This window comes from Thalassophryne amazonica, chromosome 2 (assembly GCF_902500255.1).
Source record: "Thalassophryne amazonica chromosome 2, fThaAma1.1, whole genome shotgun sequence".
Taxonomy (NCBI): Eukaryota; Metazoa; Chordata; class Actinopteri; order Batrachoidiformes; family Batrachoididae; genus Thalassophryne; species Thalassophryne amazonica.
In genome coordinates, this window is record NC_047104.1 from 97241381 (window position 1) to 97385559 (window position 144179).

General features: G+C 40.5%; 2 protein-coding genes and 1 long non-coding RNA gene across 4 annotated transcripts in view; 2 read left to right on the top strand and 1 right to left on the bottom strand.

Annotated features, from left to right (window-relative positions):
• The first annotated feature begins 6105 nt into the window (after nt 1-6105).
• usp10 (ubiquitin specific peptidase 10) lies at nt 6106-82220 on the top strand. Of its 2 annotated transcripts, XM_034190334.1 has the most exons (15): nt 6106-6384; nt 38815-38883; nt 40895-40940; nt 41299-41358; nt 53456-54691; nt 62349-62440; nt 64791-64900; nt 65324-65382; nt 68038-68141; nt 68512-68611; nt 70390-70570; nt 73382-73547; nt 74084-74228; nt 77561-77626; nt 79288-82220. In XM_034190334.1, exons 1-15 carry the CDS (start codon nt 6364-6366, stop codon nt 79473-79475), a joined length of 2643 nt encoding a protein of 880 aa, XP_034046225.1. In that variant the 5' UTR covers nt 6106-6363; the 3' UTR covers nt 79476-82220. The 2 variants fall into 2 exon arrangements, with proteins under 2 accessions (XP_034046225.1, XP_034046230.1); XM_034190339.1 differs by lacking the exon at nt 41299-41358 and having other exon boundaries at nt 79288-79475.
• Nucleotides 82221-100040: 17820 nt separating this feature from the next.
• LOC117527852 lies at nt 100041-119716 on the bottom strand. Its single transcript, XR_004565622.1, has 4 exons — nt 119706-119716; nt 113751-113754; nt 107186-107190; nt 100041-100157 (listed from the first exon to the last, which is right to left on the bottom strand). It is a non-coding gene; the product is annotated as an uncharacterized LOC117527852 (long non-coding RNA).
• The window catches only part of crispld2 (cysteine-rich secretory protein LCCL domain containing 2), a 55568-nt gene continuing 16944 nt past the window's right edge, over nt 105556-144179 (top strand). Inside the window, exons 1-13 of the mRNA XM_034190350.1 lie at nt 105556-105708; nt 108787-109129; nt 112228-112346; nt 116479-116611; nt 121937-122052; nt 138436-138536; nt 138640-138834; nt 138922-138982; nt 139079-139145; nt 139245-139375; nt 140663-140706; nt 140798-140870; nt 141039-141114. Of these exons, the coding sequence (XP_034046241.1) occupies nt 108848-109129; nt 112228-112346; nt 116479-116611; nt 121937-122052; nt 138436-138536; nt 138640-138834; nt 138922-138982; nt 139079-139145; nt 139245-139375; nt 140663-140706; nt 140798-140870; nt 141039-141114 (1398 nt within the window). The 5' untranslated portion in view covers nt 105556-105708; nt 108787-108847. The remainder of the gene's footprint in view (nt 105709-108786; nt 109130-112227; nt 112347-116478; nt 116612-121936; nt 122053-138435; nt 138537-138639; nt 138835-138921; nt 138983-139078; nt 139146-139244; nt 139376-140662; nt 140707-140797; nt 140871-141038; nt 141115-144179) is intronic.

Below are 144179 nucleotides of genomic sequence, written 5' to 3' on the forward strand. Positions count from 1 at the left end.
AGTGAGAAGCAAACTGCACAATTCTCATCAATGTTCAAATATACTGCGTAACAAAATGCCAAATTACTATTAACGATCATTCAGACAATAATCACCTCTGATGTGTGCTGACAGCATGTGTCCCTCACCCGTCCTCCTTCACAGGCACGATGTGTCAAACCCTGGCGCAGTCCTCAGCGTCTCACAAACGAACGTCACAAGGTCGAGTTCCTTGCAATTCTGCTTGAACCACTCATGGCTTAAATGCAGAACGCCATCTCATTATCTGCTTCAGCTGAAAGTCTTTAAGTTTACACGTGAGCATCATCCACAGGTGCTGCGAGTCAGTAGGCCTGCACGTGAACATCCTCCACAGGTGCAGCTAATAATGCTGATGAGGGTGAAGGACTCTTCTGCCAGCACCTTCTCCACAGACAAAAACCCAGTTTGCATACCACCTGGAGAGCAAAGAAAAGAAAACAACACAAAAGCATCCAGCCAAACCCCCCAACACACAACATACCCTTTCAAGAATTTTTGAGAGAAAAGGAAGGTTGGAGATTGGCCTATAATTAGCTAAGATAGCTGGGTCAAGTGATGGCTTTTTAAGTAATGGTTTAATTACTGCTACCTTAAAGGCCTGTGGTACATAGCCAACTAATAAAGATAGATTGATCATATTTAAGATTGAAGCATTAATTAATGGTAGGGCTTCCTTGAGCAGCCTGGTAGGAATGGGGTCTAATAGACATGTTGATGGTTTGGAGGAAGTAACTAATGAAAATAACTCTGTTGGGAAAGTGTAGGAACACGGACCCACAACAGGGGGCGCAAATGAACGGACAATGGAGTAAGTCAAATAACAACGTTTTACTGTTGTGAATGTGCACAACGAATACAACCAATCACAGAAATGGACAACAGTCAATTCACAAAAGTGTCGTGTGGGCAGGCTCGAAGATAGGAGACGCCTCTCCAAGGTAAGACCGGAACCACACGGCTTCCTCCGCCACAGGACCCCGGGAATACTGGAGCCGCCAAGTCCCGAACTCCCAGGTGGCCACTGCCTCCGCGTGTCGGACCTGGTACTGCTGGCGAGGAAACAAAGTACAGTCAGATGGGGGCGCGTTTGCACCCAGGACTCCGAACAGCAGGAAAGTTACCTCCACCTCTCGTTGGAACAGTAATCCAAACAACTAGCTCAATCCAAAAAAGATACACTCTGTTAGCGTCAATACGTTACCTCTCCGGTAAAAACGATATCTCGGCAATGAGGTGGAGATGCCGTCCTGCTGATATACCCCACTGATGATTGCCGTCAGCTGTCTCAGGTGATGGGTGACAGCTGTCACCGAGGCTGCTCCCGTGAGGCGGCGGCGCCCTCTGGTGCCTGGAGCCTGCACTCCAGGCAGGGCGCCCTCTGGTGGTGGTGGGCCAGCAGTACCTCCTCTTCAGCGGCCCACACAACAAACTCAGACAGAACAATCGGAGAGAAAGAGTCTAACCAAATACCAGCATTACTAAAAGCAGCCAAAGATAACGATATGTCTTTGGGATGGTTATGAGTAATTTTTTTTTTCTCTAATAGTTAAAATTTTATTAGCAAAGAAAGTCATGAAGTCATTACTAGTTAAAGTTAAAGGAATACTTGGCTCAATAGAGCTCTGACTCTTTGTCAGCCTGGCTACAGTGCTGAAAAGAAACCTGGCGTTGTTCTTATTTTCTTCAATTAGTGATGAGTAGTAAGATGTCCTAGCTTTACGGAGGGCTTTTTTTTATAGAGCAACAGACTCTTTTTCCAGGCTAAGTGAAGATCTTCTAAATTAGTGAGACACCATTTCCTCTCCAACTTATGGGTTATCTGCTTTAAGCTGCGAGTTTGTGAGTTATACCACGGAGTCAGGCACTTCTGATTTAAGGCTCTCTTTTTCAGAGGAGCTACAAAGATGTGCTCAATGAGGATGTAAAACTATTGACAAGATAATCTATCTCACTCACAGAGTTTAGGTAGCTACTCTGCACTGTGTTGGTATATGGCATTGGAGAACATAATAAAGAAGGAATCATATCCTTAATCCTAGTTACAGCACTTTCTGAAAGACTTCTACTGTAATGAAACGTATTCCCCACTGCTGGGTAGTCCACTAAAGTAAATGTAAATGTTATTAAGAAATGATAAGACAGAAGGGGGTTTTCAGGGAATACTGTTAAGTCTTCAATTTCCATACCATAAGTCAGAACAAAATCTAAAGTATGGTTAAAGTGGTGGGTGGACTCATTTACATTTTGAGCAAAGCCAATTGAGTCTAATAATAGATTAAATGCAGTGTTGAGGCTGTCATTCTCAGCATCTATGTGGATGTTAAAATCGCCCACTATAATTATCTTATCTGAGCTAAGCACTAAGTCAGACAAAAGGTCTGAAAATTCACAGAGAAACTCACAGTAACGACCAGGTGGACGAAAGATAACAACAAATAAAACTGGTTTTTTGGACTTCCAATTTGGATGGACAAGACTAAGAGTCAAGCTTTCAAATGAATTAAAGCTCTGTCTGGGTTTTTGATTAATTAATAAGCTGGAGTGGAAAATTGCTGCTAATCCTCCCCCTCGGCCCGTGCTACGAGCATTCTGACAGTTAGTGTGACTCGGGGGTGTTGACTCATTTAAACTAACATATTCATCCTGCTGTAACCAGGTTTCTGTAAGGCAGAATAAATCAATATGTTGATCAATTATTATATCATTTACTAACAGGGACTTAGAAGAGAGAGACCTAATGTTTAATAGACCACATTTAACTGTTTTAGTCTGTTGTGCAGTTGAAGGTGCTATATTATTTTTTCTTTTTGAATTTTTATGTTTAAATAGATTTTTACTGGTTGTTGGTGGTCTGGGAGCAGGCACCATCTCTACAGGGATGGGGTATTGGGGGGATGGCAGGGGGAGAGAAGCTGCAGAGAGGTGTGTAAGACTACAACTCTGCTTCCTGGTCCCAACCTGGGTAGTCACGATTTGGAGGGTTTAATAAAATTGGCCAGATTTCTAGAAATGAGAGCTGCTCCATCTAAAGTGGGATGGATGCCGTCTCTCCTAACAAGACCAGGTTTTCCCCAGAAGCTTTGCCAATTATCTATGAAGCCCACCTCATTTTTTGGACACCACTCAGACAGATGAAACCAAGGTTAACATGTAGATGATGAGAAGATTAAAAAAACAAAACAAACAAAAACAGGTTGGAGTAGGTTCTTAATCCTAAGTATACAACATTATCAGACAACCATGAACAGTTTACACTTATTATAAACCCAAAGAGCCTTGATTATTTTCATATTTATGGCTTCCTGAACCCTAACTGATTTTAAATCCCAGCCTGACTGGAAAATCACTAAAGGCCCTCGGGCAAGGTCCTTAATCCCCTGGTTGCTCCTGGTGTGTAGTGAGCGTCTTGTATGGCAGCACCCTGATATTGGGGTGAATGTGAGGCATTATTGTAAAGCACTTTGAGTGCCTGATGCAGATGGAAAAACGCAATATAAATGCAGTCCATTTACCATTTAATGGTAGAACCCCAACAGGCCGTGTTATTGGCCTTGGCATGTTTGGCGGCCAATTAAAATGGGTCCGTGGTGTTTCTTGATGCGATCGAAGTAGCATAATGAATTCTGAAGTGTCCACGGCTATAGTACCTGCTCAGATTCAGCCAAATTCTATCACTGATAGGATGGAGCTTCACAATGCAGATGGCTCATGACCCAAAAAGCAGCCCAAGACCTTCTCAAGGCAAAAAACAAACAAAAAACAACAATAAAAATACTTCAACCTAACACAGCTGTTTTTCACTTAATGAGGAAAAACCTGAAAATAGAAATTCAGATTTTCTTCATTTGTCATTTTTATGTACAGCTTAAAAAAATGTTTTGCTTACTCCATACAGAATATAACATTTAGTGTAACATATGAATGATAAATATGAATAGATATAATAGGTAATTATGGGCCATGAGGAAATACGGGTCATAGAAAGACCCACAAACAAGCAGCAAATGAAGGAGGCTGTAATAAAGGCTTGGCAAAGCATCTCAACAGCGAAAACTCAATATTTATTGATACCCATGGATTTCACCATTCGCGTCGTCATTGACCAACTATTATTATTAACAAGAATCCTTATATTCATAATTATTTTAGTTTATCCATTGATTTTAGCCTGTGAAAATGAAAGGAATATGTATAAAATGGTCAAAATTTCTTAATGGTTAATGCAGTATTTTTATTAAAGCCTCTGAAATAAAGCTGAAAGCCTACACTTCAAAATGAGAAAACTTTTTGTCACTGTCCAAATTATTAACACAGCTGACTTAATAATAATAACCAGGCATGCACATAACTGGTACTCATGGTGGTTGTGCATGCTAAAAATAAATGATGCGCAGCAGAAAACACATGGGAAGCACTTCATAAGAGGAAAGCAATGACAGATTGTAGGAAAAGTGTTTCCCTCTGCTGTGCATCAATGATGTTTAACACCATGAGTACCAGTTATGTGCAGCCCTGTTAATAAGAGCACCAATCAGTAATAGAATTTTAAGGTGTTTACTTTGAACATTGAATGTGTCAAGAAGCAGAGCAGAGAACCCACTCTTGGAATGTCACGTGCAGAAACAAGATGGACCATTTCACAGATTAGAGCTGTCAGAAGAAGAAAAGGACCTTAGAGTCTACATAGACTGACATGTGACCTTTGGTCATCCTATCAGTCAGTAAATCAACAAGGCAAACAAAGTGATGGCCGGGTCAGAAGAACCTTCTTATCGCTTCCAGAAACTACCTTTTAAGATGTCTACAAAGTGATGGTCCACATCTTTAATATGTGAACACAATACGGAGCCCTTTGTTAAAGGAGGACATAACAGCATGAGAAAATGTGCAGAGATGAGCAACAAAGCTGTTTCCTTAGAGTTAAGCTATTGAGAAAGACTGAGAAAGCTGGAGCTACGAACCCTTAAATAGAGGTTTGACAGGTGTTGCAACTGAGACATTCAAAATGATGAATAACATCTGCAAGCCAAACTAGAAAGAGAACAAGAGGGAACTTCCAACCAGAATATGTGGTATCAGCTCCCAACATCATTATTTTTTTATGCTGTCTTGACAGAATTGGGCTGATCTGCGGCTAAAATACAGTATTACCACAAAACAGCAGGGTATTGTTTTCATCAGCGTGTGTGTGTGTGTAGACAAGATACCTCAAATACGGCTAGATGGATTTCCTTCAAACATGGTGGGACTATTACTTGGATAGGTGTCTAGTGGTGATTAGATTTTGGAGTAGTTTGTTCAAAGGTCAAAGGTGGACAGAGGATGTTAGTGTAATGGTTTGCACATTGGACTGTGACACCAGTAATCTGGGTTTGTTTCCCAGTCGTGGTCAAGCTCCCAAATGGCACCTACGAACAAGCGTGTTGGGGAAGTGGAGAGAAGCGTGCAGTGGGCCCTTCTGAAAATAAGCTTATTGCTTTTGTCGGCTACCCATGTAAAATAGGGACCTCTTCTTCTTCTTCTAAAGGGCAAGATCAATGAAGACATGGTACAAAAAAACACTTTTTTGTGTATATCTCAATAATCAAGAAGCCTAGATGGATGATCTAAAGCATATATTGATTAGCAAAATATTTGTGATTGATTGATATGAATGACTTTCTAATTTAGTCAGAGTCATATGATGAAGTGGTATATAGTCAAAAACACCACTGCAGATATACGTATATTTACTTGTACACTTATATTGTGGTGTATAGAGTGTGCAGTATATACATACACGCTGAAATAGCAGATTAGTCCTGACTATATTAGACTAATGTAATGTGATACCTGTTTGTGTTTCTTAATGTACAGTATGTTTGATTTGATTTAATTCATTATTATGGCATTGTGTAAAATATTAAATGAATAAACACAAGCACTTATTTCCATTGTGGTCATTGAGGATTAAACATGAGTACAAAATAGAATAAACAGCGACAAACTCAAACCAATAAGATGAGTATTTTTTTTTAAAACCATCACATTTTAAGGACTTTTATTTTGAAACCCGAGCTGCCCTGTGACGCTGTCACTACAACCGATCGATCGCGCGCACAGGCCAACGAGACGCTCCACAGAAATGGCGGCGAGTAGAGCAGCGTGAAGTGCTGATGCATTGCATCGATCCCACACTTGCGACTGCTCGGATGACGCCAGGAAAAATGATAATGACGTCGGAATAGGACATCGTCTGTAACTGTCATTACAAATCTGCAACACCTTCCTTCCCGGGAGAAGTTTAATTTTTTACCAGCGGAGGAGAGAGAGAGAGAAAAAAGTCTCACCGGGAGCAGCAGCATGGCTTCTTACAGCAATCAGGTAGCTAAGCTAGCTGGCTAATGCTAGCATGCCACTGTGCGCTTTACACCCGCGTTGGTGAAACAGTGTGAGCGCATGTTGCACCAATTCCACGTTTCTAATTCGACTGAGTGTGTGTCGATACTCGCAACGTATGAGTTACGGTGTCGGTGACGCTAAAAACGCATGTGTAGGAAATGTATGCTAATGGTCGCGAACAGCGTGGTAACGTGAGCTAACAGGCCTCAGCTTCCTCCATTCAAAGAAGCCAGCGGGGCTGTTTGCTGCACGGTATCACGACAGGACAGCTACCTTTTGATAAATGACGGGGAAGCACGGTAAATCTAAGGTTAGTTACACTTTGGCTCGCAAGTGTCATACGTTCTATACTCCAGTAATATAATGTAAAGTGCTGCGTGTGTCTGCGGGGCCCACCTGCTCACACAGGCCTGCTTCAAACCCTCATTTTCACTCCATATGGAAATAAGTGCAAATGATTTACGCTCTGGGTGGTTAGGGACCAAGTTGTTAGCTTTGTCGACTTTTGAATGCAATCGTTCGCAGCTGAATTGGGATGATTTGGTGCTGTTCTGTTGGCGTTGAGCTAGCCAGCAGCATTACACAAGTGGTGTCAGTCAGTGTGCTAATTATTAGCTCAATACAAATGCAACAGTATGGGCCTTCGATGGACAGCAAACACGTATTTAGTGCCCCATTGTTTTACAAAACGAGTTAGATCTCGCAGCGTACTGGGTGAGTGGTGTGCGCGGTCTCGAACTTTACCAACGGCAACACAAAGTTAAGTAATCTGTGGAAGTTGGCTGTCATGTGGGAAGGCCCATTTTGAGATCCATACAGACTCACCAGGTCTGAACTTTCAGTAAAGTAACGACACCAGATCACTTTAAACCTGAGGCAAAATGATTTCAGAAATATCTCTTCATAACGTTATCAATGAGTATAAACCTTATGGTACTTTATCACATTTTTGACTTCTTCCTTGCGTTGATTTCATTGGTTTATCTTCACTAAAGTTGACTTTGTGCAATAAGAGAAAACTTGCCCTGCTTTTAACAGTTGTAATGTTTCAGCCATCTGTTGCCTAAGTATTCTTTCATTTTCTGTATGTGTTTATTCCAATTAAGGGTCTTGGGGTGGTAGGGTGGGGTTTGGAACCTATCACTGCAGTCATTGGGCGAGTGCACCAAGGACAGACCACCAGTTTATCACCAGACCACAAGACGAACACATTCGCACACTCACTCGCACGGGAACTTCTTGTTGTGGGGCAACAGTGCTAACCACTAATCCATCCTGCTGCCCAAGCTAAGACTTTTCTGATTATGCTTGTAACCATCATACTGTTATTAGATATTTACTGATTAGACATTTTAGTTGTTAAAAATATTTGTTGTTGTTGTGGTAGTAGTAGTAGTATTTGAGTTGAGAAAAAATGTCTTCAAACTGCACATTTAGTACAAGGGTGTTGGGGGGGGGGGGGGGGGGGGGCGTGTCCTTTCTGTCTGGAGTTGCCCCTGGATTCCAGTCTTTGAGCAGGAAGAATGGAGAATTTGTGTTTTTATGCAGAAAGTGTGACTGACTGAGAGGTAACTTGGTTTTATCAGCACTTTGTGTCATGTAGTCATCAGAAAAAGACTTTAAGCATATGTTTGAGGGGAATAAAAAGGAAACAGTTTTTTTTCTTTTTTACTCGTTGCGTGTGTGACTATTTTCAACCGTAGCCGTTCTAACTGGCCATGTCACAGTGAGATGATGGCGAGTTTGAAAGAAATGCAAAGCTTGTAATGTTTGTGAAATTCATCACAGACACAAATGTTAGTGTCTGTGCAGCTTTTGGATGTGTTAGAGGTAATAACAATGCATTACTTATGTTTAATGTTATTGACGCAGGCCGCGGTCCCAGCTGACTGACTGCCTTGTGAGTAGTGTATAGCTTCTAGGTAGCGCATGTGTGTAATTCTATATACCAGAATAATGGTGGACTCTTTGAAAGTACAGAAAAATGGCAGGTTTGTTTCTAAAAGAGAGGAAAAGAATCAAAAGAGTAATAGCTGCAAATATCAGTCAGGCTCAATAAATCAGTTGGGCTTGAACAAGCTTTGCTGAGACCCAGGATGGTGAGTTGTGTCCCCTCGGGGTGTTTACACAGTGCTGTCACGTTTGGTGTTGCTAGTTTGGACGGTTTCCCACCCAGTTGGGTGGTTTTGAATTTTATTCAGAGTGTTGCCAGGTTGGGCTTTGTTGCTAGATTGGATGGTTTTGAATGTTATTGTGGTTAAAAATAGCTTTGGGGTGGTTTGGTCTGTCTGTATGTGGCCCTATGATAGACTGAGTCCTGTCCAGGGTGTACCCTGCCTCACGCTCTGACTGCTGTGATAGGTGCCAGCCCCCTGTGGTCCTTAATTGGAGTAAGCAGGTATAGAAAATTGATGGATAGATGGTTTGGGATCTGTTTGGTGGGTTTTAAAAACTTTGTTTTACTACCAATTTGAAACAAAATCCAGGATTGCATAGTCAGTATTCTACATGACATCACCAAATGGTTTTGTAGTAGCTAGTTGTGAGCAGTAGACTTGATTGGTTGCTGTATTTTAGTGCTGTAATTTTTTTAATGTATGCCCCAGCTGCTCTCGTTTTATGATTAGGAATTTTGTGTGTGTGTGTGTATTAGGTGTAACGATATGTGTTTAAGTGGCGATACCGGTATGGCTTGATTGCGACTGACATCACATTTCACATGATCCTCTCTGATTCACTTGTCTCTATCTTTGATGTATACAATTCAGTGGCAACATAGGTCAGTGGTGGAGGTATGTAGTTTTTCTGAAGGTTTTCAAGAACTAAGCAGCGCTGACAAAGATAGATATTGTGAAAAGATGGAAGAATGTGGGGGGGGGGGGGGGTGTTGAACGACATTCAAACAGAAAGCAAAACGGAATATGGACGAATTGAGGTTGTCGTCAGATTCGTTCACATTTTTCAACAGTTTGAAAATTCTGACAAAGCGCCAGCTACAGAAACGAAGCTGGACGACGGTTAAACGATTTTTTTCAATTTATTTTCGTTTATATAGCGCCAAATCACAACAGAGTTGTCTCAAGTACACAAGTAAGGTCTAACCTTACTAACCCTCGGAGTAACAGTGGTAAGGAAAAACTCCCTCTGAGGAAGAAACCTCAAGCAGACCAGACTCAAAGGGGTGACCCTCTGCTTGGGCCATGCTACAGACATAAATTACAGAACAATTCACAAAACGAATATACAAGAAATGCTGTTGGTGCACAGGACAGGAGGGTCTCCAGCACAAATACCACACCCATCTCCGGATGGAGCTGCACCTTAAACAGAGAGAAAAAACAGAATCAGGCATCGGAGAGACAAGAAATGCAGTATAATTTGCCACCATTAAACAACAAGAAATACTAAGGTGATCGCTGATCACTAGCCCTAAGCTTCACTAAAAGACCCAGGATTTAGGTAAAGTTGAGGCTGCGGCCCGCTCCGTTTACTAATAAAAATTAAGAGTAAGAAGCATAGAACTATACTATATCGGTATGCTAGCCATACGAAAGGGAAAATAAGTGCGTCTTAAGTCTGGATTTGAAAATCTCCACAGAATCTGACTGTTTAATTGACACAGGGAGATCATTCCACAGAACAGGGGCACGATAAGAGAAAGCTCTGTGACCTGCAGACTTTTTATTCACCCTCGGGACACAAAGTAGTCCTGCACCCTGAGAACGCAAAGCCCGGGCCGGTATGTAAGGTTTAATTAGGTCAGCTAGGTAGGGAGGTGCCAGTCTATGAACAATTTTATAGACTAGTAGCAGAACCTTAAAATCTGATCTCACTGGGACAGGAAGCCAGTGAAGGGATGCCAAAATGGGTGTAATGTGTTCGAACTTTCTGCTTCGTGTCAAAAGTCTCCGAAAGTCAACGCAAGTCCAAATTTCTTGTTTCGTTTTGGTTTCGGTGTCCTTCGTTAGTGCCGTGTGACTGGGGCTTTAGAAATAGCTATTGCTGTGAAAGGAAGCAAAAAAGAGAGGAAGATAATATTGTAGCTTGTCGGGTTTATGTCAGACCTCTTAAGATTTGAGAGCCATTGGCGAGTTAATACTTCGATTTGGGGTCCTTCACGCTGTTTAACAGTAGGTAAACTATAAAACTTGACTCTTTTGCAAGCAGAAGTGTTAGAACACTTGATAACTGTGCAGGTACCACCCATTTTGCACCTTGTTCAATGTCTGCCACTGTTATACAATAAAGATGGCAGAGACAGGCGAATCAGAGAGGATCATGGGAAATATGCAATGACAGTGCAATCAATCTATTTGTGGCCAATATTTGCCTGCAGTAAAAAGTTTCAATTTAGCAACACACTCTTAACACAAAACTTTCTTTAAATGTTTTGCAGCATATGCTAATTCACAGAACTTTTCAACATGACCTTCACACAAAAGTGCAAGGAGCTATAAATCAGGGTTGTGAAAACTTGTCATGGGGGGGGGGGTTGTACTCTGTCATCGTCACTGAGTTTTTACAATGTCTAACGCAAAGTCTTTTTTTTTTTTTTTTTTTTTTTTTTTTTTTTTACAACATCCTGCAAGTTTTATAAGCCTGCTGAGGAAAAATAACTCACTCAAAGCGTGGCTGTTACGACAGTTGTCGTAATGCGGGAGTGGTTGGTTGCTGCGTTGATGCTAGCATCATGTGGACATTGCATATTTTAGAACCATCAAGCTTTTAAAAGAAGAAATTTCAGCATGTCTATGTCACGGAGCAACGTCGGACAGATGGAAGATGGTGAGAAAGACTGAAAATTTTATAAGGACAAGAATCCGTGGAATTGTCGCAGGCTTGAATTTAACACATCCAAAAGCTAAAAGAAATGGGAAAAGCAAACTGCATCTTGTGCCCTCAGGAAACATGGTAAGAAATTTTTTTTGATACTGGAAAATAAACATTGTGCTGTTCAAACAGGATTTCAGACAAGATTGTGACTTTGTTAATCTAGATTTTCTTTCATTGGAAAAAAGACATTGTGGCTTTGAATGGATTTACAGTAAGAATGTGATTTATTTATTTATTTTATTATTTTTTTTACTATATTTTATTTTACCATGACTTTCAAAATATTCCACAAGCTTTAGCTGTGGTTTTTGAAATGCTTTTCAGTCTTTTCAGTATTCATGAATTTCATGTAGTTTTTTTTGTTCTGAGTTAATGCATAATTTGCTTCACAATTAAAGGAAATCATTCCAGGCCCTACTTCCATATCATATTCTGTTATTTCAACGTTACCATTGATGGTTCCCCCTGTAAATTTTCCTTGGATTTCACAATTTTCATTTCACAGCCCTGATAAATAACATTATGAAGTTGAACAAATAAATAAATACAGCTGACACAACGGCAGTCTGCTCACTGCTTCCTTCTTCCATGCCAGTCTGTGGGACAGCAGCTGACATTTAACAAAATTGGAGGCTCTTGCACGCCTCCAACTTGTGCAGAATGCTGCTGCTTGTTTTTTAACGAACACTTCCAGAGGTGAGCATATTACACCTTTAGTTTACTCATTCTGCTGACTTCTAGTTTGTTTTAGAATTGATTTTAAGATTTTAATGTTTGTTTTTGAAGCTATTAATGGCCTTGCACCTTCCTACTTGTCTGAAATTTTCATCACTTACAGTAGGGCATTACGGGCATCTGGTCTGTTTTACTGAGGTGTTCCAAGGTTAAAATACAAACTCTGAGGTGATTGTGCGTTGACAATGTAAACGTATGTTTCAGTTGAAACTGAATTGAGAGAGACACAGGGAGAGGACTTCATTTTTACTGTAACACGAAGTGCCCAACATTTTTTGAACCGAGGGCTACTTTTAAAGTTGACGGTGTATCAAGATCTACCAAGCCATATCAAACGCCATAGCGTAGCCACAGTATATTGTGCACCAATATAATAAAACAATTTTCTGGTAGGTTTTAACAATAATTACTTTAGTGTTTATGATTTTGTGTTTTTGCTATTGTTGTTTTTGTCAGTGCAGGTACAAAGACACTTTTCACTGCACTTCATACATTCTATATTTGGGTGATTAACTACAGGCACTATTGGCCTTGTAAATGTAATTTCCACCACACCATTGCCTTACAATATAAAGCGCCTTGGGGCAACTGTTTGTTGTGATTTGGCGCTATATACATGTGCTCTGATGTCACTGTTTATCTCCATAGAAACTACCCAAACAATCTTTCATACAAACTGTTTAAAGGGACATTACAGTGTTGTGGTGGAAATTATGGCAATAGTGTGTGACAACTACATTTAAAAAAAAATCACAACAGTTGTATGACATTGAATACCCCAATTATGTTTTGATTATTTTACTGATATTTTATTCAGAGATATTTTAAAACATTAGAAAAAACGTTTCTTTACCATTCATTTTTATCATTGAAGATCAAAAGTCTGGGTGTGGGACAAGCACAAAATGGCAATATTAGCATATAATGATGCTGAAAAAAGGTGAAAAAGTCATCATAGACTACTAGAACAAATTTCTTAACACACTTTCATTGTAAAGATAACCATAAAAGTGTGAAATTTCCCCTTTTTTTCTGTTTTTCATACAGTATGATAAAAGGACATAATAAAAGTTGTTCCCTACCTTAGTGGGACTTCTGGCACCGAGAGGAGGAAGGTAGTCTCTCATAGTCCGGACAGTATTAGCTGAGAGCCAGCCATAAGCAGGCACTCGTGCATTCTCTTTCTGCATTAGATTACAGATTTGGACATTCAGGTCAGGTGTTGGTCTGGATTTGATCTCAGTGTCACTTTGTGCAGTCAAGTCTACTGCTAGCTAATTGTTCATTTTGTGATAAAAGCATGGAATTGGCACACACATTCTAAATTAACTGTTTATTTTCAGATATGGAGCCATCCTGGAGCTGATCTCTAGTGAGCTACAGGAGTCAATAAAGAGTTACACAGGGGTCAAAATTGGAGCAACTGTAACTTTTGACCCCTGTACAAACTGAAACTGGGCTTTGTCACCATTTTTGCTGTTTTTACCATATAACTCCATGGTATTCAGTCATAGATAGTCCAAACTATACCTTTTTGGAATTGTTATGATCAGACAAATGTGGTATAGTTTTCAAAGTGATTGGAGCATTTTAAAATTTTGGCCCCTGTACCTCATTAGAGGTCAGCTCCAGGATGGCTCCATATCTGAAAATAAACATTAATTTAGAATATGTGTGCCAAATTCCATGCTTGTATCAGAAAATGAACAATTTTTATGGAAATTTTAGATAAGCTGCACCACAATGCATATTCAGCATGGTTTGAACGTTTCTGAAATTCTTTCATTTCAAGCAGGAGACCATTCCAGAAATTTACCTCTGCTGAGCCACTTAACGTCTGTGTGCAGCAGATGTGTCTCCTCCAACTGCGAACAGAATAAATGTGTCCTCAGACTCCTGGCCTGAACAGAACACTGCAGTCTTGTTCACCACATTCATCACTCTTCATATTTATGGACTATGAATCATTGTGCTGCTCGCTGACTTTTCAATTCCTGGACTTTTCAGGCGAGCAGAGGGGATTTTGTCGGGTTAACATTAGAAGTTAGCATCGTATTTATTTCATCGTATTGCGAATCATCTGAAATGCTGCTCCAAATTCCCTTTCTTCAGTAAAGCCACATTTACATTGCAGATAAGATAGATGGATTTGTCATTTGAATAAATGAAAAAATAATCCAGGATGAAAATGATAATTTTTCCTTTCTTATCCACCATAGAAGAGCTCTCCTTCTCTGGCGTTTAACGTCAGCCGGCATCCTTGTTGGTGCATTGCTGCCACCTGCTGCATCAGTCTTACAGCAGACTAAATCCTCACGAGTCCAGTGACTGACTTTTTTTTTTTCATGCGATCGACTGGAACTCAGCTCGCAAACAACTGGTTGGGCGCGCCAGCTGTAACACTTGCTTTGACAATGTAAACATGTTTCCCATGTCAGTAAAGCTCCATTGAATTTGAAAATTGAGAAGGAGAGACAGACAGAGGGAGAGAGTGCTGTCTTTTCTTAATAAGTCTATAAAAATAAGGCAATAAGTCTATAAAAAATGAAAGTACTTAATTCTTTCACCAAAAGATCAAATCTAGGCTTTAATTTTAGATGCACCTTCTGGCAGTTTGTAGCTGAACTTTCAGGTCTCCTTTTTAAGAAATTCCTCATGTAAAATCAACAGTAATGATAATATTAAAGCAAACGGAGCGCTGGTATCGGATCAGAAGTGAAAAATTGTGGATCGGTGCATCCCTACTTTGGACACCATCTGGTAAAGGACTATATAAATAAAAGTTTGATTGACCAAATCAACTAGTGTTGTGGGTGGTACTTTGCTCCTATCCAGAAAGCAGCGATTATGCATAGGTGATAATGTTTAAAAGGTTAAAAACACAATATTTGAACATGGCATTTGCTCCCTTCTTCAAAAATGATACACTGTACAGTGGTCCCTCGTTTATCGCGGGAGTTCCATTCTAAAAATAACCCACAATAGGCGAAATCTGCGAAGTAGTCAGCGTTATTTTTTTACAATCATTCTAGATGTTTTAAGGCTGTAAAACCCCTCATTACACACTTTATACACTTTTCTCAAACAGGCATGAACATTTTCTCACTTTTCTCTCCTGTGTAAACACTCAAAGTTCAAACCTTAGTAGAAAAATAAGTCCAATATTATAGAATGAAACCAAAGATCAAAACCTGTTTTCAGGTCCAAACATTTGTTTGAGAAATAAAAACAGAACGTTTTCCTAAAAATAATTCTGATGACTTTTAGAACTAACAAATTTAATTTTAACAATCAACCTACGCGGTTGGGCACATAAGAAATTATTAATAGTGACTCACCAGTATTTCACAGTTCCTCTGATTGTGCCTCTTCGTCCTGGTGCCGCTCTGCTGTCGCGTCTTTTTCCACTGAGTGACAAGTCGGTGCAGGTGTCTTTTTCCGAGTGAAGAACACAGTTATGGTTAGTTGTTGCCGCTGTTTTTTCTTCTGGGTGAGAAAATTCTTATGAACAGGCACACTCAGAACACAATGCACATGTTCTTGATTCGCGGTGATGCCGACCGGTGCCGCAACCGGCCTGCTTGATGAGGACACAGAACACAATGCGCTGTAAAAAAAAAGAAAAAAAAAAGCATGCAAAATTGGACTAAAAAAATCTGTGTAACTGCGAGGCCGTGAAAGGTGAACCGCGTTATAGCGAGGGACCACTGTAGTTTTATTCCAGTGAGGCAGAGAGCTCAGGGCTGTACGCTTAGCTCTCGAGGTCACTTGCTGTGTCAGGCAAGTTTGGGGGTGTGTGTGTGGGGGTGGGGGGTGTATGTATATACAGACAGTGGTGAAAGTTTTCCAGAAATCCAGGTTTTTAACTTACGTGGTGAACATTTTGAGGTTATTTTTGATAGCATACATCAGAATCCATTAACATGCATTACCGCCACCAAATAGTTGGTGGATGTGCAGTTTTTATGGTTGACGGTAGAAATTATATGAATTTGGCCTACAGTAGAGATTTGGACTCCACCGACCAATCATGATAATGCTTCCAGTGCAACCTGCAGAGTTTTTTTCGATTCAGGAAACTCAGAAACGTCTGTGAAGCACTGCTCCTTTCCTGCAGCAGACAAGAGTGCGGGGAGGAGGGGTGTTCTGAACTGAGGCATGTCTCTCACTGACACAAGGAGTGTTTTGAGCAGTCTCTTTAAATGTTGTCAAAGTAGTACTCAGAGTAAGTAACGGCAAAATTAAGTTTCTACTGATAGAGACTTCTTGCATCTTCATTATGATTAGCATTGGCTGGTGGGATTCCCAGGTACTTGCAGCTGGTCTGTGTGTTCGCTATCTTACCTTCTGGTAACTCCACCTCTTTGCCACTATTCGGCCATACTTATCCAGTGGGTGGTCTTGATCTAGGAACCTTCTGCTCTGGAAATGAGCGCACTAACCCTACGGTCACATTTGCTACAAGCGACGGAGGCAAAGCAACAAGCTGCCATCAGAGTGGGCATACTGCAGTGACAAGAAACAACAGTCGGTGCGCTGCCAACTAGGCGGGGCCAAAATTGACTAGAAGTCTATTTTATGGAAATGCTAAATGGCACAACATGGCGACTGCCAATGTGATGATTTGGAAAGGCACACACGTATCTGCATATAAGGTTTCACAGTTGACAGTGCATATCAGAGCACAAACCAAGTAGGAAGTTGTCTATGGACCTCCGAGACGGGATTGTGTTGAGGGACAAATCTGGGGAAGGGTACTGAAATGTTTCTTTACATTCTCTTATAAATTTTCCACTCTTCATAACAATTCTTCTCCATTCCTTATCCTGAAACACACATCAATCAATCAATCAATCAATTTTATTTATATAGCGCCAAATCACAACAAACAGTTGCCCCAAGGCGCTTTATATTGTAAGGCAAGGCCATACAATAATTACGTAAAAACCCCAACGGTCAAAACGACCCCCTGTGAGCAAGCACTTGGCAACAGTGGGAAGGAAAAACTCCCTTTTAACAGGAAGAAACCTCCAGCAGAACCAGGCTCAGGGAGGGGCAGTCTTCTGCTGGGACTGGTGACACATCCAATGTCCTTTTCCCATAAGATGTTTACATTTTTACAGTCACTACCGAGTGCGGAGCTGACTCTTTTGTAGAATGTAGAGGCGCGATGATGACGTGGTGGTGAGGCCAGATAGTCCAGGATGCAGTTATCCTTATTTTGTGGAGGCAGTGACATGACACGATTCCTTATCTGGAGATATTTCCAGAAATGTCACTTCCCCCGAAGGTGCTATTTTTTTCAGTAAATCATAAGACATGAACACTTAATTTTCATACAAGTTATCAAGTGTACAGATTTTTTTTGATTGTACCAACTCTTCCAATAGACTAGTATCCTTCCAATACAAATGCAGGGTTTTGCCAAAGAGAGGAATATGACTGTTTATAATGTGATAGTTTAAGGAGTTTATGCATTTTCATTGAGACTTTTTTGGAGTGTAGCATAATAGGGTTGGAGATGTTGCCTGATTTCTGGGAGAGGTATTCTGTGGGTGAATGGGGAGGACAAGGACGGTTCAATTACAACCCAGTCTGATCACTTTTGGTCCAGTGAATGGCAATTTTTGCCATCTCAAAAGAGATATAATACAGCATAGCGTCGGGTAGACCAAGCCCTCCCTTGTCCTTTGAACATAATTTTTTTTTTTTTTCCTTCCCTGAGAAAATGTTTAACTAATGTCTCATATTGACCGAATATTGCTGGGGGCACTGTCACTGGTAGCATCATAAGAGTATAGTTAAATTGTGGTGAGACAACTATCTTTATTACATTCACTTTGCCCCATAATGTCAGCTTAATTTTTTTCCCACTTATGCAGATTAGTTTAAATTTTTTGCAAAATTGGCTCAAAGTTTAATGCTGGCATTTCTTCCACCTCCTGACTAAGTTTGATTCCCAAATATTTCATTCCCTTTGAAACTCATTTAAATCCAAATTGAGTCATTAATTTTCCACTACTTTGACCCAATATGGCATACAACCCCTGGCAAAAATTATGGAATCACCGGCCTTGGAGGATGTTCATTCAGTTGTTTAATTTTGTAGAAAAAAGCAGATCACAGACATGACACAAAACTAAAGTCATTTCAAATGGCAACTTTCTGGCTTTAAGAAACACTATAAGAAATCAGGAAAAAAAAATTGTAGCAGTCAGTAACGGTTACTTTTTTTAGACCAAGCAGAGGGGAAAAAAATATGGAATCACTCAATTCTGAGGAAAAAATTATGGAATCATGAAAAACAAAACGCTCCAACACATCACTAGTATTTTGTTGCACCACCTCTGGCTTTTATAACAGCTTGCAGTCTCTGAGGCATGGACTTAATGAGTGACAAACAGTACTCTTCATCAATCTGGCTCCAACTTTCTCTGATTGCTCATGGTCTCATGGACCATTTTCTTCAACTTCCACCAAAGATTTTCAATTGGATTAAGATCTGGACTATTTGCAGGCCATGACATTGACCCTATGTGTCTTTTTGCAAGGAATGTTTTCACAGTTTTTGCTCTATGGCAAGATGCATTATCATCTTGAAAAAATGATTTCATCATCCCCAAACATCCTTTCAATTGATGGGATAAGAAAAGTGTCCAAAATATCAATGTAAACTTGTGCATTTATTGATGATGTAATGACAGCCATCTATCTCCCCAGTGCCTTTACCTGACATGCAGCCCCATATCATCAATGATTGTGGAAATTTACATGTTCTCTTCAGGCAGTCATCTTTATAAATCTCATTGGAACGGCACCAAACAAAAGTTCCAGCATCATCACCTTGCCCAATGCAGATTCGAGATTCATCGCTGAATATGACTTTCATCCAGTCATCCACAGTCCACGATTGCTTTTCCTTAGCCCATTGTAACCTTGTTTTTTTTCTGATTAGGTGTTAATGATGGCTTTCGTTTAGCTTTTCTGTATGTAAATCCCATTTCCTTTAGGCGGTTTCTTACAGTTCGGTCACAGACGTTGACTCCAGTTTTCTCCCATTCGTTCCTCATTTGTTTTGTTGTGCATTTTTGATTTTTGAGACATATTGCTTTAAGTTTTCTGTCTTGACACTTTGATGTCTTCCTTGGTCTACCAGTATGTTTGCCTTTGGTTCAGAGTTTAGACACAGCTGACTGTGAACAACCAACATCTTTTGCAACATTGCACAATGATTTACCCTCTTTTAAGAGTTTAATAATCCTCTCCTTTGTTTCAGTTGACATCTCTCGTGTTGGAGCCATGATTCATGTCAGTCCACTTGGTGCAACAGCTCTCCAAGGTGTGATCACTCCTTTTTAGATGCAGACTAACGAGCAGATCTGATCTGATGCAGGTGTTAGTTTTGTGTTGAAAATTTACAGGGTGATTCCATAATTTAGTCCTCAGAATTGAGTGAGTCAATATTTTTTCCCTCTGCTTGGTCTAAAAAAGTAACCGTTACTGACTGCCACAGTTTTTTTTCCTGATTTCGTATAGTGTTTTTTAAAGCCAGAAAGTTGCCATTTGAAATGACTTTAGTTTTGTGTCATGTCTGTGATCTGCTTTTTTTTTTCTACAAAATTAATCAACTAAATGAACATCCTCCGTGGCCGGTGATTCCATAATTATTGCCAGGGGTTGTAAGTGACTCTTTATTAATGTAGACTTTCTTTCATTGAACAAAGACATTGTGGCTTTTAATGGACTTACGCTGTTTTCAGCGGATTCTTGTGTACGCAGATATTTCTTAAAACTTTGTCGTGCTTACGGAGCACTTTTTTTTTTAAACCACAAGGCAAAAGATTATATCTGTTTCCATGTGGACAAGGCCTCCATGTGTGATTTTTATATAAACAGTAAAGCTGAAGTTGCAGAAAATGGCTTCGATTGGTATTTGAAAAGGTAAAATGCTGGCACGTCTTCCTGACCTCTACTGCCATCAAGCTCTAAATTTCTGGGTAGAGCCCTGGATACAGGAACGTCACTGAAAGGCATTGGGTTGAAACAAATCAAGCAAACCTTGTCGGTTAAGCAGTCAAGCATGGATAAAAAGTGCTGTGACAGTGTCTGGTTTTCATGTCCATGTCCATTATGATCTGTCATTTGACATTGTGCACATTATTACCATACGAGGTCTGTCCATAAAGTATCGTACCTTTTATTTATTTTTTTAAACTATATGGATTTGATTCATATGTTTTCACGTCAGACAAGCTTGAACCCTTGTGCGCATGCGTGAGTTTTTCCACACCTGTCGGTGACGTCATTCGCCTGTGAGCACGCCTTGTGGAAGGAGTGGTCCCGCCCCGTCGTCGGATTATCATTGTCTGGAAATGGCGGAATGATTTGGGGTTTTTTCCATCAGAATTTTTCAGAAGCTGTTAGAGACTGGCACCTGGAAACTATTCGAAAAATGTATCTGACTTTCGGTGAAAGTTTTACGGGCTTCAGAGAGAATATGGTCTGGTAGTACAGCTTTAAGGATGCTCAACGCGCCTCGCTCCGAGCTGCAACGACACGGCACACGCCACCGGACCATTTCTGAGTTGATGGCTCTGTGGATACGAGACCGTCGTGTGCTCTTTCTCTGGTTATCACAAGAGCTGGACATCAGCCATTTTCCGGCAGATTTCACTTTTAACAAGAGATTTTGTCATGGAAAGCCGCGCGGAGGCTTCGCGCGTCACGACCGATTCGCTTTGGAAGCGAGACAAAGGAACACCTCCGTTTCGGCGTGTCAGAGGACAAGTTGGGACATGTCTATCTCGGCTTTCAATGCTTACCAGTCCAGTAAGTATCAGTGAAATTGTGGAGAGCTGGACATGTCCCAACTTGTCCTCTGACACGCCGAAACGGAGGTATTCCTTTGTCTCGCTTCCAAAGAGAATCGGTTGTGACGCGCGAAGCCTCCGCGCGGCTTTCCATGACAAAATCTCTTGTTAAAAGTGAAATCTGCCGGAAAATGGCTGATGTCCAGCTCTTGTGATAACCAGAGAAAGAGCACACGACGGTCTCGTATCCACAGAGCCATGAGCTCAGAAATGGTCTGGTGGCTTGTGCCGTGTCGTCGCAGTTTGGAGCGCGGCGCGCTGAGCGTCCTTAAAGCTGTACTACCAGACCTTATTCTCTGTGAAGCCCGTAAAATTTTCACCGAAAGCCAGATACATTTTTCGAATAGTTTCCAGGTGCCAGTCTCTAACAGCTTCTGAAAAAAGTCTGATGGAAAACCCCCAAATCATTCCGCCATTTCCAGACAATGAAAATCTGACGACGGGGCGGGACCACTCCTTCCACAAGATGTGCTCACAGGCGAATGATGTCACCGACAGGCGTGGAAAAACTCACGCATGCGCACAAGGGTTCAAGCTTGTCTGACATGAAAACATATGAATCAAATACATATAGTTTAAAAAAAAAATAAAATAAAAAGGTACGATACTTTATGGACAGACCTCGTATTTAAGTACAAAGTACCATATTTTCTAGAGTACAAATTGCAGTTTTTTTTTTGTAGTTCGTGAGACACTGCGATTTATAGCCTGGTGCAATTTTTATGTACTGAAAAAAATTTTTTACGATTCACGACCAGGAATTTTCATTACAGTGGAAATGAAGAACACAACATTAAACTGCCTTTTTTATTTTAAAAAAGCAAGAGATGGAAACTTCCTTTCAGAGCTCAATTACATTCAAAACTATTTTAAACTGAGTAGGGTCACACTTAAATGGTTCGTAATACGAGTGATCGTGATGGTATTACTATGTACTGTGAGCTTTTCCTCATGTCGAGCTCCAGAGATAAAATACAGTTTGTAGTTATATTCATTTCGAGCAAATAAATATGAATAAATATCTTTATCAACATCAAAGCATCCAGTGGACTGAAACAACTAATTAAATGAACATCTATTCCCATGAGTGAAACACAGTAAATGCCACAGTGAGCTGATATAATTGGAACTCAGCTTTTAGTTGATCCACTGTCAGTCACTTCCCACAAAATTAATCCACAAAGATAAGTCCATGTTGGGCTCAAAGTTCGACCCACGTGTGATAATCCATCGTTAATTATTAAATGATGAAGCAGAAAATTTCTGAACAGCTAACTTGACACTCTGGAGACTCAAATAAAATCCAGTCCATCATCCAATCACAAAACGTCCCAAATAATTACGTGAGAGCACCACACACAGGCCTGGCATATGTACTACAACGTTAAACGGAGCTTCGAGGCACAGAACTTGCCTCAAATATTTTTTGTAATCGCATTATTTGACTTACTCGACTAATCGTTTCATCCCTAAACCATTTGATTGGATGTAATAATGGATGGCAAATGTATATTTTGCTTTTTTGTAAATTGGCATTGAAGTTGAAGGTGGGCTTAAAGAGTGCATGGGCTTAATGGGTACACTTACCGTAATAAAGAACACCACAAAAAAGAAAGGAACAAAGTTCTTTGTTCTTAAGAAATAATCTTTTTAACTGGAATACCACAATTTTTTTTCCCTATTTGGAAGAAACATTATTTGCTTTTTTAAGAACATCAAGAAAATTGAGTGAGCTTATAAATTTTTATAAATGTATTACAAAAAATGTTTTCTGACGTTAATTTTACAACGTTTTATTGCGTTACATGTATATTTCACAAATGATCTGTTCAGTCAATTAAGCAGTTTATTTGCTGTTCATTTATTAGCTCTTAGCTCCTGATTTCTAAAGCAGTGTTTTGTGTTGTGAATACATAAATGATATACCGGGTTTTCAAACGTTTAATTGTTGCATGTACACTAGAGGCTGACATTTTTTGGTAATCCCACGGGTCACGGGATTCCCGTGGAATGGGAGTCAATTTTGCTATTTATCGCGTGATTGGGACGCTTATGGGATTAAAAGTTAGTGGGAACAGACGGGAGGGGGAACCAAAGTTTTAGGCACCGAGCCGTCCTGCTGTCATTTGGGTGGTCAATTTTCGAAAGACACTGAAAAAATAGCAGGTGGCTTTGCTTAAAGCCATCTAACATTAGGACTGGGTCCAATCCCTGCAGTCGTGTGCGTGCGTGCGTGTTATGAGCTCCTTCAGTTAGTGCAGAGTGAGAGTGTGCGCTGAGCACAGAATGAAGAAACACAAACAAAGCTGTGGTGCTGCATTTATTTCTTGCTGGACTGTTCTGACGGTGTGTCCTGTTCACACCGTGTGCGCCTGTCGGTGACAGTTACATTGAATTTATGAGATGAAATAATTGGTCAGAATTCCTTAAAAATGAGAATATATGAATGAACAGAATAAAAATCACACACCTGTTTAAAAAAAAAAAGTTGATGTGGAGAAACTGCAGTGATGTTCAGAAGCAGAAATCACATAAAGCAGCTGAGAACTGAACTTTATCAGGCTGTTATTTTCCAAAGATTTATTTTAGATGGCTTAATGCAGTTGTTTTATGTTCAAGCACAAAACGTGACTGAGGAGGAGAAAAAAAGATTAAATGAACTCTAGTTAGAATAAAAATACAAGCTGCTGTTTTTTATTAGGCTGCATCTCTGAGTCTCATTTATTTCAAAGTTACCTGTTTTCAAAAATCATGAGTCAAATCAGGCTGCATTGTTCAGTTTTTTCTTCACGTTTGCGTTTTTTTTTTTTCCCTTCATAAGAGTTTGGTGTTTTTGTAAGTTTGAAAAAACCAGTAAAATGTTAACACTTTTCTTTATAGCATTTCTTTATTTCAGAAATGGAACATAAACAACCACAAATCAAAAGTAGGGACTGTATGTAAAATGAAAATTAAAAATGCTGCACTATTCCCAGTTTCTCCACTCAAACCCACAGAAGCCAAAGGTTCTTCCAAAGTTGTCTTGATGGTGTCCCTCACTTGTCTTCTTCCAGCATGGACATATAGTTTTTGAGAACTGCCTCCCTGACACAGGTTTACCATAAAGTACCACACGGTTTGTATTTCTGAATGATTGATATAAATAAAGTCTAAGAAATATTCAGTGACTTGGAAAAGTTCATGTAGTCATCCTCTGACATTTCTCAAGAAAACTCACTGTAAAAATTAAGTCTTACATTTAGAATAAACTGCCCTGTCCCAACTGTTTTTTTTTTTGTTTTGTTTTTTTTTTTAAATGCTGCAGGCCTTAAATGTAGGAATGGATATATTTTAACAAAAAATAAATAAAAATCAAGCTGACCACACAAAACATAAAATACGAGGTCTGTCCATAAAGTATAGGTCCTTTTTATTTTTTTTCAAAAACTATGTGGATTTCATTCATATGTTTTTACATCAGACATGCTTGAACCCTCGTGCGCATGCGTGAGTTTTTCCACGCCTGTCGGTGACGTCATTTGCCTGTGAGCACTCCTTGTGGGAGGAGTCGTCCAGCCCCTCGTCGGAATTCCTTTGTCTGAGAAGTTGCTGAGAGACTGGCGCTTTGTTTGATCAAACTTTTTTCTAAACCTGTGAGACACATCGAAGTGGACATGGTTCGAAAAATTAAGCTGGTTTTCAGTGAAAATTTTAACGGCTGATGAGAGATTTTGAGGTGACACTGTCGCTTTAAGGACTTCCCACAGTGCGAGACGTCGCACAGCGCTCTCAGGCGGCGTCATCAGCCTGTTTCAAGCTGAAAACCTCCACATTTCAGGCTCTATTGATCCAGGACGTCGTGAGAGAACAGAGAAGTTTCAGAAGAAGTCGGTTTCAGCATTTTATCCGGATATTCCACTGTTAAAGGAGATTTTTTTAATGAAAGACGTGCGGACGGGTCCGCGCATTGGGACGCAGCCGCCGCTCCGCTCCGCCACAGGAAAAACACCTCTGCTGGAAGCCTTAACGACAAGTTGGAACATGTCCAGCTGTTAAACAATTTCTCATATACTCACTCCACTGAAAGCCATCAAAAGCCGCCTGGATTTTACAAATGGTTATCAACACGGAGGTGTTTTTCCTGTGCCGCCGCTCCGCGCCGGCTGCGTCCCGACGCGCGGACCCGTCCGCACGTCTTTCATTAAAAAAAATCTCCTTTAACAGTGGAATATCCGGATAAAATGCTGAAACCGACTTCTTCTGAAACTTCTCTGTTCTCTCACGACGTCCTGGATCAATAGAGCCTGAAATGTGGAGGTTTTCAGCTTGAAACAGGCTGATGACACCGCCTGAGAGCACAGCGCGACGTCTCGCACCGTGGGAAGTCCTTAAAGCGACAGTGTCACCTCAAAATCTCTCATCAGCTGTTAAAATTTTCACTGAAAACCAGCTTAATTTTTCGAACCATGTCCACTTCGATGTGTCTCACAGGTTTAGAAAAAATATTGATGAAACAAAGCGCCAGTCTCTCAGCAACTTCTCAGACAAAGGAATTCCGACGAGGGGCTGGACGACTCCTCCCACAAGGAGTGCTCACAGGCAAATGACGTCACCGACAGGCGTGGAAAAACTCACGCATGCGCACGAGGGTTCATGCATGTCTGACGTAAAAACATATGAATGAAATCCATATAGTTTTTGAAAAAAATAAAAAGGACCTATACTTTATGGACAGCCCTCGTATGTTGGTTTCATACAGCCTGCAGTTACAGAAATAGAAGTCAAAGTAAATGTCAGGATCATTACGTGTCCACCACCACATTTTGAAAACCTGTAAGACCACAGGCCATGCATTGTCGATGTTTTGTGTCTTTTTTAATTTGGATTAAGGCAATACGTGCCTCCCTGTATTACCACAGATGACCTGTTCCTGTTGCCACATCTTCTGAAGTAAGTGCTGCTCTGGGGGTTAGTAAGGTTAGACCTTACTTGTGTGAAGCGCCTTGAGGCAACTCTGTTGTGATTTGGTGCTATATAAATGAAAATAAATTAAATAGAAAATTGCAGAACACTAAAGCCTAAAAACTGAAAGAAGAGGAAAAAATGGGAGCGGTACAGGAGCAGGAGTCATTCTGAATGGGAGCGGGATGGTAGTGGGAGTCGTACCAGGAGTAGGATGGGACAGGTATTTCTTTTTTTTTTTTTGTTTGTTTTTACTTTGGATTGGGATGGGACAGGAATTTTTTCTTTGGGAGTGGGACAGGACAGGACTGAAAATTTACTCCCATGTCACCCGCTAATGTACACCTCACATATGATCATCTGTACAGTGGGTCAAAGAAGCAGTTAACTCACATTTTTTCTTTCAACATTAATTAGCTCATTAGCTGTGCTCTTAACCTCCTGTGTCTTATGGCCCAGTCACACGGCACTTAACGAAGGGTGACGAAGCCCTGACGAAACAAGAAGTCTGGACTTTCGTTGACTGTCGTTGACATTGTTTAACCTTCGCGCAGCTTTGTTCCTGCAGCGGGCGCTTCGTCAGGATTTTTAAACTGTTGAAAAATTTGAACGAAGGGCAACGAAAACCTCAGTTCGTCTGTTTCGTTTTGCTGTCGTTCTTGACGTTTTTTAATCGTTTGTGTAGTTTTTGTGACGTTATTGTTTAATTTGACTACGTTGGAGCAGCTGAACGTTTTCACACAGCGCAGAAGCCGGTTTGTGAGTGCTGAGGCTGCTGCTGCGTTCATGTACCGTCGGAAATTACAGGGCTCAGGCACATTACATAGGCCAGAATTAATCTTTTGTGTGGATATAATTAATTATTTTGCCACAAGCAACTGTTGAATTTGAAACGAAAAAGTTGTGTAATTTCCGACGATACTTGAATGCAGCATCAGCGGCAGTAGGAGCTGCTCCGTGCGTTTATTATTTTGTATTAAATATAACAATCTGAGTGTAGGAATGACAATCCAGTCCTTCTGTACATGTGGCAACAGGCAGGATGATATAAAGAGCTGTTCTGGAAGGAAGAATTTACGTTGTGGATCAGTGATCAGCTGGTGGAATAACCGCACGAGTCAATGCGCGCGTTCACACGCACTGATTAATTTACTGCTCTAATATATTCAATCATCTTTACACTTATATTTATATTTATTCTCCCTTTTGACAGTTTTCTGTTATAAATCAATATATATGGCTTAGAACATAATACAAGTGATACAGCAGTGACCATGGAACACTTTTTTTTTTATTGGAGCAAACGGAGCGCGCATCGTGTCGACAGACAGTGTGGATTCTGATGATGATGGAGATGATCCCTCTTTTGTTCTGGACAAGGAACCAGAGCAGGTGGTCCATCGACATCTCCACAGATTCTGTTTGAAGTTTCTCCAGGACTCAGGCGCTGTTCCAGCGCCGAGTACTGGAGCAGACACGCTCTGCTCTAGGCGCGTTTCGTTCAGATCGTGAGCTTCAGTTTTAAGTTCCTCTTTCGTCCCTTTTGCGCTCAGACTGTTCGGTGATAAAAGCTCTTTCGTCTACCTTTTCTCAACGAATTGTAATGTTTTTTACTTTTTCCCTTCGTTCAGGAATCGTTGTGTGCCGTATGACTGGACCATTACAAATGAATAATGTTGTAATTAAGTTTGCATTTCCTTGCGTGAAGTGGTAAATGCGCGTTACACTCCGGTGTGATTTATGTAGTTTTTTTTTCCTTCTTCTTCTTCTTAGAGGCATTTTTGGACAGGTGTGACTTAATGTCTGGTGTTAAAATACGGTAACTGCGAGCTGGCCACGCCCTGGGAACGGCCATTGACAAACACCCACTGCTTATTGTTCTGATTTGTTTGCTAATGAGATCACAGGGTACACTCTTGGCCACACATTTCCACAGAATGATGGCACTGTGTCCTTTCCTTTCCCAATCACTGCAGTTGATGACGTGTTTATATATACTGCAACTCATGTAGAACGAACCAACCATAGCAGACAAGAATGTCAAAATTTTAGGCAAGTAAGAGGGTTAAGAAGCTGATGGTCTAGTGCAGTAGTTCTCAGTCTTTTCACAATGAATATCAATTGGAAAATACTTGGCTTCCCAAGTACCACCATTACAACTGGAATTTTAGTTTATCAATTAAACTCTATTTATGTAGCACCAAATAACAAAATGGCGGCCCCAAGGCAAAGCTAAAAATAGCAGAAAGCAGTATGGATTGCTATGATTTGGATCAGTAAGAACTAAAATTAATGACTTAGTGTTTTTGTTGTGGCCTGGGCTGCCACTATTAATTGACTAGTCATGATTACATTGGTTATCCAAATCATTGGCGACTAATAATGTCATCATGAATTTTTAAAGCTTTGTTAATCTCTCAAAGCTGCCACTGTACCTTCCGCTGCCTTTCTGTTCTTGACACATGCGCAGTAGTGGTAATCCGTGTCAGCTGTGATCTCTTGCAGAAAGCACAAAACAAGTAGGACATGAGAAGTGCAACTTGCTGAAATGTTGGTGACTTATGGAAACAAATGCATATGTAAAATGCAATATATCGAGGCCAGAAAAATGATTGTGTTCAACTTTATATATCGAACAATAAGTACATAAGGTTATCGTAACAGCCTAGTCGTGTGGCATGTGATGGCATGAAAGCAAAGTGTGCCGAAATCTCTAGTTTTATATTCGAAAAAGGCAATGTAAACAAAAGGAAATCTATGAATTAAGGTATTCATTTTCCACAACACTGTGGGACCACAGGTCTTTTGAAATGAAACTGGCAGCGGAACTAGTTTTATTGTTGTACATTCAGAATTGGCTGGAAGTTTTAGTGATGCAGTGTGCGCTCGTCGGCTGCTGGTGTTGCCGCTGCTGGTGTTCTTTTTTTCAACTCCGGGTGACCACGTGCTTCAGAAATGCTTCACTATTTTTCAGTGTGCCTATTGAATTGGTCATATGAAGCTTCTTACCTGGGATATTATCGAATCCACAGTGCACAAAATGCTTGCTTTTAATGTTGAATGCTCATTCAGATGTGACATCAGCCTGTCACGATAGCCAATTTTGCTGGATGATATATTGCCTCAGTGGTGGGCACAGAGCCGCTAATTAGTGAAGCGAACTTTTTCGTTAGTGGATTAGCTTTTCAGTTAACTTTGAAAACCATTAGCGGACCTATTAGCGTCCACTAAATTTAGTTCTGCTAACTTTCATTCTGCTAACATTTTATTGTTGGCATATTGAGTAAAAAACATTTGTAAACCCTAAAACCATTTAATTCCTGCCTGTTGTGTGTTTTGCAACAGTCAGACTGCTGTGAGGAGCTCAGCCCTGCCCCAGCAGAAGGGGGTAGGCCAGCTGCTGCTGTTGCAAAAAAGTGTAATTTACTTTCCACGTACAACAACACAGACAGTGGCAGGAGAGATCAAACACAACATACTTTTCACTCATGGTTTCAGTTATTAACAAAACTAATTCCGAACACTTTAGCAACATTACAAAGTAAAAATATTGCACATACCTTTTAAAGTAATGCACTAATTCTGAAGGTTTACGCGTTAACCGACATGTGCCAAAAGGCATTATGGGAAATGACTCCCCCCCGGTCAAAATGCATAGAAAACTGCCATCTATGTCATCTTCTGGGTGGTAGTGTGAATAGGGACCATGTGATCGTTGGTCGCTGTTCGTTGTGCTGAATCAGATTTCACAAACAGAATTTTCAGTTTTCCAAATGCCCTTTTTTTTTTTTTTTTTTTTTTTTTTAAAGACATATTTACAAATAGACATTTGTAAAAACCGACACACAAGTTACTGTAACTTGTGTGATGGCAGTGTTCTATGATGGGGGGGGAGTTGATTGAGAGGAGACTCATTTCCTATAATGGCTTTTGGTGCATGCGTTGCAAAAATATGCATCACCTGTCACTTCAGGGTTTTCATACTTTTAACAGCATCAATCATGTTTTGTTTTTTTGGCGGGTTGTCTGATATGCACTTTGTAAGCCAACGAGTTGCCAGCTCTCCACTTTATAAGCCATCCTGCTAGGAGGCAGGGCGAAGTAAGCAGTTTCATTCTTTTCTTTTTTTTTTTTTCCACTTTTTTTTTTAGGGGTCAAGGATGATTGGAATAGATTGGCACCCTGTGGAATAGGAGTGTTAGGTTCTCAGCATGCAGGTGTATTTGTTTGTTCAGTGGTGTTTGTGCACATTTTTACCAGAGGCCAAAATATGGCCATTGGGTATTGCACTGACTTTTCATCCATCAGTCTGTGTGTTAATTTCTATTACTCATGGGGTCTTTAAATTCACAGGGAGTATTCTAGTGACATAGACCTTGGGCAAGTTCAAAGTTGGCTAACCTTGACCTATTCTAAAGCCGCGTTCACACCCGACGCGGCGCCACAAATTCATCCTGTGTAGTTAATAAATAAAATAATCTTCACAGACGATTCGCTTGCGCATGTGAAAAAGCAAAAAAAAAAAAAAACCTGTCTGCTGCTGCGCTGCTGCTGCTTGCTCTTCCCCCCAAAACTTTGTCATAATTGTTTATAAACCAGTCACCATTTGTTTTATTATACATCTGTGTAGTTAATAAATAAAATCTTCACGGATGATTCACTCGCGCACGCACATGAAAAAAGGAAAAAAAAAAAAACTGTCCGCTGCTGCAGGGTTGCTGCTCGCTCTTCCCCCAAAAACTGTCATAATTGTGAAATAAAGGACAAAAGGGACATAAGTCCTGCTCACAGGCTGGCTACCAGAGACAGGACATGTTCACATCCAACTCAGTCAAACTCCAGATAGACATCTCCACGTCACTACATATCCTGTCCATGATTGGTCAATGCAGCCTGAAAAGATGAAAAAGTTCAGATTTTTCAACTTGGGGAGGTGGGCGACCCGACGCGCTATCGCTCCACAAACGCGCCAATTGCTCAAAATCGCTTCATTCGCGTCCGTCGCGTTGCGTGGCTTGGCGCCACAACTCGTCCTTCCGTAGGGATTACATGGCAACCTGTCGCCGCCGTTGCTCGTGTCGCGCCCGGTGTACGCGTCTTAAGGAGTCAGAAGGACGCATTCTTTCTACACACTGTTTCATTCATAACATGCTCATACAGCTGAGGGTATCTTAGCATTATGTTAAATTTACACATTCAGTGTTTTGCAGTTGTAAATCTTGCGCTGTCTCGCAGTCTGTGACTCACGCAAGAGATCAGTTTCAGCAGAGATCCAGTTCAGAGCACAGTGTAAACAAACGTTGTGAAGTATAGACAATAAGACAACATCAGAGCACAACAGAAGTTCATCGCAGGTGCTACACCTCCTCTAGATAACCCTCTGAACTTGGGAGAACATGTCATCGTAACTGGGTTCTCAGTAAGATTTATTTATTTATTTATTTTTCCCCTCATCGTAGTGGGATGGAAAACACAGAAACAGATGGATTCAGAGTTTGAATGGTTTGTCCATATTGCCCTCCTGAGATTTTTTTTTTTTGGGTCATTAATTATTCCATTTCTAGACAATATCACAATGGAACAGAACAGGGAAGCACCCCACCTCAGACAATCAAAACACCACAAAATAGTAAGAGGGTAGATTTACATGAAGCATTCGTTCCGCTAAATGAAATCAGATCTGATTGGTTGTACACACGGTCCATTTTTCTTTCTCAACTTTGAGGGAAAATGACATCTTCTCCATGACATAAATCTCATAAACAATTTCAGTCCACTCCTCAATGGTAGGTGGTTCTACTAAAGGGCCTTCTTTATTAGTCTAAATAAATATACAAAAATCTGAAATGCAGACAGAAAAAAAAAAATTGTTTCAAAAAGTGAGGAAAGTGTTTCCAAAAACGCCACCAATTTGAGGTTGATGCTGCAGAGACCTTCATCTGGTTAAATCATGAGAAATCCTAATGAACAAACATCATCTCCTATTGTCTATAATAAATATTTATATTTATTTAAATATGAATTAATGAAGCTACCTGAATTAAAAATGTACACACTACTTTTCGTGCTATTTTGTCAAAAAATACTTGAAAATCAACAAATTGTCAAATGTCCCTTGGCTGTTAAAATATAAAATAATAAAGAATAAAACAGTTTATAATAAAGAACAAAAATAATTATTTCAAATGGCATTGCTTTATCAAAGGGCTAAGTCGCCATAAAACATTGAAGCATATAAATGTTATAAAATATATGGTGAAAAAAGAGGTATTTTTATTGCTGCAAATGAGCAATTAGCATAACCAGTTAACCATAAAACCTAAATCAAAAGCTGTAGCCTGACTCATTATATATGTGCAACATTCTCTGTATAACTTGTAAACTATGTGGTCATTTCACAATGACACGTGACTCATCCCACATATTCATTTTCTCTCTCTGTGTCTGTGTGCAAACTTTGGAAACATGAAGGCTTTCAACTGTAAACTGAACTGCTGCAGCGCTGCTCGGCTCTCTGTCTGCAGGGGGAGCGGCCAGTTGTGCGAGAAGAATTTGAATGTTTTAAACCAAAAAAAAAAAAAATGCCATTTGTCCGGTCGGACAACGATTTAGAGCTATTACTTGTCTGATCACATTTTACACTTGTCCCGGACAATCGGACAAGCGTTAATGTCGATGGTCGGACTTTGACTACGTTAATAAAAAACTGTCAGTGCTGTTACTGTTTTCTTTTTCTCTCACTCTGCCCCTCACCTCACTGCTCTGGAAGACACACAGACAGCCTGAGCCTGACTAGCTTCATATCACTGCCTAACTTGTCATACTGAGATGTTATGACTGCTTAAACAAAAATAAAGATTTGTTAACTTGCCCAGACACTGGGCTCTCCCCTTCCTCGTTGATGACTCCGACATGCTTTCGTTTGAGATGCATCATTACCGTCGTACTCCTGTGCCATGCGAGGTCCGACTTGCAAATGTTGCAGTTAACAAACGTCTTTGCGTTAACGTAAAGTGCTCCCACACTTTTGAAGTGTTGACTTTCTTCTGTCTACTTGCGTCTGCCGTATTCTAAGTGTGTAGTTCTTCTACGAAACAGCGTCTGATCTGCTCTGTGCACTGGTCGTTTCTGGCGCCATAATCGCTCGACACAACGCATCGATGACGCAATGTGTTGCGTGCCTGTCGTAATTGAATTTTATCGATTTTATCAATTTGTTGTTGTAGCCTGACCATACGCACAATGAACCTTTGTGGGCGGTCCCATGGAAAAGGCACGTCATGAGGAACGGCGGGAAAAAACTGCGGTCTGAAACAGTGGACAATTTTCTTTTCTTGCCTGCAGTAACAGATGATAGTCCGGTAGCTACTTTAATCAGCAGAAAAGTGAGTCACAATTGACATCTTTGTTTCACTGAGATTGATGGAAAAAAAAAAAAAAAAGATAATTTCAGTAGGTTGATTTTGGACCTGTTGTGGGTCTACAATCAGAAATGATCATTTCTAAACATCAGAAATGAACAGAAATTCTAATTTTCCCGTTACACGCCCTTGGAAACGGCGTAACGGCCCACCTGCCTCATAATTTTTTCATGCAGCAGCATAATGGGCCGTTATGCTGTTATATAATGCTGTTGAGAACCATGCATAATCACCTGTGAATTCACTGGATCAACACCACCCACATCCTCCTTTGTCATTGTTTACATGCGCTGAGAGATGCCGGAACTCTGCTGGCACCGCGGTGCATTCTAGGAAATGCAGTGGGCCACCAGGGGCATTACAGGAAACTGTAAAGTACCGAATGCAAACCTTTTGAAAATCAGGCCCAATATCCTTTGTGGAATTGAGTAGAAAATCATGGCAGCTATAGCAGAACTCTTAACTCTTTTCCTTGGGAAATTGACATAAAGAGATATTTTAGAGTATTTGTTTGAAACTTCAATAAAAAATGTACCAACTACAATCATAAATATGCAAATTCTTTTTTTTGTTTTTTATTCTTCTTAACCCCGGTATAAACTTTCCTAATCAAAAAGTATTACATCCACTTTGAGCAATATGGGTGGGATCCAATGATTTATCCTCACAGAAATTTAATAGTGCTGCTAGCTTAAAGACTGTCCTAATTATGACTGAAATTAGAGGGTTTGTTTATTAATTTTTTTCTTACTTTATTTTGTGAAGTACTTTGTGTGTAAGGTTAGAAAGTGCTACACAAATGTTAATGTTTTAGCAGCAGTGCATGTCTTGGGCTTTTATTGTGGAAAAATGAACGATTGCGTCATCCCACTCCCTATTCTCATCAATCATGAAATAGTGATCATTCTTTCGCTCTTAATATTCCTCACTGGCATGTTGTGTATCTAAGGAAACTAAATGAAATGATTCTTCTTGTGTCGCAGTATTATGTATATACAGTTATATAATTCCTGTTACTGTATTGCAACATCATGGTGCTATGCAGGCATACTCCAGAGACTCATTGTACGCATGCCTGACCTTATTTGTAGTAGCACTGCAACATTTATAGACTTGAACAAGTTATCCATTAATAGCTGTATTTTACATTGTTATATTTTACATTATTTTTGGTACATTGAGGGAACACTCAGAAATGTTGAGTGTACAAACGTCTTTCTGGCTTACTCATGAATGACAAGAGGTACAGATAATGATTTGTAACTCCTTATCCACAATATGTAGAATATCTGAACATTGCTTATTAAAACTTTTAAAGGAGCCCTCCTTATTTTTAAAATTTTCTTGAATCAAAGCTGTATAGCATAAACCCATACCATATTTTCTGGAGTATGCCATGGGGTTTTTTTTGTTTGTTTTTTTGAGAGGTCCTGCGACTTACATTCTGGTGTGACTTGTATACAAAAAAAAAATCATGATTCACAAATTTTCTTTACAGGTGAAACAAGAAACACACCATTAAACTGCCTTTTTGTTAAAAAAAAAAAAAAAAACAAACAAAAAAAAAACGAAAGATTTGGGAACTTCTTAACGGGTCAGTTACTTCCAGGATGCCTTTTGAAACTGAGTCGGGTCACATTTAAAGTATTCTTTGATGGTATTACTATTTTGAACTTTTCCTCATGTCAAGTTTCAGATAAAATACAATTAGCAGTCATGCTGACTTCAACCAAATAAATATGAATAAATGTCTTTATCAAACCGCAAAGAGTACTGTCAGCTGACAAAAAACTGTTCCGTAGCAAATCACAGGAACAGACCTTCATATCTGCTCCTGTGCGGTGTTACAGTGCAAATGAATGAACATTCATTTCCCCAGCAGAGTAGCAGTGTAAACAGATCTATGCTCTGATCAGCTGATTTAAAATTGAATTTGCTGTATGTGCATTGGACTGTTCTGTCACTTTGGGAAACGTTCCACACAGAAAAGTAATCCACAAGAGGTCAGTGCTGGGCTCAAAAAGTCAGTGTGATAATCCACCATTAATTATTAAACGAGGAAGAGGAAAAGTCCCAAACAGCTGATGCTCAGAAAAGAGAGTCTGATAAAACCCAGTCTGTCCTCAGATCACAAAACGGGGTTCCGGCAGGTCCGTAGCGTAAATTGTGGCTTTTGCACCAGCATGCAGGTGTTCTTGTATAACCATCATTAGCTTCAACCTTGAAGTGTTTAAGATATGTGCTAACTAAAAATAAAGACAGTCAAAACCTTGATTGCCAACCATGGACAGGGGTCTCATGTCAGTCACCAACATGTTCAAGCTTTCTTCCGTCACAGGTGAGGTGTGCATGTTGTTGGCTTGGTAACAAAGTTGTCCATTGAAGAGGAATGTATTTTTTTTTTTTTTTTTTGCACTGTAATGTTGCATTATAAAGCATTAGCGTTATCACATTTCTTATTCAAACATGACATAAACATGAGTTCATTAGTGACATCACCTGGTGGAGTCGATGGCTGCAAAGAAAACGTGCACCCTCTTGGCCCGTTCTGGAATACTTTTGACTTGTGCTGTTACAGTCAAAACATATGTGTGCTAAGACTAATGAAATGGTCATCATTAATGTTAACATTTATAACTATCCAAATAGCTCACTGTAGACGTTAATGCTAACAGCTAACTAGCCAATTAGCTTTCTCAGACAACTGTCCCGCATCATCACCATCTGAATCAGCCACAACGTCTTTCCTTCTCAGATGCTCTTGCATCGCCGTTGTACTGTTGTGGAAGGCAAGTTCTACCTTGCAGATTTTGCATTGTTTTTCTCTTTTAGTTAAAATACTCACCAACGTTTGAGCTCCATTGCCGGCTAACCATGATATTGTTTGGGCATAACTTTCCGGTGACAGCACGGCTGACCCCGATTACCACTACTGGGCAAGTGCGTCAAGGACAGAAAGGCAGCGGAAGGTAGAGCGGCATTTTGTGAGGAAAACAAAAATTAAAAATAATAAATGATGTTGACTATTAAATTAGTCCCTTACAATTTTGATAGTCAATGTAAACGTGACTAGTCGACTGATCGTGGCAGCCATAATTCCTTTTAATCTCGTTCCAACTTTACTTACCTAAGAACAGTAACGTGATCATGACTACACGCTGTTTGCTAACTCCTCTCCAACGAAATTGTCATGGTACTGGTAGCTAATTTTACAAGTGGAAACTCAATTTCTGTTGAAATTTGTATATTTAAAGTTTCATGTGATAATTTTGTAATTTACTCTGGTATTGTATTCAATTATACCTAGTATTCATATACTATTGACTGTATAAATTTAGATTGTAGACATGATTAGCATGTTGAAACAAAACGTATTAAATGCGTTTACTTGTAGTGCCCCAATACACATGCACTGTGACGAGACTGTCAGTACAAGGCTGAGGTTTCAAGTACTTTGTCAGACTGTGAAAAGGGCTTTTCCACTATGAAGAGGGTCAAGACCCCCCTGACTAAAAAACTGACTACGAAGCTTGCATGTTCAACCTCCAGTTGAAATGCATCTGCTGAATTGCAGAGAAAAAGGGATAAAATAAATTCACGCAGGGAACTCAGTCCACCAACCTTTAAAAAAAATAAAAAATAAAAATGGTTACATTTTACAAGTTGGGGAAAACAAAAAACAGAAAGCCACATACCATCGCCATTTCAGCAAAATGTCAAGACTTTGGTCTGACTTTGGCTGAGCTCCTGACACAGGAAAGATCCAAAACTTGTAAAGATGTGAAAAAATAAATAATTGCCCAGGAAAACAAAGGGATACATCAAATTTGACAAGCTGTGATGGTGCAGCGACATTGTGGCATTGCTTGGAAAGAGCCCTGGACTGTTGATGTTGTTTTAAAAACGCAAAAGTACCTTTTATCCGATTAATCGATAGAAATAAAATAATCGATAGCTGCAGCCTTAATTATTTTATTAGGTTAGCCATCTGTGAACCTCTCCAAGGTCTGTCTCCCAAGAATGATTTATGCTGAGCACAGACAGACGCACGCACGCAAAGTCTTTGCAGCACCCAATGGCCATATATGATGGCCTCAAGTAAAAATCGGCATGATGGCACTGACCATGTAACAACCTGGCACTGGCCCATGTTTAGGGACAACACTGGAGGTTCATTCCCTCTTAGAGGCATTTTTGGACCAATGCAACTTATACTTCAGAAAATACAGAAATTGTTTGCTTGCTAGTAATGAGTGAATTAATAAATGTCCATTTTGTAGCTGTTCCAAGTGTTGTTGTTATAAAAACACCTCAGACTATCAGTAACTTTAGTTTTTATTAGATTTTGGTTAGACCATTGATCACCCATTCTTTCAGTTTCTGAATAATAGGTTTAAAACCTCTGTTTAGTAGTTCATTGACGTGGTTGATATTTCTGTTTACACTAGTCACACATGGCACTTTTAAATGCCTTAAGGCCAACATTTTTCCAGCCTTGTTGAAATCATACAGGTGGTTAATTGTTTGTAATCCTCAATCCATACAAATGGCAAAAGAGGCTTAGTTTGGTACGTGTGGCACTCCTGCAGAAAGCAGCAAGGGGACATTCTTTCTGTTGTGAATGTGTTAGCCATCCTGAGACCATTGGATTATGGCTGTCAGTTTGTCACATGTAGTGCCAATTCAGCAATGTGGGCCCTCCAGTGGGGTCTTTACTTGTTTACATGCGCTTGAGCTGCACTTTCTTTTCTCTGGTTGACATTCCGCTTTTTGTCACTGAAAGGATTAGCAACACACGCGCGCACACAAACACGTGCACAAGAATAGTTTGATACTTCTCATATAAATCTAATCTTTGAGGGATGTAACATGGTAGAGAAACATGAATACATAGTAAATGTGCAACAATGATGGGAATTTCTAAGCACCTTTACAGTTGAAACAAGGCACACACCATTAAACTGCCTTTTTGTTTTTGTTTATATATATATATATATATATATATATATATTTTTTTTTTTGTTTGTTTGTTTTGTTTTTTTAAAGAGGTGGAAACTTCCCTGAATTACTTTAAACATGACTTTTAAAACAGTCGGGTCACATTTAAAGCATTCTTTGATGGCGTTACTATTTTGAGCTTTTCCTCATGTCGGGCTCCAGATAATATACAATTGGTAGTCATGCTCACTTCAAGCGAATAAATATGAATAAATGTCTATCAAATGTCAGAGTACTGGCAATTGACAAAGAACAGCAGGATTAGACTAATTTGAGAGGACATTTTGCAGATGTCGGCATGCACGGTAACTTCCGCATACTCAAACCTAACATCCGCTCTTGTCAAAAGTACATAAATGAAAATATTGTTTGATTGAGGGGCTTCATTGAACATGTACATATTGTAAGTAAGACAGTAGAATCTTAATAATGTAAATAACAGTATATAATATATATACTGCAAATTAGAAAGATGATGCTCATATGGCTGAGAGTATTTTAGCATTGCGTTGTGCTTTTATATTTTTATTGGATTTTTCTTCTGTAAAATGTGGGAAAACATTTTTATGGAATTGTCTTTGGATTCAGCTAATGCCTCTAATTTCTTCTCATAGTACATCTTTGGGGAATTCAGTCCTGATGAGATAAACCAGTTTTTTGTGACTCCACGATGTTATGTTGAGGTAAGAAACTTTCATTTCAAAAATCAAGTACTTAAAAATATGGTAAATATTGTGTTGCTTTATGTTGGCCACGTAGTATTTAAGGGTTAAATCAATGTGAAATATTCCAATTTGAAAAAACACTGTTCTCATTGAGACTAAAGCCTGTCCGGTAGCGCTGCACATATTGCTGATTCTGTTCAGACATTCTCTTGCTGTATTATCCTTTCATTGACTTGTTTAAACAGTGTTAAATACATTTCAGTGGTGTTGATCATTAAGTCTTTTATTTATTTATTTATATATATATATATATATATATATATATATATAACTCTGATAATGCAGTCTGGTGGTCGGTAAGTATTTTGCTAATGATATGGTTCATGTATTGTATCTGCGCGCTGGGCCGCCCCTCCTGTTGGAACGAGTGGACAAACAGACTGTTGATGTACACCACACCTCAGGTCACTTCCTGCAGTCTGCCACTGTATACGGAATTCTGCTGTGATGGTGTTTCTGCTGCTGAGAAAGCAGCTCAGCATCGTCTGAATGTCCACTGTCAAGCTACGAACAAGTACGCAACAAACCAAAAGTGCAACTTTCGGGAAAGTTCTCCATCTGATGTCTGCTCAGTTTTTGAGCATGTACACAACTTTCTGACGGACCCTCATGACATTAGCTGACAAGGACCACATTTAATGAATGAGAAGAGGGTTTATACAGGGCATGAGTTATTTATGATTTATTTATTTTTTATTTGTTGAAATGAGCATTCCAACAAACCTAACATCGGCTGTGGATCATCCCAGGATTTTGTGCGGAACACCCATGGCACTCCTACGAGTGAGTACTCTAATTTTCTTCTTGTACATCACCACAATAGAGTTGAAATGAAACAATCAGAATGTGCTTGTGTAGATTTTCATCCTCAATTCAAGGGGTGTGACAAAAATATTTCATTAACAATTTTGGAATGACAGCCAACTACAGTGCCACACAAAGTTTCTCTAATTACAGTCACCGAAGCCTATAAGGGCCCCATCTCACTTAGAGACCATGAGCAATAGACAGCATCCTTAAAATTTTGATGAACACAGCAAGAACATGGTCAAAATGGGGGAAAAAAAAAAAAATGGCATTTTCAAGTCTATACTCGGTCCCTATTATGTCTCTACCATGCTCTCACAGGTTAACCTACATGCTTACATTTCATTATCAATACTGCGCCAGGTGCTGGAACTTTTTTTTGTTTGTTTCGCAAGTGTTCTTGTGACTATTGCCACTGTAGCGTTACAGGCCTTGCAGGCTGCAAGTACATGAATATTTTAATAATGCAAATAATACTAAAGACATGCAGGTTAGGTGAATTGGAAACTTTATAATTGTCCAGGTCTCCCTTGTAAAAGAGACCTCTGTCTCAATGGGACTAACTTGGATAAATAAAGATTAAATAAAAAAAAAAGTACTAATGAAGACAGCTAAATGTACATTAATTTTGGTGTCAATTAATTCAGCGCATCCGGAGTGCTGTGATTCTGGCATTCTCTCACACACTGTTCTGGGGAGTAAATGTGATTTCTAAATATTTTGCTGGAGGTCATCTGACAACAGTGCAACATTAAACACTCACGCTGTTGTCTGCCTCAGTGCGGTCTGTGCCTTCATTAGAAGACGTCAAGAGCCAGAATGTGACATCTACTTCACAAACTTGTAAAAAATAAATTAAAAAAATCCTTGCTATTTTTGTCTCCCCTGCAAGTGCATTGCTTCATTTAAACTCTGTTGTGGTGGTGTACAGAGACAAAATCGGAAAGATCATTTCGCTGTCCAAATACTTATGGACCTGACTGTAAATTGCAAGGCTGCACATTTACTGTTGCCCAGTTGCAATGTTTCAGACAATAAAACTGACTTGGATCAAGTGGTGCAGCCCTACTGGCCAGTCGCGAGTACTTTTATTTTCTGTGTACACTTTGTTGTTAAAATAAATAAATGTTGTTCATTTATTTATTTATTTTTAAACTTGCAGCTTCCTCCTTTCAATGACAAAGTTCCTTGTGTCAGTCAGTCTTCTGGTAGGTACAGTACACACACACACACACACACATAACCACGCAATTCTCCTCTTTGAAAATTAATAGCTGTCAGAACACTCTGCTGTCTCTGCTAGCTGAATGTTCTCATTACTTCAAGTAGGCCCAGTGTAATATAATAAATGTGACTGGACCTGACATCCCTGGCACAGAGATGGATTTCATGTCATATGCGTGTAGTTAGTGAATTAGTTTAACTTGCATTGTTGAATGTCAACAGTTTTATAATTGAAACTTGGTGCCACTAAATTAAAAATGTAAAACTAGCTGCAATTCATTGAGTTAGTCCTCCTTTGCTCCTGACACTTTTTCCTTAACTTGATTTGTATTGATTATTTAGGGACTTACTGCACTCCTGCTGTACCTTTAATTATGGAGTCAATGGGACTGCAGGTTTGCGGTGAGTTGAGGAGTCTGATACCCTGTGGCTTCACTCGATGTTTGCTATAAAACTGAGAATCCAGATTTCTGAAACTGGTGGCTTTCTAAACCTTATGCCTGTATTCTCTTTCTTGGCTGTTGGTAAAATCTGTAGAGCTTTGCATGCTCAAGATGCTGTCAGGTATCTTAACCTCTCTTGCATATAATTCATTTTCACAACTGCAGGGTCCCTAAGTTGTACTTAAATTGGATTCATTAAGTTTTTATGTGATTTCTTTGCAGCTCATATACTAAAGACATGATTTGTGGAGGTTGCTAACATAGGGATCTGTTTAGCTTTACAGGGGTATGGTTTTGCTACTTCTATTGTGGCAAATTAAATTTCATTAACTCTACTAGAAGACCTTTTAATCCCAGTTACAGATATAACTGCTGTCTCACACCCTGTTAACGCTTGCAGTGCATCAGGGTTTACGGTTTGGGTGACGAGTTGCTTGTGTTGAAAGGCACAGTCCCCAATCCACTTACTAATCATTTTTCCTGTTTGTTCACCTTTTCACTTTGTCCCTCTCACTGCATAATGATTTACTATTGAAGCAATTGTAACTACTTGTGCATATTGTTACTGTAAATTGTTGGTTGCACTGTTGAAGCCATTTCACTTTACAGTGGGGCAAAAAAGTATTTAGTCAGTCCCTGATTGTGCACGTTCTCCTACTTAGAAAGATGAGAGAGGTCTGTAATTTTCATCATAGGTACACTTCAAATATGAGAGAGAAAATGAGAAAAAAAAATCCAGGAAATCACATTGTAGGATTTAAAAAAAACAAATATTTGTAAATTATGGTGGAAAATAAGTATTTGGTCAATAACAAAAGTTCAACTCAATACTTTGTAACATAATCTTTGTTGGCAATGACAGAGGTCAAATGTTTCCTGTAAGTCTTCACCAGGTTTGCACACACTGTAGCTGGTATTTTGGCCCATTCCTCCATGCAGATCTCCTCTAGAGCAGTGATGTTTTGGTGCTGTCACTGGGCAACATGGACTTTCAACTCCCTCAGCAAATTTTCTATGGGGTTGACGTCTCGAGTCTGGCTTGGCCACGCCAGAGCCTTGAAATGCTTTTTACGGAGCCACTCCTTCGTTGCCCGAGTGGTGTGTTTGGGATCATTGTCATGCTGGAAGACCCAGCCACGTTGCATCTTCAATGCTCTCACTGATGGAAGGAGGTTTTGGCTTAAAATCTCACAATACATGGCCGTGTTCATTCTTCCCTTAACACAGATCAGTCGTCCTGTCCCCTTTGCAGAAAAACAGCCCCAAAGCATGATGTTTCCACCCCCATGCTTCACAGTAGATATGGTGTTCTTGGAATGCAACTCAGCATTCTTCTTCCTCCAAACACGGCAAGTCCAGTTTTTACCAAAAAGTTCTATTGTGGTTTCATCTGACCATTTGATATTCTCCCCATCCTCTTCTGTATCATCCATATGCTCTCTGGCAGACTTCAAATGGCCCTGGACACGTACTGGCTTAAGCAGGGGGACATGCCTGGCACTGCAGGATTTGAGTCCCTCTCTGTGTAGTGTGTAGCCTTTGTTACTTTGGTCCCAGCTCTCTGCAGGTCATTCATCAGGTAATCTCCGTGTAGTTCTGGGATTTTTGTTCACCATTCTCATGATCATTTTGACCCCATGGGATGACAACTTGCGTGGAGCCCCAGATCGAGGGAGATTATCAATGGTCTTGTATGCCTTCCATTTTCTTACAATTGCTCCCACAGTTGATTTATTCACACCAACGTGCTTGACTATTGTAGATTCACTCTTCCCAGCCTGGTGCACATCTACAATTTTCTTCCTAGTGTCCTTTGACAGCTCTTCGGTCTTGGCCATGGATGAGTTTGGAGTCTGACTGTTTGAGGCTGTGGACAGGTGTCTTTTATACAGATGAGTTCCAACAGATGCCATTAATACAGGTAACAGGAGGACAGAAGAGCTTCTTAAAAAAGCTGTTACAGGTCTGTGAGAGCCAGAAATCTTGCTTGTTTGTGGGTGACCAAATACTTATTTTCCACCATAATTTACAAATAAATTCTTTAAAAATCCTACAATGTGATTTTCTGGATTTTTTTTTTTCCTTATTTTCTCTTATAATTAAAATGTGCCTATGTTGAAAATTACAGACCTCTCTCATCTTTCTAAGTGGGAGAACTTGCACAATCAGTGGCTGACTAAATACTTTTTACCCCACTGTATATAAGCAACTCTAAAAGATCCAATTACTACTACTTGGATCACTTCAGTGTGTTGTTCAACTTTTATTTGTGGTCTTTTATGCCTCTCTGAATTTCATGTAAGGATTTTTGTTCTTATTGTAGTGCAAAATGTATTGATGATAAATGGTTGTGAGGAAATTAATTTCAAACTGCAATAACTGTTCATCTTGCTTGTATCATATTCTAGTTATTTTTGGACCATTTGGAAATTCTGCCAAAACAAAAAGGGGGAGGGGGGGTAATGGAATGTCTCCCAATATAACACTCAATGCACTAATTGTGAATTATGGTGTATTTTTGGATACTGTCAATTTATTTTCAAGTTTCAGTTTTATTACTGTTTCCGTCCTTTCCAGATTTCAGAGAAAATATACATATTTGGATATAAATTTTCACTTTCCCCACATGTTTTGAGATTCTAGAATCTGAAATCTCACAATCCTCTTCAACAACTCAGTCCTCTGCTGAAGAATTGTATGAAACATTTAGGTTAATTAGGTACATTTACATCAGAGGTCTCAAACCTGTTCCAGAAAAGGCCAAGAGGGTGCAGGCTTTCTTTACTACCACCCACTCCACCAGGTGATATCACTGATTATCATCACTTTGAGGAGGTGGAATCAGTTAATCAGTGAAATCACCTGGTGGAGTGGGTGGTTGCAAAGAAAGCCTGCACCTTCTCAGCCCTTTCTGGAATGAGTTTGAGACCTTTGATTTATATGAAAGCCTCCAATTGGAATGCAGTCCATACTGTATGGAATAGTTGCAGTATGATAATATACACACAGTTTACTATGTAATACTATAAGCAACAGACTGGTCATCAGTGTCCCAAGGTTCTTTAAAATGGAATATCTCCACCTGGTGGACATTTACCATTAATACAGGTTCAATAGAATTAATGCATGTACAGTACAATTTTGCCAAGATCAGAATGATATGCACGTTTATACGACTTTGTATTGCTCAGTACGGCTGGATTTGCCATTGTTGGCTGCATAGAAAGCACATCCGTGCAGTTTCATTTGAAGAATTTACCCACATATCACAGCGAACCTGTTCATAATTATTCTTTTTTTTTTTTTTTTTTTTCTGCACAAACTACTGCAGGGATGAGGCTAAGCAACATCAGAGGTAGAATCCCACAGTTATTCTGCACACATTCTTTTTTTCGCCTCTTTCTTCACCTCAGATCAGATTCATGTCATCCACAAGAAGACCTAGTGATTCACATACATTAATGAACAACCATTGTTTTCCACTGTCAACGTGTTATTTTAAATTCTCCGAAACTGCATAATCTCTCTCTTCCAGCTGCTTTGCAGAACTTTTCAGCTTCTTGACATCAGAAAAGTCTTGGGATAACATCACTGATCATGTCATTATGAATGTGTACACAAAGTTACATCTACAAATGACAGTCTGTTCAACCATTTACATGTGTAATAGATGCCAATATTTTCCTATGTAATGAGCTGCATATTAGAGTTGCACTGCCCTGGTCTGAAATGCCGTTATTCCTGACATTTCTGTTCAGATTCTCAATTCTGATAGTTAATGGACTGATTCCACATAAGTGTATCTATTGGTAGTCATAGGTGTCTCATACATTGGTGGGAAGGATATTTTAGACCTTTTGGCGCACTTATTACAACATTTGAGCTTGTGCTTGCTGACTAAATCTAGCTAAGCTTTGTTTCATGATGTTTTTATACAAAACCTGACTTACTGTGCTGCCATTGTTCCAGGTGTCCCTTGAAAGTTCATTGAAGGACCTGATATAATTAACATTTATTTAAAAACAAATTCAGCAAAAGCTACAAAAATAGTAGTTTATAACTGCTATTTTGAGTGTAAATATGACATCTTGGCAAAGGATATGCAGTGTTGGAAAAAAAAATGCTTCTGACAGGTTGCAGCTAATTGCAGCAAACTAACTTTTTCATCTAGGACTTTCAGTCTTGAGAAAGGGGGGAATTGATCCTATTTGTGTATAAGAGGATCCTATGGCACCTGAAAGTACAGACATGCATAAAGATGTGATCATTGTCTAGACTGACGATTGCTAGGTTTCTGGTCAATATTAATAGCACTAGTGGTTATCAAGAAAATAGGTTAAATGCAAAAGAAACAATTTTATATACTGTATTTTCCAGAGTAGGTCATTTGTTTTTTATGTAACTAGTTTGAGAGGCCATGTGACTAATTCTCTAGTGCGACTTGTATGCCGAAAATTCACAAATTTGTTAATAGTAATTATCAGAGGTGGGAGTAAGTCACCATCAACTCATGAATCAGCAAGCCCCTAGTCGAGACTCGAGTCATAATGACCAATTGTTTGCAAGCTGACTTGTGATTTGACTTGGGACTTGAAGATTGATGACTTGAGAACAGCGGTGGGCACAGCTAACGATAAAGTTAGCTTCGACAACCATTAATCCAATAACTGTTCTTTTATGACCCTAAACTGATAAACTGCTAACAAAAAAAAAAAAAAATTATCTTTGTTACAAACAACCGATAACTTTTAGTATTGATTCGGACACGGCCACATCAGATTACACTGTTGGCTTCTGATAAGCCAGTTTCACTTTAAGCTCCGTAGTGGCTGCTGGGTAAATTCAAGAATCACAAACCCACACACACACAAAAAAACTGCACAAAAAATAAAACCCCAAACACTGTCATCTTTCAAAAGCAATAAAACACAGTATTAGAAGTCAGTTTATCGCAGTATTATATACACCGTCATTTATGAACTAAAAGCTGTTGCTTTTTTCACACGCTTTGAACCCTGCGGCTTAAACAACCAAAATACGTACATTAATGTGTTGATTGGCAGAGTAAAAGACACGTAGTAAATACAACTTCTTACCTGTTAGTTTCTGTGGGATTCATTGAATTCTGAAGAAAATATTCCACATAAACAGTGAAGAAAAGTCCCTCACGGCTGCGCCGTGAGATCTCCTCTGTCCCACCAAGTCTTGGCAATTAAATTATCCCATGCCACAAAGAAATTAATGTTAAAATTAGTCCGTTTTGTTTGTGTCGAGCGGACGGTAACAGTGTAATGTTCAGTGAACCTGAACTACTCTACCCACAATGCTCCATGCGTCAACCGGCCAATCACGCCTGCGCTTAATGATATCAGCAAGCGACACCCAGTCTGCCACAAACCACTGATCTACACGCAACAGGGATTAACATGTTTGAATTTAGGGTTTACAAATGTTTTTGACTGTTAAACTTTGCTCATTTTACCAGCAAAAAAAAAAACAAAACAAAAGTTAGTGGACTGAAAGTTATCGGAACTAAATTTATCGGAAGATAATTGGTCCGATGATGGTTTTAAAACTTATCTGAAAAGCTAATCCGCTAACAAAAGCATTAGCTTTGATAATTATTGGTTAACAGATTAGCTGAACAGTGCCCACCGCTGCTTGAGAATGACTTGACAGTGACTTACTCCCACCTGTGGTAATTATGACTATTTATATAGAACTTTCTCAATAATTGAAGCAGTAAACAAAATAAACTCCAACAATAAAAGAATAAATGCCAGTAATACAAAAAAAACCTCAACAATGCACAAAAATCCCAAATGAAAGAGCTCATACTCTGGTGTGCCTTATATATGTTTTTTTTTTTTTTTTTTTCCCCCTTCTTCAAGAGGCTTTTTTTGCCTGCTGTGACTTATACTTTGGAAAATATGGGAGTGGGAATTTTTTTTTTTTAAATAAATTTCCAAAGTTAAGTTACTGAATATGGGGTGGCTCAAAACCTGGAAGAAAGAGGAGGGGGTGGATTTTTATATATATAAAATACGTGCACACTCACAAAGGGAATTCTGACATGGCTGGCTGCAGCGCAACTTTGAACTCCTGTCTGCATCGGTTAAAGTTTGCAGTCAGAGATTTCAATAGAAGGCATCAGATGTCTGGCACAGAAACAAACCACAAACACAGAAACATGCAGATATCATGCAGGTATGTTGCAAAGCAGGCAGAATTCTGTCAAGGATGACAGTCACATGCCCATACATCTGTAGTGCAGCGGATAACTGAAAAAAATGCTTCAAATGGTGATGCAAGCACCAAATTTGGCACACATACTCCTTAGACATTACTCTTTAAAAATGCTGAGTAGCCAGATGAACCTTCAATAGGCAGCCAAGTAGGGGTCACTTGAAGAATTGCACAGGATCATAATTTAAAAATGCACCAATCATATTGAAAGGTATTCCATATTATTATCACTTTACTGGTGCGTTGCTAGGCCAGTATCGTAGATTTACGTTGATGCTATCTGGCTATACCTGCCCGCTGTGTGTAAACAAATGACGTCATAGTGCGCGCGCAGCCCAAGAACTGTCCGCAGAGGGGGAAAAAAGAAAACTGTCCGCAGAGAAAAAGATTAAAAGGCGAGAAGTGTGTTTTGGTCCCAATGTGGATATTCCGGATGATTTTCTCATGGGTAGGTCGACAGTGAACAGCAGCAGCCAGCTTGACGAGGACGCACTGCTGAATTTCAACAGCAGCGCGCGCGCCAGGCGGCAGAAGTTAAGTGAGCCAACTTATGTATGCATTACGTGTTGTTTCTCAGTAAAAAGTGATAATAATGCAATTAACATGCTTTTGTCGTGTGGCATGCATTTTCTGTGTCCCTCCGTTCACTGCCCGCAATGACAGCTATTCGCCCCCATTTAACTCGGGCGAATAGCAGTCATTTTTGGCGACTGGGCGTGAACGTCGGGCCTCTGAAAATGTTTACCACCCTCCAAAAGCATGTTATTGTATTATTATTGGTCTGATCATAAAGATTCCAAAAAGGTATAGTTTGGACTATCTTTGAATGAATGTTATGGGGTAAAAACAGCAAAAATGCTGAGAGGTGAATTTCAGTTTGCACAGTGGTCAAAAGTTAAATTTGCTGTAATTTTGGTAAAAAGTGATGCAAATTATTATCTTTGTATGACTTAGGTTTATGCAGTTTCTTTATTAGCAGCTGCTGACGACTTATAACTACTAATCTAACTTGGTTAATTTTAAGATTGAGTAACAGCAATCATTGAGTAACTTGAGCAAACATTGAGTAACTCGTTACTTTGCTGTGTTACTCAATCTTAAAAATAACCAAGTTAGATTAGTAGTTAGTTCCTTTGTTACATTCGGTAGCTGCTGACAAGTTGTCCACAGCTGCTAATGAAGTAACTGTAAAAATTAAAGTAACTTCTGTTACTGTGGCAACACTATTTAAATATGGAATTCATAATATATTACCAATATAATAAAATTTTCTGCTGTGTTGAAACTATTTAGAATTTCTGTTCTTGAAGAGAAGAAACTTAAGTGATCAGACGGCCATGACCTACCTACATTTGGTAGTGATGTCAGATCACGTGGGGTCTTCCCCCGATCTATGCGAGGGATGCTGGGAAGGACACTGACTGCTAGAGTAAAGAAAGGCAGCGTGACTTCAGCTGGCTGCTCACTCAAACAAAATGCTCTGAAGCAGCTTATTACTGTGTATATCGAATATGTTTCTCATGTAATTTTGCAAACTGTAGTGAGAAATAAACACTTCGAAATCTAAAAATCCTGTTTTTGAAACCAGATAACTCCTCTGAAGTGATTCACAAGACATCTTAGGTTGTTACTGTGCATGCCCCAGGAACGGGCATTAAGCAAGTGGGTCAGGTCACAAATAATCTCAAAACCTCACATTAGCACACATGCTTCCTCCTGCAGTAAAGCCTCAGCCCCACCGAATAATTACGAAGAATTACTCGAAGAATGATCCACATTTTACGCTATCGCATATCTGCTGCTTAGGCGCCTCTATGTGCCTCTCTGTACCTCACATGTTCCACGTATCGGCCTCCAGTGAGCCACGACTGACCTGTCATTTGAGCCCCATCCAGTCTCGAATGGCTCGTGTCGTCGCATATGATCCATGTCAAGCCACATGTGATCCATGTAGCACCATGTAACGTGATGTTGGTGCACGTTTAGGCATGGGTTTGGTCCAACCCTTCAGTCCTCCCACACCTGGTTCCTTTAAAGTGTGGGTTTTCAATTCACAGCATCCATTCAAGATGTCACATTTTTTAAACGCAGTCCAAAAAAGACGCTCCTGCAGTCCAGCCAGTGTGCACATCCGTGCAGCAGGCTGCTGTTCACCTGTGTCACAGAGTCATTAAATGCAGCAGTTCTATGTTCACCCAGCTCTATGTGACCAGACACCACAATGAGGTGGCCACTTTAATTATATACACCCACAACTGTGTGGATCGCTCCCCCCCCCCCCCCCCCCCCCACAAAAAAAAAAAAACACATTCATAACCAGACCAGCTAGAATTGAACCACGAGTTCCTGGACGTTCACCTCTGCACTTCTCACTGGCTTTATTTCTTCCGCGGCTTAGTTATTTTGACACCGTATGTCCAGCTGTTATTGTCTGCAACAACGCAGTTTGGCGAACTCGCATTCTGCGCAAATGCACACAAGTACGTCTCATCTGATCCATTATAACGATGTTAAATCTATCATAAACATACTTTTACAGCTGCTTATAAAGAAGGAATGAATATTAGGGATGTGAATCGTACAACAACTCACGATTCGATGACGATTCAATTCAGAATCGATTTTTGATTCAAACAGCTCTGAGAAATAGTTATATTACGGAAAAAATGTTTATGTGTAAGAAAATGCAGCTTTACAAGGTTAATCATGTGATTCTAGGTGTAAATTTACTTATCTGCTTTGCTCGTTCAGAGTTGGCTGGCGGTTTAGCGAAGCGCTGGTCAGTCGTCGGCAGATACCGCTGCTCCGCTTCTTTTAGCTCCAGGTCATAGCGTAGCATGTGGGCTTGCGGAGTTGAAGTGTTTCCGGAGTACTTGACTTTCATTTTGCAGAATTTGCACACTGCATAAGTCATGTCAAGCTCCTTCTTACACAGAAAATAATAAAATCCAAAATGCGCTCAGACATTTGCCTTCAGCAAAGACGGTGCTGGCTGAATTAGCTCTTCGTCCGCCATGCTAAGCTACAGCTCACGAATGTTTGAAGCACACCGGACCCTCCCCTCGCAGGGACGCTGTAGTACGGAAGCCGTTGCCTGACAAACAGTACACGCAGCGAGTAAGTAAGAAAATGTTTAAAAAATGCTTTTTAAAAATCGATTCTTGGGCATTTTGAATCGATTCAGAATCATAATAAATAAGAATCGCGATTCTGACTTGAATCGATTTTTTTTTTTTAGCCACCCCTAAGGAATATGCAACTGTTTTACCAAGCTATGAAAACATTCTAACTAATTAGCTTTTAGGCTGTTCCAAATATGTTCGCCGCCTCAGCGGTCAGAAGCGATTACAAGTGTTTTCAACATCCAAGCTCTGACAGAAAGTGACTAATCCGCTACAAAATAATTATTTTATAAACAGCGTCTGGCGCACAAACTGAGATTCTAGTGTGCAGGAGGGCTTAGCCAAAATAGCCTGTCCTGTCCTCGTAGCCACCAGGTGGTTGGATAATGGGCTTTTAACAGCCTCGTCCTCGCCACAAACATGCCTCTAAAATCCTTGTTTGTCCTCGTAGTACCTCATACACAAACTACCCTATGGTGGTGTTGCTAAATTTTGAACTTGAAATTAGTGCCACGCTCAGAGATGAGCCTTGTCAGCAGAATCTTCTGCCTCTGAGCCACTATTATCCCACGATTGTTGAATAACTGGACTCGTACAAAAAACATTCTACGTGGCTCATTATTCATCCTTCATTATTCGGTGAGACCAAGGCTTTATTCTCCAAGATGGCATAAGAAGGAAAATAAATTATTCACTGTGGAAATCTCCTCTGGCAAATGCATTCTTTTCATTAAAATGAGCTGTAAATTTGTCAGTTTTGTGAAATTTGAATGGCTGTACAGCGTTAATGTTTGGTTACTAAAGCTGTGGGAACAGTGGCAGCCTGTAAAGGTTTTGTGTAAACATTTAGAAGCTTCTTGCACCTGTCATAGGGTTAGGCCAGTATAAAAATACACACACACACAAATGTGGGTGATTATGCCAATAATTATGACCAGGGCTATACAGTAGTGTTCAGAATAATAGTACCGCTATGTGACAAGGTACCAGTAGATTCAGTAGATTCTCACAAATCCAACAAGACCAAGCATTCATGATATGCACACTCTTAAGGCTATGAAATTGGGCTATTAGTAAAAAAAAAAAAGTAGAAAAGGGGGTGTTCACAATAATAGTAGCATCTCCTGTTGACACTACAAACTCAAAACTATTATGTTCAAACTGCTTTTTTTAGCAATCCTGTGAGTCACTAAACTAGTATTTAGTTGTATAACCACAGTTTTTCATGATTTCGTCACATCTGCGAGGCATTAATTTTGTTGGTTTGGAACCAAGATTTTGCTCGTTTACTAGTGTGCTTGGGGTCATTGTCTTGTTGAAACACCCATTTCAAGGGCATGTCCTCTTCAGCATAAGGCAACATGACCGCTTCAAATATTTTGACATATCCAAACTGATCCATGATGCCTGGTATGCGATATATAGGCCCAACACCATAGTAGGAGAAACATGCCCATGTCATGATGCTTGCACCACCATGCTTCACTGTCTTCATTGTAAACTGTGGCTTGAATTCAGAGTTTGGGGGTTGTCTTACAAACTGTCTGCGGCCCTTGGACCCAAAAAGAACAATTTTACTCATCAGTCCACAAAATATTCCTCCATTTCTCTTTAGGCCAATTGATTTATTATTATTTTATTTTTTATTATAATTGTTTATTTATTTATTTTTTTATTTTGGCAAATTGTAACCTCTTCTGCACATGTCTTTTATTTAACAGAGGGACTTTACGTGGGATTCTTGCAAATAAATTAGCTTCACACAGGCGTCTTCTGTCACAGCACTTACAGGTAACTCCAGACTGTCTTTGATCATCCTGGAGCTGATCAATGGGTGATCCTTTGCCATTCTGGTTATTCTTCTATCCATTTTGATGGTTGTTTTCTGTTTTCTTCCACACGTCTCTGTTTTTTTTTTTTTTTTCTTCATTTTAAAGCATTGGAGATCATTGTAGATGAACAGGCTATAATTTTTTGCACCTGCGTATACGTTTTCCCCTCTCCAATCAACTTTTTAATCAAACCATGCTGTTCTTCTGAACAATGTCTTGAACGTCCCATTTTCCTCAGGCTTTCAAAGAGAAAAGCATGTTCAACAGGTGCTGCCTTCATCCTTAAATAGGGGACACCTGATTCACACCTGTTTGTTCCACAAAATTGACAGACTTACTGACTGAATGCCACACTATTATTGTGAACACCCCCTTTTCTACTTTTTTTTTTTTTTTTTTTACTAATAGCCCAATTTCATAGCCTTAAGAGTGTGCATATCATGAATGCTTGGTCTTGTTGGATTTGTGAGAATCTACTGAATCTACTGGTACCTTGTTTCCCATGTAACAATAAGAAATATACTCAAAACCTGGATTAATCTTTTTAGTCACATAGCACTACTATTATTCTGAACACTACTGTGTGTATTTTGTGTGTTCAGTAAATAGTTAACACTGCTACTATGCTCCAGTAAAGGAGCCCAAAAACTATGCAAAAGCTTTCAAATGTGAAAACATGGCTATCTGTATTATCAGTGCTTCCGCAAGATTTTTTGATTGTACTTAGTTATTCATAAGTGTGAAATTAGGCAGTTTTGTTCTGGAAAACAGATCTCTGTTTGTGTATTTAGTCCAGTGAGTGAATAGTGTGTTAACAAATCTCAGTTTTTGTAATTAATTGTAATTTCATTTGCAGCTGAAGACTATCAGCACATTGAGTTTGGCGTTGATGAAGTGATGGAGTCTGCATCTGTCGGGGTGAATGATCCTTTGTGTAAAGTATCCAGCACCCTCAACCCCCAGGCTCCAGAGTTCATTCTGGGGTGCCAGTCATCTCAGAAGGCCCATCAGACAGATTGTTCAGCAGATGATGTACCTGATGGAACACACTTCAACTCACTGGATGGACCTGACTCTGAGGGTTTAGCTCTGGACAATCATCAGTCTTGCCTGGATATGGATGGAGTGTCTGGTAGCTTGGGGCAGCGGGAGAGGAAGAAAAAGAAAAAGCGACCGCCAGGGTACTACAACTACCTAGAGGGGTCGACTGGCAGTGACAACAGTAATGCAGTGGATGGAACACCTGTGGCAGGATTGGTGAATGGACATGCACTCGGTGTCCTGCAGAACAGTGCTGATGATCTGGATGGTAAGACACTATCAGGGGCTGAACTTTCTACCCCTGATCCTGTTCCTGTGGAATCATCAGCAGGTGTCGTGACATCAGCTATCTTTGTCCCCACACCCACTGCCAATCAGAGGACTTGTGATAGCCCTGATGACTCTTCCTTAGACTTAACAAGTGGAGCAACCTCTTTGTCAGATGGCAACAATGCAACTTCTCCCTCTTCATCCTCCTCTCATAGCAGAGGGATGACAGAGGGGTCAGGGACTGCAGACCAGCAGCCAGATTATTTGTCCCCACAGAGCCCTGAACTCATAGATAGTGGAACACAAAGCCCCCGCTCCAAATCACCTCTTCCTCCAGTGGCTGTTGATGATACTCTCTCTGCTGCCCCTTCTCTTATGACTACTGAACTGGTGGAGAAGGAGGCAAGTAACGGTGAGGTGGCCAATGGGCTTGTAGAACCAGAGACTCCTATTAATTGTGATGAACACAAAGAAGACTGTGATACTGGGGAACAGGCTCAGCAGGTCTCCCTAGACTCTGTCACCCAGCCATTAGTGACAGAGCAGGCTCATTCTCCTGTAGTTCCAGCTGCACCTGCTGCCAACCTCCCCAAGTCTTGGGCAAGCCTCTTCCACAACTCCAAACCCCTGCCTGGGGGCCCTCAGGCATTTGTAGAGGTAAAGAATGTTGTGGAAGTGGTGGCTCCCTCGCCTCCTGTGCCAGAAGAGCCTGACAAAATTGCAGAGGTGAAAGATGGTCCTGTTCATGTCTCAGAGGATCCTATGGCCCCTAAGCTTGCAGGTATATATATATAAAGATGTTCATACTGTTTAAAAAAAAAAAAAAAAAAAAAAAAAAAAAAAAAAAAAAAAAAACAGCCATACACTATTGGGTTTTATCTTTATATTGTTTTTATGCAAGGTTGAGGAAGTATATGTTTGAATTTCTGGTAAACTAACAACTACTTGTGACAGTGTTTTGGAACTTACCCTTCCTTCCTTCATGCACAGTGTAACTACTTGACTAATGTTGGCATATTTAAGCTTAGATTGATTAGAACTAAATGACCAAAAACTTAAGTGGTGATAATCTTTGTAGTTTGGGCTTCTTAGATTATCATCTTGCCTTGGTGAAAACATGTTAGGCATATTCCAATGATCATGTTCTGCTAATGAACACTAGATGGTGGTACAATATACACAATAGCTTTCAGATGCTGAGTCACTTGCAGCAACCCAACCGCAGCTGATTAACTTTTTTCAGAACAAACAATGAACGCAATATGGTTGTAACTTCTCAACAAAAATTAAGCTATTCCCTTGTAGTGACATATTTGAACAAGTCACCTTTGTTTTTGAAAGTAAAATGAAAGTAATACTAACTACACACCGCACAGATCAGGGTCTTTCTAGCCTGGTGGAAACAAATTGTGCTTGGATGCTAGAACTGGCGAAGGGCAGTGCAGTACTCCGTAGAAGACCTGGTGGAATCACAAACACTTTAGGAAATCAGTTAATCACTAAAATCAGCTGCAGGAATGAGAACCTCTATTTTAATTATTTTTAATAGGATTGAGACTACAGATTTACAACACGAACTTCAGAATGTGTTACCCCCTTTATACTAGAGACAAGGATTTGCATTGATTATTTTAAATTATGTTAAGTACATGTTGGACCTTTCACAAGCCAAAACCCAAGTTATCTTTCACAAGGCACACAGTTCTTTTCTGGGTTCACAAAGGGCGTTTCAGTATACAGTAGTTTTTAATAGTTAACTGGATACATTAAGAGAAGAGTTACAAATGGAGAGAGTATAAAAAAATATATTTTACTCAAGTTCATCTATACGTATGTAATGTCTTTTATGAAAGGTTTGCATTTGCACACAGTGGGATATTCCTATCCAAGTAAGAATGAAAGTGAAATACACTCAGCAAAAATATAAGCGCAACACTTTTGGTTTTGCTCCCATTTTGTATGAGATGAACTCAAAGATCTAAAACTTTTTCCACATACACAATATCACCATTTCCCTCAAATATTGTTCACAAACCAGTCTAAATCTGTGATAGTGAGCACTTCTCCTTTGCTGAGATAATCCATCCCACCTCACAGGTGTGCCATATCAAGATGCTGATTAGACACCATGATTAGTGCACAGGTGTGCCTTAGACTGCCCACAATAAAAGGCCACTCTGAAAGGTGCAGTTTTATCACACAGCACAATGCCGCAGATGTCGCAAGATTTGAGGGAGCGTGCAATTGGCATGCTGACAGCAGGAATGTCAACCAGAGCTGTTGCTCGTGTATTGAATGTTCATTTCTCTACCATAAGCCGTCTCCAAAGGCGTTTCAGAGAATTTGGCAGTACATGCAACCAGCCTCACAACCGCAGACCACGTGTAACCACACCAGCCCAGGACCTCCACATCCAGCATGTTCACCTCCAAGATCGTCTGAGACCAGCCACTCGGACAGCTGCTGAAACAATCGGTTTGCATAACCAAAGAATTTCTGCACAAACTGTCAGAAACCGTCTCAGGGAAGCTCATCTGCATGCTCGTCGTCCTCATCGGGGTCTCAACCTGACTCCAGTTCGTCGTCATAACCGACTTGAGTGGGCAAATGCTCTCATTCGCTGGCGTTTGGCACGTTGGAGAGGTGTTCTCTTCACGGATGAATCCCGGTTCACACTGTCCAGGGCAAATGGCAGACAGCGTGTGTGGCGTCTTGTGGGTGAGCAGTTTTCTGATGTCAGTGTTGTGGATCGAGTGGCCCATGGTGGCGGTGGGGTTATGGTATGGGCAGGCGTCTGTTATGGACGAAGAACACAGGTGCATTTTATTGATGACATTTTGAATGCACAGAGATACCGTGACGAGATCCTGAGGCCCATTGTTGTGCCATACATCCAAGAGCATCACCTCATGTTGCAGCAGGATAATGCACGGCCCCATGTTGCAAGGATCTGTACACAATTCTTGGAAGCTGAAAATGTCCCAGTTCTTGCATGGCTGGCATACTCACCGGACATGTCGCCCATTGAGCATGTTTGGGATGTTCTGGACCGGCGTATACGACAGCGTGTACCAGTTCCTTCCAATATCCAGCAACTTCGCACAGCCATTGAAGAGGAGTGGACCAACATTCCACAGGCCACAATTGACAACCTGATCAACTCTATGCGAAGATGTGTTGCACTGCATGAGGCAAATGGTGGTCACACCAGATACTGACTGGTATCCCCCCCCAGTAAAACAAAACTGCACCTTTCAGAGTGGCCTTTTATTGTGGACAGTCTAAGGCACACCTGTGCACTAATCATGGTGTCTAATCAGCATCTTGGTATGGCACACCTGTGAGGTGGGATGGATTATCTCAGCAAAGAAGTGCTCACTATCACAGATTTAGACTGGTTTGTGAACAATATTTGAGGGAAATGGTGATATTGTGTATGTGGAAAAAGTTTTAGATCTTTGAGTTGATCTCATACAAAATGGGAGCAAAACCAAAAGTGTTGTGTTTATATTTTTGTTGAGTGTATAAAGTAACCTGGAGATTGTGTAAACTGTTAAAACCAATGTGCATTCTAAGAATACTGTCCCAGAGGCCATGAAACAGACACAATGAGTCAAGATGTTCCCTTTGCCAAGATCTGGGTCACATAACCCATTCAGATTTTAACATGTGATGTACCCATATTGAAAGAACGGTAACCTTTAAACTTAACAGAGGCTTGAGCTGTGCTGTCCTGTTTATCTGAAAGGTGTATAAGTAAAACAATTGCGTTTCAGGGCCTGGTTTCATAAAGCAACCTAATCTTTCAGTCTCCTAAACATTCTTAGTGGACTACAGTTAGTCACCCAATATTATCCATCTAATTAGTTTCACACCGATGGCTAAACTTGTAGATTAGCTGTCTTACCTTAGTCGACTGTTTTCAAAGGCATAATGGCCTCGCACTTGCCGTTGCTGAGAGATGGCTCCATGCGCGACAGTTTTGTTTACTTCCAGGTTGGTCGTTGTCATGAATTATCCAGCCTTTGTTTTCTTAATTGGCTTTATTAACATTTACAGACCTATACAAACTGCAGAACGATGTGCTTAGCACTTAGCCTAGCAGTTTCTTCTTCTACACTTTCATCAACCTTTTTATGCACACATTGCTCAGCGTAACAACGACGCCCGGTGGCTGGAGTGAGAACTGTCACAAACATGACGGTCATTTGCTGCAGCCATGACCAAAAACAGAGGAAGCTCTCCTTTTGAAGTAATATGAGCGATGTATGGGGTGCTTTTGGTACATGGTAGCTGCCATTTTTTGAGGTAAGACATTGAAGTATTATCAACTAAAATAAGATTAGTCTCCTCTGTACCAGGCTAAAAAAGTTTAGTCGGGTAACATAAAACCTAAGTCAACTAAGCGCCTTGTGCAACAACTAATGTCAGTAAACTAGTCAGTTGAGTTTATTCGACTAAACTAGAAATACTGCTTTATGAAAATGGCCCAAGAATTTTATTTTCAGCCATCTACAATTTTACAAAAGCATCTGTATCAGTTGTAGATTGACTACTTGACCTCATGGAGTGAAGTTGTATGTGAATGTACAACCCCTGACAAAAATTATGGAATCACCGGCCTCGGAGGATGTTCATTCAGTTGTTTAATTTTGTAGAAAAAAAAGCAGATCACAGACATGACACAAAACTAAAGTCATTTCAAATGGCAACTTTCTGGCTTTAAGAAATCAGGAAAAAAAAATTGTGGCAGTCAGTAACGGTTACTTTTTTAGACCAAGCAGAGGGGAAAAAAAATATGGAATCACTCAATTCTGTGGAAAAAATTATGGAATCATGAAAAACAAAATGCTCCAACACATCACTAGTATTTTGTTGCACCACCTCTGGCTTTTATAACAGCTTGCAGTCTCTGAGGCATGGACTTAATGAGTGACAAACAGTACTCTTCATCAATCTGGTTCCAACCTTCTCTGATTGCTGTTGCCAGATCAGCTTTGCAGGTTGGAGCCTTGTCATGGACCATTTTCTTCAACTTCCACCAAAGATTTTCAATTGGATTAAGATCCAGACTATTTGCAGGCCATGACATTGACCCTATGTGTCTTTTTGCAAGGAATGTTTTCACAGTTTTTGCTCTATGGCAAGATGCATTATCATGTTGAAAAATGATTTCATCATCCCCAAACATCCTTTCAATTGATGGGATAAGAAAAGTGTCCAAAATATCAACGTAAACTTGTGCATTTATTGATGATGTAATGACAGCCATCTCCCCAGTGCCTTTACCTGACATGCAGCCCCATATCATCAATGACTGGAAATTTACATGTTCTCTTCAGGCAGTCATCTTTATAAATCTCATTGGAATGGCACCAAACAAAAGTTCCAGCATCATCACCTTGCCCAATGCAGATTCGAGATTCATCACTGAATATGACTTTCATCCAGTCATCCACAGTCCACGATTGCTTTTCCTTAGCCCATTGTAACCTTGTTTTTTTTTCTGTTTAGGTGGCTTTCCTTTAGCTTTTCTGTATGTAAATCCCATTTCCTTTCGGCGGTTTCTTACAGTTCAGTCACAGACGTTGACTCCAGTTTCCTCCCATTCGTTCATTTGTTTTGTTGTGCATTTTCGATTTTTGAGACATATTGCTTTAAGTTTTCTGTCTTGACACTTTGATGTCTTCCTTGGTCTACCAGTATGTTTGCCTTTGGTCCAGAGTTTAGACACAGCTGACTGAACAACCAACATCTTTTGCAACATTGCACGATGATTTACCCTCTTTTAAGAGTTTGATAATCCTCTCCTTTGTTTCAATTGACATCTCTCGTGTTGGAGCCATGATTCATGTCAGTCCACTTGGTGCAACAGCTCTCCAAGGTGTGATCACTCCTTTTTAGATGCAGACTAACGAGCAGATCTGATTTGATGCATGTGTTAGTTTTGTGTCATGTCTGTGATCTGCTTTTTTTTCTACAAAATTAAACAACTGAATGAACATCCTCTGAGGCCGGTGATTCCATAATTATTGCCAGGGGTTGTATGACCAGACATATTGGGTGTTTTGAGAAGACCTGGATTTCGTGTACACAAGGACACAAACTACAAATGTTTTACCGCATTGTCGTCATGAGCTGTACGTGTACCATTCAAGTTCCTTTACTGTTACAGGTCTGTTTTTTGATGAAACTGTATACATCATGTTGCTGTGCAGTTAGATGTTGTCAGTAATTAAATGGGCACCGCAGTCTCGTTTGAGGGCAGGCACTAAAGGGATAAAATATGGCGCATATGATGTAATTTCTCTACTTCGGTTGGGAAAAAAAACACAGAATTTTGAGTTTTTGGGCAAATCACACAAAAACATTGAAAATGCAAATAAAAAGTGACGATGTGGTGGGAAAGTGGACTTGTGTTGTTTGTTTGACCCGGAGCACAAACATGTCGAGGCAGTTTTGCAGGCGAGAGAATGCAGCTACTCTGTTTAGCTGTGTAGGCTATGACTTACTGACACGACGTCTCCCACTCGCTTTTTCTTCCTGTTTCCTTTTCGCGACTGCTTCAGTGATTGCAGCCGAAAACAAAACAGTACACCATTTGTCCATGTGAAGTTATACTGTGTATATATTGCACAATGGGAGGGGAGGTCCCCATAAGTGGTCAAATCCCGCAATATCACACAAGGTTCAAACGAGATTGCGGTGCCCCATTGAAACCCACCCATAGATGCCTATCGTTAGGCCCTGGAGTCTACACTGACCACTTGGAGCACACAAACTGTTAATATCGTAGCACATAATCATTTTTCAGCAGTGTTTGTGTTTTTGAGATCTTTACCAGGACAGGAGCTACAGTCGTGTGTGTGTGTGTGTCAGCCTTTTTTTTTTTCCAGCGCTATAACTTATAACACCTTATTCTGTTTATTTCAGAAGTGATTGTATGCATAATATACTGTTTCCTCAACCAATGAACGCTCAGCCCACATAGCATTGTGCGCCATATGTTCATCCTTCTTGACTATCAGTGTGACTTATAAATGAATGCTTGAGTTACCCTTGGCGCAGGATGCTCGGCCATGAGTTGTTTTGTTTCAGGTGTATTGGACAAACATGCATGAAATAGGCATAAATGACTTGCTAACAAATAGCCATTTTATGTGCAACTGTCAGAACAAGCCCATTCATGTCCCGCTGTGCCAACATTCTTAACACACACACACAGAAACAAACCTTTGGGGCATGTAGGTATCATTGTGTTCATCAGTCCGCCCATCCATGTACCTGCCTAGTCTGTCTGAATCTTGTAAATACAACTCACTTAGCTTGTTTGTGTGTCAAGCTTCACACAGTGGTAGCACACTAGGGATGTGATCTTACAAGGATCATAATATGCAGCTTTTCAGCAAGCTACTATACGTTAGTACGAGTCTTGAAATGAGGGGTGTGCAATATGAAGATGGCAGATCGGGAACAAAAAAAAATGCGATATGGTTCCACGAGAGATCGTTGGTTTCGCACTGCAGTCCAGACAGTTGCAGTTCTATGGCCGCCTTTGATATTCCTCTTCTGTTGCCCTCAGTTCAACATGCAACCTAGCGTGATGAATGTTATGTTCCCTATTTAGCATTGACATAGTTCACAAAAAACGTGACCCAAAACTAACAATGGCAAATGATGGTTATTTGTAAATGTTGCAAAGATGTAGCTTGCACATTAGATGGCAACAAGATGAACTTTAACCACCTCAAAGAATAGAACCTTAAGTCACTGAGGGGACTAAATTAACCTGAAGGCAAAAGTATTAGATGATAAAATTGATCTATATGGGTTGTTTTATCAAGATGGTTGAAAGGCTCAGTTTTTATGAAATTTTTAAAAAATCAGTGGTAGAGGCAGTTGATTTTGGAAGAATTGGGTGATGGGGCTTTTTGGGCCTCTGTTGATTTCTAATGATAACTGTAAGCTTGATTCCTGTGACTGTTCCATTGTTAAATGTTAGTAAATGCTTGATCTGAGATTTTTCACGGAAACTGTAGAATTTAGCATGGAAGAACATGAGCAATTATGCTCAGAGTTCATATTTCGTCGTATATTGTAAGTCCTTCTAAATCACGTTTCTTTTTTGTTTTTGTTTTTTCTTAGAATCTTGTTAAATTTTCTGTCCACGTTACCATGGGAGCTGTGTTTTTGAGTGACAGACTCCCTTCCTAGGCGTGGTAAATCACTTTCTTGCTCTAAATCATCCAGTCTCTTGTGCTACAGTCACATTAGACAGGAAGGGAAAAGGTACATTTATTTTAAATTAATGGAGTATTATAGTCCCACTACTTGAGAAAATTGACATTGAAACTGTTAAATATGGTGTGTATCAGCCAGTGTCATCTATTGCAGTAAAGAGGTTCCTGTTAAAGAACATTTTCTGCTTAACTCCACAGAACTTATTGAGAATGTGAAGTTGATACATAAACCAGTGTCTTTGCAGCCAAGAGGACTGATCAATAAGGGGAACTGGTGCTATATCAATGCTGTATCCTTTTATTCAGCTGTTTGTTGTACTGTTTATATATATGTGTGTGTGTGTGTATATATATATATATATATATATATATGTATATGTGTGTGTGTATACATAGTGTATCCGGAAGGTACTCGGCTTCTTTCTCCACTTTTTTTTAGTGTTACTGCCTTATTCCAAAATGGATGAAATTCAGTTTTTCTTTCTACACACGATACTCTATAATGACTATGTGAAAAAAGATTTTGGGGGGATTTTGCTAAATGTTTTATAAAATAGAAAAAAAAACCCCTAAGAAATCACCTGTACATAGGTATTCACAACCTTTGCCATGTAGCTCAAAATTGAGCTCAGGTGCAACTTGTTTGCACTGATGAGCCTTGATGTTTCTACAGCTTAACTGGAGTCCACCTGGGGTAAATTCTGTTGATTGGACATGATTTGGAAATACACACACCTGTCTACATATAAGGTCCCGCAGTTGACAGTGCATGTCAGAGCACAAACCAGGCATCATCCCTGCAGTGAAGCATGGTGGTGGCAGCATCATTCTGTGGGGATGTTTATCAGCGGCAGGAACTGGGAGATTAGTCAAGATTGAGGGAAGGATAAATGTAGCAATGTACAGAGACATCCTGGGTGAAACCATGCTCTTGACCTCAGACTGACTGGGGTGATGGTTCATCTTTCAGCAGGACAATGACCCTAAGCACACAGCCAAGAACAACATTAAAGGAGTGGCTTCAGGACAATGCTGAATGTCCTTGAGTGGCCCAGCCAAGGCCCGTTCCTGAATCCGATTGAACATCTCTGGAGAGATCTGAAAATGGCTGTACACTGACACTCCCCATCCAACCTGATGGAGCTTGAGAGGTGCCGCAAAGAGGAATGGGCAAAACTGTTCAAAGATAGGTCCGCCAAGCTTGTGGCATCATAATCAAGAAGACTTGAGGCCGTAATTGCTGCCAAAGATGAATCGACCAAAAAAAAAAGTTTCATGTTGTCATTATGGGGTGTTGAGTAGAATTTTGAGGGGCATGAATGAATTTTGGTATAAAGCTGTAACGCAACACAATGTGGAAAAAGTGAAGCGCTGTGAATACTTTCCGTATGCACTGTATATGACTGAACAGCTGCTTTATTATTATTGTATTAACGTGATTCTCACCCCAATCTGTCATGACGCTGATAGTCTCCACTCTTTTGTTTGCGCTAGCTGACCAGCAGTTACATGCCATTTTTTAGAATAATTTTAATATGATCGATACTCTGCTTCACTTCAAATATGCAGAGTTTATTTTTGACAGCTGCTGTCTGGTTTTGAGTCCAGTGCAGTGACCTCACTGTATTGCCTAATTTGCTGATTGAAAGTGTGCACCAGTTGCTGTTGACCTTTCCCATTTACTTTAGGTTTCAGTCATTCTATTAGTATGCCACTTTTCACAGTTCGATTCACTCATTGTAGCTTATGCACTCAGAGACTTTTGTTTGTACCTTCCTGTCAAGTCTTTAATGCTGCTTTCAGAACCCTCATAAGTTCAGGATAAAATGCCTTTAACGCTACGTCAGGCCAGAAATTTAGTTTGGAAACGTGAGGAAATTGAGCAACCTGAGGTACCCAAGTAAACGTCAAAGCCATGACAGCCCCCTTTGAGACTGCTGAGACAACAATGTTACTAATGTTGAAAATGCATCTTTAAATACATTTTTTTTAACAAGACATTTCTGCGATATGTAACACATTCTTTGTACAACTACTTAAGTTACCAGTTATCATCTTTGACCACTTCATTTACCTTAAAAGATCATTTTAGCTTAGCTCTACTATGATATAGGTTCAGTAGTTGAGCTCATGAACACACTTTGTCCAGAAGTAGGTTTAAAAAATATATATATTGTCTGGTCTTTCCGAATGTCCAAGGATTCTGAATCCAGCATTGCTACCTTTCTTCGGACCACACATTCAAAAATCCTGACACCCCCATGTAGGAGTAATATTGGGGGGAAAAATTGGATGTTTTGATTCAGTGCACCTTTGACAGAGTGTAAAATTTACATTCACCTCAGCTAAAAACTTTCAAACACAATTAGGCAAAAACAGTTTAACAGAGTTAAATGGAAATTCATTCCTTTGTGTAGCATGTAATAGTCTTTATATTAGCGGCAACATGCAGTGAACATATGTTTGTGTGAAATAAATTCCACTTGCTTTATTAATCTACTCTTTAAAAACAAAGTTTGTTCTTTTTAGTTATTTTGTTATGGGCAAAATTACAACAATTTCAGTCTAATCTATTCATCACAAAAGGACTGTTGCAGCAATTCTTTCAAACTGTTTTTCCTCTTGACTGTGAGTACTCAGACCTTGCAGGCCCTGATTGCATGTCCTCCCATGTTTCACTTGATGAAGTCATTTCCTCTGCAGAGTGAACAACAGAGACCATGTACCTCTACACCCATGATCGACAACTTGTAAGTATTCTGTTTATATGTATTTCTCTCAAATATTTTCCACAAATCTGTCTAAATCTGTTAGTGAGCACTTCTCTTTTGCCATGATGATCCATCTCACCTCACAGGTTTGGCATATCAAGATACTGATTAGACAGCACACAATCAATAAAAGGCCACTCTAAAATGTTCAGTTTTATCACACAGCACAATGTCACACATAGCACCAGTTTTGAAGGAGCGTGCAGTTGGCATGCTGACTGCAGGAATGTCCACCAGAGCTGTTGCCCGTGAATTGAATGTTCATTTCTCTACCGTAAGCCATCTCCAAAGGCATTTCAGAGAATGGCAGTACATCCAACTGGGTGGGTGGGTGGGTGGGTGTGTGTGTCCCCCAAATGCATTTTGTTTCCTCTCACGTTAGCCATTGTGTCTCTTTGACAGTGTGAGACTGGTGAATGAATTCAACAACATGCCTGTGCCACCCAAAGTGAAACAACAAGGTAATATGTTACCAATTACAGTGGCTTGCAAAAGTATTCAGCCCCTTGGTATTTCACACATTTTAATTTGTTTATGGTGTTTCAAATACAAAAAGTAAATCAGGTTTCTGAATATAAAAATTTCTAAATCTCTTCCTTACACTCAAACTGAAAACAAATCTCTACAACTTGATATAAATTAATTAAAAATATAAAAGCCAAGATGGTGGCTTGCATAAGTAATCAGCCCCTTTGGTATAATACCTGTAAATCAGTTTAATTGCCAGTTTTCTTCAGACAAGTCAGGGGATGGATACATGAACATTTCCAAGTCACTGAATATGTCTTGAACTTTATTTACATCAGTTATGAAGAAATACAAGCAATATGGCACTCTGTGGTAAATCTGTGTGGAGTAGACAGTTCTCAAAAACTGAGTTACTGTGCAAAGCGGAGAACAGTGAGGAAAGCCATCAAGACACCTAGACAACCCAGAAAAAGTTTTAGACTTCGTTGCTGTGATTGAAGAAATTGTGCACAGTGCAAATTCTGTGTTTTGTATCTCCATTTATACAGCTTCATGATGAAGTGTTATAGACGAGGGTCTTCTTTCACTAAAACATCAAATGTAGGCTTGCATCTCAGATGTACCTTCTGGCAAATTGTAGGTGAACTTTCAGATCTTCTTTTTAAGAAAATCCTCCTCTGCTCCACTTCATCGTGAAGCTGTGTAACTGGGGATATAAAATCCAAAACTTGCACTGTGCACAATTTCTCCAATCACAGCCACAGAAGCCTATAACTTCTTCTGGGTTGTCTAGGTGTCTTGGTGGCTTTGCTCACTCTTCTCCTTTTGCACCAGGGCTGTGAAAACTCCGCGGAATTCCGCGGATTTCATCATGGGGAGGGGGGTGGGGTGTTAGTGATGTACTCTTTAATCGTGAACATTACTGAGTTTTTAAGATGCTTATCGCAAAGCGCTCTCTTTTTTTACATCGTGTAAGTTTTATAAGTCTACGGACACTGATCTGTGTGTTACAAATACAAATCAGTTTCCTTGGATCCGCGGAGGAAAAATGCCACTCAAAGTGTAGCTGTTACGACAGTTGTTGTAAAGCAGGACTGGTTGGTTGCTGCGGCGACGCTGTATGGCTCCTGTGCGGCGCTTAAGCTAAATGTAGCGTGTGGACATCCCAAACTTTTAGAGCCTTCAAGTTTTTAAAAGATTTGTGCAGCATGTCTCTGTCATGGACCGACGTCGCACAAAAAGATGGTGAGAAAAACGGTTTGAAAAAGTCTTATAAGGACAAGAATCCGTGGAATCGTCACTGGCTTCATCAACACACCTGAAAGATAAAAGAAACGGGAAAAGTGAACTGTGCCCTCTCAGGAAACATGGTAAGAATTTTTCTCTCCCAGGAAAATAAACATTCTGCTGTTCAAACAGGATTTTAGACAAGATTGACTTTTTTTTCACTAATCTAGACTTTCTTTCATTGTAAAAAAAAGACATTGTGGCTTTGAATGGATTTAGGCTGCATGAATTTACAATGTGACTTTTTACTATAAGGTATGTTATTGATATTTTACCATGATTTTCCAAATATTCTACAAGTTTTAGCTATGGTTTTTGAAATGCTGTAACAGTCTTTTCAGTTTTCATAAATTTCATGTAGTTTAATTGTTCTGAGTTAATGCATAATTTGGTTTACATTTAAAAGGAAAATCATTCCAGGTCCTACTTCCATGTCATATTCTGTTATTTCCACATCATCACTGACAGGTCAAATAAAAGGTCGAATGTAGGATCATTTAAATATCCACTAATTTTGAGATTTGTTCTTCCAGGAGATGCTGAAAAAGTATTGTTAGATAAAAATTTAATTCTGGAGCCCCACAGGGCCCTAGACCCCAGCTCCTGGACGCTGTGCACCCCTCAGACCCCCTGCAAATTTTCCTCGGATTTCACAATTTTCATTTCACAGCCCTGTTGCACAGTCACTCAGTTTTTGAGAACTGTCTACTCCACACAGATTTTCCATAGAGTATCATACTGCTTGTATACTGATGTAAATAAAGTCCAAGACATATTCAGTGACTTGGAAATGTTCATGTATCCATCCCCTGGCTTGTCTGAAGAAAACTGTCAATAGTAAGTCCCTTCGGCTGCTCCCTTGTTTGCACTCGGGGTCGCCACAGCAAATCCAAGGTGGATCTGCAAGTTGATTTGGCACAGGTTTTACGCCGGATGCCCTTCCTGACGCAACTCCACCTTACATGGAGAAATGTGGCAGGGGTGGGATTTGAACCCGGAACCTTCTGCACTGAAACCAAGCGCATTAACCACTTGGCCACCACTGTCAATAAAACTGATTTACAGGCATTATACCAAAGGGGCCCATTACTTATGCAACCCAATCATCTTGGCGTTTATATTTTTAATAAATTTATATCGAGTTGTAGAGATTTACTTTCAGTTTGAGTTTAAGGAAGATGATTTTAAAAATTTTTATATTGAGAACCCTGGTTTACTTTTTGTATTTGAAATGCCATAAACAAATTAAAATATGTGAAATACCAAGGGGCTGAATACTCTTGCAAGCCACTGTATGTCCAGAAATTTGATTTCATTTGAGGTTTGTGTCAATAATGTGTTCTTTGTAACTGTGCCTACAGCTGTTGGCGATAAAGTCATGAAAGACATTAGGCCTGGTGCACCTTTTGAACCAACGTACATTTATAAGCTGCTCACTCTAATCAAGTCAAGTCTCTCTGAGAAGGTAGTGTTTGGGTGTGGGCGAGGGAGAATTCCTTTGAAACTGGTAATTCATTAGGGTGTTGCTTCTGGAACAGGTAGTACTCAGAATATGCTCAGAAATGCAAACCTTTCATTTTGAGGACCAAATTTGCTAACAACTAAAGGGAGGTTATGCATTGCAGGTGCTGAGTCCAACCAAACCTAATGAATTAAATAAAAATAAAAATACTTGGTGTAATAGTTTAGATTCCTCTTGTTTCACCTAAAAAAAAAACAAAAAAAGTTCCCTGCTCATATACTTGCATTCATGCCTGACCACATGTTTTGAGTCAGTTTTATTTAGGCAGGCCATGCTCTTGATAATGTTTAATCACGGTTGCTGTCCTTGTCAGGGTCGACAAGAAGATGCTGAAGAATATCTTGGCTTCACTCTCAATGGCTTGCATGAGGAAATGCTGGCATTGAAAAAACTTATCTCACCTCAGGAAGAGAGTAAGTCCTTCTCCCACTTACCTTTCAAAACAATCATGTGGAACATATTATCTTTACAGCCCCCCCCCTTTTTGTTTTTTGTAATGCTGGATGCACTCAAATATTTCAGGATGTGGGTAGAGGCCACACATATGGGTGGCTCAGTTGGGCACACGAAGCAGTTTCTGAAGCTGTTTGCACTACTGTGGCAATGAAATGGAGGCTGTGGAAATGAGTGTGTAAATTGAACCCAAACAATTTGTATGAGTTAAAACCCCCCAACACACATGCACACTGCCACCATCAGTATACAGCTACATCTCACAAAAATAAAATATTGTGAAAATGTTCAATATTTTTAATTTCAGAAAGTGAAAATTTTATGTAACTTCATTTCATTGTTTGAAATGTTTCAAGCTTTGTTTAGTACATTCTGATAATAATTACAGGCTGTAGCTGGAAAAAAAGAAAATAACTTGCCTACATCAAGAAAAAATAGAAATGTGGAACCTTTAAAAAGTATGTTCATTTATGCACTCAGTAATTGGTTGAGGCTCTCTTTGGACAGTGATGAAAGTTTTCCAGGCATTCCCGGAAATCCAGGTTTTTACTTACGTGGTGAAGGTTTTCAGGTTATTTTCGTTTTCCTGGCTTGTATCGGATTTAGTCTGTGGTCTGTCTTCACGATATTTGTAGTTGTAAAATCAAACAAACAAAACAAACAATTGTTTGGAAACATCTCTGAGATGTCACGGTCTCACATTTTCACATCCTGATCCGAGACTTAAGGATAAAGTTGACAATTTGTTGAGCGTCAACAAATTGCTGAAGTCAAATGTTTAGATAAATGTACAGAGAGAACGGTAACAGTCCAATGCAAATGTGTGGTCCCATCAGATAGTAATAACACTGTATTGTAATCCATATGACACTGTATTATTGTTTTGTCGTCTTGCCAATATGGGAAAGTAGTCTTCATACAACTTGTATTGTGATGATAGACGTTGTGTTCATTGGGACCTTCAAAGCAGCAGAAATGTTTCTGTACCCTTCCCCAGATTTGTGCCTCAAGATGATCCTGTTTCAGAGGTCAGACAACTCCTTTGACTTCATGTTTAGTTTGTGCTCTGACATGCATTGTCAACTGTGGGACCTTATATGTAGACAGGCCCAGTGCCGTACTGTATTCACATAATCTGGCAGTGATGTCATTAGCCACAATTCAGTGGAGATTTTATGTACATGCCATTTTTATAGCCCCTGCAAGCAGAAATCTGTGTTGGGGTGGTCGGAGGTGTACAGGAATCACCATGTCAGTCTGTCTGTGAGCCTTGTAAACCCTACTCCCTGTGAACATGGATTTCATTGAAACTTCACATAATGGTAGCTCAACATGCAGGTGGGCATAAAGGAAAAAAATAGTTTCAGCCAGATGTCTTCAGCAAGAGAAAACTATCACTTAAGCTGCGCTGACACTTGCAGGACTTTGATGCACGTAAGCCGTCATGACGATCCCATCTGCTGTGTTCCCAGCTTGATGCTGTGCTTTGTTCCACTGCCTGCCACACTCTCTGCGCTGGACGCTGCATATATAAAATAATTGCACGCCGGCACCCCCTCACGTTCAGTGTACACCTATTAAAAACCAGTTTACTCTCCTGCACGACACAGGTCGTGCAAGTGCGTGAATCAGTCATGCAAGTGTCAGTGCACCTTTCCATACTGATGTCCGTATCTCAGTACAAGTTGCATTACTGTGATCACTAAAGGGTTTTTTTTTTTCTTTGTCTGTTAAACAGAACCACCCACACCTAATGGCCCAGACTGTCAGCCAGGAGTGGAGGAAGAAGTTGGTGATCAGGAGGAAGAAAATAGTGAAGAGGAATGGGAGCAAGTTGGACCCCGAAACAAGACTTCCATCACTCGGCAAGCGGATTTTGTCCGCACCCCAATCACTGATATATTTGGTGGGCATATCAGGTAAGTTGTTGGGTGATTGTGCCAAAAAATGTTAATGATCTCAGAATGCACCAAATTGCACGATTCCCCCCCCCCCCAAAATTTCACAAGGGACCATCTCCCGGAACCCCTAGGGGACCTTGCGCATTTGGCGCTCAGCTGTCTGCTCACAGAAAATGTTCAGTCAAAAAATTTTCAGTTGCTTGCACCCATGAAAACACTTCCTTAAAAAAAAAACTTATAGTATCTGCATGCTCATACTTAAATTTTCATACTCTGAGACACAAGCTGTAGCAAATAAAGTTGTCATTATCTGTACTTCCTGCGTTGATTACACAGCCTCAGACCCAAAGGTTTTGAGTTGCTCATGACACTAGAATGCATTTGACCACCTGCTGTCACTAGTCCTTAATCATTTTACAGTGCATCCGGAAAGTACTTGCAGTGCTTCACATTTTATGTTACAGCCTTATTCCGAAATGGAGTACATTTTTTTTCCCTCAAAATTCTACTCAGTACTCCATATTAAGAAGAAGACAAAAGCGTTTTTGTGCCAATTTGTTATACAACTAAAAACCTAAGAAATCACATGTACGAGGTCTGTTAGAAAAGTATCCGACCTTTTTATGTTTTTCAAAAACCTGATGGTTTTGAATCACGTGTGCTTGCATGAGCCAACCTTGAACCTTCGTGCGCATGTGTGAATTTTTTCACGCCTGTCGATTGCGTCATTTGTTTGTATGCAGCCTTTGTGTGAGGATGGGTGTAGTCTCGTCTTTTCTTTGCAAGGAAATGGCGTAACGACTGGAGCAGCGCGACTGCATCAGATTTTGCCGGAAACTGGGCGACAGCCAGGTGGAAACCATTTGGATTATTCAGACAGCTTTTGGTGACGATGCTATGGGCATCACACAGATTAAGGAGCGGTAACAACCGGTTTAAAGACATCCGCACAACGGTGGAGAGTGAGCCGCGCTCCGGTCGTCCATCAACATGCTGAAATGACCAGATCATTTCCAAAGTGAATGCTGTGGTGATGTGGGATCGTCGTGTGACTATCTGAGAAATTGTGGAAGAGGTGGACATGAGCACTTTTTTGGCACATTCCACTGTGACAGATTTTGCCATGAAAAGAGTTGCAGCGAAATTCATGCCGATGTCTTGGGCATGAAGCTGATGGCGGAACAAAAGCGCCACCGTGTTGAAGCCTCACAGGACATGTTGTGACATGCCCACCTCTTCCACAATTTCACGGATAGTCACACAACCGAAAAGCCACCGAAAGCCGTCTGAATCTTCTGAATGGTAGATGGTCTTAGTAAGGATTTACAGTTTGAATTATAGATATGAACACCTGGCATTTATAGTAGCTTTTAATATCATTTTAGTGCAATTTACATGTTTTAAAACAGCAAAAATGCTTTGGCTTCAGACCCCTTGGCCAGGGCTCTGCCCTGGACCCGCTGGGGCCTGCGGCCCCTGGACCTGTCTTATTTTCCTCTGAAAATCGAATTTGCCAATCTCATCCCTGAGTATAAGATTCAACTCACACTGTTTTTAACCAAGAAAAACTGACCAAAGTGCTCTCAGAATGCACCAAATTGCACCATTTTTTCCTGTTTGTTCCAGAGTAATATATGTCTGAAATTCGGTTTGCATTTATTAAATTCCATGCATCTTAAACGTAGCAGTTAGGGATTATTTATTTGGGATATTTGTTTTAGCAAGTTTTCAGGGTCTCTACTGCCATCTACTGGCCAGTAGTGTTCATGGCAGTATTTGCCCAAAGTATTGAGATATATCTCATAATCCTTTGTGCACCAGAGTTGTTGCAGCCTCTCTGTGTAAAGCACTGTTTACCATTTCAGAATAACAAAATGCATAGACCATTTTGTATATATTGTTCAAAATGTGCATTTGTGTTTGTTTGAACCTTTTTGTTGTACATTCTTTCACACAAGACCTCAGATTACCTTCATAAAGTGTCAAAACAGTTTGTTTATTATAGTTTGCTGTGTTTTGAATAAATTGTGTGGAAAATTATTTTTCGCTTTATTTTTTCCTTGCCTATTTTTGATTATAAACCTTTATTACACTTATAAAACACAACAAAAACATATATATTCTGAAAGCACAGGTTGTCCTGCAAAAAGATATAAAACTTGATTGTGGGATGCAGGGAGAGCTGTTAACAGCAATAATAAAACATTTATGCCAGGCGAGTGAACTGTCCAAAAAATACCCTCGGATCCCAGAGAGTTAATGGAGTTATTCTCTCCAGATTAATTTGATTTATAAATCAAAACAATAAGTCCAAACTTCTTTATTTTCTAAGGCCTCTGCCTCACACCGGGACTGCTGTATGCTTGTTAAAGAATAATGACTTTTGTTTTTGTTTTTTGTTTTTTTGGCAACCTGGCGGTCAGGCTCCTTTTGTTGGGGTAGAGTTGAGCTTAACACCTCAACTGTTTCACTGCTGCAAAATACATAGCAAGCAGAAGCTTCCAGCAGTGGGCAGGGCGCACAAAGACAGAAGTGCTAACTCATTGTTTGGGTTTGTGATCGTGGTGTTAAAACTCAAAATTGGCTTTTTAGTAGCTGAGAGTGTTCCCGGAGACAATACTGAAAGCTAGCGGTTAGCTGTAGCTTCCGATAAATTTTGGGGTGGCTTATCAGTTTAGCTTTATAAAAGATCATTTTTCAGTTAGCTGAGTAGCTGTTATCAATGCTAACTTCTTGGTTAGCTGCTTCTTGCAACTGCTTTTGATGTCCTTAATCTTGCTCATTTTTCCACAGCAGATTTAACAACATGAATTATGTGTTTCTTTTCAGATCGGTGGTGTACCAGCAAAATTCTAAGGAGTCAGCCACTCTGCAGCCTTTCTTTACATTGCAGTTGGATATCCAATCAGAAAAGATCCGCACTGTTCAGGACGCTTTAGAAACCTTGGTGGCGCGCGAATCAGTGCAGGGCTACACTTCTAAAACTAAGCAGGAGGTATGATGAAAGTGCTTGAGGTTGTTTTAGTTGGTTTCTGCTGGACAGTAATGCCACTTTTAATGTAGGATTCCAAATGGCTATATTATTGAGTTTAAAATTAACAGTGCAATAACCATTTGCTGTTACCTATATTCAGTTAGGCCTTTGAATGCATCAGCTGAGACCATCAGGCTTGTGGCCAAACCTCAGCAACTTGGAAAATATATGGATTCCCACTTTCCAATTTTTTTTAAATTATTCCTCTCCCTTAACATAATGATTTTGACTTTTACTCGTTTCTTGCCATGATTGTCCTGTATTAATGCAGAACTCTAAAGGTGAAATTTATAAATCTACTGAAGTAGCTTTAGTAGAAATAGCATCTTATAAATGCCATACATTAAATGTTCTGCAGTACTAATAGTTATTCCTTTGAAAGTTTCATCAAATGGTTGCATTGCTTTGCTCCCCTCCCCCACAGGTAATACCTTGCAAGCTGTAATAGTGCATTCTCTGACTTTCTCATCGCCTTGTCTATTTGCCCTGTCTTTTAGATTGAGATCAGTCGGAGGGTGACTCTTGAGGAACTGCCCCCTGTGCTGGTGCTCCATCTTAAGAGATTTGTGTTTGAGAAGACTGGAGGCTGCCAAAAATTGACCAAGAACATTGATTACCCCATTGACCTGGAAATCAACAAAGGTATTGGCAAGACCGGGCTTGATAAATGGTTTATGGTAAATGGACTGCATTTATATAGCACTTTTTCCATCTGCATCAAGACGCTCAAAGTGCTTTACAATAATGCCTTACTTTCACGCCGATGTCAGGGTGTTGCCATACAAGGCGCTCACGACAGCTAGGGGATTAAGGACCTTGCCCGAGGGCCCGTGGTGATTTTCCGGTCAGGCTGGGATTTGAACCAAGGATTCTCTGGTCTCGAGCCCAATGCTTCACCACAAGACCTTCAACTCTCCTTTATCTTTATGAAATACTGGGCACTAGCATTTAAAAATAGATTTTAATATTTGCCAAGAGCTGATTTCAGAGGTCGGAAATGCAAAAGTCCACCTCTTGCCCAGTACATGAACTGGGATATAGCCCATACTGCAGTCACTTTATAATGGAGACATGTGAAACTGACAACTGATTGCATCCCATTTTCAATCATGAAAAACTGTACTTTTATCCACTGTCCCTGTTGGCGTTCACCACAACAGATCATCCTTCTCACCCTGTCCTTTGCATATTCCTCTGCCACACCAACCACCTCCATGTTCTTGCTCACGACATCCACAAACCTCCTCTTTGGCCTCCCTTTTCCTCTGCCTGGCAGCTCCATCCTCAGCATCCTTAATCTGTTATACCTGATGCACCTCCTCTGCCAAACCCAAATTATCTCACTGCTCTCTATCTTCAAACTGCTCCACCTGCACTGTCCCTCTGATATGCTCGTTCCTAATCTTATCCAGCATTCCTCTGCGGACAGACGAGACCCTTCCAGAAGGATAACCATCTGTGCAGCAATCCACCAATCAAGCGTGTATGGTATAGTGGCCAGACGGAAGTCACTCCTTAGTAAAAGGCACAAAGTAGCCTCCCTGGAGTTTGCCAAAAGGCACCTGAAGGACTCTGAAACCATGAAAAATAAAATTCTCTGGTCTGATGAGACAAAGATTGAACTCTTTGGTGTGAATACCAGGTGTCATGTTTGGAGGACACCAGGCATCATCCCTACAGTGAAGCATGGTGGTGGCACCATCCATCATGCTGTGGGGATGGTTTTAGCAGCAGAAACTGGGAGACTAGTCAGGATGGAGGGAAAGATGACTGCATCAGTGTATAGAGACATCCTGGATGCAAACCTGCTCCAGAGCACTCTTGACCTCAAACTGGGGCGATGGTTCATCTTTCAGCAGGACAATGACCCAAAGCACACATCCAAGATATCAAAGGAGTGACTTCAGGACAACTATGAATGTCCTTGAGTGGCCCAGTCAGAGCCCAGACCTGAATCTGAATGAACATCTCTGGAGAGATCTGAAAATGGCTGTGCACCGACGCGCCCCATCCAACCTGATGGAGCTTGAGAGGTGCTGCAAAGAGGAATGAGCAACACTGCCCGAAGACACAGTGAGGTGCAAATAAGTATTTGATCCACTGTCGATTTCGCAAGTTTTCCCACCTACAAAGAATGGAGAGGTTTGTAATTTTTATCATTGGTACACTTCAAGTATGAAAGACAGAATGTAAAAAAAAAATTCAGAAAATCACGTTGTATGGTTTCTAAATAATTGCATTTTATTGCATGAAATAAGTGTTTGATCACCTACCAACCAGCAAGAATTCTGGCTCTCACAAACCTTAGTTTTTGTTTAAGAAGCCCTCCTATTCTGCACCTGTTTAAATTCATTACCTACATGTGCATAATGTCTTCAAAAGTGGATCTTTAGTCTCTAAGGGGAATTGGGATGGGGGGGCACTGTTAAGTTACCCTGCTGTCCACACCCATGTCACAGATGGTCACAGTCTGAGCAGGAACAAAACCCACACACACACACACAAACTTGTTTACTTGTGTGGGAAGTGCTACTTCGACAGGTAAGAAGGTTTTATCCATGGGAGGTGATGGTCTAGTGGTTTTATCGTTGGTCTTGAGACCAGAGGATCCTCGGTTCAAATCCTAACCTGACCAGAAAATCACTAAGTATCCTTGGGCAAGGTCCTTAATCCCCAGTTGCTCCAGGTGTGTAGTGAGCACTTTGCATGGCAGCACCCTGACATCGGTGTGTCTGTGTGAATGTGAGGCGTCATTATAAAGCACGTTGACTGTCTGATGCAGATGGAAAAGCGCTATATAATTGCAGTCCATTTGCCATGTATGTGTTGTGCCATCTTTAGAAACAGAATATGGGCATATATGGGGAAAAAGCCAAGAGCTAGTTTTTTGTTTTTTTTTCAAACCACAGGTCCTGTTTTTTACACAGCCAGAGGAGAGACACAGACTTTAAAAGAAAAACAAAGTGTAAATATGTTTGTAAAGCCCATGTTACCACTAGGTTGTGAAACAGAGATATGAGGCTTACCTCTCCCCTGTATATCCCAGGGGACATAGTGCATATAATAGATTGCGTCCAGCATTGTTGATTTCATGCCAGGACAGCGTGAATGTGAACCCTGAATGTGAAAACTACTTCTGCTGCCACAGGAACATCACTGAAATGACTTTGACTTTTTTTTTTTTTTTTTTTTTAAACCAGATTGGAGCACGAGTCCAACACCGTTCACTCACCAATGTCGAGTGGACAAGCATTACTGTCCAGCCCTGGACGGTGTGCTTTGTTTTTGGTTGTTGGCAAGTAAATAGTATGAAAAATAAGTAAAAACGAGCGGCATTGAACTAGTGTCGGCTTGTTCTTCGAGGCTGCACAAGGCTGAAGCCAAGGCAGTCATTGCATAGCAAGGCCAAGGCATTAAAAAAAAAAAAAAATCAGCCTCGAGACCGCTAACACTGCTTTGCATAACAGCGCACCATAAACCTTTTGTCACCACTCTTTTATTATGTAAGATCTCCTAATACTCCGGTCCACTTTCTTTGTCTTTGACCATCTCCAATAATAATTTGATGTACTTCCTCATCCCACCACTAGTTTCCTTATCTTCTTTCCTGTGTTCAGGTGTTGCACTGAGTACCTTCCTAGCTGTTTGCCACCACATCTGCTGTAGTTTTCCTGTTCAAAATCCCTTCGCCACCACAGTTCTTTCCTTAAAGTTTGCAACTGTACGCTCAATCTGCAGCCTGCTGACATTGGGAAATATCAGCTCATGTTATCTGCATTTTGGTGTCACTACCACCTGCTCTTTTGAAAGAATGATTTTCTTTAATTTTAAAGTGGGAACTGTCATTTTAAAGTGGGAGCTGTATTTGAGTATCATTCTAGAAACTGTACACTCACATTCAGTCTCCAGTTCCAATTTTAGCAGTACTTTAATTTTTAGTACGATCAGTGAGTCACGCTTCGATGTCTTTTCAGAACTTTTATCCTCCGGAGTGCGGAGCAAAGTTTTAAAAGGCCAAAGAACTTACAGGCTCTTTGCAGGTAAGTAGTAGTTACATTTTATAACTTCCTCAATCATGTTATTGCATGTATTGCAAGAGGTTTTTAAAAACTTCCCATTCAAATAAAGAACTGCTCATTTGGCTGGTCTCAGTATATTGCCCTTGACATGTGTTTGTTTCCATGAGCCACCAACATTTCAGCGAGTCCCACTGCTTCGGTCTGCTCCTCGTTGCAGGAGACTGGGTCAGCCCTGCTTTCTGTGTGGAAGTTGCTGTTATTCCATCCAGAAACTTTGGAAGAATAAATTAAATTAACTTACCCTTTTCTGGTGAAATATGGACCTAAAAGCAAAAGCGTACTGACCACATTTGTACTGAATCACTGTACTTTCGCTGGTTAGATTAGATAGAACTTTATTGATCCCTTGGGAAGACTCCCTCAGGGAAATTGAGGTTCCAGCAGCATTGTATAGCAGCACACAGAGTAACAAAAGTGAAAGTAGAAACCATTTGCAAATATAAATATAGATACCAGACATACTGATCAATACTGGTTTACTGGCTACTACTGTTCCTCTCCTTCCTGTCCTCTGTCTTCCTGTTACTTCTCCTCCCCCTGAGTGAGGAGTTGTACACTCTAATGGCCTGAGGGACAACACCAATACGAATTGATGTAAGATTTCACAGATGGGATGGTCAACGAATAGCAAAGCTACAAATGATTTCAAATCTGTATAGAGTGAGATTTTATGAAATGGTGCCATTTGTGCAAAATCAAACACTTTAAAATTGACAAAATATTGAAGGGAGTCACATCACATGTTAAAATAACAAACAAAAAACCCACTTAAACTGCACAGTAAATTCATCTAGATTGAATACCAAGGGCTGTAATCCAATTCAAAAATGTTTAATGAAAAAAGTTTACGTTTACTGTCGCACAGTGGACAAACATCCATGCCTAATGAAGCTCTCTGCCTCACGAGAAGCAAATGGTGTACCCAATCAATATTATGTGGAAGGTTCCCCGTTCAAACCCCACTCCCTCCCACATTTCTCTATTTAATGTGGAGTTGGGTCAGGATAAAACTTGTGCCAAATCATCATGCAGATCCACCTCGGATTTGCTGTAGTGACCCAGAGTGCAAACAAGGGACCAGCCGAAGGGACTTCCTTTTTAATCATTTAAACATTATTTACGTTTTATGGATGACATTGAATGACATGAAATGTAACAATATAATGAAATGAGATTGGCATCATATTGAATTTGAACTTAAAATTGGTTGAACTTGCAGCTCTTACAAATGTTGACCTTATTGTAATTCCACTTTGTGTAGACACGATGTTTGAGAAGGGCACATGTGGGGAAAATTACTTATTCATGCGGGCACTGAGGGGCCATTAACCCAAACCACCCTTTTGATATATGAATCACTGATCGCCTATTTATTTATTTATTTCACATTTCAATGTTGAATATTCTTGAGAATCAAGTTCCTCTTCGACAGAATTTTTATGCTATACCTATGGCTTAAAATGACTGATAATATTGTGATATAATTTATTTTGATATTTTCTCAGGCAATGTATTATCGAGCAAAATTTGTTGCTGTTACAGGTTTGTCATTGTAACAGTTGAGCTGTGTGCTTGATGAGATTACTAAATAACTTACCCTTTCTCCAACTCCACTTTGACAGTTGTTTATCACCATGGGAACAGTGCGACTGGTGGTCATTACACCACGGATGTCTTCCACATCGGTCTTAATGGCTGGCTGCGCATTGATGACCAGACAGTGAAGGTCATCAACCAGTTCCAGGTGGTCAAGCAGACTGTAGAGCGCACTGCCTACCTGCTGTACTACCGCCGCATCGACCTGCTGTAGATACACGCCCAACATGCACGCAAGCATACCCAAATGTATCCAAATGCACACAAACATGCATACACAAAGTCCTATCAACTGAACAGTCGTACATCTTCACATGACACATACACACTTAACTGATGAACAGGAACACTGCCCAACTTGATCTTGTGCAAGATTTTCCTTCTCTTCCCACCTGTACCTGCTTTCCTGAGAACCAGCTTATCCATGATTTTTTTTTCCTCGGCTTTTTAATTTTGAAGAGCAACGAGCTGCATTGACAAATATTTCCCTGTGACTGCTCTCTTTTCTGTGCACCACTGCTGTTTCTGTCTCTTAATTTTTAAAGCAGTAAGGAAAGTCTTTTGAGTAGACCGAGGTAGAGCTGGGGTTCTGGTTTGGGACCTTAGACTTATCTGACTGAGCCCATAGTTGGGTTCTGTTTCAAACGGTGGATTTACACATGGGGAAGAACTCTGTTCCAGTGGCTGCAAGTGAACTTCAGTGGTTGTCTCTTTTTGATTTCCTTTTTCCAAGGAAATCTTTTAGAAATATCAGTGTTTGCCTTTAAGTAAGAACTGTTGGCCGAATTAATTTGCAGCAAGCCTGCTTGAATTTGCCGTTGTGCCCCGAAAAGGCTCTGCACCAGCATTAACACGAGTCTGTTCTCCTAAGGCAAGATTCTCCTCTCTGTCACCACCATCAACACCAGTTTCCCCTTTGTTTGCTCATTTTTATGATGATTTTAAATCGAGGCACAACTTGAGCCATCAAAACAAGCAAAATGATTGGTATTACGCTGTTTGGGAAATTGAACTGCTTCTGTGTTTATGAGAACCTTATGGTGTCTGGGTTTAGATTTAGTTCATCTAAAAATATTAATGTGTGTTAGAAGTTAGATGATTATAAGCTTCTGTGCACAAAGCTATAAACTGGGTGATTAAAACGCTTTTGTTTAAATTGTTTAGGGAGGAAAAAAACCCTATAAATCTAGCGCAGAGCTTGTTTGAATTCTGGAGGAGTGTACTAAGTTTTAGATTCAGTATTTGCACTGGAGAGAAGGCAACCAATCAAAACGTAAAACTGCAACACCTGCCCTGGTCAACTTTGTACTGTTTTCTTTCTTGATTTAAAGATTCTACCTGTGTATTTGTGAGCTACCCATGTAGTTTTGAAAAACAAGCATACCACCCGAGTTGGGCATAAATTAGGGGCTACTTTCAGCTCAACGTGAAGTTGGTCCGTTGAGTCTAACCCTAACCGAGAATGGCAACATTAAGTCCGTATGCCCAAGACTTTGCGGACTGTACCCAACCTCTGTATTTACTCATTTGTGACTCAGTGTTTCCTTTTAGAAGACGGGAAGTGGAGACTGCATCTCTCCTCAGTGCTTATTAGTTTTTGGTAATGCACAAAAGGCGGTATTGTTTGCATTTGTTTAAGATAACTTTGATTATTTGTTGATTGTGATGATTTTTGAGTTACTAAAATATGTTAGTCCTCCATCATATATTGGATGTTCTTACACTCACCCCCTCTCAAAATATGCTTGCATTTGAATTGCTGTTTGGAAGAAATTACACAGGCTAAAGCACAACAATTAATAAAATTATACTAGGTCTTTATTTATTTTGTCATTTTATCTTTTTTTTTTTTTCTTCTTCTGAAGGCCCTTTTCATTCCAACCAGTGTCAAAATCTCAGTATTAAGTTTACATACAACAGTTAGTTCCAATAGTGTTTCTTCTCCAGTTCTTCTCCAGTCAGTCTTAACTCTGTACACATAAGGTTTTAATTAGGTTTACCCCCAAAATGGTCATTCAAACAACTTACAGATGCATGTAATGTAAATCCCTCCCATGCCACACATACACACACTTCAAGTCAAAGCAGGTGCCAGTTCTTAAAACATTTTGTGTATTTCATCAATGGGTTGTATATTAATTGTCATTCCTTTGTTATGGTATCGCTTGATAAAATCTAGGCCTGTTCAAATTTACGTATTTTTAAAACTGAAATTTGTTTTAATTCCTTTTGGGGGTGTTTCGTGTGACAATACATCTTTATATTGTGCATAGTCTCTTTTTTTTTTTTTTTTTTTTTTTTGTGGTATCTCAAAGTTGAGTCTTTCCCAGGTAAACCGAAGGATAACACAATATTGGCTCTGCTGCCTTTTCTGCAAAAGATATTCAATCTTACATTTTGCCTTGACATTTTTCATCTGTGACTCATGTCGCGCAGTCATGTGGTTTAAGACAGTTAACAACTTCCTTTATTAATAGATCAGTTGCATTGCTGGCTTTGTAGCCATTTCTGCACAAATTGTCACATTGTTGGTTTGCATATATATATATTTTTATGTTTATATATCCCCTTTGAAAAAATATTGGGAAGATGGGACTTTGAAACTGACACTTGAGGCATTCTGTTGTACAGTTTTATCTTGATCTCTTATGGCTGGTCAGGAAACATGCTGGTGAAATGCTAAAGTAATGTCTCTCCTTTCAGTATGTGTTTCTAACACTATTGTCTGCTGGGATTTATTGGGATGTTGACCTAAACAAAATCTATACTGTCTTTTAATTTTAAGCCTCCAGCATTCTATTTTGTTAATTGTTCAAATAAAGATTGTGCAAAAAGCTGTTTGCTAATGAGTAGTCAGTAGACTACATGGCTTTCTTATAATACAGTAAATACTGAAATATCTGCAGTCTCCACAACTTGGACTGGTCTACAGAACATTGTGCACAATAAACCAAAACAAGCAAAAACCCCAGATCCCCCGAGTCTTGTTCTACCACACATTGTTCACTGGTATCTCTGATTCCTGTCAACAATTTTGTGCAGTATTGTAGCTTATCTCCCTTCCTGTGGTCTCAGTGGTTGCTCCACGTGGTGTCTGTTACTGCTAGAGTTAAAGTTACATTTAATTGCACGCAGACCCATCATTGAAAAATGTGCCTTGTCAGGTTTTTATCCTCTGATATTCTTACTATAGCTCACATATCCAGTAAGACTTTACTTCATTCAATAAAATGCACATTCTGAAATCTTTGGGGTGGGGGATGGGGGGTATTGTTTCCTTAACAGGCATATAATGTGAAGCAGTAATTGTGCTGAACACTCATACAGAAAGTAGACTTGGTTGGAAGAGCTCTACATTTGCCTCTTTTTTTTTTTTGAGAAACTTTGTGGCTCCCACCCATGCTCTGGAGTGGAAGAGGGGGATATCGGAATGTTATGTTTCCATCCATGTCTGACTGGTATTATATGACTAGTAAAAATGTGAACTGCTCATGCAAATTACGTGAAATTTAGATGGACTTGTCAATCATTTGCTTCAGTTACATGAAAAGATGGATTTGTGCATATTAGAGCGATGGCACATGAATGCAGACAACAGCAGGACAGTGTGTTTTATGAACTCTGAACTGGAAATGTCACAATTAAACAGCTGCATAATGTTTTCAAATATGACTCCTCATTGTATTGGCTGCACAGAAAGAACATTTCAGCAAAAGCCAACCATTTTGTCACACAGTGCTGGTTTTTTTTTTTTAAGGGGATTTTCTGCGTTACTTGATGGTAAATTGCACAAATTGGATAGACCTTTTTCTAATCCTATTTTGTATGAGTTTTCTGACAAACCTGAGTATATTGTATATTTCAAGACTTTACAGTTCAGTCTGTCTTAGCATAAGGCTCTTGGGGGACAACACACTTGGTGTGATGGGGTTCCAGTTTTAAGAAAACAATCAGCGGCTGCTGAAACAGTGTTCTGTGGTCCCAGAAGCAGTTAGAGGTGCTTTCAACAGGTCTTGTGAGGGAAAATGATAAATCCGCTATGAAATTATTTTACAACCCCTGGCAAAAATTATGGAATCACCGGCCTCGGAAGATGTTCATTCAGTTGTTTAATTTTGTAGAAAAAAAGCAGATCACAGACATGACACAAAACTAAAGTCATTTCAAATGGCAACTTTCTGGCTTTAAGAAACACTATAAGAAATCAAGAAAAAAATATTATGGCAGTCAGTAACGGTTACTTTTTTAGACCAAGCAGAGGAAAAAAATATGGAATCATTCAATTCTGAGGAATAAATTATGGAATCACCCTGTAAATTTTCATCCCCAAAACTAACACCTGCATCAGATCAGATCTGCTCGTTGACATTGACCCTGTGCCATGCCATTGTCCCTATGTGTCTTTTTTGCAAGGAATGTTTTCGCAGTTTTTGCTCTATGGCAAGATGCATTATCATCTTGAAAAATGATTTCATCATCCCCAAACATCCTTTTAATTGTCCAAAATATCAATGTAAACTTGTGCATTTATTGATGATGTAATGACAGCCATCTCCCCAGTGCCTTTACCTGACATGCAGCCCCATATCATCAATGACTGTGGAAATTTACATGTTCTCTTCAGGCAGTCATCTTTATAAATCTCATTGGAACGGCACCAAACAAAAGTTCCAGCATCATCACCTTGCCCAATGCAGATTCGAGATTCATCACTGAATATGACTTTCATCCAGTCATCCACTGTCCACGATTGCTTTTCCTTAGCCCATTGTAACCTTGTTTTTTTCTGTTTAGGTGTTAATGATGGCTTTCGTTTAGCTTTTCTGTATGTAAATCCCATTTCCTTTAGGCCGTTTCTTACAGGTCGGTCACAGACGTTGACTCCAGTTTCCTCCCATTCGTTCCTCATTTGTTTTGTTGTGCATTTTTCAATTTTTGAGACATATTGCTTTAAGTTTTCTGTCTTGACGCTTTGATGTCTTCCTTGGCCTACCAGTATGTTTGCCTTTAACAACCTTCTCATGTTTGTATTTGGTCCAGTTTAGACACAGCTGACTGTGAACAACTAACATCTTTTGCAACATTGCATGATGATTTACCCTCTTTTAAGAGTTTGATAATCCTCTCCTTTGTTTCAATTGACATCTCTCGTGTTGGAGCCATGATTCATGTCAGTCCACTTGGTGCAACAGCTCTCCAAGGTGTGATCACTCCTTTTTAGATGCAGACTAACGAGCAGATTTGATTTGATGCAGGTGTTAGTTTTGGGGATGAAAATTTACAGGGTGATTCCATAATTTTTTCCTCAGAATTGAGTGATTCCATATTTTTTTTTCCTCTGCTTGGTCTAAAAAAGTAACCGTTACTGACTGCCACAATCTTTTTTTCTTGATTTCTTATAGTGTTTCTTAAATCCAGAAAGTTGCCATTTGAAATGACTTTAGTTTTGTGTCAAGTCTGTGATCTGCTTTTTTCCTACAAAATTAAACAACTGAATGAACATCCTCCGAGGCCAGTGATTCCATAATTTTTGCCAGGGGTTGTATATGCAGCATCTAGCACATAAAGCGGGTGGGATTGTCACGACGAAGTGCGTGAGAGTGAAGAGCCAAAACAGCCTGTCCTGTCCTCGTAGCCGCCTGGTACTCAGATAATGGGCTTCTAACAGCCTCGTCCACAAACATGCCTTGAACATCATTTGTCCTCGTAGTACCCCATACACAAACTGCCCCACACGGTTTTTCTTGAAATTAGCGCCACGATCTGAGATGAGCCTTGTTAGCCGAATATTCTGCCTCTAAGAGCCACTATTTTGAATCATCAGGTCCCATCTTATCTTAGGGACCTCATAGTACCATATCAACACAATAGAGCGCTTCGCTCTGTCTGCAGGCTTACTTGTAGTTCCTAGGGTTTGTAAGAGTAGAATGGGAGGCAGAGCCTTCAGCTTTCAGGCTCCTCTCCTGTGGAACCAGCTCCCAATTCAGATCAGGGAGACAGACACCCTCTCTACTTTTAAGATTAGGCTTAAAACGTTCCTTTTTGTTAAAGCTTATAGTTAGGGCTGGATCAGGTGACCCTGAACCATCCCTTAGTTATGCTGCTATAGACTTAGACTGCTGGGGGGTTCCCATGATGCACTGAGTGTTTCTTTCTCTTTTTGCTCTGTATGCACCACTCTGCATTTAATCATTAGTGATTGATCTCTGCTCCCCTCCACAGCATGTCTTTTTCCTGGTTCTCTCCCTCAGCCCCAACCAGTCCCAGCAGAAGACTGCCCCTCCCTGAGCCTGGTTCTGCTGGAGGTTTCTTCCTGTTAAAAGGGAGTTTTTCCTTCCCACTGTCGCCAAGTGCTTGCTCACAAGGGGTCGTTTTGACCGTTGGGGTTTTTACGTAATTATTGTATGGCCTTGCCTTACAATATAAGGCGCCTTGGGGCAACTGTTTGTTGTGATTTGGCGCTATATAAATAAAATTGATTGAATTGATTGACTATTCTCTCATGTTTGTTGAATAACTCGAGTCATACAATTTTGGCAATTGTGTGTGTATGTATGTATGTATATATATATATATATATATATGTGTGTGTGTGTGTGTGTGTGTATAAAATATGGGATGCCACACTGAGCTTTACTAAGACATTTTTGGGTAATTCTTAGACTACGGGCACTTATGTCTTTTGATCATATTGTATGAAAAACAAAAAAAGGGGAAATTTCACACTTTTATAGTTATCTTTACAATGAAAGTGTGTTAAGAAATTTGTTCTAGTAGTCTATGATTTTCCACCAGCTGTTGTGGAATGATTGTGTTAAATGCTGAGGTGAAGTCGAAGAGGATCCTGGTGTAGATGTTCTTCCTCTCCAGGTGTGACAACGTAAGATGCTGGAGATGGCCTCTGTTGATCGGTTGACTCCATGTACAAGGGTGATTCTTAGACTACAGGCACTTATGTCCTTTGAGCATATTGTATGAAAAACAGAAAAAAAGGGGAAATTTCACACTTTTATAGTTATCTTTACAATGAAAGTGTGTTAACAAATTTGTTCTAGTAGTCTATGATGACTTTTCACCTTTTTTCAGCATCATTATATGCAAATATTGCCGTTTTGTGCTTGTCCCACACCCAGACTTTTGGTCTTCAATGATAAAAATGAATGGTAAATGTTTTTTCTAATGTTTTAAAATATCTCTGAATAAAATATCAGTAAAATAAAACATAATTGGGGTATTCAGTGTCATACAACTGTTGTGATTTTTTTTTAAACAAAATGTAGTTGTGCCACACTATTGCTGTAATTTCCACCACAACACTGTAATGTCCCTTTAAACAGTTTGTATGAAAGATTGTTTGGGTAGTTTCTATGGAGATAAACAGTGACATCAGAGCACATGTATATAGCGCCAAATCACAACAAACAGTTGCCCCAAGGCGCTTTATATTGTAAGGCAATGGTGTGGTGGAAATTACATTTACAAGGCCAATAGTGCCTGTAGTTAAAGAATGAGCCTCATGTGAAAGAGCTCTCGGGTTTCACGAGAAACAAACTGCTTTATGGCACTGCAACAACACCATACACCAGGGGTGGCCAAGTTCGGTCCTCAAGAGCCACATTCCTGACACTCTTAGTTGTCTCCCTGCTCCAACACACCTGAATCCAATGAGCCTTTCATTGAATTCAGGTGTGTTGGAGCAGGGAGACAACTAAGAGTGTCAGGAATGTGGCTCTTGAGGACCGAACTTGGCCACCCCTGCCATACACGCTCCCCTGTCGAGGTACCGGTGAGATAGCAGCTATGAGAACGAACCAAAGAAGGCTTGATTACTTAAATGTTCATAATCATGACAGCCAGCAAGAAAAAAAAAATTCTTTCGGGGAAAGAGAAACAGTGTGACAGAGCGTGGGTCACATACAGGCCAGCCTCAGTCAGATGTTTCTTGGAATAGCAGAGCTGACAGATGAAGTGTGAAAAACATCGTGACAGATCTCCACCTGCTCCTGTTGGAGGAAACTTCGGAGTCGAGTTCACCATGAAAGCATGATATATTTTCTCATTGATCGTGTGTGTCCTCAAAGAGAAACAATCGGGGGGTGGTCAGAGCACGCGATCATGCACACGAAACAGGTAGAGAGAGATAGACAGGAGCCGAGACAGTGAGAATCAGAAAGAAATCCACCTGAACTAAACTCTGTGCATTTGCACAGAACGCCGTTCACCCTATTGACATTTCAAATCCCGCAAAACCTCGGAGAGGTCGCTGCGAGATCTCAGTAACATTGATAACTGCATTGAGACCCTCTGATCACGCTGCACTTTAACTGCTGCACACGGACAACAGCATTAACATCGCAACATAAAACTATTTTTATATTGTGCCTAAAACTCTCATGAATATATTCTCTGGGTTTATAGACGTTATTGCATTTGTTTTATGTAAACATGCGACAATCACAGGCTGTCTGTCCGTTATTTTCAGTGGGAGCTGCTGTGAGCTACACTCGCTTCCTGATCATGTCGTTCTGGGGGAAGTGAAGTTTGCTCTTTTAACGTCTTGATTCTTGTTCTTTACAACACTTTGTCCTCTTTGTTCCAGACTAATATATATAATGTGTCTGAAATTCGGTTTGCGTTTATTAAATTCCACAGATTAAACGTAGCAGACACGGATTATTCGTTATTGTTTTTGCAAGTTTTCAGGGTATCATGCAGCAGTCTCTTATTAACGTGATGAAAAGCATTAAAAAAAATACATTTTTGTAGTATATTAATTTACAATTGTCATGATGTGGATTCTCTGACTGCAGCAAGTCTCTGGCATGCAAGGCATTATGGGATACATGAAACCCTGGATGCATCATTTCTGAGCGTCAGCAGCAATTCACTGATTATCACCTTGTTTTTGCTTCAAACTGCACTCCAGTCATCTGTCTCAGCGACAGATAGCTTTTGTACAACAATCATTTCCACATAAATTCAGCTTTGACTGGAGTGCAGTTTTACACAGAAATGAGGCGATAATCTGAATTGCTGCTGATGCTCAGAAATAATGCATGCAAAGTGAAAGCAGGGGGGACCAATTTTTAGGGGGGACTGTTCGGTCTGTGACACCGGTTCTTGCATCAGTTGTATCATGTGGATCATCATGTGGATCATCATGTGGATTCTCTATATGTTGTTTGACTGCAGCGACTCTCTGACACGCATGGGATTATGGGATACGTTAGTAGGGTGAATAGAAAGCTTTGAGTTAGCGCAAGTTAGCATGCATGCTAACGTCCACAAAATGTCTTTTAAATGACTCCAGAGGTGTTATCAGGTTACAAAAACAGTGGTTTCAGTTTTAGAAGTGCTTATTTCTTGCTAGCTTTTCTCGCTAATATATGAGGAACATATTTAAACACAAAATGAAGTGGTTTTGAAGAGACCAGCTACTGACATCACGGTGCAGCTCCACTGTGATTGTCCCCCCACTCAAAAACAAAACTGAACAGATTGAAACAGAATGTGACTTTTTAACCTCTTAACATACCTCTGTGTCCCAAGTATGTTCCCTGTGAATTTGAAGTTTCTGGCAGGAACAGGACTAGACTTATGTTGAGCACGGACAGACGACGCCTTCACAAATACCCGTTGGCCTCAGGTACAAACCATATACAAGTTGCACCAGAGTCGTGCCTTTTTCTGTGTTATGAGCTCTTTAATTTGGGATTTTTGTGCATTGTTGTCGTGTATTTTTTATTCCTGGAGTTAATTTTGTTTAATGCTTTGATTCTTGGGAAAGTTCTGTATAAATACTTATAATTACTATTATGAATTTTCGGTATATGGTGCACCAGAGTATAAGTCGTAGGGCCTCCCAAACTAGTTTTAAAAAATGTGACTTATCCTCCAGAAAATACAGTAGTTCTCCTTTAAAGCTACTAACAACAATGTAATAAATATAAATGGCACAGTGAAGGCTCAAGGTGCAATACAAGTAATAATCACAGCCGGAATCCCGAAGGATCAAAGCCTGGTAAAATTATGATAGAAATGCTGTGAATATTTAAAGTCTAGGCAAATTCATATTAAACACAATAGAGCTAGAGCTCACTATAATGTATTCTATAGCCTTATGACATGACAAGATGCAAAATCTTTCTCATTTTATTCTCTTTCAAGTCATTCACAGCACAAGCTGGCATGATGGACATAACTTATGTTTTATCAAGAATTATAAAGTGCACTTGGTGGAATAGTCCTCAGCCTCAAGGGATATAGTGCAGTCTTTTTGATTCCAACTTCACAATCATTAGATTGCCAGCAAATCATCTGAAAATGCAGATACTGTTTTTTCAAGAGATATTTATTACCATGAGAATGTGTGATAGCACAAGTATTCTGGCCATAGGTGTGGAGTTTCAGCCAGTTCTGCTGTGCATGCTCAATTCAGTTCATCAGACAAAGTCAGTCAAAACCAATCTTGGTTTCAGTGTCAACATAGTGCAAACTGCATTACTTTATTCTTAAATGTTAGTACTACTCCTACTACTACTACAACATCTAATAATACGAGTGAAGCGATGCACAGCGGTGCAATGCTCACTCATGGTACAGGGAGTCCCAAACAGGAAGTGCCAAATTTTGAGTTCACAGTGAAACAGGAAATGTCAAATACTTCCTGGACTGACAGAGATCTCATGGAATCTCGCGGGAACTCAGTGGCAAGTTCACACTGAAACAGGAAGTGCCAAATTTTGAGTCCACAGTTAAACAGGAAATGCCAAATATTGAACACTTCCTGGCATGGGTGGAGCTGGGTGTCACTGGACCACCTTGAAATCTGATTGGGCACCCCAAGTACCACCCCAGGTCTGGTTGAAAAGATCCATTTTAAATCTGTGAAACTTACTGACTGCTAGGTTCTTCCTGTACAGTAGTTGACACTGTGGACCACAAAAAGTTATAATCCACCTTAGTAGAAGAAGAAAAATCTTGGAACCATATTTGAACCTGAACACGTCTGAACCGTGGACTCCTAATGACACCAAACTTATATTGGTGAGTAAACAGCCATATTTTATGCAAGAAATTAGGTCCAGGTTGTTAAAAGTGGCATTTCTCCTTTAATTCGGGTTGCATAATTTGTTTTCCGGTGATTCATGCTCTGTGGGCTTATTAGTGAAACAGATAACTGAAACAATCCTTCAAATGGTGATACAAGCACCAAATTCAATGCAAATACACCTTAGTCATGACACTTTTGAAAAAACAGACTCACGGACTTGAATTTTCAATAGGCAGCCAGGTAGGGGTCAATTGAAGAATTACACAGGGGTCGAAATTTAAAAATGCTGTAATCAAATTGAAAACTACACCACATTACCTGTCTGATCATAAAGATTCCAAAAAGGTATAGTTTGGACTATCTATGACTGAATGTTATGGATTTATGGGGTAAAAACAGCAAGAATGGTGACAAAGGTAAATTTCAATTTGTACAGGGGTCAAAAGTGGCTCCAATTTTGGTAAAAACCGATGCAAATTATTGGTTGAGCTAATAGGATTAATACATGAAATAGTTTTGACAGTGTTGAATGCTTGGTCTCCAAACTAAAGGTCCAACAAGGTCAATGTCCATTGGATTCTATGATATGTGATGATTTCAGTTTCAATTTATTTTCATTTATATAGCGGCAAAGCTGCCTCAAGGTGCTTCACACAAGTAAGGTCTAACCTTACCAACCCCCAGTGCAAGCACACAGGTGACAATGGTAAGGAAATACTGATGATTTGAGGAAGAAACCTCAAGCAGACCAGACTCAAAGGGGTGACCCTCTGCTTGGGCCATGTTACTGACACAGTTTAGAAACAATTCACAAAGTGAATATACAGGAAATGTTGCTGATGCACAGGACAGGAAGGTTACAGAAACATACCACACCCATCTCTGGGTGGAGCCGCACCTCAAACAGAGAGAGAGAGAGAAAAAAAACAATCGCCTCAGAAAGGCAACAAATACATTATAATTTGTCAGCATTAAACAAGATATGGTGGTCACCGGCCACTAGCCCTAAGCTTCACTAAAAGACCCAGAATTTAGATAGAGCTGAGGCCGTGGCCTGCTCCATTTCCTAATAAAATGAATTTAAAAGAGTAAAAAGCATAGTAACATACTATGCCAGTATGCTAGCCATACGAAAGGGAAAATAGTGCGTCTTAAGTCTGGATTTGAAAGTCTCTACAGAATGTGACTGTTTTATTGACACAGGGAGATCATTCCACAGAAGACGGGTATGATAAGAGAAAGCTCTGTGACCTGCAGACTTTTTATTCACCCTAGCGACACAAAGTAGTCCTGCACCCTGAGAATGCAAAGACTGGGCCAGTACATAGGATTAAATTAGGTCAGCTAGTTGGGGTGGTGCCAGTCCGTGAACAATTTTATCAGCTAGTAGCAGATCCTTAAAATCTGATCAAATGTTCTGCTTTGTGTCAAACATCTGGCAGCAGCATTTTGAGCCCTAATGCTGGACTGCGGTAAACCAGAAAATAGAACATTGCAGTAGTCCAATCTAGGAGAGACAAACGCATGAATTAGGGTCTTGACATCAGCCATAGGATAAGACGAATTTTCACTATATTTCGCAGGTGGGACAAAGCAGTCCTTGTAATATCTCTAATGTGGAGGTCAAAGGACAACGTAGGATCATAAATTACCCCAAGGTTTTTCACTGTTAGTGTGATGTATGACACACGAGCCCAGGCTAAGCATTAGCTGGTCAAATTGATGGCCAGGTCTCACTGGACCAATATCAGTCTTATCAGAATTTAAAAGTAGGAAGTTGCAAGACATCCAGCTTTTCACCGATACAGTGCAATCTTCTAAGGATTTTATGTGGATGAGATTACCAGCAGTTATTGGCATGTAGAACTGAGTATCATCAGCATAGCAGTGAAAGGTAAATCCAAAAATGCCGCAATATATGCCCAAGGGGTGCTATATAAAGGGAGAAAAGCAGGGGGCCTAAGACAGACCCCTGTGGAACCCAAAATTTCATGTCACTAAGGTTAGAGGTAGTGTTATTGTACAAAACACAGTGAGAACCACTAGTCAGGTATGACATCAACCATGCAAGGGCACTTCCAGTAATCCTAAAATGATTCTCCAGCCTATCGAGTAGTTTACGCAGCACTAAGATCTAACAGCACCAGAACTGTAGTGGTGTCCAAATTCATTGCAAGCAAAAGATCATTCACCATTTTAATGAGAGCTGTCTCTGTGGAATGATATACAGAATGTTTTTTGCTGTTACTCTCTTCCAATCCCTACATGGTTGTATTTGTTTCTTTTATTTCTGTTTAACACTTCTTTTGGTTTTTAAGTGTATCTACTCTGAATCTTATTTAACTATAGTCTTCCTGTTGTGAATTGCTAGCGGTTAGCTTCTGCTAGCAGTTAGCTTGAGTTAGCTAGGTTGACTTCGCCCTCCCCCGTTTTTTTATGACTTTTTTATCAATCTGATACGTCTGTTAGTTTTTCAGTGTAACTGCTGTGAATTTTAGGTCATTATTTTACTACTGTGTAAATCTTACGAGTGGCTAGCATTTTCGCTAGCGGTTAGCTTGTGTTAGCTAGGTCGACCTCCCCTCTTCTTTAATACTTTCACCAGTTTTTCAGTGTAACTGCTGTGAATTTTATCTCATAACTTTACTTTTGTGTTAGGCGTGGTTTACTTTTAGGAGTTTTTTTTTTTCTCCCCTTCTCCCCCTGTTTCTTTTATTACTGTTTCTACAAGTCTAATACTTCTGTTATCCTTACCAAAAAGTAGTACATGCAAGTATGTTTCAAGTATACTTCCAATTTACTTTTTATATACTTATCAGTACTATTTTTTGGTAAGGGTACTTTTTCAGTGTAACTGCTGTGAATTTTAGCTCATTAATTTACTCCTTTGTGAACATTAGGAATGGTTAGCATATTCATTAGTGGTTAGCTCCCGCTTGCTTGGCTATACTCTTGAATTTTCTGGTGCTCAAAGTACACTACTTTATACTTTACGTAAATCCTGCATGACGCTGGCAGCTGGAGTTGCTCTTTTAGAGAGCCGTGTCCGTAAGCTGGAACAGCTTCTTAGCTCAGTGGAGATAGATGTTACGGGCACTCCAGACGAGGTTAGTGTTGAGCCGCCTAGTGTGCCCATTAGCATCAGCCTATAAATGCCAGCTGTGGATGATGGCTTTCAGACTGTGGTTTGACGGAGGAATTCACATAGGGCTTGGTGCCCGGTTGTGGTACCCCAGTCACACTCACCACTGCGAACTGTGAACCAGTTTTCTCCCTTGGATATGCGTGATGTAAGTTCTTTGAGCCCACGGGTGACTTCCAATCCTATCTCCAGGCCGAAACGGCTTTAGTGATAGGGGATTCTATCACCCGCAAAGTCAGGTTACAGACTTCAGGTGACATTAAATGTATTCCTGGGCAGGAGCTCCTGACATCGCCTCCCATCTTAGGGTGCTGACAACTGCAGAAGGGTAGACAGACAAAGGAACATGACACGAGATACAGTCACATACACTCAACAAAAATATAAACGCAACACTTTTGGTTTTGCTCCCATTTTGTATGAGATGAACTCAAAGATCTAAAACTTTTTCCACATACACAATATCACCATTTCCCTCAAATATTGTTCACAAACCAGTCTAAATCTGTGATAGTGAGCACTTCTCCTTTGCTGAGATAATCCGTCCCACAGGTGTGCCATATCAAGATGCTGATTAGACACCATGATTAGTGCACAGGTGTGCCTTAGACTGCCCACAATAAAAGGCCACTCTGAAAGGTGCAGTTTTTTATTTGGAGGGGGATACCAGTCAGTATCTGGTGTGACCACCATTTGCCTCATGCAGTGCAACACATCTCCTTCGCATAGAGTTGATCAGGTTGTCAATTGTGGCCTGTGGAATGTTGGTCCACTCCTCTTCAATGGCTGTGCGAAGTTGCTGGATATTGGCAGGAACTGGTACACGCTGTCGTATACGCCGGTCCAGAGCATCCCAAACATGCTCAATGGGTGACATGTCCGGTGAGTATGCCGGCCATGCAAGAACTGGGACATTTTCAGCTTCCAAGAATTGTGTACAGATCCTTGCAACATGGGGCCGTGCATTATCCTGCTGCAACATGAGGTGATGTTCTTGTATGTATGGCACAACAATGGGCCTCAGGATCTCGTCACGGTATCTCTGTGCATTCAAAATGCCATCAATAAAATGCACCTGTGTTCTTCATCCATAACAGACGCCTGCCCATACCATAACCCCACCGCCACCATGGGCCACTCGAACCACAACATTGACATTAGAAAACTGCTCACCCACATGACGCCACACACGCTGTCTGCCATCTGCCCTGAACAGTGTGAACCGGGATTCATCCGTGAAGAGAACATCTCTCCAACGTGCCGAACGCCAGCGAATGTGAGCATTTGCCCACTCAAGTCAGTTACGACGACGAACTGGAGTCAGGTCGAGACCCCGATGAGGACGACGAGCATGCAGATGAGCTTCCCTGAGACAGTTTGTGCAGAAATTCTTTTGTTATGCAAACCGATTGTTTCAGCAGCTGGCCGAGTGGCTGGTCTCAGACGATCTCGGAGGTGAACATGCTGGATGTGGAGGTCCTGGGCTGGTGTGGTTACACGTGGTCTGCGGTTGTGAGGCTGGAAGGATGTACTGCCAAATTGTCTGAAACGCCTTTGGAGACGGCTTATGGTAGAGAAATGAACATTCAATACACAAGCAACAGCTCTGGTTGACATTCCTGCTGTCAGCATGCCAACTGCATGCTCCCTCAAATCTTGCGACATCTGTGGCATTGTGCTGTGTGATAAAACTGCACATTTCAGAGTGGCCTTTTATTGTGGACAGTCTAAGGCACACCTGTGCACTAATCATGGTGTCTAATCAGCATCTTGGTATGGCACACCTGTGAGGTGGGATGGATTATCTCAGCAAAGGAGAAGTGCTCACTATCACAGATTTAGACTGGTTTGTGAACAATATTTGAGGGAAATGGTGATATTGTGTATGTGGAAAAAGTTTTAGATCTTTGAGTTCATCTCATACAAAATGGGAGAAAAACCAAAAGTGTTGCGTTTATATTTTTGTTGAGTGTATATGTCTGCGACATATACATATTAATGATAATAATAACAATACATTAATTTTTTCTTCAACGTAGTAGAATCTGGTTCATATTATTACTATTATGTGCACAATTGTCTTTAAAATGTCTTCAAAAGTGGACCTTTAAGGGATTTGGGGTGGGCTTTCCCCACTCCTCACTGCTGCAAGTCCGCCCCTGCACGGTCTGGGTGCGAACTGCAGAACAGATGTGAAAAGATAGTGTGCGATGGTTGTTTTTAAATCACTGTACTGGCTCAGCAAGTCCACGCTTTCAAAGAGTGAGACGGATGCGCACCATTGTTGTCCAAAAAGAGACTTATTACATATTTAAAGTGAAGCAGTGTTTTCATCTATTTTTTAAAATCACAGTGCTGTGTGTTGATTGCTGCAGCAACCACTGGCTGCTTAGCATCCAGAACATGGCTGTTTGTGCTGAATGAAGCCCCTGTACTCGTACAGCATGCAGTAGTGGCTGTCACACTTTAAGGTTTTGGTCACTGCTTTAACTTTAGTCTTGTATCTTTCTCGTCAGTGTGTTTTGGTGAAATAACTGACCTTGAGCCTGGAATGTCTGGCATGTTTTCTGCTTGTGCCAGTCTCCCGTTTCAGCCGTTTCTAACCACTGATGGTCCACAGACCTTCCTGAACAGTACACAGCCCCAGTTTTCTTCTCAGCTCACGTGCACAGTCATCGACCTTCTATTGTGTGTTTGTGCTCGGACATGATTATTGCATTTTCTGTTCCTTTATATTCTGCATGTTGGTTTGTGTTTGCACTCAGTCGAGAACATGCGTTGTCTTTTCATTTAGCGTCATTTTCTTCCTGCATGTCAGTTTTGTTCAAACGAGCTTTGTGTCAGTTCTTTTTGTGTAGATTTTACTAGCAGTTTCTTGAGGAACGTAAACATGGCAGCCAATGATTCAAGAACCTCTGAAAGCCTCTATCCAAATAAACTGTGGCCTTTATGTGCAGCAGCGCTGCATGGACTGTGTTTGCAACAGACTGTGCAGTTGACGCCAGTTCCAAACTTTATAAAAACAGGAGCTTCAAAACTGTGGGTCCTGCATGCTCAATGTTGCACAAAGCCAAAAATGAACCAAATGTTACCGGGATTATTTAATCATGTTGTTATCAACTAATTGATCAGCCCAGTCTCACGTTTTTTTTTTTTTCCTGCTCCTGTGACAAAATGAGTCAAATTTTCGTGACGTTTTTTTTAATTCACTATTCCTAACCCTACTCCTACCCCCGACCCCAACCTTAACCATAACCTAATCTTACTCTTCCCCCCAACCCTAACCATAACCACCCCCCCCCCGCTTCACTTTTAGTTTCGTGCATCCATCACAGAATGAATCAGAATTAATTTGTGCTGCTGTGACGAAAATGAGGCACTTTTCGTCACAATATCATGAACCAATAAATTAATGTATATTTCGTGCTGCTGAATCACGACTTGCCGTGAGACCAGATTGGATTGATCGTGTGAGTTGCGCAGTTCAGACTTGAAAGAAAAAAGTTAAAGGTGTATCGCCACTAAGCTTTTTAAAATTTAATTATAACCAAAAACAGAATTTTCTTTCACACCACTGTAATTTATTTATTAGCTTTTAAATAGGGGATTCATAATGACATTGCCAGTATGATCAAAATTCACATTGTCTCAAAAAAAATGATAAAAAGATCCCCTGAAGGGGAAAATATCAAAAGAACAGACGACCTTGAATTACTTATGGTAACGACACTTATCACATATTACAACAAAAATCTGTCCTATACGTACTCATAAACCAGCCCTCATGAGATACAACAAAAATAGGGCTGATAAATCAGACACTTTTCCTGTCAATTTTACTGCCCTGGAAACTGTGGCAATAAAATCAGGGTGATACAAATCTTAAAACAGGGCGATAAAGAAAGACATTGAAAATACCAGGCTTTGTATCACCTCACTTTTCATCCAATCAGGAGCCCCCATTTCTCTGCCCCACCAATCACACACCCCCATTTTGTGTTACCCTGGTGACAAGTGCAGGATCCAGATCATTTCATTCAACCAAGATGTCTGATGAAGGTGAGATAGTTTTGGCCTCACTAGCAGGGAAAATTTTACAACTTGAGTCTCATACTGAAGTTGTGAGACATCAGTGAAGAGGACACTCATGACTTTATAGAGAGATATAAGAACATTCCTTAATTTACATATTTACCTGCATTATTCGTTCTACATGATTCATGTGTTTGATTATTCTTTCACTATTTTGATGATTATATAGGTATGGTCGGACCTATGTCACTTCCGCCGTCATTTTGGATCGCCACCAGGGCTGGACTGGGGAAATTTTTCAGGCCGGGCATTTTTAACCAAGACTAGGCCACCACCAGGTATCGAAGGGGAAAAAAATTAAGCCTGCTGTGACAGTGTGTTTTTTTTTTTTTTTTTTTTTTGGTCCCTTAACCGATCAATGTGCACCAGGAGACACATACATTTTAACACTATCAGAAGCATTATGAAAAGTTCTCCTGAAATACAGTTATCATAGGCTTATCAAAAGTACGATCTATTGACAGTAGGTCACATTACTTTTTAGAAATAATAAGCCGTCATTTCATTCAGCCTTGTTACTTAAATTTAGAAATAGAAAATATATAAAAACATTTGTTATAGAAATACTGTAGGCTATACTATAAATAATATATCATTACTTGTGTGATACAATTCATCATATAAAGCAAGAAATGACTGGACTAATGACTGGATACAAAGGTTGAACTTTTGAAACTGCACTACACAAAAAGGCCACAAGATGGAGACAGTTGTCTATCTCGCTACAAGTAACATCAAGGATTTCTTTTATTACCAATTTGTGTTGCTAATCAACTTAGAGAATGACTCTCAATTTAAAGTAAAATGTTAGGCATGTGAAATTATGCCAGGACCTGGGAAAATACATTTTAGACAGGGACGCCGTTATACCACGCCACCGCACCGCAGACTGTGCAAAACAGCATACTTCGTATGACCGACGCACGACCGTCACACAAATAGAATAAAGAAACAACCTGGCAGCGACAGCATGGTAGCTAGCCATGCACAGTTTACATTGCTAGGCTAGGTTATGTGACGGGCAGAGTTAGCACGAACGAAAATAATATCCAACCTTAATTCATATCTGAGTGACCCAGTTAGACAGCACTTTACTTCGGACCAGAAGATCAGAATGTCTCTCTCACACACACAGATGTCTGATTTATGAACAAGTTAGGTTGCTGTTCATCAATTAATAGCTGAAGTTAACCTTCACTTACTGTCATGACAGTAGTGGTCCCCGCCTCACTTTATAGTCACCCTTTGACTTCAATGAAAATATATACTTGTTTTATAAAAAGTAAAATAAAGACCTCTTTCTTGACCTCATATTTAACTGTTGACACCGCTGGACTGATAGTATTGCACACCGGGCATTTGCTCGGTGGCCTGATGGCCTACTGGCCTGCGGATTTTTTTTTTTTTTGACAGATGTGAGCTTTTCATCCGCGGTTTTTTTTTTTTTTTGTAGCAGCTACGACTCGTCAGCTCTTAAAGTGCGGTGATAACAGCACACCTGCACTGAGCTTAAAAAAACGTGGATGAAAAGCTCGCTTTACTTCGTAAAAAAATAATAATAATAAAAAAAAAAATCCATAGGCCATCAGGCCACCGGGCAAATGCCCGGTGTGCAATACTATCAGTCCAGCGGTGATCGCCACTGAAAACAAACTGTATGTGCACTCACAACCATTGTTGATATAGTAGTCTTTACTGCTGTTTATTCACAAAGGCCTGCCGATTTTGTCATGCCAAATGGTGTACGAGGTCTGTCCAAAAAGTGTCGGACCTTTTTATTTTTTGCAAAAACCATATGGATTTGAATCACGTGTGATGGCATCAGCCAAGTTTGAACCTTCATGTGCATGCGTGAGTTTTTTCACGCCTATTGGTTGCGTCATTCGCCTGTGAGCAGGCTTTGTGTGAGCAGTGGTTCACCCCTCTCGTCGGATTTTTATTGCGAATAAATGTCTGAGCGATTTGGAGCTTTGCTGCATCAAATTTTTTCAGAAACTGTGAGAGACCTCCAGCTGGACACCATTCGGAAAATTTAGATGGCTTTCAGCGACGATTTTTTGGGGATTACACAGATTAAGGAGTGCTCCAGCCGGTTTAAAGACCACCCACAGCTGCTGAGAGCGCGGCGCGTGGCGCGCTCCGAGCACCGACCGACAGGCTGACACCCCGCTGAAACAACCAGATCATTTGGACAGACCTCATATGAAAGCCTTGATAGGTGTACAAAAGTTGCTGCAGTTAAAAATCTGCTAGTTGGATCTTGAGCTGATGGCCTGCCGTGAGGCAAGCTGCCGTCTGTCCCAGCCCCTGCCTCTCGGTGCCCCCTCAGTGCTCTTAGCTGAGTGTCCCACTGGGTCTGAAGCATTTACTTTGAAAAAATCAGTGTGTTCAAAGCAGGCCCAGTTGCCTGAATACCCCAGCTAGGAATAATGGAATAGAACTCCGGTTCTATTTGTATTGTGCCGCTAGAGGTGAAATTCTTGGACCGGCGCAAGACGGACTAAAGCAAAAGCATTTGCCAAGAATGTTTTCAGTAATCAAGAACGAAAGTTGGAGGTTTGAAGACGATCAGATACCATCGTAGTTCTGACCATAAACGATCTGACCAACTAGTGATCCGACGGCGTTATTCCCATGACCATCCTCATTTACTCGGCTGATAGCAGCCAGCCATTTATTCCTTCTGTCTGGACTTTTGTGGCGCTTTGGGACCTTGAAAAAAAAAACAATCTTATCGTGGTTGGTATAGCCAACTGCAACACATGATTGTGGCATTCTCTGTGAAAACTGGTGTACATTTAGTAGAAAAAACGTGGCAGAACGATGTGAGCGCGATGGATGTCAAGTAGGAAATGAGCGCGACAGCAGTTTGTTTTCAGCGGCTCGCTGGTTACTACGTGCTTTGCTATGTGTGCGCGCATCAAGGACCCAGATGTCCGACCGTACCTATAGGTCAGACCTACTGTGTTATGTTATTTATTATTAGCACAAGTGTTGAATGAACATTGTTGGTGTAGTGAGTAAATGAGTTGTTATTAAATGGAGTTGATGATAATTATATGGTTCTTGTTCTTTATTTTTGTTGTAATATGTGATAAATGTCTTATTACAGGTCTGTTTATGTTGCACACCCTGTATCATGATGCCCCAGTGTATCTGTATGAGCCTGAGTCCGAATGTATGCATAGAGTCTATGATATAGCGATGTCAATCACGTGGGGGCTTCCCTCGACTTGCTCGAGGGATTCTGGGAAGGACACTGTGACAACCAATCAGAGTAGAGGCACAGTGACATCTGCTGACTAGTCTCTCTCTGGCTGCTAATCCATCCTGGTGGAAAACACTCAAAAAACGCTGTTTCTGTGTAAATCTAACATGTTTCTTATATATTATGTTAAAGTTAGTGAGAAATAAACACTTATAAAACTACAAACACTGTTTTTGTAACCAGATAACATCTCTGAAGTAATTTACAAGACATCTCACGGACGTCAGCATGCACACTATCACCCGGGGTCAAAGGTACCTTGATTTCGGTTGATGGGTTACCTTCGCCAAAGGTAACTTCCGGTCTTTTCAAAAACTCAGGTATGCACACACGTACACCCTCCCGTAGACAGCGTGAGAAAGAAAATAAACTATTCATTATGCGATCCCCCCCCACATAAATATGTTTTCTTTATTATAAAGAGCTGTAATTTTGAAACACGTTTCAAAAATAAACCTACATGTTAGTGCTTGGATTTCAGGAGAAACTAAATTTAGTCAGTTGTGTGAAATTTGAAAGCCTGTATATCTTTAACTAGCTTCATTACATACTGAAAGGTTGCGTTCCCAAACTGAGTAGCATTTATTCAGCTTTTCACTTATGCACGCACGCCCCCCGCAAGGATCCAACAGTAAACACCATTCCCCATCTTGATTTAGTTCTTTCTTCCCCCCCCCTTTTTTTTTTAAATTGCATATTGTCATACGCAATAAAATAGATTTTGGTTGTGCAGTGTTTCCTGACAAAATGCATTAATGATATTTTTAGTCTGTTTTTAGGAAACAGAAACAGTTTAGCCTGCTCACCCATAACTCCAGTTTTACTTTTTCACTTATAGAAAAGCACAAGCTGTTTTCATCCTTCTGCGCATCATCATCCAGTGTACTAACACTCTGTAACCTGAACTTCCATGTGGACATGCCCTCCAGTCATACTGCTGCTGAGTTTGTGGACCTCTCTACTGTCCCCCACTTTACCTCAGTCAGTGAATTAGTTGACTATTACAACATTTACCTCCAGAACATCCTTGAGGCCCACGCGTCTGTCCTGTCAAATCACAAGTGGTCACCTTTTCAAAATCTGCCCCGTGGTTAATACTGAGCTCCGGTGGATAAAGGCGTTTTGTTGCAGCCAGCCTAACTGTCTCCAAACTGGCCTATCAAGAACACCAAAAAAAGCTATATGAGAGCAGGTGCCACTGTCAGATCATGATATTACTCTAACAAAATCTAAAACAGTTCTGGCAACTCTAAAAAAAAAAAATTTCCATAATAAATCATCTGCTCAGACCCTAAACCCACAACTACAATAATCCCACTGAGGAGACGTGCAATAATTTCATTGTACATTTCATACAGTAGACACTTGGGTGCTGGTGAGAAATTTCTTTTGATTGAAACTGTTTTGCCCTTGGAAGTGCTGAAGGTGCAAAGTCCTCTAGGGTGGTTCGAGGTATGCTCCCACAGAATTAAAAAAAAAAAAAAGGTGCATTTTGGTGCATTCTGGTAGATTCTTGACACACAATTCATACTCAGAAAAATCAGTGTTCTCAATTTTCTGGAGAATATCTTAATCACTTCACTGTAAAATCATACTTTAATCAATTATAGTAAACTGAACCAAATATGAATACATTTTCGCATACTTTTATTACAATTTTATTGTAGCGTATAACTTCACCTTATGCAGTGACTGTTACTGCACCACAGTAGAAGGATTTTAATGTCAAAATTCAAATGTATGTATACAGAACTCATTATTTTATTTTGCAGGACTCATTTTTTTTTCTTCTTCAAACAATCCACAAGCTGGTTGGGTGGGCGTCTCTTATTTTTCACACAGGGTTGTGCTGATTTTTTTCCCTCTCCTGGTTTGGACTTGAGAGACATTTCTTTGCTATTAATTCAGCATATTTTTGGGCTATGTGATGTTTTTCAACAGATTTAACACATTTAACTAAAGTGTTAACAGTCGTTACCATTTGAATGTGTTTCAGTAACTTTTCTCACCCATCCAGATAACAGTGGTCTGTGGAAATTGTGATGGATGGGAAAAGACGAGACAATTTCCCACGTCGACATTCACAACGGTGAACCACGAGTGTCCAGCTGATTTATTATACGGAAATAACAGAATCTAAATTTTGATTTTGACTGAAATCAGTCATATGACTGAAGACTAGCACCCATGGAGACACCATCTGCTTATCACCATCTGTCTCTAGCCTCCCCACTCCTGGACTTGTTCACATCAAAGCCAGTGGACTGTCTCTCTCTCAGTTTTTCTCCACCACAGTGAGAGAGGTTGAGGGCCTCATACAGAGGATGGGACACTCAATATGCTCTTTATACGTAGACCCCTTCCCCAATGTCTGCATACAATGGGAGATTGAGCCTTCACGGCAATCCCTCCACTCTGGAATGCCCCTCCAGAAAGCCTGAGGGCACCACAGACTGTAGAGCATTTCAAGGAGAAGCTCAAGATGTTTCTGTTCAGGAAAGCCAATTAATGCGACTGCTACTTTCTTTTAATGTATCTTATATGTGCTTTTAAAATCTTTTTTGTGTAGAACATTGAGATTTGCCTTTAATGTAAAGGGCTTTATAAATAAAATTCATTATTATAATTATTAATCATTCAGATGAAGGTTAAAGTAACTGGGGTCAAGGTCTTTGGGGTGAAAAGTCAGATTTCCATCAGGCAATAAACTGTGATGTTTTTGAGATAAGTCTCTGCTAAACAAGGTGACCTTGTATGGCAGAGACCTCCTTACCACTGTTGCCTACGTGTTTGCTCAGAGGTGCTGGTAAGATTAGACCTGACCTGGTGAATTGCCTTGAGGTGACTTATTTTGTGATTTGGTGCTATATAAATAAATTAAACTGAATTGACCACATTCTCATTGAAGCTACACTTGCCCTATCTATCTGTTGTAGTCCTTACCATCTTCATGGTTACACAAAACAAAAATGGTGCTTTATAGCTCTAAAAGATAGTGACTAGTATTCTGCTTTCCTGCTTTTCTCCTTGTAATTATCTCATTTCAGAAATAAATCAAGATCATGGTAGAATAACATGCAAACTGTTTGATCACTACTTAGAAAACCCTGTGTATAAGTAGGAGATGGCACTGACCTATGATGGTGCATTTTCAGAGCACCTTTTTCTACTAATGTTTGGCTTTTTTTTCAACATCTTGTCTTGTAGATGACCTAAGATATTGATTCCAGTGGATAAATACACATTTTCAGGGCAAAGGGATCCAATAGTGCTAACATGCACTGCATTGTGGGATACAAGTAATACAAACAACCTGTTATAATGTGCCTTCTGCTCATTTATGCACTGATTTCTGCTGCTGGAAACAGGACATACTTGTTCAATATTTCCGTGATGGAGGTATCACGATGGTAGGAAAGAAAAATTAGATTGTTGTGCTTATTTATGGTTAACAACGGGTTACAGAGGCAGGGCGATGACATCATCCTTTCAGTTTTCCACAGCAAGACACTTCTGGCGTTTTCAGATTTATGTGATTAGATAAATATTTCACTCATGAAAGAAAATAAACATTCATCAACAGAACTGATTGTTTTACACAAAATGAGTGTAACATGACATTCAATGACATCACGTTTGGCGATGTCATGATGACATCATACTGCAGTGAGTGTAGTTTCAAATTGCTGAAATGGTTTGGTTTTTGCTGCCAAAATATCCATGAGTGGCACTGGAAAGAAGTGAAGTCTGTGTGGCCTAAAGAACTACCTGAGGAACAGCACAGACAAACCAGTGACCCGGTGTCACTCCTGGCAATTACCCCTCAGAGAACACAACCCCTGGACAGCAACCAAATCATTGATGCTTTTGCTCTTAACGACAACAACGGGCGCATTGTGCTGTTATGAAGACATCAATGGTATGTGAAAGATTTTCTTTCCGCCTGCCGTTGGCATTTTTTCCCTGAGGCTACAGGCTACATGTGTAGTAGCCTAGGTTTGTGTGTGTGATTTTGGTCATTCTGTATGTTATTAGTGACTGTCACAGATCAGAATATGGCTATGTGCATGCACCCGTGAATGTGGCAGAGGTGTAGCAGAGAAGCCCTTGTTTCATAGCACCCTCATAAAAGTACCAAGCTCCCCCATAGCACCGGCAGAAAAAAAAATCTCTGGAGCCGCCACTGGTTCTACTACAAAGTAGGTGTCAGCTGCAAAAAAAAAAAAGAGAACCCCATATGATCACTTGAGGACACGGTCATCATTTTATGTCAGGTAAGGTTGTAGTTGTAAATAGGTTTAGGGTGCTGCAGTGTACGGAAAGTGAACCCACAACCACGACACACTGTTCCTGTTGTCCCACACTGCCTGGTGTCATATGCCCTCTGCAGTAGATCAGACTTCGAGCTCTTCCAGTTTCAGGAGTTCTTTCAAGTCGTTTCAGATAAGGTCATTTATTCATAATTTTGTTCTGTCCCACTGTAAGAAAATAAAAATATGAGTTATGATTTTCTACATTTTACTGAAGGGTGAGAATTCTTCCTTCTTATATAGGACATGGTGTGAAGATTTGTGTAGAATATGTTTTGGTACAACCAAACACAGAAGGTGATCTAATGCGCACCGCTGACGCGTCAGTGTGCACAGTTTGCCAAGAAAGTGGCCTGCTTCAGAAAGGCTGGGCATGTGGCGGGGAGTGAGAAAACTGGATTCATCCCCCAACCCCCGGGGTCTCCTTCTCTATATAAGGCACTGAGGCGCACAGGAGGCACACAGTTCCTTCAGGAGCAGCGCCAACAGGCAGCGAGCTGTGCGCCAGCAGGTCCTCTCCGACAGGAATAATCCAGAGCGCAGAGGAAAGTGCGCAATTCAACCCGCAGGATCCCAGCAGAGGTGAGAAATAAAGTGCACACAGCAGCTGTCTGCGCAGTCTCATTTAACAGTCAGTCATTTCTGAGAAGTTTGGAAGAAACTCTTTCATGAAGATCAGCTTTAGTGTGAGAGGTTGTTTTGGTAGATTTTTTTTTTTTTTTTTTCATCAATTATGAGTAAAAAATATCAGTGTTTGAGCTGGCAAACTTTGCCACATGGATTTTTAGCTAGAACAGCACCAGTTCTGTGAGCAACTGAGTAAATGTGTAATTTCAACCCAAACAGTAAGACATCACTGAAGGTGTGTTGAAATGAGATTTGTGTTTCTTTGCATCCTCCTGATCACATATGGACAACAGAGAGGATGCAGTCCTGTATGTTTTCTGCTCTGTCTGTCACTCTGGTATAAAATTCATGAGCACTATGAGAAGGGCACAGACAGAGGAGCTGAGGCTCGGTGTGAGGGGGCACAGAGCTCAGCTGGCACAGCATGCTGACAGAACCTCAGCCAGACCTCAGGATGGCTTTTCAGCCAGAGGCAAAGTGGTGAAGGGATTCGAGGATGCCAGAGCCAGCTAGAAATTGGTTTATTTATTCGTTCTTTTCTCATCACACTGACCGACTGCACCTCTCTCTGTGTTTGTGATTTTTTTTTTTTAAATCACCTTTTTTCAGATACAGGGTCACTGACACAAGGGTCTCTGAGTGCTGAAAAACAGATCCTATCAAGCTGAGCTGAAATTACAGCAATTTCACAACTTTTATAAAATTCTACTGCTCAGTTTCTGTTACAAACTAATAATGATGATTATATAAAAACATCCACACGTGTTAGTATATTTCTGTTGCAACAACTCCAGAGTCAGTTAGTGGTACATTTACCAACTGAGTTTAAAGGGGTTGTATTGTATAACTTCATCTTTTACCTTTGGTTTTATGCCTTTATCTTATTTTGATTATGGGCAGGTGGCCAAGCGGTTAGTGTGCTTGCATCTGCTGTGTCACAGGTTCCCCGTTCAAGGCCACCGCTGCTCATTCGCTATGTAATGTGGAGTTGTGTCAGGAAGGGCATCTGCTGTAAAACGTGCCAAATCTCAGATCTGCTGTGGCCATCCAGAGTGAAACAAGCCAAAGGGACTTATTGTCTTATTTTAAATTAAAATAAGACAGTGGCTATGTGTGTGCGCCCGTGAATGTGTAACAGAGAGCTGTCACAACACACAAGTCCTGCTGGTCTGTACAGTTCTGCTGGTCCGTACATTTTATTACGTCCGGTAAGGATGTAATAAAATCATCTGAGTTTATTTATTTATTTATTTGTCTGTCTGTTAGCAGGATTATGCAAAAACTACTGCACGGATTTTGATGAAATTTTCTCCACAGATAGATATTTAAAGCATAGAAGACCCCATGAAATTTTGGAGGTGATCTGGATCCAGATTCTGGATCAAGATTCACTTTACATAGGCTTTGAAAGATTACGTCAACACTACTTCACGGATTCTCACCAAATTTATACCAGCGATAAACATTAGCGTATGAAGACTCCACTGAATTTTGCAGTTGATCCAGCTCATTCTCGTCAGAAATTTTTGTTTGCTCTTGTTTGTGCTTGATATTTTAATTTTAACTGTTTCATTTTAATTTAATTTTTAATTTTAACTGTTCTTATGGATGTAGGATTAAATTGTTTTTCTGATGTTTTCTTGTAATCTTTAATGGTTAAATATGGTTAAATATACCTTACACTTCTTTGTCTGTGAATGTTGAAATGACTGAAATGGTTTAATTGTGCACAACAGTCCAAAATTAAACTCCTGCTTGTGCTAACCTGCTGAGTTACTCTGTGACTCATGTGACATACCCAAATGGAACTACAGATCACGTTTTGAGTATAAGTAGAGCTCTTAATACAAAATTATTGCAAGGCATGTAGACATTTTCAAGTGTTTCTCGAGATAAAATGCCATACTTGCACACTGAAACCAAAACCAGATTTAAGCAATTCATTTTTTTTTAGTCATTAGACCACTAAATGTGTTGTTATGATGTTGTGTTTTTATCTTGTATGTTTGTACTTGTTTCACAGTATTTTAAAGAAAACTGTAAAATAGTGATCATGGCTTTAAATTAAAATATGTGCTAGCAAGACTAATCAGAGATTTCTAACATCCGCCAATCCGGATCCAGATCACCTCCAAAAGTCAGTGGAGTCTTTCATGACCATCTGTCTGTGGTGCAGATTTGTGAGAATTCATGAAGTAGTTTTGACATAATCCTGCTATCAGACAGACAAATAAATAAATAAATCAATAAAGGCCAATGATTTTATTGCGTCCTTGGCCGGATGTAATGACTGATACAAGCAATGTTCATGGTACTGCGTGTACAGACCCTGCACTGATTGTCACCTTTACATATGAAATTCATAATTTTATACAGATGAACATTCATGAACCACCCATCAGTTAAGATTCAGCCTGTGGTAGCACAGCCAGTGATGTCTTCCTTTTAGTAAGGACTTCAGAACAATGGTCTGAAACACGGGTGTTGGAAAGGTTTCAAACTGGGGTGAACACACTCACCCACTCATCTACATTTTTGCTGTACAAGCTTTATATGCTATTACCTGGGCTGGGAATATTGTTATTACAAAAAGTTGAATAAAAATATATGAATGAATGATAAAATATTTATGTAATTTTGTGTACAAATTAATAAGTGTAGGTAAGAAGAGGACTTTATAACATCCACAGGCAAACTGTTCCAGAAGGTAGAAACTCTACAGCCTGCTATCCTCTTTTTTGACTCTCGGGAACAGAAAGTAAAAGTAAGATTGCGTCTCAAGCTCATAAAGCTCAGGCAGCTGCAGTAATGATAGTGAATGCTTGAAAACAAACATAGTTCCTCCATATGAGTTTTTTCAGAAATCCCACTGACAGGATCAGTGATGCACGTGCTGAGCAACACTTACTGAGCTGGCACATAAATTTTGCACATATCTTGGGAAAGTGCCTCCTTCATTGGTCCACTGATCTGTTTGGTGATGATTTGTAACTGGTGTTGGCTCATACTGATGAATTATCATCTCCTCTCTAGATTTGTTCCAGGACCGTCTCATCAGCAGTTGTCTTTTCTGAAGCAGCCTGAAAGTGTCAGGATGATCTGTGCTGCCAAGGCCTGGCTCCCTGTCCTCGGTCTGTCCCTGACGCTGCTGCTGCTGTGTGTCAGGGACTCTGCTTCCCTCTTCCTCCCCGACTCCAAGGGGCTCAGGCAACTCCTGAGCCACTATGAGAATGAAGTGGACCACAACAATGCCAGCATCAGAAATGGCAACAGGATCCGAAGAGCTATCCGTTGGTCAGACCGTGAGGAGATCCTCCAGCTGCACAACAAACTGAGGGGTGGAGTGTACCCCACCGCCTCCAACATGGAGCATATGGTGAGACATTATTATTGGGATCTTTTTGCATTTTGACCAAGGAGCATTATACCTAGTGTCTGTCTGTGCATGAGAATATCATACAACCACAACCCCTCCGGCTATGAACTGCTTCCAGGGTCTAGATCAGAGGTCTTCAACTCATTCCAGAAAGGGCTGAGAGGGTTCAGGTTTTCTTTGCAACCACCCACTCCACTAGGTGATTTCACTAATTAACATCACAAACACATGGAATCAGTCAGTCAATGAAGTCACCTGGTGGAGTGGGTGATATAAGTTTTGATAGTTTTTGTGAGAAACAGAATCATTCTCTCTCTCTCACACACACACACACACACACACTGCATCTATTCACAGTCTTCAATTTTTCCACAATTTGTTAAGTTACAGCTTTATTCCAAAATGGAGTAACTCCAATTTTCCTGCAAAATTTGACAACACCCCATAATGACAACATTTTTTTTTTTAAATTAAAAATCAAAAACTAAGAAATTACATGTACATACGTTTTCACACCCTTTGCTCAATATTTTGTTGATACACCTTTGGCAGCAATTGCTACAAGCTTGGTGCACCTATCTTTGGGCAGTTTTGCCCATTCCTCTTTACAGCACCTCTCAAGATCCATCAGGTTGGATGGGGAGCGTCGGTGCACAACCATTTTCAGATCTCTCCAGAGATGTTCAATCAGATTCAGGTCTGGGCTCTGGCTGGGTCACTCAAGGACATTCACAGAGTTGTCCTGAAGCCACTCTTTTGATATCTTGGCTGTGTGCTTTGGGTCACTGTCTTGCTGAAAGATGAAATGTCGCACCAGTCTGAGGTCAAGAGCACTCTGGAGCAGGTTTTCATCCAGGATGTCTCTGTACATTGCTGCATTCATCTTTTCCTCAATTCTGACTACTCTCTCAGTTCCTGCCACTGAAAAACATCCCCACAACATGATGCTGCCACCACCATGCTTCACTGTAGGGATGGCACCTGGTTTCCTCCGAACATGACACCTGGCATTCACGCTAAAGAGTTCAATCTTTCTCATCAGACTAGAGAATTTTGTTTTTCATGGTCTGAGAGTCCTTCAGGTGCCTTTTGGCAAACTCCAGGCAGGCTGCTATGTGCTTTTTACTAAGGAGTGGCTTCTGTCTGGCCACTCTACCATACAGGTCTGATTGGTGGATTACTGCAGAGATGGTTGTCCTTCTAGAAGGTTTTCCTCTATCCATAGAGGAATGCTGGAGCTCTGAAAGAGAGATCATCGGGTTCTTGATCACCTCCCTGACTAAGGCCCTTCTCTTCCGATCGCTCAGTTTAGACGGGTGGCCATCATTTACAGATGATGGATGCCACTGTGCTCACTGGGACCTTCAAAGCAGCAGAAATGTTTTTGTACCCTTCCCCAGATTTGTGCCTTGAGACAGTCCTGTCTTGGAAGTCTACAGACAATTCCTTTTACTTCATGCTTGGTTTGTGCTCTGACATGCACTGTCAACTGTGGGACCTTATATGTAGACAGGTGTGTGCCTTTCCAAATCATGTCCAATCAAATGAATTTACCCCAGGTGGACTCCAATTATATGAGTATCTTTGAGGTGTAAACATCTCAAGGATGATCAGTGGAAACAGGATGCACCTGAGCTCAATTTTGAGCTTCATGACAAAGGCTGTGAATACTTAGGTATATGTGATTTCTTAGTTTTGTTATTTTTAGCAAATTTCCAAAAATCTAAAAAAAAAAACTTTTTCACATTGTCATTATGGGTATTGTGTGTAGAATTCTGAGGAAAAAAATTAACTTCATCCATTTTGCAATCAGGCTGTAACATAACAAAATGTGGAAAAAGTGAAACACTATGAATACTTTCTGGATGAATGAGTAGGGTTGCATCAGGAAAGACATCCAGCGTAAATTTTCCCACAAAAACGATGGAGAAGATTAAAAAAATCATCACTATGAGTAAGTTTCTTTTAGACATGTCAGGGGATGGATACCTGAACACTTCCAATTAAATAAATGTGTTTTTTACTTAGTTTACATCAATAATGACTTCTGAAAATGGAGGCAGTGGGGAAAAAAGGCTGTAATTTCTAAAGAGAATTAGACCTGAAAGTCTGTATTGTTTAATTATAACTCCACTGAGGTGGTGTACAGAGAAAACAAAAAATGTGTCATTGTTCAACAACTTGTGTCATTGAGTGCAAATGGTGCAACACCCCACACGCCACTATGGGTATGTAGACATAAAATAAGTCAACAATGATCATGAATCCATCTCATCTTTAGTTTTGTCTCAGTTTCATTTTAACTTCAGCAGAACTGATCTCTGGTGCTTTTAGGTTCTAATAAAGACCGCCTGTCTCTATGTTGGAAACGTGCACTATGTACACAAGATTGTGTCCTATACAAACAGGACACCAGAGGCTAATCTCAAATGGGTCTATGTTGCTGCACATGACTTTGTAAAATCGGAGACAGGTTATTGTTGAGTCGAAGATCTTGAAAAGCCTCTTGAGCACTTACGTTGAGCGAGACAGTGCCGGCCTGTGTGGCCTCTGCTGTGCGGTCAGATGTGGAGGAAAGTGTCTGTCTGTCCTGAATTCCAGTGAACAAGCTGTGTGTGTTAGTGCTTGGGGTTGCAGTGTGTCTGTGTGCATGATTCAGTGACCACCAAAAGGGTGGAAAGTTACTGAGGAGATGTGCTCTGAGGGGCCACGCTGTATATGGCATCCAGCCTCCTCCGCTCTGTTCCCCCTCAGTGGAAATCAGGTGTCTTCTTCTTTTTCCATCCTCCTCTTTACCGGTGCAAAGAAACCCTCTCAGGAAATGTGGATAATTCAGCTGTGATTGGTGCAGGTTTGTAGTGGAGCAGGGCCAGATGCTCCACTCAGATGTCACCGCATAAAATTAATGCTGTACTTGCATGAAGCTCGGTTTTCACGCAAGGAAGGAAGTCTAGGATCAGAGGCCTCCCACAGGCTTTAGTTAAGTGTTGAGTGATTCAGGAGAAGAAGTGGAGGATCATGCAGGTAAACGTATTGTGATGTGTTTAAAACACTGCTTTTACCGTCCCAGGCGAGAAACTGTGCTGTGTTTACTGCAGGAATGGGATGAAGAGTTAGAGGATTCTGCCACTCAGTGGGCGGAGCACTGCCAGTGGGACCACGGACCTGAGGACCTGCTCATGTCGATTGGACAGAACCTGGCTGTTCACTGGGGCAGGTGAGATTTATGAAAAAACAACCTAGTTTTTATCTTCGCTAACTTCTGTACTCTCGGTTGCACTAAACATGTAGACCTTATATTTTGCTTGAGATTTGACCTCATCATTATAACCATATGTTTTATGTTCAATTCTGTTTCATCTTATTTTTAATTTCCTCTCTGCCAAATGCAACAGTGGTCTTAGTGGCCCCCGGGACCTAGCGATTAGCAACAAGGCTCCACAAGCTACTTTATTTATGTGAAGGTCATTTTGTACGCTAAAAGATGTCATCATGACCCAGAACAGAAGGGTCACTGGTCCTCTCCTGTCTCCTGGCCCTCTCCTGTATCTGTCTATCAGAACATAAAATATCAAAATTGAATATGCAGTACGTTTTGCGAAGTTAGGTACAGAAATTTCGCTGACTCACTCACTCACTCTCCAAGTGACTCTATTAATCCTATGCTTGTCCTCGTAATGGTGGGGATTATCAGTGGTAAACACCAGTTTTTGTGTGGGAAAAGTTGCAAGCATGGTTTTTGTGTGTATACACTGTTTGTTCATAAGGCCCCTGGTGTCTTAAATATCAGAGGTCAAGCATGGATATTGGCAGTGCTTCTTTGCAGCCAAGTTGATTTCCACATAATGTTTGATTCGGTTGAGTTTGCTGCTGTCTGGCACATCCTGAGAATTGGTGGGATCCCAAAAAAGCTGCTGGACATCATGGCCAGAGTATGCACAGGTGCTGTGAGTGCTGCAGCACGGGAGTGGGGTAGAGTCTCTGACTTATTCCTCGTGATTTTTGGTGGTCATCAAGGATGTGTTCTAGTTCCTACTCTGTTTAGTGCTGTCATGGACTGGGTGTTGGGTAGGATTGTAGAATTTGCTGACCAAGGTACCTTTGCAGATGATGCTGTGGTCTTTGTAGGATCTCTCACTCGCGGCCAGCTCCAGATATTTTTGCAGAGAAGCTCCAGTATACCTCCTAAAATAAAATTGGCAGCGGCAAGGACTTACCAAGAGGTCTGGTTCAGAAGCAGAGGGTAGTCCTGTGGCGTAGACGAGCAACACGTTGAGGAGGGGGAAAAGGAGAAAAAAGAAAAGGCTGAGAGATGAGCTCCCTGTCACTCCCTCTCCCTGCACTGACAGCTGCTTCAGCCTATTATACTCTGGGGGCGGTGCCTATAAGCAAAAGTTCCTGGAGTAACGCAGGATTTGCCTGGATAAATCCAGCAGTACACAGGACATTATCGGCGGCAGCAGAACACCGCCGTTCTCACGCGCGTCTTAACCTGTGATTGTAAAGGATAGAGCTGAGTATTAACCCCCGTTGCCTGATGTGTGCCGGATGCTACGGCATCAAAACTCCGCTTTATTCGGCAGATTTAGCAGTGTTTTATCCGCGTATTTGCGGCTAGTACGGCGCTCAAAACGCCAGCGAAATGCTCCGCCCCTTTCCACCGCGAAAACAGCCGGAACTACCGCGAACTTTGGTCTACGTACTACCCGCGGACAAAACCGTCTATGTGTAACCTGGGCTTAAGAAATAACGTGTCTATGTGCTGCTGTTCAACATGTCTTCTCTCTAAAGGGAGCAGCAAGAGCAATGCAATAAATTGGACCATTTTGTTCCCACATGACATGTAGCCATATTGCACAGTGTAAACCATCTTAGTGGGCGTGTCTCCCAGAGGAAACCAGGGTCCAGCTCTGGACATCTAGGAGACATATCACACTTGAGCCATTTGAAGACTAAGATAATTTCTACACTGACAGGTTGAAATGTTTAACGTGAAATCCCAAACACATTTATCTTTAAGATTTAGATTAAAAAGACCTTATAATTTAAATTAAGATAGTCAGGGGCTCCTGCTTTACATCATATTTTATTTCAGATGTTTTGTAGCACAAAACCTGCCAGACCTCACCACAAAGTGGAAGGAGGATGGTGTCATGCCTGTTCGTCTGTCCGTCTGTCTATCTGCAGTGATATTTTCAAAATGCAAATGGATAAACTCAGTGGAGACCGTCCTCTCACAATATAAGTGATGTCAAGGCCATAGGTCTAAGGTCAAGGTCAAATATGAGGCCATCAAGTACAATTTATTAACGATGTCTCATCAGCTACAGCAGACACTGAAATACAGTTATCTGTGTAGATTTTTGCTCTCCTGTGGCTACCAAGTGTATCAGACGCCTTCACTAAGACCCTACAGTGGTCTTTAATTAAAGTGACTCACTGTCAGTCTTTAGGTTTCACCCTGATCACTCATCTTCTATCCTGATTGCTGAAACTTCGACCAAGGAAGTTATGTTTTCAGTCCTGTCTGTTTGGGTACTATCCATTGACCTAAGGTGGTGACTACGTGTCTTTAGTACGAGATCTTTTCAGAGGATCTTTGGGTACCGCTGGAATGACTTTGGATGAAATGAGTTGTTACTAAGAGAGACTGAGATCGGCAGTATCAGCTGCATTGTGAGGGAGCTTCAGCTTAGACATTTTGGCCATGTAGCCCATTTCTTTGTGCATAATCCAACACGCATGATCCTGAGTGTTGAGGACCGCAGTAGCAGGAGAAGGTGAAGGGGACACCCATGTTCTCCTAGCTGCAGCAGATAGATGGTTATTTTAGAGATTTGGGAATGGACCAGTTGTCTGCCTGGTTGGATGCCATTGTTATTTCTACCTGGTTCTTTTTATGTAAAATTCTGCCCCTTACCAAAAACCAAACCATTGTATTCCTCATTTTGAGTTTATTCAAGGTCACGTTAGAAACCAGGCCTGGGACCCTCACAGACAGTGTCCATCTTGTGAAAGGCCCCTAAAATGAGTCATACAACACTTTTTACACCTTGTGGGTGTTAACATAGGTGTGGTTTAGTCTCACATTTCTAATGTTACTGGCTCTCACCAACAGGGGGAGTTCTCCCTGTATCTGAAACTTGGACAGATGATAGAGTAAAACTTAACATATTTCTCAGAACTTCCAAACAAATAACACAAATACTTAATAGCTAACATAAAACAAAGAATTAGCACAGATATTATCTAACACCATCCAGGACAAAAGGCTGTTCTGTGGGATCATCGATACGGCAAAGCACAGCACCAGCGCACGCTCCTTGATGACTTGCTGTCTGTCTATGTTGATTTGATATAAAACACTTAAATTAGATCCTTGTTTTTTTAAACCCTGAAAAATCTGATCCTGCAACCAGGACTAAAAGAATCACAATCAAAGGTCAAAGATCCAAAAAAGGTTCAGAATCAAAGTAATCAGAATTAAAAGCTCAGAGATCAAGGATCAAAGGCAGGATCCATCTTTTGATCAGGATCAAAGGAGCCAAGGTCAAAGTCATTACATTCAAAACTCAATGATCAAAAGAAAGATCTGCACCTTGCTCAGGATCCATGCCAAAATTTTATCAGCTCTGCTGCAACTCAAAGTCACCAAATGGGAATTGATGCGTATTCATGTCCTTTTGTGATATTCCTCTGAACATCGAACTAAGAACTCCTTTGCAGGTCCCACGCCTTAGAGGTGTGTAGTGCGGTGTTTGTCACTGCTGTTGGGTTTAGGATGGAGGGGATCGGCAGACAGCAGGCTCAGCTATAGCAGCGGGTGTCCTTCCAGGAATCTGCTCTCATTCTCACAGTTTCGTCCCTCCCTCCCTCTTCCTTTCTTTTCTTCCTGTGCCAGCAAAGCCGACAGTTCTTTCTTTCCCCTCTCCCTCTCTGCCCGCCACTTGTAAGCTAGCTGTAAGCTCAGTACTTCTCAATACCGTAAAAAGAAATGTTTATCATAATGACTAGAGCTGATTTGTTAGGCAGCAGAGCCTTGTTTAGGTTTGCTTTCATTCTTTTTGTTTTCCCCCCGGCCTGATTTCACTTCCCCTGTTATGGAGGGGAACAGAATGCTTTTCTGTGTGCCAGGATTCATCATTTGAGGCCGAAAGGATGGAGGAAGGTTGGTCCTGCAGTGTTTTAAAGTTTAACCAAAGTACCTGGTAGCTCCCCGATACTGTTTCACTGTTTCTCCCTTTTTACTTTTATGTCTTTGGCTTGTGACTGAACCTACTGTGTGTGTGTGTGTGTGTGTGTGTGTGTGTGTGTGTGTGTGTGTGTGTGTGTGTGTGTGTGTGCCTCAGGTACCGCTCCCCTGCCTACCATGTCCAGGCGTGGTATGATGAGGTCAAGGACTATACCTATCCGTACCCCCATGAGTGCAACCCCTGGTGCCCAGAACGCTGCGCTGGACCAATGTGCACCCACTACACTCAGGTGAGACAAATCAACTGAAGGTGAAAAAGAAACCACAACATTGTGGGAAGACAGAAAACACCAACCATAGTGGGGGAGGACTTATGTAAGACTCCACAGGCAGTCCTAGCTTGCATGATGCCCTGGGAGGACACCACTTTCAGCACCCCCACAACCCACAAGCATATACCAACCCAATCTCACGCCATTTTGTGACAGTATCATGAAATGCGGGGTGAAGCGGGGGAGGGGTGTCTGTGGGGCTTATGGTTATGGTTAAGGGAAGGGGTAGGGTTAGAAATAGTAAAATAATAGCTTCACGAAAATGTGACTCATTTCATGACGGGAGCACGAAAAAAGTGTGTTCTTACCACCACCACCCCTCCAAACATGGCACCTGACATCTGTTCATTTTGGGCACGTGTTATATTATAGGCACTTTCCAGCTTTCTCTCCTTTTGGATGAGGTTGTTCTCTGCAAGGGCTTCCTTAGTGGGTGTACGCCATGTGTGACCCCCCCCCGACACACACACACACACCGTGATGTGATTTGGATTGACTTGACATGACTCAGCTTGGCACAGTGCACGACCTAATCAAATGTGGGAACAAATCAAATCATGCATATAAATTGTATAATAACACTAATAAAATGGCTACACACACACACACACACACACACACACACACACACACACACACACACACACATATATATATATATATATTTATTTATACGAGGTCTGTAACAAAAGTAACGGACCTTTTTATTTTTTGCAATAACCTTATGGATTTGAATCACGTGTGATTGCATCAGCCAAGCTTGAACCTTCGTGCGCATGCGTGAGTTTTTTCACGCTTGTCGGTTGCGTCATTCGCCTGTGAGCAGGCTTTGAGTGAGCACTGGTCCTCCCCCCTCGTCGGATTTTCATTGTGAGGGAAATGTCTGAATGGCTGGAGCAGCGGTGCATCAAATTTTTCCAGAAACTGTGAGAGACAGCCAGGTGGAAACCATTTGGAAAATGCAGCTGGCTTTTGATGAAGATCTTATGGGGATCACACAGATTAAGGAGCATTACAACCGGATTAAAGACGGCGCACAATGGCGGATGGTGCGCCGCGCTCCGAGCGGCGATCGACAGGCTGAAACGACCAGATCATTTCCAAACTGAATGCTGTGTTGATCCGGGACGTCGTCTGACTAGCAGAGAGCGGAGGAATTCGCCACGGAGTCGCTAATGGCGCAGAACGAAAGCACCTCCGTGTTGGTCTCACAGGACATGCCCTGACATGCCCAGCTCTTCGACAATTTCTCGGATACTCACTCGACTGAAAAGCCACCCAAAGCCGTCTGAATATTCCGAATGGTGGAAGAGCTGGGCATGTCCCCTGAGACTTCCAACACGGAGGTGCTTTTGTTCCGCGCCATGAGCGGCTCTGTCCTGATGCGCAAATTCCGCCGCACGTCTTTCATTACAAAATCTCCTTTAACAGTGGAATGTGCAGGAAAAGTGCTATGTCCACCTCTCTTGCCATTTCTCTGCTAGTCAGACAACGTCCCGGATCAACACAGCATTCAGTTTTGAAATGATCTGGTAGTTTCAGCCTGTCGATCACCGCTCGGAGTGCGGCGCACCATCTGCCATTGTGCGCCGTCTTTAATCCGGTTGTAATGCTCCTTAATCTGTGTGATCTCCATAAAATCTTCACCGAAAGCCATCTGAATTTTCCGAATCGTTTCCACCTGGCTGTCTGTCACAGTTTCTGAAAAAATTTTGATTTAGCAAAGCGGCAGTCGCGCCGCCATTTTCCTGACAATGAAAATCCGCCAAGGGGGCTGGACCACTCCTCCCACAAGGTGTGCTCACAGGAAAATGACGCAAATGACAGGCGTGAAAAAACTCACGCACACGAAGGTTCAAGCTTGGTTGATGCAATCACACGTGATTCAAATCCATAAGGTTATTGCAAAAAATAAAAAGGTCTGTTACTTTTCTAACAGACCTTGTATAAATTCTTGAGCTCTGCATGCACTGCATGTAGGACCACAACTTGCGGCTTCAATCCTGCCCATCTTTATTGCTGCATGAAGCAGATTACAAGGGCAAACACCATAATGTGCAAGTTATTATTCTGTGGTTCTCCTGCAAAACACTTCTGCGTGATGGTGATGTATCTGTGATACAGCAGCATTGCATTGTATCATTTTTTATTGTGTGGCCAATGCACGTTCTATACAGGTCCTGAGGGCCAACAGGCCAGTGCTTTATGGATTGTTTTAAAAATTATGCACAAGATTTTAATGAAGTACTGTGTAAAATAAAATACTGCTCTTCTTGATTAAACCTACCAGTCATATATATCTAGGAATTGACAACAAGTGAAGTTCCTGTTGGCATTAATCAGGCCTTTTTAATTTATGTATTTAATTTTTTGGTCTGTAATATAGAAGATTGATCACGTCCAAGCGGGAAGCTTTGATGGCGTTAGATGAAGCTCTACCGCAAGATGAAAAAGTTGCAGTTCCTTGACTAGCTGCTTAAGGCTGACTCCAAAACACAGCACATTCCCATAAAAATCCATGTTAAAATGTCAAACTTAAGAGCTTCTTAGTTTAACCCTCTGGGGCCGACGCCATCGTATACAACAGCTAAGACCAAGATTTACTAAATTATAAATAACTTTTTAATGATATGAGATAGAAACTTACTTTTTTTTGCTGAAACGTTAACTCCGCGGACTTTTGAGCCAGCCATCGGCCATCTTTGTACTCCTCAAAGAAGCTGTGTGATGACGTGCGCAATGTGAGTGTCCAATCGGAATTGGTTCACCGTCACATGGTTTTCCAAAATCCAATCGTAGGTCAGATTCACCTCACATGAAAAGCCAAAGATCGCTTTCAGCAGTGATATGTTACTAGTTGGCCCGTTTGAATACCCCCTGGGTGCTCCAATGAGTACATACTATTGGGCTCCAAATGCGTCCTGTGCCATTACGCACAGCGATCACTGAAAGCAGACAGAGAGCCTCTGATGACAATCTCACGTGCTCAAACAGAGAGTGTGTAACAGTCAGGATTGCTCCACTAGTTTGCATGTGAATGTTACTGGATAACGCTGTTGCTTTTACCATGAAGACAAAAAAACGCATAGACCATTTTGCATATATATTGTTCAAAATGTGCATTTGTGTTTATTGTTTGAACCTTTTTGTTGTACAGTCTTTCACACAAGACCTCAAATTACCTTATAAAGTGTCAAAACAGTTGTTTATTATAGTTTGTTGTGTGTTTTGAATAAATGTGTGTGGAAAATAATTTTCTGCTTTACTTTTTCCTTCCTTATTTTTGATTGTAAACCTTTATTACACTTATAAAACACAACAAAAGCATATATATTATGAAAGCACAGGTTGTCCTGAAAAAAAGAGACATAAAACTTGATTGTGGGATGCAGGGAGAGCTGTTAACAGCAATAATAAAACATTTATGCCAGGCGAGTGAACTGTCCAAAAAAATGCCCTTGGACCCCAGAGGGTTAAGACAGTTTAAGCAATAAAGTTTTGTATAATTGGGGGTGTGATCACTTTGAGTGACAGCGGCTGAGCCCAGCGACTCTGGCTCTCATAGCGTCCAACCATAACTCCACTCAGTGCAGCTGCTAGTTTTTGTGGAAGGCTGTGTCTGTCATGTTGGAGAATTTTATTACAAACACCTAGGATAATATAGTTTGTTGTGCGGTGAAGCATCTAAGGCATCCCTGCTGTAATATATTTATGCAGAGCAAAATTCTCTTCAAATTTAATGATGTATTCTGATGGGTAGTACTTTTAGCAGCTATCGGTAGCCTGATTTGTTAAGTCCTATTAATGCAGGATTACTGAAAAAAATATGCAATATTTTTAAATTTATTTTCATTTATATAGCACCAAATCACAACAAGGTTGCCTCAAGGCACTTCACACAAGTAAGGTCTAACCTTACCAACCCCCAGAGCAACAGTGGTAAGGAAAAATTCCCTCTGAGGAAGAAACCTCAAGCAGACCAGACTCAAAGGGGTGACCCTCTGCTTGTTCATACCAAAGAAAATCGTGAGGAGAACCATAGCAGAGTCCCCAAGAATATGATTCTATAAACACCTGAACTGAGGTTTGTCTGTTACCTTAGCTGACTCAGACTTCTTTCGTTACACACTGAGCCACTCATGCTCCACCCCTTTATGCATTAATGAGATCATCATGAATCAGTGCGGCTGCTGCCAACATGTTGACGCCCAGATACGACATTTATCTTGGCTGTTCCGGCTCTGTATAGAAATCCTATGGGTGAGGTCACGCATGCTTTGTCCAGTATACAGACAGCCTATGGCAGGGGTGGCACACACACCTGAATTCAATGAAAGGCTCATTAAAAGTCTGCTAACGAGTCTTTCATTGGATTCAGGTGTGTTGGAGCAGGGAGACAACTAAGAGTGTCAGGAATGTGGCTCTCCAGGACCGAACTTGGCCACCCCTGGCCTATGGTCACATCACAGGTGTCACTGAATAGCGTTAAAAATCAGTACATGTAGTGCAGTTCATGCTGTACCTGTCAGTCTTTATAGGCAGAGTTATGGAGAGGCCAACACCATCACAAAGAAGCAGACTGGGAGGAGCAACATCCTCTTCTAGACTGTCTGAAACCCGATCACCAGCATCTGGCAGTCATTTCCGGAAACACCAGACATCGCTCACCGTTTGACTTGCCCTCTTTTGAAGATGCCGCAGAGAGGTGACAGTGTCTAATTTAAGCACTGCATCCTTGTCTTTCATTTGGGAGAAGCACTAAAGCGTCTTTGGCATCGTGCTGATTGGTGTGCGTCTGCGGGGACGGCGCTTAAAAATTGACACTGTGTAGAACGGAGCTCGGTGTCTCTGACTTACTGTTTCCAGTAGCCTCTAGCAAAAAGATAAACATTCCTGAAGAGGCAAAGCACAACTGAGGAGGAGTTTTGGAACACATGCTCTCATATGGCACATTATTCATTTATAACACTGCTGCAGCAGCTTTCCGTTTAATAAGACATTTTATTGCACCTTGGACAGTTTGGGTCCCATGCTGTCTTCTGTTTGCTCTCAAACTGCTCTGTTTTGCATTTCTGAGTTATGAAAGTGATTATGAGAGCAAAGTGTGCTGACATGATGTGACTGTGTTGACTGGAAGTCCCTGTGGTACCATTCATTTGGATAGACTGGCAGATGCTTCCTCAGACTGCTGGTTAGTTTTTTTGAGCTGCGTGTCTGGTGTAGAACCACCTCATTCAGTGTTTGCTATGTTAAAATTTGATTTTTTTTTTTCTTCCTTTATAGTTGGTCTGGGCAACCACTAATCGAGTGGGCTGTGCTGTACATGTATGCCCCAGGATGAATGTGTGGGGACAAATATGGGAGAACGCTGTCTATCTCGTGTGCAACTACGCCTCAAAGTAAGATCGGTGTTCCTCCATGTTCTAATATGTATATGTCACGGACATGAACAAGTGAAGCTCTTCAGCATCTCACCATGTCATTTAGGTCCTTCAGACATTTTTTTTAGTAAATGTTTCTGGGGAGCATTAGCATGGCTAAAAACCGGCAAAGCACCTTAGACCTCCCTAACTACAGCCCTCTTAACCCCCTGCCACTTTAAGCATTTTTTTTAAAATGTAGATGTAAATTCATATTCAGACTTTTCAGCTAGTTGACAGCAGGGCTGCACAATGTGGCCAAATGATCATATCTCAGCATTGAAGCCAAAAATTATATCTCTATCGATATGATATACGATATGACTATGATTTCACACAAAGTGCAGCAACAGTGAAAATTAAGCATTATCAAACAAAACAGTAATAATACCACACTCATTTTGCACTCATCATAAGGTTTGAATACACTGTCCTCCAAAAGTATTGGAACACTTGGTATTTCACACATGAATTTGTTAATACAAGAAATACACAAAATGTAAAAACACAGTCACTCATCACTCATTTTCAACCGCTTATCCAAGATCAGGTCACAGGGGCAACGGCTCTAACAGGGGACCCCAGACTTCTCTCTCCCAGGCCATATTGACCTCCTCTCACTGGGGGATCCCAAGGTGTTTCCATGCCAGTGTGGAGAAATAATCTCTCTACCTAGTCCTGGGTCTTCCCCAGGGTGTCCTTCCAGGTGGACGTGCCTGGAACACCTCCCTTGGAAGGTGCCCAGAAGGCATCCTTACCAGATGTCCGAACCACCTCAGCTGGCTCCTTTCAACATGAAAAACCAGTGGCTCTACTCCAAGCTCCCCATGGATGACCAAACTTCTCACTTCTCCAACTGAAGAAGGAGTCTTTCCGGTGTATGTTATCTCGGAGGACTCCGGAGGCAGTTGCAAGGTACCGACAAGCCCGAAGGGCAGCAGCCTCTGCTGTGGGAGAGGCAAGGCAGCAGGTGTGGGAGGAGTTTGGAGCAACCATGGAGAAGGAGTTTTGGTCGGCTTCTGGTAGACCGTGAGGCACCTCGGGAGGGGAAAACGGGGAACCATCCAAGCTGTCTACAGTAAGGATGGAACTCTATTGACCTCAACTGAGGATGTAATCTGGCGTTGGAAGGAACACTCTGAGGAACTTCTGCATCAGACTGGAGCGCCCTCTATAGTAGGGGCAGAGCTGGAAGCTGATGGAGGATTTTCATCAATTTCCCTGGTGGAAGTCACTGAGGTAGTCAAACAACTCTGCAGTGGCGAGGCCCCGGGGGTTGATGAGATCTGTCCAGAAATGTGGAAAGCTCTGGGTGTGGAGGGATTTAAAATGGGGGAGAGAGTGTGTGCCAACTACAGGGGCATCACACAACTCAGCCTCCCTGGTAAAGTCTACTCCATTGCGCTGGAAAGGAGGGTTCGGCCTGTAGTCGATCCTCAGATTGAAGAGGAACAATATGGGTTCCATCCTGGTTGTGGAACTAGTGACCAGCTCTTCACTCTCACAAGGATCCTGGAAGGGTGCCTGGGAGTATGCCGATCCAGTCTACATGTGTTTTGGGGACTTGGAAAAGGCGTATGATCGGGTACCCCGGGAGATACTGTGGGAGGTGTTACGGGAGTATGGAGTGAGGGGGTGCCTTCTCAGGGCCATCCAATCTCTGTACTCGCAAACAAAGCTGTGTTCGGATGCTCGGCAGTAAGTCCGACTCGTTTCCAGTGGGGGTTGGCCTCCGCCAGGGCTGCGCCTTGTCACCAATCCTGTTTGTGATATTCATGGACAGGATATTGAGGTGTAGTCGAGGGGAAGAGGGTTTCCGGTTTGGTGGGCTCAGGGTCTCATCACTGCTTTTTGCAGATGATGTGGTCTTGTTGGCTTCATCGGCCGGTGACCTCCAACACTCACTGGATCGGTTTGCAGCCGAGTGTGAAGTGGCTGGGATGTGGATCAGCACTTCTAAATCTGAGGCCATGGTTCTCAGGAGGAAATTGATGGATTACCTACTCTGGGTATGGAATACGGTCTTGCCCAAAGTGAAGGAGTTCAAGTACCTCGGGGTCTTGTTCACGAGTGAGAGGACAATGGAGCATGAGATTGACTGGAGAATTGGAGCAGCAGAGGCCGTGTTGCTTTCGCTCTACCGTACTGTTATGACGAAAAGAGAGCTGAGCCAAAAGGCGAAGCTCTCGATCTACTGGTCAATCTTTGTTCCTACTCTCACCTATGGTCATGAGGGTTGGGTCATGACCGAAAGAACTAGATCGCGGGTACAAGTAGCCGAAATGTAAAAAAACAAAAATTTCTAAAATTATCTTCCTTAAACTCGATCAAATCTCTAAAACTTGATATAAATTAATTAAAACTATAAAAGCCAAGATGATGGGTTACATAAATAATGCTACGCTTTTGGTATAATACCTGTAAATAATAATCAGTTTTATTGCAAGTTTTCTTTCGACAAGTCAGGAGATGAAAACATGAACATTTCCAAGTCACTGAATATGTGTTGGACTTTATTTACATCAATGATAAAGAAATACAAAATTTTATTTCACCAAAACATCAAATCTAGGCTTGCGTCTGGCAAATTGTAGCTGAACTTTCAGGTCTTCTTTTTAAGAAAATCCTCCTCTACACCACTTCATCAGGAAGCTCTATTATATATTTTTCATAAATTTATATCAAGTTCTAGAGATTTGCTTTCAGTTAGAGTTTAAGGAAGATAATTTTTGAATTTTTTGCTGTATTTGAAATGGCATAAACAAATTAAAATGTGTGAAATACCAAGTGTTCCAATACTTTGAGGGCAATTACAAAACACTCAGAGGCTGCATCTTACATCTCATATAAACCAACAGAGCATGAATCAGCTGCTGTCTGCTACTTTTATTAATCTAAAATCACCAGAGAAACACACACATATATAAGACAACCAGAAGGAGAAATGCCACTTTTAACAACCCGGACCTCATTTCTGCCATAAAATACGGTTGTTTACTCACCAATATAACTTTGGTGTCATTAGGAGTCCGTGGTTCAGACATGTTCAGGTTCAAATTTGGCTTGAAGATTTTTCTTCTTCTACTAAGGTGGATTAGAACTTTTTGTGGTGAACAGTGCCAACCACTGTACAGGAGAAACCTAGCTGTCAATATGTCTCACGATTTCAAAATGACTCTTTTCAACCAGACGTGTGGTGCCGTGATGTGTCAATCATCTGGGGTGGCACCTGGGATGTCCAGTCAGGTTTCGGTGGGGGACAGTGGAGTCCAGTCCCACCCTGGCCTCTCCTCTAGCTCCACCCATGCCAGGAAGTGTTCAACATTTGACCTTTCCTGTTTCACTGTGGACCCAAAATTTGGCACTTCCTGTTTCAGTCTCAATTTGGCACTGAATTCCTGCAAGATCCCACGAGACCTCGTCTATTGTCAAACCAGGTAGTGTGTTGATCCAGGAAGTTCTCAATATTTTATTTTTTTAAATTTAATGAGACAAACAAAAAGTTACACAGAAACCTTACAGATGATTAAATACAACAGCAAAAACAACATACCGAAGAACAGGTTAATTAAAAAAACAGATGAAAACTAGGGGGAATTAAAAAAAAAAAATTCTAAAGGTAAACACATTTGACATTTCCTGTTTCACTGTGGACTCAAAATTTGAACCAGAATGAGGGAGTAGCCAGAGAGAGGGAGATGCCCACCACCAAGAGCCAGGAGAGAGAGACAAGAGAAACAGAGACAGACAGATCCAAGCAGGAAGAACACACAGGAAAGCAACAAAACTAAGAACATCTACCAAAAGAACACATCCAAACCAAAACATGAAAATAAAGCCAAACAAAACTCGCATCCTGACAACTCATATCTCACTGAGAGAAATACTCAATTCTAAATATTATGATTATTTAATCAAAGTTTATACAAGTTTTGTGTAATCATCAGCAAGCCTATCTATCTATCTATCTATCTATCTATCTATCTATCTATCTATCTATCTATCTATCTATCTATCTATCTATCTATCTATCTATCTATCTATCTATCTATCTATCTATCTATCTATCTATCTATCTATCTATCTATCTATCTATCTATCTATCTATCTATCTATCTATCTATCTATCTATCTATCTATCTATCTATCTATCTATCTATCTATCTATCTATCTATCTATCTATCTATATCTATCTATCTATCTATCTATCTATCTATCTATCTATCTATCTATCTATCTATCTATCTATCTATCTATCTATCTATCTATCTATCTATCTATCTATCTATCTATCTATCTATCTATCTATCTATCTATCTATCTATCTATCTATCTATCTATCTATCTATCTATCTATCTATCTATCTATCTATCTATCTATCTATCTATCTATCTATCTATCTATCTATCTATCTATCTATCTATCTATCTATCTATCTATCTATCTATCTATCTATCTATCTATCTATCTATCTATCTATCTATCTATCTATCTATCTATCTATCTATCTATCTATCTATCTATCTATCTATCTATCTATCTATCTATCTATCTATCTATCTATCTATCTATCTATCTATCTATCTATCTATCTATCTATCTATCTATCTATCTATCTATCTATCTATCTATCTATCTATCTATCTATCTATCTATCTATCTATCTATCTATCTATCTATCTATCTATCTATCTATCTATCTATCTATCTATCTATCTATCTATCTATCTATCTATCTATCTATCTATCTATCTATCTATCTATCTATCTATCTATCTATCTATCTATCTATCTATCTATCTATCTATCTATCTATCTATCTATCTATCTATCTATCTATCTATCTATCTATCTATCTATCTATCTATCTATCTATCTATCTATCTATCTATCTATCTATCTATCTATCTATCTATCTATCTATCTATCTATCTATCTATCTATCTATCTATCTATCTATCTATCTATCTATCTATCTATCTATCTATCTATCTATCTATCTATCTATCTATCTATCTATCTATCTATCTATCTATCTATCTATCTATCTATCTATCTATCTATCTATCTATCTATCTATCTATCTATCTATCTATCTATCTATCTATCTATCTATCTATCTATCTATCTCTATCTATCTATCTATCTATCTATCTATCTATCTATCTATCTATCTATCTATCTATCTATCTATCTATCTATCTATCTATCTATCTATCTATCTATCTATCTATCTATCTATCTATCTATCTATCTATCTATCTATCTATCTATCTATCTATCTATCTATCTATCTATCTATCTATCTATCTATCTATCTATCTATCTATCTATCTATCTATCTATCTATCTATCTATCTATCTATCTATCTATCTATCTATCTATCTATCTATCTATCTATCTATCTATATCTATCTATCTATCTATCTATCTATCTATCTATCTATCTATCTATCTATCTATCTATCTATCTATCTATCTATCTATCTATCTATCTATCTATCTATCTATCTATCTATCTATCTATCTATCTATCTATCTATCTATCTATCTATCTATCTATCTATCTATCTATCTATCTATCTATCTATCTATCTATCTATCTATCTATCTATCTATCTATCTATCTATCTATCTATCTATCTATCTATCTATCTATCTATCTATCTATCTATCTATCTATCTATCTATCTATCTATCTATCTATCTATCTATCTATCTATCTATCTATCTATCTATCTATCTATCTATCTATCTATCTATCTATCTATCTATCTATCTATCTATCTATCTATCTATCTATCTATCTATCTATCTATCTATCTATCTATCTATCTATCTATCTATCTATCTATCTATCTATCTATCTATCTATCTATCTATCTATCTATCTATCTATCTATCTATCTATCTATCTATCTATCTATCTATCTATCTATCTATCTATCTATCTATCTATCTATCTATCTATCTATCTATCTATCTATCTATCTATCTATCTATCTATCTATCTATCTATCTATCTATCTATCTATCTATCTATCTATCTATCTATCTATCTATCTATCTATCTATCTATCTATCTATCTATCTATCTATCTATCTATCTATCTATCTATCTATCTATCTATCTATCTATCTATCTATCTATCTATCTATCTATCTATCTATCTATCTATCTATCTATCTATCTATCTATCTATCTATCTATCTATCTATCTATCTATCTATCTATCTATCTATCTATCTATCTATCTATCTATCTATCTATCTATCTATCTATCTATCTATCTATCTATCTATCTATCTATCTATCTATCTATCTATCTATCTATCTATCTATCTATCTATCTATCTATCTATCTATCTATCTATCTATCTATCTATCTATCTATCTATCTATCTATCTATCTATCTATCTATCTATCTATCTATCTATCTATCTATCTATCTATCTATCTATCTATCTATCTATCTATCTATCTATCTATCTATCTATCTATCTATCTATCTATCTATCTATCTATCTATCTATCTATCTATCTATCTATCTATCTATCTATCTATCTATCTATCTATCTATCTATCTATCTATCTATCTATCTATCTATCTATCTATCTATCTATCTATCTATCTATCTATCTATCTATCTATCTATCTATCTATCTATCTATCTATCTATCTATCTATCTATCTATCTATCTATCTATCTATCTATCTATCTATCTATCTATCTATCTATCTATCTATCTATCTATCTATCTATCTATCTATCTATCTATCTATCTATCTATCTATCTATCTATCTATCTATCTATCTATCTATCTATCTATCTATCTATCTATCTATCTATCTATCTATCTGTGTGTGTGTGTGTGTGTGTATACCATATCATAAATGAACAAGAACAACAGTGGATGGATAACAAAGTCATGATGGATAATGTAGCAACAGTGGATTTTTTAATAGTTGCACTGAAATAATAAAATACCACTTAACTGTTACAGGAGAGTTGGTTTTCCCTTGCAATGGCAATATTTATTACACACAGCTCTATGAGCTTCAGCCTAATAGTAGTAATAAAGCTCGTTGCAACAACACCTAAAGCTCCAAAGCTACGCACAAGTAGACCTAATAAATGTCTTAAAATAGTTCATCCAACACAAAACTCAACATGTGGCTACACACAAGCCACTTATTATTATTATTATTATTATTATCTATGCCTATATGCTGGAATAAGAAGCAGAACTCTTCAAATTATTGTTCATTACTTGTTGCAATTTGCGCAGTTTATAGCTGCACATGAAGGTATTTTTTTTTTGCAAAATCACAAAGAATAAACTTGCGCAGGGGTGGTGGCCAAGTGGTTAATGCGCTTGGTTTCAGTGCAGAAGGTTCCAGGTTCAAATCCCACCCCTGCAACATTTCTCCTTGTAATGTGGAGTTGCATCAGGAAGGACATCTGGTGTAAAACCTGTACCAATTCAACATGCAGATCCACCTTGGATTTGCTGTGGCAACCCCGAGTGCAAACAAGGGAGCAGCCGAAGGGACTTACTTTTACAAAGAATAAAATTGCACGCGTCTGGTTAAAGATTGGTAAAACAGACCGTTCAGGAGCGGTACATGTGAGTGGTAACATGGCGGCCCTTTTGCTTCAGAAATACTGGCCATTGAACTATCCAGTGTATGTACAGATCAGTGAGTGTACCATGAGCGGGCTTCGCGCCGCTGTGCATTGGTTTGCGTCGTTGCATTGCACACCTGTGCTCAGCATTGTGCAGTATGTGTTGTACCTAATACATACTGTAGAAACCTGGTGATGTTTGGAGTATATGTTGAAGGCCATTAAAATTCCTCGACAATTCAGAAAAGAAAATTATTGAATGAGGGGAAGGTGAAAGAATAATAACAAATAGCACAATTCAACACTTAGGTGTGCTGGGGTCATTGTTAGGTGTTAGAACATAACACCTTCTAAACTTATGGATTTTGTTTCCACTACTATTTTCCTCCACATATTTTCATACAGTGTACTTTGGACAGCAGGTCTTCAGATTATTTAAAGTTAACAGTTCTGCCATAAAAGTTGAGTTGTCGTTGACTAACTGCTGATTACTTCATTACACTGTTAAAATAAATTAAGAAATAAACAAAATCCAAAAATTCAGTTGTTTATATGGAAAAAACCTGCCACAATAATTGTATAAAAAAAACCCAGAAACAAATCAAAACAACAGTAAAAATGTTAATACATTTACAGAAAATAGTGTAATTTCTACAGTATAAATCCATTATAATTTGAGAGAGAGAGAGAGAGAGGGAGAGGGGTAAAAGCAGCCTTGTACTGGGAATATTCTGTTTGGGAAGCCCGCACACTAAGTGCTTGCACCACCATTCTGTCTGAAAATGTAATGTACTGCAGAATCTGTTTTATCCTATTGATATATAGAAGTCTAAACAGACATGATTTTTCAGAGCTTGTCATATTAACATACTTTGCAAAAATACAGTAAAAATATGTTAATATGGCAATATGATATACAATTAATTATACACTGAACTAAAATATAAATGCAGTACTTTTGTTTTTGCTCCATTTTTCATGAGCTGAACTCAAACATCTAAAACATTTTTGATATACACAAAAGACCTCACTCATCTTCAACCGCTTAGTCCAATTAAGGGTCGCGGGGGTCTGGAGCCTATCCCATCAGCCATAGAGCATGAGTCAGGGTACACCCAGGGCCACATATAGACAAACAAACACATTCATACCCACAAGCACACCCACAGACAGTTTTAAAGTTTCCAGTCCACCTAATCTGCATGTCTTTGGATGTGGGAGGAAGCCGGAGCACCGGGAGAGAACCCACGCAAATACGGGGAGAACACGCAAACTCCACACAGAAAGGCCACAGGCGGGAATTGAACCCATGATCTTCTTGCTGTGAGGCAACACTGCTAACCACTAAGCCACTGTGCTGCCAACAAAAGACCTATTTCTCTCAAATACGAGGTCTGTGAGAAAAGTAACGGACCTTTTTATTTTTTTCAAAAACAACATGGATTTGAATCACGTGCGATTACGTCAGCCAAGCTTGAACCCTCGTGGGCATGCGTGAGTTTTTTCACGCCTGTCAGTTGCGTCATTCGCCTGTGGGTAGGCTTTGAGTGAGCACTGGTCCACCCCTCCCGTCGGAATTCTTTTGTCTGAGAACTTGCTGAGAGACTGCCGCTTTGCTTGATCAAAATTTTTTCAGAAACTGTGAGACACATCCAAGAGGACACCATTCGAGAAATTCAGATGGTTTTCGGTGAAAATTTTTTGGGCTGATGAAAGATTAAGGAGTGTTACTATCGCTTTAAGGATTGCGCGCCGCGCCCTGAGCCGCCGTCGTCAGCCTGTTTCAAGCTGAAAGCTTCCAAATTTAAGGCTCTGTTGATCCAGGACATCGTGAGAGAGCAGAGAAGTTTCAGAAGCGGTCGGGATCAGCAGTTTATCCGGACATTCCACTGTTAAAGGAGATTTTGTAATGAAAGACGTGCGGACGGATTCGCGCGTCGGCACGCAGCCGCTCATCGCGTGGCGGCACAGAAAAACACCTCCATGTTGGAAACCATTCGTAAGATTCAGGCGGCTTTCGATGGCTTTCAGTCGAGTGAGCATCCGAGAAATTGTTTAACAGCTGGGCATGTTCAAACTTGTCCTGTAGGGCTTCCAACGGAGGTGTTTTTCTGTGCCGCCGCGCGAATCCGGCCGCATGTCTTTCATTACAAAATCTCCTTTAACAGTGGAATGTCCGGATAAACTGCTGATCCCGACTTCTCTGCTCTCTCACGACGTCCTGGATCAACAGAGCCTTAAATTTGGAAGTTTTCAGCTTGAAACAGGCTGACAACAGCGGCTCGGGGCGCGGCGCGCCCTCCGGCACCGTGGGCAGTCCTTAAAGCGATAGTAACACTCCTTAATCTTTCATCAGCCCAAAAAATTTTCACCGAAAACCATCTGAATTTCTCAAATGGTGTCCTCTTGAATGTGTCTCACAGTTTCTGAAAAAATTTTGATCAAGCAAAGCGGCAGTCTCTCAGCAAGTTCTCAGACAAAAGAATTCCGACGGGAGGGGTGGACCAGTGCTCAAAGCTTGCCCACAGACAAATGACGCAACCGACAGGCGTGGAAAAACTCACGCATGCGCACGAGGGTTCAAGCTTGGCTGACGTAATCGCACGTGATTCAAATCCATATAGCTTTTGAAAAAAATAAAAAGGTCCGTTACTTTTCTCACAGACCTCATATTGTTCACAAATCTGTTGGTGACCACTTCTCCTTTGCCAAGATAATCCATCAATGGTGTGGCATATCAAGATGCTGATTAGACAGCATGATTATTGCACAGGTGTGCCTTAGGCTGGCCACAATAAAAGGCCACTCTAAAATGTTCAGTTTTATCACACAGCACAATGTCACACATAGCACCAGTTTTGAAGGAGCGTGCAGTTGGCATGCTGACTGCAGGAATGTCCACCAGAGCTGTTGCCCGTGAATTGAATGTTCATTTCTCTACTATGAGCCATCTCCAAAGGCGTTTCAAAGATTTTGGCAGTACATCCAACCGGCCTCACAACCGCAAACAACGTGTAACCACACCAGCCCAGGACCTCCACATCCAGCATGTTCACCTCCAAGATCATCACCAGCCACCTGGACCGCTGCTGCAACAATCAGTTTGCAGAGCCAAAGAATTTCTGCACAAACTGTCAGAAACCATTTCAGGGAACCTCATCTGCATGCTCGGCGTCCTCATCATGGTCTCTACCTGACTGCAGTTCATCGTCGTAACTGACTTGAGTGGACAAATGGTCATATTCAATGGCGTCTGGCAGCTGATCAACTCTATGTGAAGGAGGTGTTTCGCACTGCGTGAGGCAAACACTGACTGGTTTTCTGACCCCCCAGACCCCCCCATTAAAGCAAAACTGCACATTTCAGAGTGGCCTTTTATTGTGCCCAGCCTAAGGCACACCTGTGCAATAATCCTGGTATCTAATCAGCATCTTGATATGCCACACCTGTGAGGTGGGATGGATTATCTCGGCAAAGGAGAAGTGCTCACTAACACAGATTTAGACAGATTAGTGAACAATATTTGAGAGAAATAGGTCTTTTGTGTATATAGAAAATGTTTTAGATCTTTGAGTTCAGCTCATGAAAAATGAGAGCAAAAACAAATGTGTTGCGTTTATTGCGTTGTTCAGTGTATTCAATTCCTATTGTGTGATAGCAAAGTGGTGCAAACAGTAAGAATAAAATAATCCTAAAATAATATCCAAAATATCCTAGATTCAATGCTGCTGAGGCCCGTTCACCTTATACAGCTGGAGTTGTGTCAGAAAAAAAAACATCAAGTGGGTCTTGTGCCAGACATCCTGTGGTGGCCACGAGCAAAATGAGAGTAACACAACAAAATATCATCAAATGGTATTCATTGTGCAATAACTAACAAATTGCATTTAAATTCTACAGAATGAATGTAAAAACAGCATGATTATGTTAATTTATTTAGAATGTACTGTTTTACTACTGTAATATTCTTTGTAAATTACAACAGCTTTCTACTGTAATATTTACAGATTGCTTTGTAAAGGTATTTACATATTTTTACTGTATTTTTTTACAGAATTGTTATGGCAAGCACAGCTGCCAGTTTGTTTGTTTTTTTTTTTACAATGGATAAAACCAAATGAGAAGTGAATGCTTTAGAATAATCTGTATCCACAAAACACACATAACATCTCTAACAGGAACAAGTGGAATAACAACAACTACAATAACACAAGTTTCTTTTAAGTGCAGAAGAAGAAAAGTTTGAAATGTCAGTTTAAGAGAAAATGAATTCACACAAGATTTAGTCTGTCGTGTGTGTAACCAAGCAAATTTTGTGCAAAACCACTGTATTATTCACGGGGAGGCAGAAGTTTGTGATGAAGTTTGTGATGTGTTTCCATCTTGTCCATCAGCTGTTTGTAAATGTCAGAGTGACAGGAAGTGGAACACAGTATTCAGCAAGTACAGACGGTTGCCCAGTTCCGGATCACCTTTTTTAAAGTCCCGCTATACGGAGCCATAATGCAACTGAATGCCCTTTAATTGTGTATTGTTGTATTGGGTATCTGGATGTTATTCAGCTGAAAAAGTCTGGGTGGAGTAGCGCTTCTACTTAAAGTGTGAAGCCACATTATGTGTGGTGCAAACATTCGCCAGAAACGGATCACTTTTGCCAGTTCCGGATCACTGCCTCACTTTGGGGGCATTCCTGGCATCTGGCTGGAGCCCTTCTAATGCAGAATGATACACACTGTGCCCGAGAATGTGTTTTGAACACAAAATGATATAAATTATACTTATTAAATGAGAATTTACTTAGTTTTGAAAAGCGCCGTTATACGTTTTTACGAGCAAAAAATGAAGTGTGGAGGTGAGATTTCTCCCGAATTAAAAAGTAAAAACCCCCACATTCATACCCATCCGTGATTTTGAGATGATAAATTTCACGCAGCAATTAAACAGCAAGACATAACACACTGACATTTTCTACCCAAGTATGTAAGTATTTTCCCACTGTAGAACCAAAAACACCGAACGGCTAACTCACCTTTGCTACGTTTTAGAGATCGTTACTTTAAAACTTGCAGGAATGAGTGAGTCAGAAAAAACGCGCACACCGCAGCCACTGGGATGTTTTGATTCCTCTGCTGGTCAAAAGGACGGCTGGATCCGGTCGAGCTTGTGGTCGTTTGTAGACAAAACATCAATCTTTCCATTGGTACCAAGTATTAGCTTATTCATGCTGATTACGAGAAACGGCGGCGCAAAAACTACAGCAGTGATCTGGAACTGGCAATGATCCGGAACTGGGCAAGTGACTGTATTAACTACAGATGTGCAGTACTACATGGCACATCTACTACACGAAACAATCACTTTGCAGGTGGTGTTTCTCTGCATTTCATCACTCAGAATCAAACCCAGGACGTCTTCCAGCGCCCTGTGAGAAAAGCTCCACTTATCAGCCAAAGCCACTCTGTTAATTTATTTCAAACATATTTTCAAACTTATTTCTGTGATGGCTGTTATTTAACTTTTTTGCACAGGTAATTATAGTCAAATTAAACCAAACACTGCAATAAATTAAAGAGACCAGAACCACAACAGAGCAATAAACACTGCAGTTTGTAATAATATTAGGCTGATGCTAACTCTCAGTAGCTCCTGTGTCCTTGGACAAGACACTTAATCTCTGTTGTCTCTCCACCCAGTTGTAAATGGGTACCGGCTTTGGCTGGGAAAGTAACCCGAGTCTGACTGGCGTCCCATCCAGGGGGACTTGAAGACGCTTGTCTGCTTCATGCTACGAAATCCAGAGACAAGGACCGATATCAAGGGGCCTCAAAGCCTAGATAGGACTTCTTTTTTAACCCTAGAACTCCTGGAACTTTCTGCTGCTGCTGCAAGGCCCTCCTCCCCCTCTCAAATTAGTGTTGTGGTGATCACCCTATAGACTGGTTCCTTTGAGTTGCAAATTAGATCAGTACCTGCTCCCTTGCCCCACTCAGACTGTTGAAAGAGGGAGACATGTAGGAAAACAGGTTTTGAGGACCAGGGTTAAGCATCCCTGGCCTAAATGGAAGGATAGACCAAACAAAGGACTTCAGTGAAAAAACATTTATTTCACACATAAAAATATTCAAGAGAAATCGCATTGATAAACAATTCGTGAGCACAGTCAACAAATTGTGAGTTCCTATGTACAGTGTTCTGTTTTTTTGTTTGTTTGTTTAGTATTTTAGCAATTTTTACACATGAATGGAGATCCTTTCCTACATTTCTGACAGGTGTACTTGTGGCAAATGCCACATTTCTCTGTACTGCGATTTCTGTTGCAACTCTGACGCACTTGGCATGTTGTTGTTTTCCCTTCAGAAACTCTTCTCATTTCACATAGTGCCTCCTCTCTCTCTCTTTCCAGTGCGCGTTCCTGCATGTGTGTATTTCTCAGTTCAGTTGCAAGCTTATGCTGGAACTTTCGTCTCGACTCCTTTGATCCTGTACATGCCTTGTACAGTACATGTGCATTAGCAGCAGCAATGTCCAGGATATTGTAGAAGACAGCTATAGGTCATCTCCGTGTTCCTGTGCGCACTGTGTAAGCATGCAGTTTTTGATCCAGCACATCAACACCACATTTCAAATGGTTGTAGTCTATGATTACATTTGGTTTTTGCCGCAAATCTTCTTCAAGCTCCACTTTCTTATGCAGCGTGCTAAGAAGACACACATTTTTCTTCTTTTTAGCTGCATAAACTGTTAGCAGGGCACTGCCAGAAGTGAACACCTGTGTTGAAAACTCCTCACGTTCTCTGGTGTTTTTTTTACCTGCTGTGGAACTTCCCGTCGAATTTTGTTTATTGTGCCAAGCAGAGTTGTGTTGCGTTGTAGAAGCCTGTTCGCCAGAGACAACGATGTGAACAAATTGTCCATAGTGACAGTTCTGCCTCTGTCCAAAAAGGGTTCCATAAGCCTTGTCACAACATTGTCTGCAAGTCGCTCTCCTATGGCATGGCTGGGGTCTTTTCCTAAGTAAGGAATGGCATTGCACACGTGTCCAGGTCTGCTGCAATCCAAAGCTTTATTCCAAACTTGTCCGGTTTAGATGCAGTGTATAGCAGAAAAGGACTTCGGACCTTTGTTGGAAATAACTGTTCATCAACTGTTATGTGTTGCCCTGGGTTGTACGACAGCACACAGTTCTGAACAAAGTGCCCCCAAATGTCTGAAATGGCAGCAAATTTGTCCGTCTGCATGCGTTCCAAACGGGTGTCCTTGATATCAAAGCATAAATAGCGCATCAACTCTTCATATCGGTCTTGTGACATTGTGGACATGATTTCCGGAATGCCGAAGCATTTTGATCAGCAGTCACATATGGCACCGGTTCTGCCAATCGCTCCTCTGAAGAATAAAACAGCGATGAATGCCATCAGCTTGTTGACACCTGTACTCCAGTCAAGGTTTCTTTTGTGGGCTTTGTGTACTGTGTAGTCTATGATGGTCCTCAGCATGCTGATGTCAAATAGACAAAGGAAGCTTTGCAAGCGACTAGTCACTTTGCGTCTTGCAATCTCCGTCGGTCCTGCATTGCTGACTGATTGTCTGCGTTGGCCTAATGGTGCTGAAGTCGTCAATTTGTCACTGAACCCAAACAGTTCCATCTCTCGCTGTCTCACAAGGTCCTGCCTAAAGATAACATGAGATAAGATGAAACCTCTATTGCCCAAAAGGGAAGAATTGTTTTGCATTTAGGAACATATATAAATAAAACCATAAACAGAAGGACGTGAACACAGACAATGCTACAATATAAAACCAAAATGTAAACACCTTGGAGTTTTCGCTTGCGTCCTTGCTTTTCTGGGCCTTCTCTTTTCTGGGACTTCTGTTCAGTGCGCTTGCACTTCTGGGATGAAGAAGACCTTTCTCCAGTGTGCCTGTGTTTTTGGCACCGTGGTTTGTCTTCAGCATGCTGTTTGCCTTTTCTGAATTGGGAAGACTTTCCTTTCACAGATGAAGGCTTCTCTTCATCGTCCTCCTCTGTGACAATTATTAGTCTTTTAGTCCGCTTATGTGCAAGTCTTGTGTCAAGAGGCTGTTTTGGCTGTGAATCCGTTGGTGCTGGCATGTCCTCATCAGAGGAGGAATCAGAGGGGATGAACTCTGATTCACCAACGAAGGAATCTTCATCACTACTCCCTGAGTCCACATCTGGGAGTGCTTGCAAAAGAGCTAATAAGGCTTCCAGAGGAGTGTATTTCTTGCTTGGCCTTCTTGCTGCCATTGTGATGTTTGTCTTCTTGACTTGAAGATGTGTGTGCTTTTATAGTCAAAATGTCACACATGCGCCCACATACATCAGGTAACCCTAACCCCACACAGCCTGTTTCTCTAAGCAGATTGGGGACTGCATGCTGCATTAACATAATGAACCATTGTGCCATAATGATGGGCTCTTTGAGTAGAGGGGGTACCTTTTCTCTGTGCAAATTTGCTCAGGCTCTAAAGTGTTAACTCTCAGCGACCTTCTCTAGGAACTTTTAGATGATCCCCTCCAACCTACAAACAAACCAAAAAACCAAAACAAAAAAAGTTAAAAAAAAAAAAAAATCACCAATGAAAAGCAAGATCCTAGTATTGCTGCTGCTGCTGTACTACTATGACTACTACTAATTATTTGACACCTTTCTTTTTTTTTTGATGGACATGACTTAATTTCTTGTCCACTCTGAACCATTTCAGGGGGAACTGGATTGGCGAGGCCCCCTATCAGCATGGCACCCCATGTTCTCAGTGTCCTCCCAGCTATGGAGGAGGATGTAGAAATAACTTATGCTACAAGGGTGAGTTAACCCATTTCATTTTTGCAAAGCAATTAAAAAATATTAACATTAATATCAATAATAATATTATTAACCTGACTTGCCTCTATGTCTCACTCTACAGCCTCTGAGCGTTCAGAAACAGAAGATATGAATGAAGTGGAAAAGCCTCAGGTTCCGCTGGTACCTCGCACTACTGTCAAACCTGCCACTAAACCCAAACCCTCAGGTCCCAAAATTCCAGCATCTAAGCCCTCCACTCCTAAAGTCAACACTCCCAGAACCCCAGCTTCCAGGACGCCCAGCAACACTTACCTCGGTAAGTCCGCTTGATGTCATGTAAACACCAAACTTTGAAGTTTGTCTATATTTCAAGACATTTTGTGTGCCTGTGTTTCATCTACAGCTCAAAACATAAAGTGTGAAACTAGATTACGAGATAAGTGCAGAGGTGCAACCTGTAACAGGTCAGGTTACCTTCACAGATTTGAATACGTTTGTGTACATTGATTATGTCCGTGTGTTTAGCACAGACTTCCCTAAATCATTCTCTGACTCTGCAGATATATCTGTCCTGCTAACTGCCTAAATAAAAAAGGGAAAATCTGGGGAACGCTCTTTTATGATGTGGTGAGTCTTTGAATTGTGAAACAAGCACGTTGAAAAAATGCTCCAACCCATACTTTAAATGCACATTTATAAATGTTTCTATTATTATTATTATTCCAGCAATCAAGCATTTGTCGCGCTGCTATCCATTCCGGTGTCATTGACAACAGTGGAGGATTGGTAGAAATCACAAGAACGGATAAGTTTCCATTCTTCATTAGATCCACAAAGAACGGCATCGAGTCTTTGAGGTAGACATCTGTGCTTGGCTTCAGCTTTCACACATTAGGCCTCATCATGCAAAAATCACAAACACATTTCTTCCTGAGTGCCTCATATGAGTAATTTAAGAGAACGTCCAGCATTCACCAAGTTTCTCCTATTTTGAGTTTTTTAGTTCATATTGCCCAACAACATTGTTGATTTAACATATGATATTCCTTTATCTGGTTTTTTTTTTTGTTTGTTTTGTTTTGGAAGAAAAGTAGAGAAAAAACACTCCTCACTGGATTTGTTCCCATAACAACAATAATGATGAGCTTATAATGTAAGACAAAAGAAGTACTCACCCTCAGCAAAGAACCAGGCATCTGTCCAGTGTGCTATCACAAACAAGTTACTTTAGACTGCGTTAAGTCCCGTGTCCAAATAGTGTTTTTTTTTTATTTGTTTTGGAAGAAAAGTAAAGGGGAAAAAACACTCCTCACTGGATTTGTTCCCATAACAACAATAATGACTAGCTTATAACATAAGGCAAAAGAAGTACTCACCCTCAGCAAAGAACCAGGCATCTGTCCAATCTGCTATCACAAATAAGTTATTTGTCTCTACTGTGATATTTTAAATGATAAATCGCCAGAAATAAATGTGTCCTCTCATTTATCTGAAAAGCCACAGCAGCGATATATAACGTCTTCCTGAAAAGTTGAGGGATTTTCAACTTGGAAAAACTCTTTAAAAAGATGCTGGGTGCAGCATTTGTTTTTTCCTCCCTGGAAGTGTCTACATGCGGCCACATACATCTCCTTCAGAGCAATGCAATTAAAAATAGATGCGGGTGCCAAAAAAGAAACACTATATTGACACAGGTCTTTGAGTTTTTCTGATAGCAGGATGTCAGTCTCCAAACAGTAAATTATTTTTCTTTATCTCCGGTCTCAATTCCCTGATTTGACATTTGCTCTGATATCGAAGATGATGCTTATAATTACTTTGGGGGTGTTGTTTATGATAATTCCTAATTCTCGTTAGTGTGCACTGGTTTACACACAATTGGAATTCACCATGTTTATGCAGGTGATTTATGCAATTATCTGGTATGTCTGAGAATTTTCTGTATCTGTCATTGCACAAGCTGACAGTACTAAAAAAAGAGAGAAATTTTAGAGAAGTGTCTGAAAAGGTTTTTTGCAGGATGCCCTTTGACTCATGCAACACTTGGACATCCACAGCAATGAAACTTATTTTCCAACCACAGATTTCATTACAGTTATTTTCCCTGAATTCTAAATGCTGTGATGTCTTTTACACTTTTACAGTAAATATAAAGCCAGCAACGCATTTACAGTGGCTGAAGTAGAAGGTAAGAGGTGCAATGTTTGCCAGAAAATAAGAACTACCTGCTCATGTGTACACTGGCTCACTCAGTCATATTTCTCTCCTCTGTATGACAGAACTATCAGCTGATTGTTACACTACAGTGGCTGAAATCTGCCCTTTTAAAAAGCCCTACTCAAACTGTCCAAGGTAACGTCTAAGATCCAACAACGTTTTATCATGCTGTTGCCAGACAGTGACTGATTTTGATACACAGGCATGTCATGTCAGATTTAAAATGTTCCATTCAGTTATGCTTTCACAACATTACAGTAGGATTATACCCGAGTTAAAGATATAACGTGTTGTTTCCCTCAGAGTCTTCTGCCCAGCCGGCTGCAAGGAGCAGCCCTCTTATTGGTCTCCCGTCATCGGAAACAACATCTACACAGATGTGAGTAACACATTGTTTTGTCACCAAGTGCGTCCTAAATAAAGTTGCATCATATTTCAGGCTCTCAGACACTGAGTAGGTTTTGTGATGCACACGATGGAAAGTCTTTTGATTAAGGTCGGAGTTTGGTTTAGGGAAAATGGGAGTAATCATGAGGCAAACCTGATTTCCAGTAATGTATAACTCTGTAAACGTCTGACTACTCCCTTCAAAAAGTATCTCTGACTAAGTGACTGTGTCAGAGATTTAGGAGATCGAAATACAAAATCACAAGATTTCAGGAAGACTGGCTTATGCAGAGATACTCCAGCGTCAGCACCCAGCAGACTAAACTTATCAGATGTTCCGTGTGCGAGTACTTACGTATGTACACCACCCGCCGTGGCTCATTTCCCAACTTTTACTGTTTCATAACGTCACTGTGGAGTTTAACCAGATTTAACTTGGGATGAAACTGCTGACATACGATGACTCCCAGCTGACCTAAGATCAGAATTTTCCCAGAGATTCTAAATAGCCACATGAACACACACGCACGCACACACACACACACACACGCACTAACAAAAAAAAGCACAAGACAGAACATATCATGACAGAAATGTTGCAACTAAACAGCCATATATTGTCCAGTAGTAACAGTGATGGGACTGAACAGACAATGAGTTTAAGGTTCGAGTCCCAGTGAAACAGACTGTGGTAGTAAGTCAGTGACAGGTTAATGAAATAGATTTTAAAAATAATTTTGACTGTGTTTAAAGCTTGGTCTCCAAATAAAGGGCAAACCAGGTCAATGTCCATTGACATCCATCCATCCATTTTCTTCCGCTTTATCCGGAGTCGGGTCGCGGGGGCAGCCGCTCAAGCAAAGCCGCCCAGACCTCCCGATCCACACACCTCCCCCAGCTCCTCCGGGGGAACCCCAAGGCGTTCCCAAGCCAGCTGAGAGATGTAGTCCGTCCAGCGTGTACTGGGTCTTCCCCGGGGCCTCCACCCAATGGGACGTGCCCGGAACACCTCTCCAGTGAGGCATCCAGGGGGCATCCGGAAAAGATGCCCGAGTCACCTCAACTGGCTCCTTTCGATGTGGAGGAGCAGCGGCTCGACTCCGAGCTCCTCCCGAGTGACCAAGCTCCTCACCCTATCTCTAAGGGAGCGCCCAACCACCCTGTGGAGGAAACTGTGCAAATGTTTTAGGCACATTTAATGCATCATAAAAGCATAAAAAATTATGAAAACATGATAAATATTCATAAATAAATTAAATGTGATGAATTTCAACTTTAATGATAATCAATATGAAAATTGGGTTCTATGATTTTTCCATGGCAGCACGGTGGATTAGTGGTTGGCATTGTGGCCTTACAGCAAGAAGGTCATGGGCTTGATTCCCACTTGTGGACTTTCTGTGTGGAGTTTGTATGTTGTCCCTGTGTTTGCGTGGGTTTCCTCCGGGTGCTCTGGCGTCCTTCCACATCCAAAGACATGCAGGTTAGGTGAATTGTAATCTGTATAATTGTCCAAGTCTCCCTTGCAAAAGAGATCACAATCTCAATGGGACTAACCTGGTTAAAAAAAGATTAAATTAAAATTTTCTGTATATAAGTTGTACCAGAGTATACTGAGTCCCAGGACCTCAAAAAGTATTTTAAGAAAAACGTGATTTAAAGTTTGAGTAATTGTGTTTTACAATCATTTTAATATTGCATGATCATTTGCAATTGTGTTTTTATGGTATTCTACTGGGCAGTACACTTACAAAGAAATTATTATTATTATTATTATTAAATATAGCTCACATATGCACTTTTGTTGGAACTGATTTTGCATTGACATGCCAATAAAAAAGGGAGGGGAGGAGGAGCATCAAACTCTACTGTTATTACAGTGAGGAAAATAAGTATTTGAACACCCTGTGATTTTGCAAGTTCTCCCACTTAGAAATCATGGAGGGGTCTGAAATTTTCATTTTAGGTGCATGTCCACTGTGAGAGACATAATCTAAAAAAAAAAAAAAAAAAAAAAAATCCGGAAATCACAATGTATGATTTTTTTAATAATTTATTTGTATGTTACTGCTGCAAATAAGTATTTGAACACCTGTGAAAATCAATGTTAATGTTTGGTACAGTAGCCTTTGTTTGCAATTACAGAGGTCAAATGTTTCCTGTAGTTTTTCACCAGGTTTGCACACACTGCAGCAGGGATTTTGGTCCACTCCTCCATACAGATCTTCTCTAGATCTTTCAGGTTTGGAGTTTCAGCTCCCTCCAAAGATTTTCTATTGAGTTCAGGTCTGGAGACTGGCCAGGCCACTCCAACACCTTGAAATGCTTCTTACGGAGCCCCTCCTTAGTTGCCCTGGCTGTGTGTTTGGGGTCATTGTCATGCTGGAAGACCCAGCCATGACCCATCTTCAATGCTCTTACTGAGGGAAGGAGGTTGTTTGACAAAATCTCACAATACATGACCCCATTCATCCTTCCTTCAATATGGTGCAGTCGTCCTGTCCCCTTTGCAGAAGAGCACCCCCAGAGTATGATGTTTCCACCCCCATGCTTCACGGTTGGGATGGTTTTCTTGGGGTTATTCTCATCCTCTAAACATTGTAAGTGGAGTTGATTCCAAAAAGCTCTATTCTGGTCTCATGTGACCACATGACCTTCTCCCATGCCTCCTCTGGATCATCCAGATGGTCACTGGTGAACTTCAAATGGGCCTGGACATGTGCTGGCTTGAGCAGGGGGACCTTGCTGCCCTGCAGAATTTTAAACCATAACAGCATCATGTGTTACTAATGTAATCTTTGTGACTGTGGTCCCAGCTCTCTTCAGGTCATTGACCAGGTCCTCCTGTGTAGTTCTGAGCTTTCTCAGAATCATCCTTACCCCGCAAAGTGAGATCTTGCATGGAATCCCAGAACGAGGGAGATGTAGTCCATCCCAGCCTTGTGCATGTCTACAGTTTTGTCCCTGGAATCCTTAGACAGCTCTTTGGTCTTGGCTATGGTGGACAGGTTGGAGTGTGATTGACTGAGTGTGTGAATAGGTGTCTTTTATACAGGT

Bases quoted from the DNA above. Each gene is read 5' to 3' on its own strand.
- usp10 (XM_034190334.1), top strand. From the start codon at position 6,364: ATGGCTTCTTACAGCAATCAG. The intron at 68,612-70,389 runs GTAAGTCCTTCT...TCTGTTAAACAG, and splicing joins TATCTCACCTCAGGAAGAGA to AACCACCCACACCTAATGGC. The intron at 74,229-77,560 runs GTATTGGCAAGA...ATGTCTTTTCAG, and splicing joins TGACCTGGAAATCAACAAAG to AACTTTTATCCTCCGGAGTG.